This window comes from Haemaphysalis longicornis, unplaced genomic scaffold (genome assembly GCF_048455015.1).
Source record: "Haemaphysalis longicornis isolate Haplotype H1 unplaced genomic scaffold, Haemaphysalis longicornis Haplotype H1 scaffold_5, whole genome shotgun sequence".
Classification (NCBI taxonomy): domain Eukaryota; kingdom Metazoa; phylum Arthropoda; class Arachnida; order Ixodida; family Ixodidae; genus Haemaphysalis; species Haemaphysalis longicornis.
Genome location: NW_027526385.1, coordinates 99,658,501 through 99,802,679, shown reverse-complemented (window position 1 = coordinate 99,802,679; position 144,179 = coordinate 99,658,501). Strand labels below are relative to the sequence as shown.

Below are 144,179 nucleotides of genomic sequence, written 5' to 3'. Positions count from 1 at the left end.
CGATGGGGCACGCAGCTACGGCACTTTTTTATTGCAACCGTCAAGGTTTGTAGCAGCTGCTTATTTGGAGCTCCAACGCAAGATGCTTGCGTTATCTGGTCTTACACTCCAAAACGAAATAAAGAAAAAATGGCCGACCATAGCTTACCTTTTTACTGCGACAAAATGAAGAACTTAACCAGAGAAAAGGAGCAACCGAAACGCTTTTTTTATCTTTCCGAGCGTGGGTAGGCGCACACGTCTGGTAATTGTGTACATTCTTGGAAGCAAACTGCTACAATAAACAGAAGGCAATACAATTTTTTTTGCCCCTTGTAGTGGTTCTTCTGAGCCCACTCCTCCAGAACAGCTGCATACGCGTGCTCCAGTAGGCCGAGTAATTGCGTGTCTCTACAAGTTTCTTCCTTTCATTTGCGTTTGTTTTTTACCCCTGTGCGCGAACCTTGCCCTTACAGTGCGTTCAGTTTGTGACGCTATTGAACAGTACCGATTTCATCGAGGATTTCATTGACTCCGTCAATACGCTGTGTTTTCTTTGATGGCTTACCGAAATGCCAACGTGCTCCGCACCTGTCTGTGCGAGCAGATACAGAAGCAACACTCAGAAGCGTCACTTTTTAGCGCCGCCATCGCATTCATATTGCTCCGCGCGGTCAAAGAGCTAAGGAAAACGCGCAAGGTATGTGGGCTTCATTTTCTCGAAAAGGACGTTGCGAAGAATCAACTTTCCCAGCAACTTAATTTGTTGCAGAAGCAGACTCTGCGGCGATATCCGAAAAAGAGGAAGGCAGCGTCTGTGCACAAACTAGGTGATTACAAAAGGAGAGCACTCGCCCATGGAGCGACAAGAGGAGTTGTCCAACCATGAGGCACCTGTTCCCCCGCAGTGCACCGATTTTGCTTTAGAGAATTGTGCGGTAATATGGCTCCCAGCCAATTTTATAACGGCAGCACTCGAAAAAAAAAACCGAGGCAGCGTCGGCAAATTGTCGGCAAATTGGCGGGGAGATGCAGAACAGAAAAACCATCGGTGGCTCCATGGTCCTGCCTACCGTTCCCTACTGGACTATATCCGGGAGGCCAACCTTGTTTCCTGGATATAGATCGGGCCCGCTTGGTGTCTACTAAGCCTTGAGGCTATTAAATAAACGAACAAACAACAACAACAATCTATAAACGTTGGTACGTGGTATGAGTTTGTCTTTATTTAAGCATTATCATCATCATGTTCAACGCAGGTCATGGACGGTAGGTGACGTCGAGCTGTGTTTGGCGTTCCGCTTTGATTAATTTATGACCGCCTTATGGTGTGTAGCCCCGGATACATGGACCCGACGAGGGAGGGTCGAGTCGACTGGCGGGTTCAGCTGCCTCGACCCCTCACGCGTGTATATGAGCTCCATTCAAAGAGTCGAGGCGAGGGGGCCGGAGGATTGCCGGAGAAGGAGCTACCGTATTTTTACGATTCTAGCGCGCACCTTCTTTTGCTAAAAGCTGGCCGTAAAGTTTGTGTGCGCGTTACAATCGGGCTCAAAACCGAAACAGGTTTTAAATCGGCCAGCCCGAGGTCCTCCTAAACTCCAACTCAATCCAATAAAAAAATCCGTCAACTCCACGTGAGTGAATTTCGGCGCACTCATTCCTGAATGACATACCTTGGTCAGCTGTTACACATCTTTCTTCTATTGCAATTAGCCCGTCACACGTACAATTATGAAGGTCAAGACATTCGAAATCGCAAACAGCTTCAATGTTTCCCACTATAGTTTTATTCCCCACAGGAGCTGGATAAGCAAGTTTACGGAGCACAATTTATTTTTGGCTGCCAGAGTTGCACGCGCAAAATAAAACCTCCTTCTTCTAGGTGATGATGATGATGATAGTTGGGTTTTATTGGCGCAAGGCCGACTATGGGCAAAGAGCGCCAAAGAAGAAGTTACTGAACTGTGATGAGACCGTACATACTAAGACATGCGACTAAAAGTAAAGGTGATGCAAAACAAAAGACAATGGAGATGGCTGGTGTATAGGGCCAGGGTGATTACACATGATATGACAAGAGCTGCAGAAAGTTTACCTCAGCTAAAAACTTAAAAACACGTTGACTAGAAAACAATGGTTCGTCGGCTAAAAAGTATGATGGGTGCAAAGGAATGTGTCGTCTGTATAATTCAGGGAAATGTTTGTGTCGTGTTGTGTCAAGTGCCTTGCATGTGATTAGTATGTGGACTACGGATAGGCCCATTCCACACCTGCTACACGTGGGTCCCGAAGTTCCAGTGAGCAGGTGGGAGTGCGTAACATGTGTGTGGCCTATCCGCAGCCTAGCCAGGGCGACTTCAGTGTATCTGTTGTGTGAGTCAGTTATGTAGCGTCCCAGTTGTGGTTTTATTACGTGTAGTTTGTTGTCTGTCTGTTGACTCCAATGTAGTTGCCATGTGTTACGAAGCTGTCGTCTGATGTGTGTCTTTAGGTCAGTGTAAGGTGCTGTTGTTATGTCAACTGTGGTCATGAGAGCAGCAGCACTAGCCATTTGATCAGCGGTCTCATTGCCAGGGATCCCACAGTGACCTGGTACCCAGCATATAGTTATTTCTAAATCTGAAGCATATGCAGTCATTATGACCTTTAAAAGAACATTGATTACATAGTTTTTTGACGACCTTCCTGATGACAATGCCTGCACAACGCTTAGAGAATCTGTGTAGACGATGGACTTTGGAATCTTATGTTCGAGGATGTGATTTGACACGAGTAAGATGCCATACGCTTCTGCCGTGTAAATACTGCTGTGAAAATTCATTGTTTTGATAACTCTAAAATTTGGTCCGTGCGCTGCACAAGAGACAGTAGAATTAGTTTTGGACGCGTCGCTATAGAATTCTGCGCACCTGTACTTGTCCTGTAGGAACAGGAAGTGCTGCAGAATTGCATTCCTGGGTACCCTATTTTTTTCTACACGAATGAATGACAGGTCGCATGTTACAGGACGAAGATGCCATGGTGCGATGAAATTATGAATGGGTGTCTTGTGCGTGTCTGAAAGGGGGACATGGAGTGCAGAAGCCTCTTCCCTAACTCTGAGAGAGTGAGAGAGAACGGTAAGGGAATAGATGGCCTGTTTAAAAAGAGTTGTAAATTTGATGTATCGTTCATGATGGGATTAAAAGGATGGTTGGTCAGAGACACGATCTTGGATGCATACAACAGGTCAACATACTCCCGCTGATGCCCTAGGCACCATTTGTCACACTCGACATAAAGACTTTCAACAGGGCTAGTGCGGAATGCGCCACATGAGAGGCGAAGGCCAAGATGCAGCACTGGGTCGAGCATTTTCAGTGCTGTTTTTGTAGCCGACCCATACACGACACTGCCGTAGTCGAGCCGAGACCCCACCAACGCTGTGTACAGGCGCAGCAGGAGTTGTTTGTCGGCCCCATAAGATTGATGTGAGAGGACCTTAAGAATATTCATTGTTTTTAAGCATTTGCATTTGAGCTGTCTGATATGTGGGATGAATGTAAGTTTTTCGTCGAATAAAATACCTAAAAACTTGTGTTCCTTGTTCACAGGAATTGGCACATTCGCAAGAGTGATGTCTGGGTCCGGGTGGACGCCACGCCTCCTGGAGAATACAACACAAGAGCTCTTCAAGGGATTAAGATTAAAGCCATTCTTGTCAGCCCAGCCGGCAAGTTTCTTGACGCCGAGCTGGACTTGACGTTCGCAGATGGACAGGTTACACGATTTAAAGGATATCTGCACGTCATCTACATACATGGAATAAGAGATTGTAGGTGGCAGTGCCTTTCCAAGAGAGTTCATTTTTGCTATGAAGAGAGTGCAGCTCAACACTCCACCTTGCGGCACGCCATTTTCTTGCACATGTACCTTTGACAGTGCAGAACCAACTCTGACGCGAAAGGTTCTCTCCGACATATAACTACAAAGGATGTTCAACATGTTGCCCGCAACACCGATTGACTTTAGGTCACTGAGGATACCGTACCGCCAAGCGGTGTCATAGGCTTTCTCTATGTCGAAAAACACCGTCAGACAAAATTGTTTATGCACAAAGGCATCCTTTATATATGTTTCAAGAGCTACGAGTTGATCGTTCGTTGATCGCCCCGCCCTGAAGCCTGCCTGGCAGCTCTCGAGAAGACCGTTGTACTCAAGGAAGTACACGAGCCTGCGATTTATCATCTTCTCGAGAAGCTTGCACAGGCAGCTGGTCAGGGCAATGGGTCGATAGCTAGCAGGAGAGGAAGGGTCCTTCCCTTCTTTCAAGAATGCTACAACTATGGCCTCCCTCCAAGACTTTGGAATGTGCCCCGAAAGAAATATCTTGTTGTAAAGGTGGAGGAGTGTTACAAGAGTGTCTGCGTGTAAGTGCTGTATCATTGTATATGTAATGTTGTCTGGGCCTGGAGCTGAGGGTTTACACGTGCTTAAAGCAGCCCTCAGCTCATGTAGTGAAAACAGGGAGTTGTAAGAGGTCTGTGATTTGTTGTTGTCGCGTAGGGACTTCTTTTCACAACATGCTTTATGTTTCAGGAAAGTGCTTGTGTAGTGTGCTGAACTGGACACGAGTTGGAAGTGTTGTGCGAGTGTGTCAGCCTGGTCTTCGAGTGTGTCCCCTGCAGTGCTGACCAGAGGCAGGCTGTGTGTTTGTTGTCCCTTGAGTTTGCGTATTCGTGTCCATACTTTCCTTGTGTCTGTGTAGGAGTTTATTGATGTTATGAATGTACGCCAACTCTCTCGTTTTGCCTCACGGCGCACACGTTTTCCTAACGCCTTGGCCCGTTTGAACAAGAGGAGGTTTCCCGACGTGGGGTACCGACGAAGGATACCCCACGCCTTGTTCTGGGCCTCTCGCGCCCGCCTGCAGTCCTCATTCCACCACGGCCTCCGCTGGTTGCGCGGGGCACCAGAGGCGTGGGGAATGGACCTTTCGGCGGCGTCGAGGATGTGCGCCGTGAGGAGTTGGGTAGATTCTTCAACGTGTAGGTGTCCTATGGATGTGTGGTGTAGTTTGGATGTCTCTGTAAATGTATTCCAGTTAGCTCGTGTTTCATTGAACCGATTATGGGAAGATGGACTGCATGGGCCTTTACCTATGTATGTAAGTGAGGTGGGGAAGTGGTCACTGCCATATGGGTCAGTTCCCACACCCCACTCCAGAAGAGGAAAGAGAACTGCGGAGCCAATAGCCAAGTCAAGACATGAGTATGTGTTGTGTCCTATGTTATGATATGTAGGCTGTTTATTGTTGAAAAGGCATGCTCCAGAGGATGTAAGAAACCTCTCTATCAGGCGACCCCGGGCGCCCCAAAGAGAATTGTGAGCGTTAAGGTCGCCTGTTAGAATGTACGGTTCGGGCAGCTGGTCAACCAGCGCCTCGACGTCAGAGCTCGAAACTGTAACATCAGGAGGAATGTATATGGAGCATACCGTTATCAACCTATTAAATATTATTAAGCGTATTGCTACAGCCTCAAGGATAGTGTTTAAAGTGACAGGGTGGCATGCTAAGGATTTCCGGACGATTATAGCCACACCGCCAGAAGAGTGTGTGCAGCCATCCCTGTCCTTTCTGAAGACCATGTAACTATTCAAGAAATTTGTGTGCTTGGAATTCAAATATGTTTCCTGAACACACATTACACTTGGCTGATTAGCATGCAGTATTTCGTATACATCGTCAAGATTTTTAAGAAGGCCTCTACAGTTCCATTGAATTATGTTTTCTCTTCCCATTATTTAGTGTGAGAGCTACTGGAGTGTGTGTGTTTGTTTATGTGTCGTCTTTCGGGGCTGTGACTCTCGCCTTTTTTGGCTTGTCGGGAGGCTTTGGCGTCGGGACGCGTTCCTTGCGCTGCGTTGCAGGCAGGAACGGCCCGACATCCATGTCGTCGTCGGATGTCCGAGTGGTGCCCGACGGACCGGGCCCCCCGGACTTGGCCCCCCCTCGGGAGCCCTTCGTTTGAGCCGCCACCGCCGAGGGCGTCCGGGGCGCCAGAGGTGGCACGGGCGGTGCGGTGGCGGTGGGAGCCGGTGCGGGGCCCATGGTGTCCATGGCACTCTCCAATGGACTGGAGGACGGGGAGGCAGGGACGGGAGCGGCACCGCTCCCGACGGAAGAGGTTGCCACCACAACCGCTGCTGCCTCAGCAAGCGGCGTGGTGGCGGGTTGGGCTGCCAGAGGCAACCCAGGGGGGGGCGCAGGGACCAGGTCAGACTCGCTGAACTGGGTCCCTGTGGAAACCAAACGCCGCTCCGCCCCCCGGCGAGCTGCGTCGGCGTACCTCCCCAGAGGGAAAGAGGCGAACCTCTTCCGCGCCTCTGGGAAGGTGATGTTTTCTGTGACCTTGAGATTGATTATTTTCTTTTCTATTTGGAACTTTTCGCATTTCCTGGAGTAGGCCGCATGTGGGCCCCTGCAGTTTGCACAAGTGAGGATGTCAGAATTACAGTTGTCGGTGGGGTGGTCCTGCGCGGCGCATTTCGCACACGTTGTTTTGCCGCGGCAAGACGTTGTACTGTGCCCGAACCGCTGGCACTTGAAGCAACGGCGCGGGTTCGGAATGTAAGGACGAATGGAGCATCGAATGAAGCCTGCATTTAAATATTGTGGAAGTGCCGAGCGGTCAAAGGTCAGGATAATGTGTTTGGTGGGGATTATCTTGTCATCCCTGCGCATCGTGATGCGCCGCACAGCTGTGACGCCCTGATCCTTTAGACCTTCGAGAAGGTCGGCATCTGTTTCCGTCAGGAGATCTGTCTCAGAAATCACACCCTGGGAGCTGTTTAAGCTCCTGTGGGGCGTGACCCTGATGTCCAGATCATGGATGCGGGGTTGTGCAAGAAGAGTGTGGGCTTGTTGTTCAGCATTGACTTCTACCAGGATTTCTCCGGTCCTGAGCTTTTTAGCTTGATATTTGCCACCTATGGTGCTTTGCAGAAATTTAGAGATCAAGAATACAGACATGGAAGCGACAGGTCGTGCTGAGTCAGCTGACTCAATCACAAGAAAACGAGCATAATTATTCGAGGTTGTTGACAAGACAGTTGTTAAAAGAGGTGGGTACGAAACTTCGGTGCGGCCCCTTTTCGGGGGCCGATCACGTTTGGGGGGGGGTTTGGAAAATGCCATATGACACATTGGAAAGCAGGGAGACGGGGGTACTTTCTTCTTTGACCTTACCCTGGTAGCCAAAGAGGTCCCGGAGCTCCCTGCCTGGTGAACAGACAGGGAGCCCATCCGCCGGAGCTTGACCTGGGCTCCGACGGCCACCGTTCATGGTTTCTAACCCTTCACCTATAAACACATTGCCACGGTTGGATCCAGCGTATGTTTGGGGGCTCGGGGTCCGCGGTATCGCCAGTACCGTCACCAAGATTGCTCAAGGTGCCCCGTGCGGGGCCTTCTTCTAGGTAAGTAGTGTAATGTATTTTACATCTGCGCGGTAAAGCCAACGTCCAATTATTTTTTCGGATTTTCCTGCGCGCACCTACGCGCGCGGTACAATCGGCGAGGCGTTATAATCGTACAAATACGGTATTCAGCTCCCCACGGCCCGCCGACTCAGCCCGACGAGCGCGTCAACCCACCCCCTGCCTGCGAGTCGAACGGACTCGCCCCGACGGCTTTTCGTCCAAAAAACCTGTTTATTTCAACTCAACGCGCCCTCGTCGGGTCAATGTAAACGGGGCTTGTGAAATGTAAAGTCAAGGGCTGTTGTACTGGATGAACCCTAAAGTTGCTGAAGATAAGGTCGATGCATGTTCCCCGGATGGTTGTGGGCTGCTTGTAATCACGGCCAGCCGAGACTCCCCGACGCACGCCGCTGCCGACGACGATGATGATGATGGTTGGGTTTTTTTGGCGCATGGCCAGCTGGGGCAAAGAGCGCCAAACAAAATTATACAACAGAAAACGCTGGCTATTAAAATGTGTAGGCCAGAATAACAGTAAAATCAAATTAAACCAATGGAGATGGCTGGTGTATAGGGCCAGTGTTGATTACGCATGATAGGATATGAGGTTTAAAAAGTTAACATCAGGCAAATATTTAAAAACGCGTTCCACAGAGACGATGGCATTGTCACCCAAAAACAAGAAAGGGTGTAGCGGAATGTGTTGTCTTTATAGTTCCTTGAAGTGTCTTTGTCTTGTTGTGTCGAGTGCCTTGCATGTAATTCAGATGTGGACTACGGATAGGCCCTCCCAACACCTGCTACACATGAGTCTTGGAGAGCCAGTGAGCAGGTGTGAGTGTGTTACATGTGTATGGCCTATCCGCAACCTAGCTAAGGTAACTTCAATGTGTCTGTTGTGTGAGTCAGTAGTGTATGCTCCCAAGTGTGGTTTTATTACGTGTAACTTGTTATCCGTTCACTCCAGTGTGTTTGCCATGCATTGCGAAGTTGGTGTCTAATGTGTGGCTTCATGTCTGTGTACGGCACTGTTGCTATGTCCACTGTATTCAAGAGTGTACCAGCAGTGGCCGTTTGATCTGCGGTTTCATTCCCGGCTATTCCACAGTGGCCAGGAACCCAACATATTGTTATTCCAAGACTTGAGGCGTATGCCGACATAAGGGTCTTAAAGACAAAATTGATTACGTACTTTTTTTAGCGTTTTATTGACAAAAGTGCACGTACAACACTAAGAGAATCTGTAAACACTATGGACTTTGAAATTTGATGTTGAACGATGTGATGTAAAACAAGTAAAATGCCGTGTGCTTCACCCGTAAAAATGCTTTTGTGGGAGTTCATTCTTTTACACACGTTGAGGTTCGGCCCATGCGCAGCACAAGGCACAGCCGTAGCTGTCTTTGATGCGTCGCAGTAATACTCTGCGCATTGATACTTCTCCTTCAGGAAGAGGAAATGCTGAATAATGACTACCCTTGGTGCCCTGTTTTTGTCAAATTGCAGAAAGGACAAGTCACAACAAACTGCCCGGAGTTGCCACGGCGCAATAAAATCCGTAATGGGTGTGTTGTGGATGTGTGAAAATGACACAGCCAGCTCAGAAGCTTCTGCTCTCACTCCGAGAGGGAACGGCATGGAAATAGATGGACGATTTGCAAAGAGCTGCTCTGATGATGCATCATGAATGGTTGAATTAAAAAGATGATTTGTCATACACATGATTTTAGAGGCATACAACAAGTTAGTGTATGTCCTCTGATAATACAGGGACCATTTGTGACACTCTGCATAGATGCTTTCAACGGGGCTAATGCGAAAGGCGCCACAGGCAAGACGAAGCCCCAAATGAAGCACCAGGTCAAGCATTTTTAGCGCCGTCTTCGACGCGGACCCATAAATAACACTGCCATAATCCAAGCGAGATCCTACCACTGCAGTATAAAGACGCAGGAGGAGCTGCTTGTCAGCACCATAAGATTGGTATTACAGGACTTTAAGAATGTTCATTGTTTTGAGGCATTTGTGTTTGAGGTGTTTCAAGTGAGGGATAAATGTGAGTATACTGTCGAATATTAATCCCAAAAACTTTTTTCCCCTCTGACAGGGATTACTGCACCATTAATAGAGATATCAGGGTCCGCATGAATTCCGCGCTTCCGGGAGAACACAACACAAGTACTTTTTACAGGGTTCAGTTTAAAACCGTTTGTGTCCGCCCAGCCAGCAAGTTTGTTTACCCCAAGCTGGACTTGGCGTTCACAAATTGAGAAGTTACATGACTTAAAAGATATTTGGAGGTCATCTACATATACAGAACAGGAAATGGTTGGTGGCTGTGCCTTCTGGAGCGAGTTCATCTTAACAATGAATAATGTGCAGCTCAGGACGCCGCCTTGAGGAACACCATTTTCCTGCACATATACATTGGAAAGAGCACTGCCAACCCTCACTCGAAAGGTCCCTTCCTATCCGACATGTAGCTAGCGAGGGTGTTCAGCATGTTGCCGGAGACACCAAACGACTTGAGGTCACTCAAGATGCCATACCGCCAGGCAGTGTCATAGGCCTTTTCCATATCAAAGAAGACTGTTATGCAACACTGATTATGGATAAAGGCATCTTTTACATACGATTCCAACGCAACGATCGTTGGTGGATCTCCCGGCCCTGAAGCCAGCTTGGAAGCTGTCGAGAAGACCATTGTACTCTAAGAAGTACATGAGTCTCCTATTGATCATCTTCTCGAACAGCTTACACAGGCAGCTTGTGAGGGCGATGGGACGATAACTTGCGGGAGAGGAAGAGTCCTTCCCCTCTTTTAGAAAGGCCACTACGATGACCTCCCTTAATGACCCTGGGAGGTGCCCCGAAAGAAATGTTTTGTTGTAGAGGTGAAGGAGGGTTTCAAGTGTGTCTGTGTGCAAGTGTTGAATCATAGTGTATGCAATGTTGTCTGCGCCTGGAGCTGAAGGTTTACAAGTACTAAGTCCGATCTTCAGCTCATGCAGTGAGAAGGGGGTTTCTGGTTCTTTTCTGGACTTCAACTGTGAAGACAACCGTTCGATATTCATGTGATCATTTTTTATCATCCTCGTCTGATCACACATCGTTATGTATGCCCAGCATAAATAAATAAATAAATAAATAAATAAATAAATAAATAAATAAAAATAATAATATATATAGCGAATAAGAATAGGAATTGAGGGGCTCGTAGAAATAACACAGAAATAAGGGTTGGCAGTCAAGAAAACCTCGGAAAGCAAAGGGGAGGTTGTGGTAGGTCATTGTAACAGATAAAAAATTTGGAAAGAAAGAAAGCGGAGAAAAAATGCCCGCCAGGTGGGATCCGAACCCACGACATCCAGAATACCGGTCTGGTGCGATAACCACTACGCTGCCAACGGGGCGATCCCCCCCCCCCCCCGCTTTCTGGGGTATTTATGTCAATGGAATTTTTTCCTGTGCTTGGGGGTGGTAGCAAGCGCCAATCTGACTTCTCGGGGTGAAGGGGCCCTTCTTTTTAATTCCCGCGCCGTGACTCGAGTGTCTACGACATGTCGAGAGTGGTCAACCAGCGCTAAACCCTCTTAAGCTCCCTATAGCACCAAGACTGCCAGAACAGAGGCCCTCGCTATGCATGTAGCGTATCAGAATAGGAAATGAGGGGCTCGTAGAAATAACACAGAAATAAGGAAAAAAATACATTGACATAAATACCCCAGAAAGCGGGGGGGAAAATCGCCCCGCCGGTAACGTAGTGGTTATCACACCAGGCCGGTATTCTGGAGGTCGTGGGTTCGGATCCCATCTGGCGGGCATTTTTTCTCCGCTTTCTTTCTTTCTTTCCAAATTCTTTATCTGTTACAATGACCTACCACAAGCTCCCCTTTGCTTTCCGAGGTTTTCTTGACTGCCAACCCTTATTTCTGTGTTATTTCTACGAGCCCCTCATTTCCTATTCTGATTCGCTACATGCATAGCGAGGGCCTCTGTTCTGGCAGTCTCGGTGCCATAGGGAGCTTACGAGGGTTTAAAGCTGGTTGACCACTCTCGACATGTCGAAGAAACTGGAGTCACGGCGCGGGGATTAAAAAGAAGTCCCCTTCACCCCGATAAGTCAGAGTGGCGCTGGCTACCACCCCCAAGCACAGGAAAAAATTACATTGACATAAATACCCCAGAAAGCGGGGGGGGGGGGGAATCGCCCCGCCGGTAGCGTAGTGGTTATCGCAGCAGACCGGTATTCTGGAGGTCGTGGGTTCAGATCCCACCTGGCGGGCATTTTTCTCCGCTTTCTTTCTTTCTTTCCAAATTCTTTATCTGTTACAATGACCTACCACAACCTCCCCTTTGCTTTCCGAGGTTTCCTTTACTGCCAAGCCTTATTTCTGTGTTATATATATATATATATATGTGTGTGTGTGTGTGTGTATATATATATACATATCAAGGTTGCAGTCGTCATTGCCAGTGCTATTCGGCTGTTTCCGAGATATTTAATAGTGCCGAATGACGTGTGTTTCTCATGTTTTTTTTAATACAGTGTTAAATAGGCGAAAAGATAAGTCGAGAAAAAATCCGCCGTTTTTCCGGGAGCGGGAGTCGAACCCACATCTCCGCATAACGCGTGCGGTGCGTTAACCAATTACGCTACCCCGCAGCGGCTCCCCTCTCGACTTTTACCGGGGGGGTTTATATTTACAAGGGCTCTGAGGCCGGTCAACTAGCGCCACCCCTCGACTACCGCGAGAGACGTAGAACGTCTTTTTTCCCAGCGGCCGCCACGTAAGACGTGGTCGGAGGTCAGTGTTAGCAATTGGCATATCCGAACTGCTGGAGCCAGAGTCCTCGTAATGCATGTAGCAGAACAGAAAGATACGGGACGAGGGACTCAGTAAGGACACATATCAAGGTTGCAGTCGTCATTGCCAGTGCTATTCGGCTGTTTCCGAGATATTTAATAGTGCCGAATGTGTTTCTCATGTTTTTTTTTAATACATATTTATATATATATATATATATATATATATATATATGTGACGCAGGAGACATGGCGTCCCTCGAACCAATACCTTTATTAGCAACTTTTTCCTCGTCCACCACTATCGCACCGCACCGTCACTTGATGGCTCATCTCCCATTCCGGCCAACTAGACTGCACCATCCATCTGCGGGACGTCATATATATTGAGAGGACCTTGAGGGACAGGTGCAGGAGGACGTTTATTAGGAAGCGTTGCAACTGTCGCGGACCCAGAACCAGCCTCTGATGACGATGATCTTCCCCAGAGGGGAATTGGTCTAATGGTGATGAGAATGATTATGAGGGGAAGAAGATGAAGCACAGGAGGTTGCCCACAATGTACGACCCGGTCACTGTAAATACGACGCGATGCTCAGAACGTTCTCACAATATATATATATATATATATATATATATATATATATATATATATATATATATATATATATATATATATATATAGGAAGGGGGAAGTAGTAGAAGGTACAGCATATGCATGGAGAGGAAAGCCACAGAGGAGAGGACAATGTAGAAGGGTTGAGGATTTAAAGGGGCCATGACAAACGGCAAGTTTATTTCACTCGAAAGATTGCCGCGTTAGAACAATTCTGGCACCACTTCTAAAGTGAACTTCAGTCAAATAAGATGTATATTAATGAAAATAAAGAATAGGCACGCGACCCGCACGCAATGTTTTCACACCACCGCCAGTACTGGCGCAAAATTTAAAAGCTGAGGAAACGTGTTAAAAACTTCCTTTATGTATGAAGGTGCCTGCTAGGAAGTTTCACGCTCCTGGCATCGTTTTGGCAGCCGTTTGGCATCGACATCAGCGTGGTGCAACGAGCGCCACGCCCCCAAACTGCCGACGTAAGGGCTCCCGTGACGTAGTCTGTGCGCTGCCTGCTGTTGGCGCGCGCTGCTTCGCCTTGTGCATACGTCACAGTTTTGGGACTGGCTGTCATGCTGCCCAGGCGCGTGCGACCACAACCGGTCAGTGGGATGCACGCGCGCGTCTAGACCGGCCGTGGTGTGACGAAAACACTATCAGCGGGGCACGGCTATGGCAGCATGGCTACGCTCACGGTCAAGGCCCGGCACCACTGATGATGATGGTGGCGTGAACATATAATGATGGAAGTGGAGCTAAATTCACATGGTGATGTTCTCCTGTCATGATAACCGCCTCGGTGTTCTTTTGGTCGGAGCTGAAACTGACACGAAAAAACGAGGCTGAGAGTAGTTATGTACGCAGCGACTCTGCGACGTGCAGTACGCCCGGGAGGCGACGGAGAGGCAAGGCCGCGACGTCCCCACATGAGGGACCTAAGGACCGGTCGGCTGAAGCCCTGCGGAACCATAAAGTTTTCACCAACCAAGCTATATCGACTATCTGATGTGCCATTCTGTGATTACTGAGCTCGTAGGTACCCACAGCAGCGAGAAAAAAAAAGTAACACGAAAATTGCGTGTCAGTACTCGTGTCAGTACTCCTTTAAAATTCAATTGTCTTCTATAATGGCGCGAATCTGGTGATCTTCTTTTTTAGCTACACGCGGATCCTCGTGCGCCGCGCTCTGAAACGCAATTGTGCGTGTGCGTCTGTGTCGAGTAAGATCGCTTTCCAATTAAATAAGAACCAGCACGCTGAGGAAACATGTTATGGCCGCGCACCTGCAGAAATGATGGAAAATGAGTTGCACTAGCTCCTTTCCGTACCTACTTATTATGAGGGCAGAAAAGCAGTAGTGAAAAATGGCTGTGTCATTCCTAATTCTATGATTTGGTTTACACCTACAAATATCAGGCGAGGTTGAAACCACGATTCATTTGTGGATGAGGCCGTTATGGCACCGTACCCTGCAGTGTATGCGAGCTAGCCTCCGAGCTTGAACCTACCACATTATTGGTGTCATGCTCAATTGCCAACGTTTTGCTCAATAAGCCTTCATACTGGTTACCAGCCTGGTATTAATAAACCAGCAGGCGCCTACACAAACAGTAGGTTATGCGGAACTCAACCGACATTTGTTACGCCCCATAGTGCACGTCGGCATACTCTCGCGCTACGGCAACGTAAAGTAATGTGATAAAATACTTTCGAGTGCTCGGCAAGGTTACAAAAACTGTTTCACACCCTCACTTGCGTACGATTGCCGAGAACTGTATGCAATGCCGTCTGCCAAAGTCGACAACTTTGAAGGCCTGGAATTTGTTTTCGTCTTGCATTTTCGCGGTTTTCGGCTATTTTTGAATTGAATTTTTGAATTGAATTTTATTCATCAAGCATGAACATGAAACGTGAATGGGTGCAGATGCACTGGGAGGTCGCAAGGTAAGAACCGCAGGCGGGACCTCCCATGATGATTGTAAAAAAAAGAGCAATCATCAAGCAACACTAGAATACAATGTCAGCAAATAAACACTCAGCATAAAACAGAGAAAGATGATTACAAAAGCCAAAGAAAACCAAAGAAAAAATATTACACTAAGAAGCAGGAACACTAAAAAACAAAAAATAGAACTCCAATCTATTCAAAAATGGGGATATGAATACCACATCAACAACAAGACATGATACTTTAGTTACAATTCAATCAAACAGAAGGGCCTAACAAGAAAGTCTTTAATTTGGTTTTAAAAACGCAAAGTGAAGTAGAAGATTTAATATCAGAGGTTACTGAATTCCAGAGCGAAATGGCCGAGAATTATTACAAGTAGGCTGTCCCTTTTGCTCGAAAAATTGCTAGAGTTTACGCCTAGCTCCGACTCTTCGCTCTCCGCACAAGACCGCGGCTTCGCAAGGAATGTTGCGACGCAGCAATATTTCTTCCGCAGCTTTATCAAAAACCGTACTTTAATCACGCATCGAGCTAGTTTACGATATTGTAAGTCTTTTATTATGATGAAAAGTTACGCACACGCAAAACCTCGTGCGGACAAGCATCAAAAGTCAACCGAGAGCAAAGAAACAGCAGGGAGAGCGAACCCTACTGAAGCAGACGACAAATGCGAGAAGCAGACGACACGGAGACGCGCTTTGCAGCGCCGTCCGCGGTTGCGCTCACCGCTAGTCGGCGTTTCGCGAGTCGCGGAGAGCAATAAAAGACCGCAGACAACGCCGTCAGCTCCGCATAGAAGTCGTGCGTGAGGGTGGGTCCAGTCTCCCCGAAGCGTTCGGAGCGGAGCAGAAGTGAAGGCATTTTTAGCACTTTCGCCTTTCTGCACTAGGCATCCTTCAGAATGTAAGTGCTCGAGCCCACCGCCTCGCTTTCATTTATGAGCTGGCGTCATTATTGATACGCTTTTAAAAATAGTCTTTCTTGGGCTACCCAAGCGCCCGAATGTTCGTCTCTCTGCTTGTCTGCCGGTTGTCTGTCTGTCTGTCTGTCTGTCTGTCTGTCTGTCTGCTGTCCCTCGATTGTGTTTTAGAGCTGCCGACTAATGCCGCCGCCAACAAGTATGCCTGGGCGATATTGCAGTGGGTCCTCAGTTCTGTTTGAATGTATCGCTTGATTGGTAATGTGCAGATAACTATGCGTTCAGTGCGGGCCCATATATTACGTCAATGTCACGCGCCCTACCCGGCAGAGAAGAAGGAAACGGGAAACCCGGACATGCTTGGCTAAAGAGATTTATCACACAAAACACGCACGTCGAAACCAAACCCGAGTAAAGAAACTGACACGCTATAACAAACTACAAAACCCAATAAACAATGTCCTAATACGACTCTGCCTTACAGCTTCACAATGTCCCGGGAAGATGTTCTACAGAATGTAAGGCTTACTGAAGTCATGGGCTACGGCGGACGGGAATCGCCGTATGTCCGTGAAGAGCTGGTGCCATCGTTCTGTCATCACTATGTGGGGGGACTGGCGTAGTGCGACTCGTTTCGGGAGCGTTGCCGTTGTGGTGTCCGTCGTAGCGGAAGACGACGGTTCGATGCCGCTGACCGAGAACACACGCCCGTCGCCGCTGGAGCCGCCAAGACGTGGGTTGGGGGAACGTCGGGAGGCTGAAGCCGATGCGTCGTCGGCCCGCTCCCGTCCAGGCTTGTGTGGCCACGTCGGTGCCCTGGGTAGCGTCACCCCAGGCTTCGTTCTTCGGAAGCCCGATGTCTTCCTCCGCCCCTGCCTCGATCTCTCCTCTTCCTTCTCTTCTTCCTTCGTCGTCCTTGCGGGGATTTCCCTTGACTCATGACAGTCAATCATATCCGTATTACATCCCCGTAGCGCGAAATTCACAAGTTTCTCAATATTTATTTTTCGCTCACTTCGTGTTTTTTAGGTGGACTCCCCAAATTACCAAATTACTAAATTCGGGTGGAGTTACCAAAGGCCAGTTCTTAAAATTTTTACTAAGTTGCATTTTCCGTTCAGAGCCCCTTTAAATTGTTAGTAAGCTAAGGGCGGATCACTCGCGAATGTCATAGTACGCGGCACAAAGCAATATGCGCATCTCACTGACATACATGCACACGATAGTCTGCCCTTGCGGGGCGCAAACGGAAAGGCTGCGATCGAAACATCAAGACATTCCGCAAAGTAATACGCAAGACGTGCGCTCTCCAAGAAGGAAACGTTTCGGCGGCGAATACCAACCTGAATCCTAAACTATGCATAGGCTAAGATTCGACGTTCAGAATTGCGACGCGCAAAAAGGTCGCGACAAGGAGGACGTATAAAAACACGACTGCCTCTACTAAAAACACGACTGCCTCTGTGTGGACGTATAAAAACACGACTGCCTCTAAGTTTTGAATACAAACATACCCACTTACTGCAGTCAACGAAAAGTCACTTATGCAACCTTAGTCAACTACAGCGATAATTATCAGCTGACTCTGTGTACACCCCTGGCCAAACTTATTTACTCACGCGGTGTTCGCGTGTATTCCAGTGCCTGTTTTTAAGACAACCATAAAGCTTAACTGCGAACTCACGATATATATATATATATATATATATATATATATATATATATATATATATATATCATCCTCATCAAAAGCCTATCTGCGCCCCTACGCCCACGGCAGGGCAAAGGCCTGTCCCATTATGCTCCAATTACCCTGGTCCTGTGCCAACTGTGACCAAATTATCATCGCAAACTTCTTGATCTCATCTGCCCATCTAACTTTCTGCCACCCTCTGCCCCGCTTGCTTTCTCTAGGGATCCACTCTGCTACCCTTAAAGGGACACTGAAGTGAATTTGCCAAGCTCCCGTTTTTGCCTGCACTGCGTAGACTGGCTCAAATTAGCACACTTTTCATCGTTTATCCGGTTGACAAATCGGTAATTATTTTACAAAGCGCGAAAGAAGAAAAACTACCATGCGCGGTTTGCGGCGGCCGCACCAACTAAAGCTGTGACGTTAGGAGGAGCGGGCACCGTGATTGGACGATGCCCAAGGTGAGCAACCAAACAAGTTTCGGTTTCGGTTTCGGTTCTGTAAAACACAACTGGTGGCGTTGTTGGATGGGCATTCTCAATAACTCAGTAATCACCGTACCGCGCTTCTGCCATGTTGTCAGCTGTAAAAATGCATAAAGGTAAGCCTCCCAGGACGGCTTGGAATCGTAGCATTCACTAGCCGAGACCTACGCAGTGCATGAACGCCCTCCGCGTACCCGTAGACGCCCAAATATCATGCGCTTTTCCCCCATATTTGGAGTTTGCCTCCCTCAAGCCTGTATCGTAAAAAGCGTGTTCGTACCAGGCCAAGGGTCTGTTCATTCTGGCCTGTACCCACTTCCTGCAAGAGTCGGTACTTATGGCAACAGCACGCCAACGAGAACTCGCTAGCGCGCCAGTGCCAGCCTGCGCGCGTTTTGTGAACTAGTTCGTGGAGCCATGAACGTTGCGGCCTAAAAAAAGCTGAACGCAATATAGAAAACATCGGCGGAAAACGAAAAAGTTAACTTACAAAAAAAAAAAAATACGGGGAGCCGTGCAGTAGCGCAGCCAATTGCGAGCTCGGCTCCTCTCGACGTCACACGAAAACGCCACAGAAAATGTGCGAGAGTAAAGAGAGGAGGACAGCATTTTCGAATTAATTTTTCTACTAAATAAAATCGCGTAAACGCGCCCAGAGCGGTCGAAACATGGCCTGGGGACTCCGGACTACAATTTGCGGTAGTAATCCCGCAATGTTTACATATCACTTCAGTGTCCCTTTAATGACCAACGGTTATCTTGCCTTCGCATTATATGCCCTGCCCACGTCCATTTCTTCTTCTTAATCTCTACTAATATATCCTTAACACGCGATTGTTCCCTGACCAACTCCGCTCTCTTCTTATCCCTTAATGTTATATCTATCATTTTACGCTCCATTGCCCGATGAGTCGTTCTCAATTTAAGTTGAACCCTCTTAGTGAGCCTGCAAATTTCTGCCCCGTAGGTGAGCACCGGTAAGCTGCAGCTGTCATACACTTTCTCCTTCAGCGACAATGGTAGGCTGCTATTCATTATCTGATAATTTCTGCCGTATGCACTCCATCCCATTCTGATCCTTCTAATTATCTCTGCCTCATGGTTGGGATCCGGGGTCACAACTTGGCCTAAGTAGATATATTCGCTTACCACTTCCACTACCTCGCCCCCTATCCCAAACTGCTGTGCTGTCCCAAGGTTATTGATCATTACTTTGGTTTTCTGCATATTAATTTTCAGGCCCACGGTTCTAGTCTGTTCGTCCAGTGTGGAAAGCATGCTTTGCAATTCGTCACCCGAGTTACTTAGCAAGGCAACATCATCAGCAAATCTGAGGTTACTGAGGTATTCTCCATTAACCCTTACTCCCACCTGTTCCCAATCCAACGTTGTGAATACTTCTTGTGGACATATGGGAATAACATTGGAGAGATTGTGTCTCCTTGTTTGACGCCCTTCCTTATAGGTATTTTACTGCTCTCCTTATGGAGGATAATGGTAGCTGTGGACCCATTGTAGATATCCTCTAGTATTCTTACATAATGCTCATCTACCCCTTGGTTCCTGATGCCTGAATGACTGCTAGGGTTTCGACCGAGTCAAATGCTTTCTCATAATCTATCACGGCTATATATAGGGGTTCAGTATGCTCAGCGCACTTCGCTATCACCTGATTGATCGTTTGAATATGGTCCATTGTTTAATAACCTTTACGGAACCCTGCTTGTTCTTTAGGTTGACTGACATCTAAGGTTGCAAAAATTCTGTTAGCGATTACCATGGTAAGTACCTTGTAGACGACTGAAAGTAAGTTGATCGGCCTGTAATTTTTCAAGTCCTCATGTCACCTTTCTTATAATGGATTAGGATGATGTTCGCGTTCTTCCAAGATTCCGGTACACTCGCGGTCATTAGGCATTGCGTATACAGGTTTGCCAGTTTTTCAAGTACAATTTGCCCGCCATCCTTCGGGAGCTCTTCTCTTATCTGATCTTCACCAGGTTCTTTTCCCCCTTTTATTTCTTTCAAAGCCTTCCTTACTTCTTCTGTCGTTACTGGTGGGATCGATGTATTTATCTCCTCTGAACTACTTTCTCGTTCGGCATTATCCCGGATGTCCCGGCTACTGTACAGATCCCTATAGAACTCCTCGGCTACTATGACTATTTTATCCCTATTTGGGGTGACATTGCCTTTCTTCTGAGTTATCCCCACGCCAAGACGCCTCTTCACTGCTTTCATGCTACCTCCGTTCTTTACAGCGTATTCGAACCTCTCCATATTATACTTCGTATGTCAGCTCGGGTGGAGATTATATATATATATATATTTATATATATATATATATATATATATATATATATATATATATATAATTATATGAAAAGATAAAAACTCACACAGAGCGCGAAAAAAATAAGGTTTATAGAGACAGAGACAACCGAGAAAGACGTCGAAAATAGAAATAGGTTTACTGACGTTTCAGGGAGAGGACTCCCTTTCTTCAGAGTCCCAAGAAAGGGAGTCCTCTACCTGAAACTTCAGTAAACTTATTTCTATTTCCTACGTCTTTCTCGGTTGTCATATATATATATATATAGTTATATATATATATATATTTATATATATATATATATTTATATATATATATATATATATATATATATATATAAAAATATATATGTATATATATATATATATATATATATATATATATATATATATATATCAAGGTGTCGAACCAGAACCGAACCGAACCCAAACCGTTATTTTTTGAGCACGCTGAACCTAAACCGTTACTAAACCAAAAAGAGAAATATCGGTTACCGGTTCATGACGAAACTGTTCGACCCTCCGTAGTTAATATTGCACAGTCAATGCAATTTAGGCCTTTTTTTCTTTCACGTACCAGCAACTTCGTACCCGCTCGCGCGCTTTCCCCTTCAGACAATCGAGCACTATCACGCTCTATGTAACAACAAGGGAAATGAATGAGCACCAATCTAGCAATGGTCTGTTGCTGCTGGAAGCGCGAGCGTATCGTGCAAGCTGACGAAACGAAATGTCATTCTCGGCAACTTGCAGGGGATATAAAACGACTTTGGGCTTCCCTAGCTGCGACGCAATCAGGCTCCAGGAGTGTTCCACTGCGCAACAGCGAAAGCACAGACCTGGTGTGTGCAAACGTTTTGCATTTCATAATTTGTTTAGAAGGTCCGACACCTGCAAATTGTCAATATGACAAGTGTGACCGCAGGAGCTGCTCAGTGGCCAAGGCGTTTGCTGCTGGCCACAAGTGCCTCCATCTCCCTTCCCCACGACCATTTTTCTGAAGTAGATAGAAACCGAGAACGTCCGTGTATTGAGATTTTGATCCACGTTTAATATCACCAGCTGGTTAAAATAGGTCTGCCGGCCTGCAACATAAGCTGCGCCTCGGGGCAGAGATATAGCACGGGGAATCAAACGCGCCAGTTTTTTTTTATGTGTTTACACGGAAAACAACAAAAAAGAAAAGGCGAATCACGTTGTTTTAAAATACTACGCAAAAAGTAAGTAAAACCAAATAAGTACAAAAAACAGCAAAACGTCGATATTGCTTTATACTTTTCTTTGCCCTCCCTTCCACAACCAAACGTGTCTCCTCAATGCGAAGGAAGTGAGTTCCGTGGTCAGTTTTTGAGGACAGTACAGTGGACAAGTACCGTTTCCGTTTTTTACAGATAGAAAAAACAACAGATGTCATGGAAAACTGTTAAAGGAGTGCTGACACGAAATTTCTCGCTTTCAGTTTTTATGCTCTAAAGAATACCTATTGGCCCAGTAATTACGAATATCGAACCGAAAGCCGTCAGCTGCCAACACAGAATTAATTATAGCACGTTTATTGCAACCAATTTCAAATTTGGTCGCTGCGGGGGAGAATGGCCGTTCGAAGGCCAGCCTGCAAGCGGGCCAGCCTTACGTCACGGTCTCACTCGTGACGTCAGGGACGTTTTTCTTTCCTCCATGTGTTCGCCGCATCGTCTGCTACGATTGCACATTTGTCCGCACTCGCCCGCGCAGTCGACATGTCGTCTGAATCGTCAGACTCGGATGAGTCGCTGTCACCCGACAGACAGAACAACTTTATTTGGCCAGGCGACTAGGCCGGCGATGTCTTCGCCGTCGTCCGTTTTTTATTATCACTGCGGCACGAACCGGCGCAGACCGTGATAGCAACAGCTTGTCGCCACTCTTCTAATCAATCTGATCGCGAAAAAGAAGTTCCACATGCGAGAAAGTAGATGTTAGTGTGTTGAAAAATTGTGCTATGGGTTGTTATCAGAGCTGAATTTAAAATTGGCGTTCACATATTTGCCGCGATGGTAAGCCTACGCTGACCGGCAGCGGAGGTTCGGCGCCGACCCAGCACTGCCGGCACCGCGGTGCGGCGAGCGGCCGAAAGATGGCGCCACCTGCGCGCTAAAATCAAAACAGGCCGCGGCAGATGTCTTGGTCACCGATCGCTGAAACGGAAATTATTGCCAAAATAAAGCTCGATATGCGAAAAAGGGGATTATAGTGTGGTGAAAAGTTGTGTAAGGGATGGTCACTCGCAGTTGTACAGATACCAGCAATCAAATACCCGCCACGATACTAAGCCTAAAGTTCCCAACACCCAAGGTGACCCGTGCAACCCCGAGCCCGCTGGCTTGGGCGACAGTTCTTGCGGCCGCCTCCGCGCACGAACTCAGTCCACGTTTAGCGCTCCATGTCGTCGCGTGGAAAATAATGCATCTTGGCGTCGTCGTCGATTTGCTCGGACAGCTCTTCCACGAGCAGTACTTCGCATACCGCGAGCTCGCCATAGCACAACTTGGGCGAGCTCGGCGATGTGCACCACCGCGTCGCCGCGGTGCCGGCACCGCGCAGTTTTCGGCACCAGTGCAAGGGAATACCGTCCGCCGGCCACGAACTGAAGAGCGAATACGTCGAACACGCAACGTTTACAAGCATTGCTCACACAGCTACGCCCACGTCTCCTGCCCAAACGAATACCACCGACAACAACAGCGCAGGATATCGTTTCCGGCTCCGAAAACGACTATATGACGTCACCCTGAACCGGCCAGACAGGCAGGCCGATGTTTCGTCACACCGAAAGCGATTTCGCTAGTGCTGCCGATTTGTGGAAGCTCGCGGCCTGGACAATCAAAATCGATTTTAGATGTGATTCCGGCCTCGGATCGCTGCAAAAATTTCTGTGAGGCATCTGTACAAACTACTGAAGACAATTATATCATTTTTTAGCCGTCAAAATTTGGTGTCAGTACTCCTTTAAGGTGCGCACTTAATCCCTTGGCAAGAAACGGCAGCCCTCGACCTTGTCTTGTAAGCAGAAACAGTAATAAAGCAGATGACACGAGCAGAAAGGCAGGCCGGTAGCTCACACTGTCCCATTCGCCCAGCGATAATCTTTTCTGCGTGTTCTGCAGTTTTGTCGCTTTCAGATCTGCTTTTGTTTAGGCGCGAAGCTACTCTTGCTCGGGCCCTCTCCCGTCCCTCGTTGCTGCTGTATACGGCACGGCACATTAATGATGATTGTGGCAGGATCCCCCTAGGGATTGGCCAACCAAAGATTGGCCGAAGAGGACAAAACGTTCAACGCGTTCGTTAGTACTCAACAAGGAGAAGAGGAAGAAGAGGTTGTCGTTCGTTGCCTGCGAGCTCAAGACACGTACCAGGGGTACACGACACAAGACGCTCTGCAGAAGGCGACGGCCAAGGTGGCTAAAATGTCACACACCGAATTCGCCAACTTACCCATGGAGATTCTCATCGTCCAAAACAACCCCTGCATAACCACAACAAACATCGACGTCGTCGACGGGCTTGTCAACGGAGCGGTGGAAAGCTTGACGTGTCGAGTCTTTATATGATGTGCGGGCGAATGTTTCACGGCTTTGCCGATAAGCATTTTAGATGCAACGCTGAGAGGAGCATCTCTTGCCGGCGGCCCTGTCCTTCCTGCATCTTCGTTGTCCGCGTCCGCTCAGCTGCGTCTCTCCTCCGCTCGCCTCCTCTGCTCTCTCCGAAAGCGAACACTCTCGCCCAACATCTGTGGGCGCGTGGCGCAGCGTACTCTCACTACGCCGGTGGGCGGCGCTGCGCACGGCGCAAGCGCGCTTGTGCAGCGCCCTCTCTCTCCGCGGTCTCCTCTCCTTCGGGTGCGCTGCGCATATAAGTGGAGTGCCGCGCTCCGGACGGTCTCTCAGTCGACGGTCGTCCGCGCTACGCTTGCTCTCTCTCTCTCTCTCGCATTACCCGATGATTGCTCACGCAATTCGAGTAATCGACCCAACGGAAACGCACAATGGAACCCCCTTCAGCGTCGCATCACACCAGGGTTCCCGCGAGGGGAGGTGGGCGTAATTTTAGATGCGACGCTGAGAGGAGCATCTCTTGCCCGCGGCCCTGTCCTGCGTTCGTCGGCGTCCGCGTCCGCGGAGCTGCGTCTCTCCTCCGCTCACCCCTCTGCTCTCTCCGATAGCGAACACACTCTCTCTCAACATCTGCGGGCGCGTGGCGCAGCGCACTTTCACTCCGCCGGTGGGCGGCGCTGCGTGTTGTGCGCATGTGCAGTACTCTCTCTCCCGCGATCTCCTCTCCTTAGGGTGCGCTGCGCATATACGCGGAGTGCCGCGCTCCGACCGGTCTCTCAGTCGACGATCGTTCGCGCTACGCTTGCTTTCTCTCGCATTACCCGACGATTGCTCACACAATTTATTTATTTTTATTTACCCTCAAGGTCAATAGACATTACAGAGGGGAGTGGGTAGGGAGAAACAGTGAAAATAACAACACAACGAAACAACAAAAAAAGAGAACAATAGTTGTACAGTCAGCACGTTTCTGGTCATACAATGTTAGCTATTGCGTTCTTGAAAAGGTTGAAGTCTCGAGTGGTTGCTGTCGGGTTTGGAAGGCCATTCCATTCCTTCAATGTTCGTGCCATGAAAAACTGCGAAAAGAAGTTAGTTCTGCAGGAAGGAATGCCGACTTTGAAGGGATGATCCAAACGTTGTGAAATGTGATGTGGACGGATTATGAATTCATTATGTAAGAAGGCATGGTGGTAGAGCTTGTGAAAAAGACATAAGCGGGAAACTTTACGGCGTGATGCAAGGGATGGTAGACTAAGGTCTGCTTTCATGGATGATATGCTTGCGGTGCGATTGTAATTACATGTAATGAAACGAGCCGAGTTATTCTGAACCATTTCTAGTGACTGTATTAAATTGACGTGAAAGGGATCCCATATTGCTGCTGCGTATTCTAGTTTTGAGCGAATTAGTGTTTTGTATAGGAGTAATTTTAGAGTGGAAGAGGCTTTTGAAAAGTTACGGCGTAGGTACCCAAGCATGCGGTTGGCGTTGTAATTACATAGGTGATATGAACGTTCCAGGTTAGGTTAGTTGTGATGTGCACACCAAGGTATTTGTAAGAGCGTACATTTTGTAACGGGTAGTACACAGGCGGTGTGCTAGGAGACCTAGTTACACGCATGAGTTTACACTTATTTGGGTTTAATTCCATCAACCAGTTGTTACACCATTCTGAAATCGCATTAAGATCTGACTGAAGAATATGTAAGTCGTTAGTGCATGTTATTTCTCGGAAGATCACGCAGTCGTCAGCAAAGAGATGAATGTTGCTAGTAACATTAGAGGGTAGATCGTTAATGTAGATTAAAAAGAGGAGCGGACCAAGAACTGAGCCTTGTGGCACACCAGAGCGCACTGCACTTAGCTCAGATTCTTTGTCGTTAGCGCTGACGAATTGGGAACGGTTAGTTAAAAACATTCAATCCAGGTTAAGAGTTGTGAATCTAGATTAAGAAACCGGAGTTTAAGCAACAGAAGTTTGTGACATACTTTATCGAAAGCTTTGCTGAAATCTAAAAATATGCAATCTGCCTGTGATGAACGATCAAGAATAACGTTTAATTTGTGCGTAAATGATGCCAGTTGTGTTTCGCATGAATATGATTTACGAAAGCCATGTTGGGATGGTGTAAAAAAAGAATTCGTCTCGAGGAAGTTGGCTAGATGTGAATACAAAATGTGTTCAAGAATCTTACATGGAATACTAGTAAGCGAAATTGGACGATAGTTAAATGGGCATTGCTTGTTACCAGATTTGTGAAATGGAACAACCTTACCAACCTTCCAGTGTGATGGCAGGAGAACCTTCGGTGAGGGACTGCTGAAAAATCATTGATAGAAAGACTGAAGAATAATAAAGTGTGCCCACCAAGAACTTGGGAGTAATTAAATCACAGCCTGGGGCTGAAGATACATTTAACAATGTTAAAGCACTTTTTACACCATCGTAATCAATTGTTAGCGGCAACATTGCAGGGTAATCAAAGCATTCTAGTTGTGGTGATGGGCAGTGTGCAACGGAAGTGAAGTTTTGTGAAAAGACACCATTAAGCAAGGAAGCACAGTCTTCATCAGGAATAGATTCACCGTTGTTATGAACAAGCGAGATGACAGTATCACTGTTGGCGTTTATCACGCGCCAAAACTTTTTGATATTAGTTGTGAGCATGTTTGGCAGGTTATTGCGGAAAAAGTTATCTTTGGCACTTTTTAGTGCTCCTATATATTCTTCTGAGGCTGTCTTGTAATCTTGCCAACGGGCGGGATTTGTAGATCGTTTAGCAGACCGATACAGGCGCTTTTTTCTGTTTGACAAACGTTTTAAGTGAACGTTATACCACGGAGCTTCTGGGTTAACTGTGATAGTATGCACGGGTATGTACTTCGATGTAAGATCATTGACTTTTGATAAGAACATGTCCCAGTTGGTTTGACGCTACGGCTGTCAAAGCTGGCGGTGAATATGTCTAGAAAATTACTCAGTTCGACGTTGATTGCTTGGAAGTTGGCTTTGTTGTAATTTCGAATAATTTTAGTGTTTCGTTCTTTTTTAGGAGGTATCAGATTCACGTCAAATGTAAGCAATAAATGATCGCTCAGTCCTGGAAGATATGTTATGTTGGAAACAAGATCAGGGCGAGATGTTAGAACCAGGTCAAGTGTGCTAGAAACCGACTGCGTGATTCTTGTAGGTTTGGTTATGAGCTGCGTTAATGAAAATAATGTGCAAACATCCATGAAGTCACTTGCTAATGAAGAAAAGGGCTGCAGGATTGGGGGTTGATTTTGCCACCTAATATTTGGAAGATTGAAATCGCCGAGTAGGATTAAGGGCAGATTCGAGTAGCTGGATATCACGTGGTTAATTAAATCGTGTAGATTATCTGTGAAGCCTGGTGGAAAATTGGGTGGACGGTAGCACACTCCTAAAACAATTTTTTGGTGAGCTATCCGGACGACAGCTCAAACAGTTGCAATGTTGTTACTAACGTGGACAACACTTGATGGTATTTCTTTACGCACTGCTAGTAGGACACCGCCACCGTGTGTGTACCGCGATCAAACCGATACACAGTGAAATCGTTAGCCTGGTCAAATAACTCGTTATCTTGGATGTTTGGATGCAGCCATGTCTCGGTTAATGCTATTATATCAGGATTGCAGGTGTCGATGTACGATGTTAAGCAGTCACGCTTGTTCATAATGCTGCGAATGTTACAATGCATGAAAGATACTTTTGATGCACGATTCGCACCGCCCCTCTCAACTCCCTAGCTTTCGACACGTGCCTGAGGGGACGGTTGAGAAGTACCGATGGAGTCTGCGCACGCCTGCCCATCGGTGCTACTAGCAAGGTGGTTAGTTTTGTGCGACGACGAGCATTCGATAACTTTGTCGGCTACAGAGTCGTACATATACGTTTGCTTGTTTATGACTAGCTTGTTGTATCTAAGCTGATATTTGGGGGAATCGGGCAGGCCTTTTGCATAATCCAAAAGCTTTTTTCTAAGATTACGTGTACCGACGGAGTAATCCTCACTGATTACTACGTTTTTTTCTTTCAATGTTGCTCGAGCGGCAAGAATCGTATCCTTAATTTTGAAACTTGTAAATTTCACTATAATGGGACGGCATGTGTTTGGCGAGTATTTTCCGAGTCGATGTGCGCGTTCAATTGCGTTATGGGGCAGGTTGTCGATTGTGCCATTGAGGCAGTTTAGTATTTTTTCTCTGATTCATCCCACGATTCGCGCGAGTCTGGGATTCCTCGAAAGATAATATTGCTGCTTCTTGACTGGTCTTCTAACTCGTTCAAACGTAACTCTAAGGGGTCAACTCGAGCTTCCAAATTAGCTACGTTGTCTTCAACGCCGGCAACGGTATCTTCTAGCTCGTCTATACCCTTTGTTTTTTCTTCAAGCGTGTCCAGACGTTGGTTAATGGAGCCAATTTGGGCCTCTAAAATCTTTTGCCCTGCCTTTATAGCTTTGACGTCAGCAACTAACTCAGACTGTCCCTTGGCTGACTCTATGGAACGTGCCTGGAGGTCCTTTAGGATGTAGAAAATGGGAGACATCTGTTCTTTCGGATCGGCCGGTAGGAAATCGATTTCCGTTAGGGCTTTAGAGCGTGTACTAGGAGGACCTGGATTGACCTCAACATCCCCCGAACACAACAGCAAAAAAATCATTGACAAGCAGTCGCATACAGTTTCACATAGCACCCCTGGGCACGGGAGCAACAAAAGGCAGCGGTCATCGCTCTTTTTAGCGTACAGAGAGGGTTGTTTACTGACCTGCGTAACATAAAAGCGCAGAGCGTGAGCGGTGCTGGTCGTCATGACGCTCCCGTGCCCACTGAGGTTGTGACGGTAGTCGCAGCCTTTTAAGCCACAGCCTTGGCGTGACGTAGCGGTTGATGACGTAGGTGCGCCATACTCCGTACTGTTGATGCGTGGACGAAAGGTTGGCTCTGGTGGACGTACATGGTAGCTTCGCTGATCGTAATCGTTGCGCGCGAACTGTGGCCGCACGTGTGGTGTTGCTGGAAGGTCTTGGGCAGGCAGCGAAAACAGCAGGAACGACGAGGCCACGAATGCCTGCGTAACATAAAAGCGCAGAGCGTGAGCGGTGCTGGTCGTCATGACGCTCCCGTGCCCAACGAGTAATCGACCCAACGGAAACGCACAATGGAACCCCATTCAGCGTCGCATCACACCAGGGTTCCCGCGAGGGGAGGTGGGCGTAATTTTTTGCTTCGCCCCTCTCATCATCATTCACTTCGTGGAGATGGCGGAATTTTTTCGAAGGTGCACTTGTACTGACTGCCCAACTCGCTACATTCCTTCTACTGCTACTCGTAACGCGTCCCGGAGGGGAGTACTGCTGTGGACGAATTAAAGAGCGTGTACCCGAAAAAGTCCCATCTTATACACCGCGCGTCATATTTCCCTTTCGTATTGGTAACAGCATAATCTGTTATAAGATTCCGCAATGTAGCACACGGAACGATGGCTGGGGGTCAGGCGGTACGATGACATACTGATTGTACTGCACACTTGCGGTATTGGCCGCGACGCCCACCACTGGAGAGGCCAGCGCTGCGATCGTTTTGACGTCACTTGTAGGATCACCGTTCCTATCTTGCTGCGCAGTTGGCTGGCTGCGCGTGGCACTTCGCTTAGGAAGCGCGTTTTAAAGTATTTTTGTGTTAATTTCCTTCGTTTGAAGCTAATTCTCAGTGCGTGAAGCGCAGTTCGACCTCATGGGGACTTTATAACCGTATCAACTGTGGTAGATTATCCGCAAACACCACGAGCGTGGTGGTGTATTACGTATGCGACCGAGGCGTAAGCAGCGGCTTGTTTCCCCGATCAACAATATAGACTGCGACGATCGCCGAGTGAAGTTTCTAGATTTCCCTTGTTTTCAAGAAATGTATAAAGCAGGAAATCGTGAAGCGTTAACTGCTCGCAGAAGCACACGCACCCGCCGTGCCTGCCCGCACGGCCGACCGTGCGGCTCGAACCGACTCAGGTCGCGGCAGCAACAACTTGTCGCCGCTTTTTAAAATCACACAAGTCGTGGAAAAGAAGTTCCAGATTGTTGAAAGTAGATGTTAGTGTGATTAAAAATTGTGATAGGTAGTGTTATCAGCTGTGGTTTTCAAAGCGATGCTCAAATATTTGCCGCGATTTACGCCGACAGGCCGCGGAGGTCAGTCCCGGCAGCGCCGGCCCGTTCACGCACCGTGCGGCGAGCGGCCGAAGAATGGCTATGCTTGCGCGCAAAAATCGGCCGAGGCGGTGCAGGTATTTCGATCGTCGATCGCTTCAACGGAAATCACCGCGCTTACAGAGTTCCCAGCGTGGTGAAACGTTGTGTTAGGGACTGTCACTCGCAACTCTAACGGCGATGAAATATCTGCTGCGACGCCAAGCCTAAAGTTCCCAACATCCAATTACGTGCATCTGAAGCCGGCTGCGAGCTGTTTGAGATTAAGGCCCTCCCGTCGCGCACGCGCGTGTTGCGTTTGGGTTCCGCTAACTTCTTGGGGGCCACAAACGCTCGGTTCTTCTATTTCTGTCTATATCTATGTATGTATGTATGTATGTATGTATGTATGTATGTATGTATGTATGTATGTATGTATATATATATATATATATATATATATATATATATATATATATATATATATATATATATTGTAAGGCGAGGGAAGACCCCACACAAGTCGGCAGCAGTACCAGCAGTCTGGGTTTTAATCCGCCCGTCGGTGACTCGACAGAACAAGCCACTCGCGACGATGATTATCTACAGATGATGATTATAATGGGTATGCACAGATGAGAGATTGGCCCTACCAACTCACGGCGATTGGCCACAGCACATATAAGGGTCCTACAGCGAAGCAAGTGCTCATTAACGTTGAATGCACTCACCCACGCCCACAATATATATATAGATATATATATACAGTCGAACACGGATATATCGAACACGCATATATCGAATTATTGTCTATATCGAACAGTCTGAGCATCCCCTTGGAAAACCATGCAAAAGCATAGCGCTGTTCGAGTGTATCGAGCTCCCGATCACGGGCACGTTCGATATATCGAACGCTTAGCCGCAAGTTACCGCTTGTCGCGACATTGAAGAGGTCTGTGGTGTGTGCAGCTTTCAGGTAACCATTAGATGGGCATATTTTATATTTCGAATTATCGATATATCGAACTTTTTCGCGATCCCTTTGGAGTTCGATATATGCGTGTTCGACTGTATATATATATATATATATATATATATATATATATATATATATATATATATATATATATATATATATATATATATATATACCATGTATGGGTTTGTTTGGCTTAGTTTATTTATTGTTTGTTTTTACTGTGTTATCGGCTGTGTTATCTGCGTTTCAAACGAAGCGCGTCTTACGTTCTTTACTTTTATGCCGCACGGGCTATCACATTCAGATAGGCAGACTGTTTCGCCCTAACTTCACTAGCCCAGAATATTCTTCTGTGATCTACAATGTTCTGGATGTGATCGACGTTTCCAGAAACACTTGCGCCGATTGATAAATGCCTGCAGAGGAGACGCCGCGGCATTCATTCGACAACACTCGCCTGTGCTAGTCACTTTGTTGACCGCTGCTTCGCCGCCTCTGTATTCTTTTGAGTTGTTAGGGGAGCACAAGTTCGCTCCAATAAACTTGTTTCTCCTTCAAGACAACTGCGTCGTCCTTGGCTTCGTGACATCTGGTGGAGGTGCTGGGTACTAAGCCTTTATGCTCTCTACGACATCTAGAAGCCGCCAAGCCAGTCCAACCGGAGAAAGCCGCCGACTGCAAGGATTGCTACCCAAGTTCGGTCTTCTGCCAGAAGGGCCGAAGAGAAGGAACGCTGCAACCAACACCATGGTGCAAGAAACAACGTCGCCAATCATCCTGCAGCAGCCCCGAGAACCGCCATCATTCCGAGGAGCCCCCGCTGAAGACCCCAAAGAATGGTTGGAGAAGCTGGAGCGCGTCAGCATCTTGAACAGGTGGGACGACGAAGAAACTTTCCGGCATGTCTTCTTTTACGTAGAAGATGCTGCTCGAACTTGGTTCGAGAAGCATGAGAGCTGTTTGACCGACTGGACGCAATTCAAAAGGGAGTTCTTTAAGACCTTCACTACCGTGGTGAGAAAAGAGCGAGCTGCGCTTTTGCTTGAAACTCGAACGCAGCACCCCAACGAAGGGGTCGTGATTTTCGTTGAGGAGTTGAAGCGACATTTCGCCGTGCCGACCCTGAAATAACCGAAGAAAAGAAGCTCAGGTTTCTAATGCGAGGAGTGAAGCAAGAGCGTTTTGCTTGTCAAGTCCGTAACCCTCTGAAGACAGTGGCGGAATTAGCGTCTGAGGCGGCCGCGACGGAGAAGACGCTAGAATTTCGAACGAGGCAGTACGATCGCCCTGTCAACGCACTGTTCTCGGAGACCATCGGTGCCGCAACTGTAAGCTCCGATACATTGCGCGAGACCATCCGAGCAGTGGTCAAGGAGGAGCTTCAGAAGCTTTTTCCAACGACGCCGCAACCTCAAGTGGCTTCCCTGACTGACGTCATCCGAGAAGAGCTTCAACAGGCGCTGGGGACTTCTAGGCCTTCAGAAGCACCGCGTCAGCCCCAAGCGATGACCTACTCCGCAGTTCTTCGTCAACACCGCCCTGCTCCAACCCGTCGTCAAGAGGCCGAGCCATACCGCCTTTCAATGCCGCCCGCCCGACGCCCTGTAGACCAATACCAGACGCCAAGGAAGACCGACGTGTGGCGAACGCCCGATAATCGCCCGCTGTGCTACCACTGCGGAGAGGCCGACCACATCTACCGTCGCTGTCCGTATACAAGAGGCACGGTTTGCGAGGATTCTCCGTCGACGCCCCACGCCCCCGATACGGCCACTTCACTGCTGAAATCGAAGAATACCTCTCCAACACCAACCGAGCACCAGCCCGCTTCAACCCTTCACCGTCACCCTACCTGTATCAGTCACCGAACCGCCGCAGCACTGCTGCCTTCTGACGTGGAGCCCAGCCCACACGGGGGAAATTAAAAGCAGCAACTTCGGGAGGTAAAGTTGCACAACGGCGGAAAAATGAAAACCCTCCAACGACGCAGCGACTCGCTGAAGACCATGATCCAAGACATGCCCCGACCCCGACGACCCAATCTAACCCTGACGTGACTCCCGACCACGACGACTGCAAAATGGCGCGACGTGTATCCGACATGACCTAACCTGCCGAAAAGAATACAACGAAGACCACGACGCTCAGTGCCCGACCGTCAACACGCAGAAGCCGAGATACGACGCCACGACGCACCCGGAACTCAAAGAAGGCAGCGTCCGACGTTCAGCTGTCCATCGACGGCTTTGAAGTAGTCGCCCTCATAGACACGGGCGCCGATTACTCGGTCATGAGCGGACCTTTTGCGTCTAAGCTGAAGAAAGTTATGACCAGATGGGACGATCCGCACATTCACACAGCAGGAGGCCACCTCGCGACGCCAAGTGGAACGTGCACATCGCGCGTCACCATAGACGGCACAACGTACCCTGCGACGTTCGTCATTTTGCCTAACTGCTCCCACTACGTAATTCTTGGAATGGACTTTTTGACGGACAACGGTGCAATAATTGATCTACAGACCAAGTCCATAACTTTTTCCTCCGATCACTCCATGACGCCAGAGCCGAACCCCGAACACCGTGCTGCTTTAAGGATCGCCGATGATCATGTCACACTGCCACCCCGCGCAAGCTTGATGATCCCCGTCTACTGTGAAGATGCCGTTCCTGACATCGACGCTATCGTGGAGAGTGACCAAAGGTTGCTTCTCGACCGCGGTGTCTCCGTTGCAAGAGGCATTGCGCGCTTCACGGAACGCCAATCCCAAGTTTCGGTCACTAATTTCAGCGAGGAATACCAGCATTTAAACAGGGGCGCTTCAATTGCGTACCTCAAAGAAACGCAAGAAGCAAGTTACGTGGTCGCGGTTGCCGACGTTGAACGCGCACGCGAAGCGACCTTCAAGCTTCCAAATCCCTTTGACGTGAATCCGGCGTTACCGCAAGAAGAACGGAAGAAATTATTGGATTTGCTGCATCGCTACAAAGAGTATTTTTCGTCGAACTCAAAACTACGTCAGGCACCTCTGGCGAAGCACCGAATAATAACCGAAGATAGAGCCCGACCTACAAGACAGTCACCGTACCGCGTCTCTTCACACGACGGAAAGCCATCCGGTCTCAAGTCGGCGACATGCTCAGCGACGACATTATACAGCCGTCGAAAAGCCCCTGGGCTGCCCCGGTCGTACTCGTGAAGAAAAAATCCCGCACATTAAGGTTTTGCGTTGACTACCGGCGACGGAACAAAATCACCAAAAAGGACGTGTACCCCCTCCCCCGAATCGACGACGCCCTCGTCCACCTCTGCCACGCGAAGTACTTGTCATCGATGGATCTGAAGACCGGCTACTGGCAAATTGAAGTGGACGAGAGAGACCGAGAGAAGACTGCATTTATAACCCCGGACGGCCTATACGAGTTCAAGGTGATGCCGTTCGGGTTGTGCACGGCGCCAGAAACGTTTCAATGAGTCATGGACACGGTGCTAGCTGGCCTTAAGTGGCACACCTGCCTCGTATAACTCAACGATGTTGTGGTATTCTCCCGGACTTTCGACGAACACCTTGCAAGGTTGCAGCCTGTTCTCGAGGCCATCCGTACGTCGGGGTTAACGCTGAAGCCTGAAAAGTGCCGCTTCGCGCACGAGGAACTCAAGTTTTTGGGCCATGTCGTCAACGCCGCGGGAGTCCGGCCTGATCCGGCGAAAACTTCCGCCATAGCGAACTTTCCAAGACCGAAAGATGAGAAGGGCGTGCGGAGATTTCTCGGACTATGCGCATACTACAGGCGCTTCGTCGCAAACTTCGCCCGCATTGCAGAGCCACTCATCCGCTTGACAAAAGATAGCACCCCTTTCAGCTGGGAAAATGCCCAAGAAACACCCTTCTGCGAGCTGCAACAATGCCTGTCAAGCCCGCCTGTGCTCGCGCATTTCGACAAAAACGCCGAAACGGAAATGCACACGGACGCCAGCCAGTGATATATGCTTGGGGGTCGCCCTCGTACAAAAGCAAAGCGGGTGCGAGAAAGTAATCGCCTATGCCAGCCGTGGTCTGTCCAAGGAAGAAAGAAACCACTCAGCCTCAGAGAAAGAGTGCCTCGCGATTATATGGGCCATTTCAAAATTTCGCCCATACGTATATGGAAGACCATTCAAGGTTGTGACCGACCACCATGCGCTGTGTTGGCTCGCCAATTTGAAGGACCCCTCTGGCCGTCTTGGTAGGTGGAGCTTGCGCCTGCAAGAATTCGACGTTTCAGTAGTCTATAAATCCGGTAGGATACACTCCGACGCCGACTGCCTGTCCCGTGCCCCCGTCGACCCACCACCACAAGACTCCGATGAAGACAGCGCGTTCTTCGGAGTCGTGACTGAGAGCGACCTGGCCGCCCAGCAGAGTGCCGACCCCGATCTACGTGTCATGATCGACTACCTCCAAGGATGCAACGTCGCCGTGCCCAGGGCCTTCAAACGCAACTTACGTGCATTCAGCCTGAAAAACTCCACCCTCGTGAAGAAGAATTTCAGCCCCGGAACGAGAGCAAATTATCTTCTTGTGACCCCGGCAGATCTTCGTGACGAAGTTTTGGAAGTGTACTACGACGACGCGTCTTCCAGACTGTGATGATCAGGTTAGGGGGAACTTATGACGCGGATTGAGATGCCAGGAGCAAGAAGATGCGACGCGGTTTCGGTGAACGAGGAAAACGAACATTTATAAGGGATGGCGAGTTAGGGCAAGGGCAAACGCTAACCAGGAGACGTATGCTTAACAAAAATTTCCCCGCATTTCCCCGAGGGGTAGAATGTGAAAGTGCGAATGCAGGAGTTGAATTTGCGCGGTTCGGTAATGTTCGCGAAAGTGAGATCACACACACACACACAACAACAACAAAGAAAGAAAGATGCATTTATTCACAGACACCTATTTGTGTTGTCGTTGTACTTGGTTGCTAGAGCGGATCTCAGCTTTGAAATTTCGTGTCAGTACTCCTTTAAGCGGGTGCATTAGCCCTTCTCACGCCCGATTCCTGGCCAATCCCCCACGTGGGTATGTGCCATGCACAGACACCTATTTGTGTTGTCGTTGTACTTGATTGCTAGAGCTGATCTCAGCTTTGAAATTTCGTGTCAGTACTCCTTTAAGCGGGTGCATCCCATACAAAAATGCCTTATGGGCGTCTATAGAAAAATGTATGGTGAGCTATGACCGCCTATGGGTCCCTATGGTCACCCATAAAAGTGCATAAATTAGGCTATAGCCAGCTATTGAAGTTTTTATGCATCCTGCACTAAAGAATGTAAACCATACAATTCTCTTTAGACGACTATAGAACATCCTAATGTGTTTAGTCTATTGAGTCACAGCTATTCAGGCTACTATAGCCAGCTAAAGAAAAATTTATGGCTTTAGTTCTATAGGCCAGCCGCAACAAAGCTCTTTTGGCTGGCTATAGACCATTGTTTAGCTTTAAGTCTACAGACTTGAAACCATTCAGCTGTCTTTTTCCAGCTATTGAAAAGAGTTCGTGCTAAAGCTAAAGAGAGAGAGCCATAAAAGCTCACTTAGCTGGCTATAGGCCGTTGTTTAGCTCTAACTCTACAGACTCAAAACCATTGAGCTGTCTTTTGCCAGCTATTGAAAAGAATTCGTCGTAAAGCTAAAGAGAGAAAGCCATAAAAGCTCATTTGGCTGGCTATAGGCCATTTTTTAGCTCTAACTCTACAGACTCAAAACCATTGAGCTGTCTTTTGCCAGCTATTGAAAAGAATTCGTCCTAAAGCTAAAGAGAGAAAGCCATAAAAGCTCATTTGGCTGGATATAGGCCGTTGTCTAGCTCTAAGTCTACATAATTGGAACCATTCAGCTGTCTTCTGCCAGCTATTAGAGAGAATCAGCCCCAAAGCTAAAGGGAGGCACCCATAAAAGTTTCTGCGGCTGGCTACAGCGCAATATATAACTGTAAACCTTTAGACGTGTGACAATTAAGCAACAATTAGCCGGAATTAGGAAAGCGTTTGGCGCAGAATTTAGAGGCTTGCATCCATAAAAGCTTCCTTACCTAACTAAATAGTGACATAAGCCTCCAAGTCTCCAGCCGCTAATAAAAAAGTGTTAGCCTATAAAGGTATAATTCGAGCGCACCATTAAATTCTATTCCGCTGGTTCCAATATGACTTATGACGCGTAATTTATACACTCATGATTTACCTAGCTACGTCTACAACACAGACTGAATAACGATGATGAGGTTCATCGGCCAGTTATATGAAAGTTTTTGTTCAATAACGTTAAGTACCTAATATACCAACAATACGGGAAAAGTACGATTAAAGGCAGCTACAGACAGACTAACACTCAAATTCAGGTTGCAACTTTGGATACTGTGCCTCGGCAAAGCTTGCGAATGAACGTCGACCGAAAGACGTATAAGTTCGGAGAATTCTTCCTCTGCGGCCCTGCCGCGGTCAAGTGAAAATGCGGGCTTCTCTGAAAACGGCCTTCTCGCGGCCCCCGTTCCTGCGGGCGCAGTCAGAAATATGGTGGCATCTGCGAACAACCGCATTCCTTCTCCCGCGGAGCTCACTTTGAAATTAGTCATTGAGAAAGGGAGTGAGCGACCCAAGCTGGACCGAAGAGAGGCAGGGAAAGGAAGTTCTGGGAAGCGTTGAAAAGGTAGAGGGGGCCACCACCGGCCGGGGAGGTGCGGCGTGAGTGCCGCGCGCGTCGACGCTGTAGCCCGGTCGTGCGAAGGGACGTTTTCGTGGAAAAGAGCGTCAGGCGTTCCGTGCTGTGTTAGTATTCCTGCGCGCAGCAATAATAGTGGCAGAAAATTTTCCCTGAGTACTGATAACAGATATAGTTTTTTTTGGATGAAGAAAACAAAACGTTAAGCGATGTTGTATTTGCCAAATAAAATCATTACCAGAAAACAAGTTAGAAAAGGTCGAAAGATGGGCACGTATCTCCGCACTATTTGCTAGCGCGATGGACCTGCTTATACCAGGACGTACTCAGTCAGCCACATCTCGTCTCCTTGCTCATGTGCGCGGGCATGGCACGTGTTGCCTAATGTTGGAAATTTACGACTCTACTGCAATGCGTTCGTGTTGATGGTGTGACGCCAAGCAAATATGCCGCTTTTCGCTGTCGGAAATTTCGGTGTTTACGGTGACAGTGTTACGATTAATTCAACATCGACCCGAAGTCATGCGAAAATGGATACCTGCGATGCCGCGACAGGAATTTCATCGTACGCGAAACACCAGGGTGAGTAATCTTACGAACTGAAGAAATGCAGGACTTTTTTTGGTGTTCAAGAATACGTTTCCAAGCTACCCTGCACCACATGGGCATTGCAATGTACACAGAAGTGAAAATTTCGCCGCGGTCATGAGACAAATATAATTATTTTTTCGCTAACTGAGAAAACGTACAAGGAACTAATTGAACGGACTTGGAAAACGTTTTTTATTATTGCATTATGTGCGACCGTCTTCATTGTTTTATTAAGAGTGCATTTCCATTTTAGCCACCATAATTGCAACTTCGTGCATTGAGTACTGAGTGAAATGAACGACTTCTGAGTGTTCTATTTTCTATGGACTACCGAGCACCTCGGTGTCTCGGTGGGCGTTCGTGCAAAATGTGCCGCGTAGTGTGGCTGTCGAGCGAATGACGTAAGCGTGAGCCAGAGTGTTGGAATGCGTGTGCTGTGTGTTTCGATCGGCGTATGTGAACAACAGTTTACTGGCTGCGAAGTAGCGTAGATAGTAGCCCTTTATGTAATGAATGGGATGAATAAACCCGTTGGTTTTGCTTTTCTTGTTTGCCTTTGTTTAAGCCTTTTGTGAATGAAAACTGGCGACGTGTTTGCAGTCGCAACCTTGCACTCCCCGCATATCGCTGAAGTGTTCATGGAGCCTATATTACAGAATGCAGATAGCCACACAACCTAAGTGCCATAGGAGAAGTTCTAGACATCCGCACGGCTATATGCCGGCATGGCAGCGTGTTAATAATTTCCCAGAGGCTGCTGCTGTCGCTGTGTTTCAAGTAGTGGCGATTCTCTTCTGGCTGCAGCCCATGCAAAAATATCGTATGGTCGGCTATTGAAAATCCTTCTTATGGTTGTCTTTAGCTATTTGGCCCAATTATCTTTAGACATTTCTATGGCTGTCTTTAGCCATTTGTATGGATATTCCTATGGGTGTCTTTAGCTTCTTCTATAGCCATAGGGATATCGAAAGAAGACCTAAAGAAAGCCATAGAACCGGCTATAGAAGAAGCTAAAGACACCCATAGAAATGTCGATACGAATAGCTAAAGACAACCATAAAACCGGCTATGGAAGGAGCTAAAACACCCATAGGAATGTCGATACGAATATCTAAAGACAACCACAGAACCGCCTATAGAAGAACCTAAAGACACCCATAGGAATGGCGATACGAATCGCTAAAGACAACCATAGAACCGGCTATAGAAGAACCTAAAGACACCCATAGGAATGTCGATACGAATATCTAAAGACAACCACAGAACTGGCTATAGAAGAAGCTAAAGACACCCATTGGAATAGCGATACGATTCGCTAAAGACACCCATAGAAACGTCTAAAGAATATTGGGCCAAATAGCTAAAGCCGACCATAAAAAGAATTTTCTATAGCCGACCATACAATATTTTTGTATGGGATTAGCCCTTCGCACGCCCGATTCCTGGCCAATCCCCCACATGGGTATGTGCCATGTCAGCGGCCAGGCAGCGCGCGCCCATCTCCCCCCGTTGCCAAGGGAGACGAGGAGATTCCTGGCCAATCCCCCACGTGGGTATGTGTCATGTCAGCGGCCAGGCAGCGCGCGCCCATCTCCCCCCGTTGCCAAGGGAGACGAGGAGCGCGCGCACCCGCAGCTGTTGCTATGTGGACGGACGGCGGTCAACGGAATTCAGGGTCGCTTATAAAGTGCATTCGCACTTAAAAGTTACAACCTACAGTTTGACGGCATTAAACTAGCGTAAAGAGGGACATAGTCCCGACACAAAAGTAGGATGCAAGGTTCTCGTGACTAGAGAGAGTCTCACGTGGCCGATGCACGGAGACGTCGTTGCGGAGCGTGAAGGCGCGAGCGACGCAGACGTATTCATAAGTGGCAGCCGGGTGAAGGCGCAGCTGCTGAAGATGCGAGGGCCAAGCAGCTAAGATGCTGTGGTATCGTCAGAAGAACAGGCGCACTGGAGGCAGGGCCACGGCATGGCGTTGCCAGTGGCGACGTGGTGTCTGGACGTTCTTTACCCACGGTCGCAGAACACCGGGGTCCCCGCCGTCCTAACGACAGGCTTCCGGAACCCTCGGACTCGTCTGGAACATAAATTCCGCCAGGCAATCCATCCTCCAAGCCCACTACTTCTTCCTCCTTGTTCTCCTCTTGCCTTTTTCCCGGTCCCTTCAGCGCTATTCACAATGACGATGATTTCTGTGCTTGTTGATCAGAATGCGGCGACAGATTGTGCTGGTTCATTCCTTTTGTAGTTTCGTTTTGATTTTTGGCATATCACCACACGGACATCTCGGCACAGCTGGCACTATTGGGAAAATCAAGGCGAAGTACTACTGGCCCCACCTTGCATCCGACGTCACCCACTACGTCCGGAGCTGCCGTGACTGCCAGCGAAGAAAAAATTCCCGCGCCTTCCCGCGAGGGGAACACGAGTAAACGCAGAGCATTAGGGGTCGTTAACGCCGCGTAAAGTCGCGTTACGTGGGTAGTTGGGTCGTAGTTGCGTTGTTGTTGGTTTGGGGTAGAGAGAGGAGAGTAAAGTCGCGTTAGGGTGGAGCGAGCGTCAACCAAGGAAGGAAGGAGCAACGCAGTGACGGAAGCACGAGCGACTGCTCGCCGCTTTATATTTGCAGCGCGCGCACTAGAGGGAGAGCAGTACGGGGGCGAGAGCGCGCATGCGCAAGGAGCGCGCACGCTTCCATGCACCACCGCGCTGCTATCACATTCCTGTTACGCCGAGACTGCGACGGAGCGAATGGGCTGACTACGACACATGCGCGCGCCAGCTGCTGTTGAGAGAGAGGAGGGATGGAGGAGAGGCGCACCTGCTGCGGATGCGGAGCTGTTGACGCCGTCCGACGCAGGAAGAGGCGAGGCTAAGAAATGCTCTGCATTTAAAACGCCACTGACGAGACCCGACGGACTTCTGCAACCGATCGGCGTCCCATCTAGGCCCTTACAACAGATTGGAATGGACCTTCTGGGCCCGTTCCCTACATCCCGATTCGAGAACAAGTGGATTGTCGTAGCGACTGACTACATGACGCGCTACGCAGAGACTGCCGTACTTCCGAGGGGGACTGCACAAGAAGTCGCAAAGTTCTTCATAAGCCAAGTTGTGCTGCGACATGGAGCCCCAGAAGTCCTAATCACGGACCGCGGAACGGCCTTTACTGCGGAGCTGATGCAAGGGATATTACGCTACAGCAACACGGATCACCGAAGAACGGCGGCGTACCACCCCCAAACGAACGGACTAACGGAACGCCTGAACAAGACAATCGCACATATGCTGTCAGTGTACGTCGACGTTGAACATAACACTTGAGACGAAGTGTAACCATACGTCACCTTTGCGTACAACACGGCTATCCAGGAAACTACGCAGATGGCGCCGTCCGAGCTTGTCTACGGAAGACGGCCGACTACGATGCTCGACGCTATGCTTCCGCACGTATACAAGACGACGACATCAACGCCGACGTCAAAGGATACCTTCAGCGTGTGGAGGAGGCCCGCCAGCTGGCTCGAGTTCGTACAACGGACCAGCAGCTGGTAGATGCCGGGCGGTACAACCTCCGACTCCTAGACGCCGATTACCACCCTGGGGATCGTGTGAATGTTTGGACTCCGCTGTGTTATCTGCGTTCCAAACGAAGCGCGTCTTACATTCTTTACTTTTATGCCGCACGGGCTATCACATTCAGATAAGCAGACTGTTTCGCCCTAACGTCACTAGCCCAGAATAATCCTCTGTGATCTGCAATGTTCTGGATGTGAATCGACGTTTCCACAAACACTTGCGCCGAAAGATAAAAGCCTGCAGAGCATACGCCGCGGCATTCATTCGACGACACTCGCCTGTGCTAGTCACTTTGTTGACCGCTGCTTCGCCGCCTCTGTATTCTTTTGAGTTGTTAGGGGAGCACAGGTTCGCTCCAATAAACTTGTTTCTCCTTCAAGACAACTGCGCCGTCATGACACCTGCTACAAAAGGCACTTTTGCCTGCTCCCAGGACTGCTCCCAAACTCATGGACCCTGTTCCACCCCTGGTTCCCACCATCTTTGTATTAAGGAAAATGCTTTTGTATCTTCTTCTTTGATATCTTTCACATCTTTTTAGAGTCGTAGAAATTTTTTTTTGCAATGTACTTACTCATGGATAAAAATTCACTCATAGCCATCAATGTATCGCAGTTTGTCATTTAGAAAGTGCTCGTAGCTTTTCAAAAATCGGAAGCCACCTTTTTTTGTTTCTTTTGCAGAGCATCGTGTTTGGAGCGAAGCTGAGGCTCGCACCGCATCACAGATAAATGGCCTACCGGGACCCGCAAAGAAGCAGTCGATCCGGGCGCTCTTCGTTGCAATCGTTTGCATGCCCCATAAACCACAGGTACGGCCACAGATGCCAAACCACTGCCCTTCATTTTCCCGCGTTTGCTTTTATGCATTCCACTAGGGAGGGCTTTCAAAGGGACCATGATGACAAAATACAGCGTCGTTCCATTTGAAAAAACTAGCTCTTGTAGCTCGCACTTACGGGTAGAGATAGATAGATAGATAGAACTTTATTCTTGCCCTTGAGGTCACCGTTGAGGTGGCCTCCGACGGGGTGGTCCCTTATTCACTGGGCCCATAAACGGCCAACACCTCCAGGCCCCGGGCCACTAGGGCCGCGTGGGTCGTTGCGGTGGGGCTGGACCGTAGGATCTCCCATCGCTCTCTGGGGGAAGGGGGTAGGGGGGTGGTGGTTGGGAATGGGATTTGTGGGATAGGGGCTTTGAGTGAGTGACGTATACTCTGCGATGACGTGTCGCAAGGTGCCTTTTAGTGAACGCACTTTGGTAAGCTTACTTTTAATGCTGGTCCGTAATACGTCACGCCTTCCCTTATTACGGTACTAAAGCGCAGAATCTGAAATCTTGTAAAAATACTTTGTGCATTTTCTGTTTTAAAACGTATTTCATGGATGGAATGGCGCCAAATGAGTTACCAAAGGCTAGTTTTTTGAAGCTGAACAGTTGTATTTTACACTTTGATCTTAGCGAAAAGGTCGAGAAGCGATATTAGTCGATCATTGGACACTTCAAGCCATTTACGTATTCTTGAAGGCATTGTCAAAACGGGAATTTGTAGTAAGATTCTTCGATGGATCGATAACTTCTTGAAGAACAAAAGAGTGTATATGTGCACCAGTCAAGGAGATAGCCAACAGCATGCAGTGGAACAAGGTGTTCCTCAGGGAAGCGTGCTAAGTCCACTGTTGTTTATTGTTGTAATGGCTAAGTTGCCAGGCTTGCTTTCCCCGCAGCTGCATCTACACTAATGACATTTGCATTTGGCGCAGCGGCGCTTGTTTGCTGTCGATTCAAGCTGACCTCCAAGTCGGCATTGACAGCATCGAAAAGTTTCTACGTGCGTGATCGAATGGATGTCTCTGCAGCAAAATCAGCCATTCTTGCTTTCACACAAAGGAACCTGCGTGGATTACGGCTCACCATGGACGACCAGCAGATCCGTGGATAAAAAGTTCACAAGTTCTTTGGCGTATACATTTACACACCACTCACACGGTGCCGAAATGGTGATTATTTGCAGGAAAGGACATCACGTGTACGTAGTTTACGTACGTGTACATCACGTGTACGTAGTTTAGTCACCTCGCAGGCACCCGGTGGGGTTAATAATCCGATTCTATGCTTCGACTGCACGCTGCACTTGTCCGTCTGGCCGTAACATATTTTGTACCTGTTTTTCGTGGTTTGTCAAATCGCCAAGAGCAGCGACTGCAAGCATTCGTAACCAGAGATCTCCGTGTCTGCCTCCGGAGTGCCCAGGCCGACGTCGGGAAATATGGCTTTCGCGCAAGCAAGAGAGCCACCAGTGAATGCTTTGCGAGTGCGGGAGGTCAGCCGCCATTACCTGCGCCTGATTACGCAGCATGGAATCACCCTTTGTTTCCCCGCCTTCAAAAGCGTTCAGCGTCACAGGTTAATTCATTACGGCCATATTTGGTGATATCATGGCTCTGCCCCTTAAGCGGCAACCACATGGAGCGTTGCTCGCGTCTGGCGGCCGTCGGCGTCTCCTAGTGGCAACGTGAAACGGACGATGGAGGGGACCAAATTCAAGAAAATAATAAGCCAATTTGACCAATCAGGAAGTTTTTAGCTAACAAACCTACCTTTCAGACGGTGGTGGAGTTAATTTTGCTCTGCAACGTTTTTCGCGCCCCCGCCAGGATACGCCGACGGCCGCCAGACGCGAGCAAAACGCTGCAGTGGTTGCCGCTTTGGTTTAAAGGCCGCACTTCACTGCGACATCCGACTGGCGAGTCACATGCAAACGTACGTTCGTTGCGACCGTCGTGTGGCCGGAGACAATGAGAACCCGTCACAATGATGTCACTGTGAAAGCCTCTTACAAATCACCGAGGAGGCGCTAGTATCAGTTCCCAGTATTTTGAAGGGAGCAGTTCACCGCCGCCGCTGCCGACCCGCGCGCACTCCGCCGACAATACAGAAACCTGGTTGACACATGTTTCCAGCGGTACCAACAGTATAGACGAGCTTAATCGTCGCTGCTAAGCCCCCACACCGCTTTACTGAACATATGAAATGCTGTGTATAACGTAATAGCACTATTCATTTTTACTTCAAGTTGATTAGCGTTTTTTTTTTCCTGCTCGGAGTCCACATATCTAAATCGGCCGGAATGCGCCTAAATACGGAGGCAACCATGAACAGAAAACAGTGGGCGGAGCGACGCCGACGACGCATCGCACGCACACGTCGGACCATGTGTCTCAAATTCACGCGTATGACTATAGTCGTACGCGTGAATATGGCTGCCACGATATTTCCGACCAGTCGTGCATTGCATCCGACGGCGCCGTCGTGCATCTGTCTCGCGCTCTAGTGGGACCGATGGCGTTCTGTAAAAATCTAATGCATTTTTCCAGAGACCGGTTGGTCGACCTAAAAGCTGTGATGAGATCCCTGGGCAGGCGTCGTGTGTGTGAAGCCTGGTTTCCATTGTGTCAAAACGGTTGCTTGAAAATCGCGAACAGGGAACGCTTCTAGAGAAGACAATACACGCATCGGTCGTGAAGAAGGAGTACAATAGTATACCTGTGTCTTATAAACCACGCATCGGAATACATTTACATCGTTCATATCAGTAGTTTCAGTACCTGTAGTATCAGTTCCCCGTATTTTGAGGGAGCAGCTCTCCGACCCGCGCGCACTCCGCCGACAATACAGAAACCTGGTTGACACATGTTTCCAGTGGTACCAACAGTATAGACGAGCTGAATTGTCGTTGCTAACGCGCTGCCTTAGTGTGCGAGAATTTGTCGCATGGGTTCTTTCTTAGTTTGCGGTTTCGTTCTTTGAAGGTTTGGCGATCCATTGGAGGCACTTTCAGTGAAGGTTGTACGCACTTTTAGCTTTGGCGTTTCTCTCAGCTTTCTTTAGAAAGTTACGGCATTTTTTATTTGCTGTAGCAAAAATCAAGCAGACATAAATGTTTAATTAAGAGGACAATGCAAATATCACTGATGTATTGATGGCTTGCCTCAGATGTGCTTAATGTTTTTTTGCTCAACAATATTGACAACTATAAACCCTACCATCAATACCGCTGTTGAAGCGAACAAACGTGGCCTCTCAGGCGATTAGAACGCAAAGCACGCTCACCACTGTGTGGGGAAGTCGTGCGAGAAACGCCTATTCGGGGTGCACTCCTCGAAATGGTGAACGGCTTTCTTCAGTGCGGAGTGCGACCTGACTCTTTCCGTGAAGGCCGTGTCATCTTGATCGCAAAACCAGGCGGGGATCCTACGCAGCCCCAGGCGTATCGACCGACTACACTACTCAACACTGACTACACGATTGTATCATCCATTTTGGCCAGACGCACCAGTACCGTTTTGCCCGATATCATAAGCCACGCGCAAACGTGCAGCGTGCCAGGTCGCTCAATTTTCTCCTCCATGGCATTGACGCGCGATTTGCTCAGTTACGCGACAAAGATTGGCGCTTCTGGGTGCTTCATATCTCTCGATCAACCAAAGCTTTCGACAGAGTGGAACACCGACACTTGCTGGGCGTTTTGCGCCACTATAGCTTTCCGCCAGACTTTGTAGCTAAGCTCGAGCTGTTGTACTCGGACGTGAGCGTTCGAATCTTTGTCAACGGGCTTTTAAGCAGTCCGTTCTCTGTCACCCGTGGGATAAGGCAGGGCTGCCCCTTGTCACCTTTGCTTTTCGTCATTAGTCGCGACCCACTGCTCCGTCATGTGATGCAAGCACTGCCATCCGCGGCTTTCCGTTGCCAGGCATGGGTTAAGTTACAGTGTCCGCGTATGCGGACGACGTGTCCCTGTTCATTCGGGACGAGGACAGCTACCAAGCATTTATGCGGCTATTTCAGGAGTACGGTGAGCTGTCTGGAGCTCAACTGAACAGGGGAAATAGTATGGCGGTGTGTTTCGGCACATTTGCGTCTGGCTTGGCGGGCGACGTTGAATGGGTGACGGGTGTTCGAGTACTTGGTGTGGTTTTCCATTCCTCGGGTGAAGGGGCGCGTAGTACGTGGAAGCGCCGCCTTGAGACTGCGGAGCAGCGTCTTGCGGTTGCAGGAAAGTTCAGGCTTTCCCTTGCAGAGCGAAGCTACATAATTAAGTCGTCCGTCTCGGCAGCGCTTTTTTATGTAGCAGGCGTAGCCAAACCGCCACGCCATTTCACCCGACAGTTCGCCACGAAGTTTGGATAGTTCTTCTGGGCGGGCAAAACAGAAACAGTGTCATGAGCACTGCTGAGGCTGCCCACGTCAATGGGTGGTTTTAGTGTGCCTTGCTTGAAAACCATGTGCAGCGTGCTGGCGGTACGTGCAGTGATCGACCTTGTCGACTCAGACGAGTACCCAGAGAAAGCGCTGGTACAGTACTTTCTGGGAACTTCGCGGTCATTATTTTATGACGTACGCATCGCCGGTCCTTCTGCTGAGCAGCCGCCGCCAATTTATGCGCATGTTATAAAGACATTGTGAAATCTCCAGTCTTCCTTGCCAAGCCTAAGTTTAAGGGAAAGTACGGCAAGTGAAGTGTGCGAAAAATTGGCAATAACCCAATTAGACAACCAACAGATAGGAAGGTCACATGGTGTCCGTTGGCATCAGCTGACTTCGGTGGCACTTCCGGGTGATGGTCGGGATTTCGGGTGGTTACGTGGCTGGGAAGTTCTCCCAACGTGTGACCGTCAGGCGAGATACGGCGTTGTGCGTTCCGCACGGTGTCCGCACTGCGGCCACACTGAAACATTAAAACATGCCCTGTTTCACTGTCGTTTAGCGGCAACGTTTTGCACTGTATTAAGCAGGATGTTCATACTCACACTTCGAATGAACACTCGTTCAAATGATGTGTTGGGGAATTTTCTGATGTGCGCTGGTGCTTTCGTTTTGTGGAGAAATCGTGGTGCTGCATGTCTTCGAGCCCGGCCGCAACGGGCAATGTACCCACTGCTGTGGCGTGTCCGGTCGATTCTCATGAGTAATTTGGAGCATGAATTGGTAAATCTAGGGGGAGAAGCCTTCCTTCCTTTTGCGTTGGATCTATAGTGGTCAGGAGCAACATCCTGAGCGTTTCTCTAGTGCCGTACTGAGTTCAGTATAGATTATGAATTGTTTTTTGAACGCTGGTGAACTTTGTGTGACTTGATTTGTAGTAGTTTGTTGTCCGCCCGAAACATTTCTGTGGAGAGTGTCGCATGACCATGTTGATCGGATCGGATGATTTGCTGTTCTTAGGGCAGCGCTGTTATCACTACTCGCTGCGCCCTGATATGTGGTTATAATGAATTCTCTACACCCTTACGCGCTTCCGAAGCCGGAGCACGGCATCTGGCGCATCAAGTTGGCGAAATAGAGGGATGAGATCGGTGCTCATGCATTCTTAAAGGGACCATGACGTAAAAGCACAACTTTGTTAAATTTGAAAGAACTAGGACTCAGCACCTATGTCTGCTTCATTTCGTCAAAAAAGACTTTATTTAACCGAAAAAAACGTCATACGAGCCAGCACTAAAAACATCGTCCTCAGTGTCTCAACTGCACGTTAGCATTAAAATGATGCGATCACATGGAACTTTAGGACCCACTACAATCTTCCACCCTTGTTTCTTGTCGGTGGCTTGGTCGGCTGCCGATAAATTGCGCAAACAGAGTTCTGTGACGTCATACAAAAGTTGCCGGAAATCGGCTAGGTAGTCGCCAATACCTCCTTTATATAATTCCTTTATATATTCCTTTATATTCCTTTATATATTCCTTTATATATATAGTCGCCATAATTTCTTTATATATTCCAATTTCGCGAATAAATTGGCGTCAATGTTGGAGGGAACGAAGCGGTCTTTCCAATGAACCAAACTGGTGTTCTGTATTCATGGCCCCGTTAACTATCACCTACGTATCTTCTGTTGGTTTTTTAACACGAAAGTGTTTTATTCCCAAATACACCAAGACTTCATTGACGTCATTTCCGTCACGGAAATGACTCCAGTACAACGAAACAAGCGGTATGTAAGGGGTTCACTCCTGCACACAGGCTCTTCTTGCGGGGAAGCAGCATTTAGTACTAAAGAGTGTGTTGTACTAAAGGTTGTTCGTTTTCGGGTTTTATATTTGAAAACGAAAGTGTTTTATGCTGGGATACATCAAGATTACACTGACTTCATACCTTTTCCGTGGCGACCCGCCTGCAGGACGTCGCTCGCCAACCACACCCACAAGACAGCCGCCGACCCGAAAATAATTCTCAGCTGCAGATTTCACTTTCGTGTTTTACCGATTCCTACGACCGAGGAGTCAACCCCAGTTTTTCTTTTCTGCTCACTCTGTTTACCGCAGGTCACCGGTCGTAAAAAAGTGCTTCGAAAAAGTCGTCTACGAGTACCCTATGACCTGCGGAGACATGTACGTGGGCGAAACGGGCCGTTGCGCCACCGAGAGGCTACGGGAGCATGCCAGGAGCATGGACAAGGATTCGACCCTGGCCCGGCACCGCGAAACGTGCGAGGTCAGGAACTGCAGGCCTATGCTGGAGAAGGCAAGGATAGTGAGCGTCCACGAGAACTTCTATGAAAGACGGGAGGCCGAGACGAGACGCATCCATCACCACGTGCGGCGCGGCACTCCATGCGTCAACGTCCTCAAGAACCCCGAGGTCGCCAGGAGGCGAGATGAGGAATACGACGACTTGTCCGACCGACTTTCTAGGCTGTGCTTCTAACGCAGTGCGCATGCAAATAAAGTGCGGGGCGGGAAAATCAAACTAGCGCCTGCGCGTGCTGACTTGTTGTGAAAGGTTATCGTAGACCATATTACCAGCTGCTAGCCAAACCGTAGTCTGTGCGTGTGTTATGCTATGAATGAAAAGGGCTTAAAGGCACAAAAAACGCGGACCCATGAAGAAACGAGCAGGATATACCAGTGGTCTGTCCTGCCTCGTCTGTCCTGCTTCTTCCTTCCCGTGTCAGCGTCTTGTTCGCCTTTAGATCCTTTTCACGCATGTCGAACATCAAGCTTTTGCCAGTGCGCTTACCTACGCCATGGCGCACAGTCGTCGTGATTACAACTGCCTTTCCTGACTTCGCGAGGACAGTGGTAGATTTGTGAGATCCGGAAGAGGTTCGGGGGAATGACACAAGTCTTAATTGTACCTATGTTTCTTTTTTCATTTTGAAACCTTCAGACAGCGCAACACAGGAAAAACGCGAGACGAAGAAAGCGAACATAGGACGAGCGCTTACTCACAACTAAAGTTTAATCAGAATAGACGAAGAACATATACCCTCACAGTCATCAGACCACGCATGCGTCTCCTATAATCAGATGGCAACAACCCGGAAACCACAAGCAACCATAAAAACCCACAAGTGCAAAACCAAACACCTACACCACAACTGCCACAGGCTGTACAACTCAATGATTACCAAGATACGCAATCTCTTTGTCGTGTAAAGCAACAGATGCCTGACTAACACAATCATCCCCTCTCTGGGATGAGAAGAGAAGAGACTGCGTATCTTGGTAGTCATTGAGAATACATACGCAATGCACATCATGTGTTTTAGAGATCGCCGGAAGAACTACTGCAATAAAGGAGTGTTAGTAGAAATCACAGCTCCTTAAGAACGCCCAAATACTGAAAACATATAGGAGAAAATGTTTTGAAACAGCATGTGCGACGTGTTGCGTAACATACATTGTATGAACAGCTTCCACATAAAACAAATTTGAGGACGAATAGCTCTTGGATGTGGTTCTGGTAAAGGAAATTTGCACTAGAGATATTACTGAGCTCCACAAGGAGCTCACATTCAGCCCAGTGCGGGGGAGGCGGAGTAGAGGCTGAATGAAAAGATAAGGCAAAGTGTAAAGGAGATAAAGAAAAAGAGAAGATAAATAGGCGCACATGTCACTTGGAGACAGACACATGTCACCACATCCGGGCAACCTAATTTGAATGTATGAGTTTGAACAGAAAGGGGCAAGTTGTGCCCGGTGCAAGCAAGTTCGACCTTTAATAGCGGACAGCTCGATTGAAGGGAATCGGGAGTGTCACGGTAGACGTACGGGTCGTTTACCCTGTGGCGCTGAAACAAAAGACGCAGGATTATCGCTTCTGAGCGCTGTCCAGTCGAAGATGTGATGCATTACTAATATCATTTACTATTGTTCAAGCGAATTCGAGCTTCGAGAAAATAAGTGCTCACTGTAGCAGAGTTCCACAAAACAAGAACCATGCCTTAGTTCTTTCACTGCGTGCGAGACAGCCACACGTACACGGAAACTAGGATAGGCGAGGAAGATAACCGGTGTTGTGCCCCTGCGCCCAGCCCAAACCGCCCGCGGCAGACGTGCCCCAACTTGAAGTCGCCGCAGAGTCACCTCTCCTTTCCCCTTCGCAACGGCTGGGCCGAATCATGCCTCGGACGAACGGCCCGCGGCAGACACGCTGCACCACGCCTGGAAACGGCGCCGCTGAGTCGCCTTCCCTTTCCGTCCTGGCAGTTTTGGCTGACGCAACCGCTTCGCATCATTTTGTCGGATCCAAACTTCGCCAAGTGAGAGCCCTGATTGGAGCGATTCAAACTTCTCGCGGCTGCGACGGACCCCTGGGTATAAAAGAGCCCAGAAGGATCAGCGAGGACGGCACTTTTCGGAGGCGCCGAGTTGTGACGTGCTCTCACATTTGTGCGAGCCATGTAACGCTGTTGTTACCCTTGTACATGTTGTATATAAATGGTGCTGCAACTCTTCCTCGTCTCGGGAACTTCATCGCTCTGCTCTGCGCCACGTCGATAGCGGACAGAGCTAGGCAACGTCGCATCCCAGGTGACTGCGCTCGAATGGCCTGTCGCAACAGTGGTAGCAGTGCTGAGATGGTCCAGTCCCAACAGTGGATGGCAGCTGCGGGATCGACCGGCAACGGCTACTGCCTAGTGTGGAAAGTCCTCAATGTTCGCTATCACTCCACTAGACTTCTCTAGCACAGGTTTTTGTAGTTTAGGGAAGGGCTGTTTTGAATCTTTATGTGTAGCTTTGATTGTTTCAAGCCTATAGAAAAAGTGTTTTGGAACCAGAGCTAGTGCCGAGGGAGTAAATAAAGCAGCGTATGGAATTACTTGAGCGTACCTTGCTAGTAGCTCGATAGTATAGTAATGGCAAGGAAATTCTAACATGGCCAAGCAGCAAGCGGCTAGTGCGAACGATGGAGGACGTTAAAATGAAGGAACTCGTCGACATTTGCGAGCAGTTAGGCCTTGACATAGGTCATGCGAAACGGAAGCATGCCATTCTTGAGATCACTCGGAGGGAGAACGTAACAGCTGTGGAGGTCAATGAGGCGAGAGCTGAAATGAAAGAACGCCGTGAGCGCGAAGAGGCAAAAGAGCGCCGTGAGCGCGAGGAGGCTAAAGAGCGCCGTGAGTGCGAGGAGGCCGAGAAAAGAGAACTCCGTAACCACTAAAGGCGGAAAGGCTGAAGCGTAGACAGGAAGCCGAAAGGCAGGAACGGAGAGAGCAAGCCGAAAGGCAAGAACGGCTCGAATCGATGAGGCTAGAATAGAGGCTCCGGCGGTGCTCTGCGGCGTCCAGGGTGACCTTTCCAACGGTTCAGGAAAACAGTCCGAGAATTAGGACCACCTGCCGCCGCTCGTTGTTGAGAGGTCAGGGCCGGAAGACGGAGCGTCCCAGGACAAACGCGAAGTCAACGCGATCGTATTCTTGGACAGTGAAACGAGCCAGAAAAGCGAGAAGGGCGCATAACAAATGGGCCGCGCCGAAAGAAAAGTTTCAAAACGCACCAACAGTGCGCGAGTTGTGGCGAGAGCATTGGCATTCACGGGATCGCTAGCGGGGAACCTCTCGCAGAAACTTGACTATTCCCCAGCGAGCGAGATGCGGAAGGACGCCGAGCAGCGTAGCCCGAACTACGAGATCGACGCAAAACTCTCGTGGTAGCCTAATTGCGTCGCCAATGGCTGAAGAGGGTTGCATCAAACCCTTCGGTGGAGAAATCAGGCCGACACAGCCGGGCGAGACCACGGAGCAACGAACCGTACTTCGTCCCGAGCCTCCGATCAGCTGTTGCGCTAAAACAGCAGGTTCGCTTTCGAAGCGCTGCCGAGAAGAAAATCCAGTGAGCTCGTCGCAAAGGACGCTAACAGGGAGAGTACGGGCATATCGAAGAAGAAAGGGGTACCTAAACGAGATAGTAATAACCTGATGTAGTATTTGACACAACCTCCCATAAATACGCCGATTTACCCACGGACCTCAGTCTCCAGTGGCTGCGAAGCAACTGAACACGGTGGCGGACAGACCTGTGACGCAGCAGAGGGTGCTGAGAATCCCTGCAGCCGGACAGGCCGAAATTGGAATCTGAACGTGGATACGTTTAATAGGAGAACTTTATCGAGCGAGGCGAGTCCAGAGGTGTTCGATGAATTAGAGGGCATTAAATGGGATGTAATAGGGCTTAGTGAGGTTAGTAGGACGGATGAAGCCCTTACGGTGCTGAAAAATGGACACGTCGTATGTTACCTTGGTCTAGCGGACAGAAGAGAACTGAGAGGGGAATTTTTAGTTAATAAAAGTATAGCGGGCAATATAGAGGAATACTATAGCATTAACGAAAGGGTAGCCGGTCTTGTAATTAGGTTTATTAAGAGGTAAAAACTCAAGGTTGTACAGGGCTACGCACCTACATCCATCCACGACGACTAGCTAGTTGAACATTTCTATGAGGATGTGAAATCGGGAACAGATAAGTAAAACACATTATACCGTAGTTATGGGAGACTTCAATGCTAAAGTAGGTAAGAATCAGGCTGGAGACAGAGCAGTTGGTAACTATAGTCTGGGCTGTAGAAATAGAAGGGGAGATCTACTAGCCGAGTTCGCAGAATGGAATATTCTACGCTTCTTGAATACCTTTTTCTGCAAACGGTAGAGCCGGAAATGGACTTAGAGGAGCCCGAATGGGGAGCATAAAAATGAAATAGTCTTCATGTTATGAGATTTATGAGATAACCCAGGCGTCGTGAAGGATGTGGAAGTGCTCGGAAGGGTAACGTGTAGTGACCACTGTATGGTAAGATCTCGAATTAGGCTAGATTTTAGGAGGGACCGTAACAAGTTAGTACTAATGAAGCATACCAATGAGCTAACATTAAGACGGAAAGTTGAAGAATTCAAGGTTCCGCTGCAGAACCGATACTCAGCTCTTACTGAGGAAGAAGTGTTTACGACACAGGAAGCCAGTGACAATCTTACACGCATTATCACGGACTGTGCAGTAGAAGTCGGGGGCACGATGGCTACAGAAGATACTGTTAAACATTCCCAGGAGACGAAAAATCTAATTAGGAAACGCCAAAGCATGGCCATCTCAATCGCAGCTGGCAGAATAGAACTAGCGGAGCTTTTGAAGTTAATCAATAAGCCTAAGACAGCTGACATATACGGAAGTATAATATGGAGAGGATCGAATATGCTGTAAAGAACGGAAGCAGCCTGAAAGTAGTGAAGAGGCGTTTAAACGTGGGGAGAAATCAGATGTATGCACTTAAAGAAAAGCAAGGCAATGTCATAAGTAATAGGGATAAAATAGTCACAGTAGCCGAAGGGTTCTATAGGGATCTCTACAGTAGCCAGGACATCCAGGATAATGCCGAACGAGAAAGTAGTTCAGAGGAGGTAGACATCTAACCAGTAAAGACAGAAGCAGTAAGGAAGGCTTTGAAAGAAATGAAAGGGGGAAAACCACTAGCAGAAGATCAGATAACAGCAGAGCTCTTGAAGAATGACGTGCAAATTGTACTAGTAAAAGTGGCAAACCTGTGCACGCAATGCCTAGTGACCGCGAGTGTTCCAGAATCTTGGAAGAACATGAACATCATCCTAACCCAAAAGAAAGGTGACATGAAGGACTTGAAACATTACAGGGCGATCAGCTTACTGTCAGTCGTCTACAAGGTACTTACCAAGGCAATCGCTAACAGAATTTCTACCACCTTAGATTTCAGTTAACCTAAAGAACAAGCAGGGTTTCGTAAAGGCTATTCAACAATGAACCATATTCACACGATCATTCAGGTGATGGAGAAGTGCGCTGAGTATACTGAACCCCTATATATAGCCTTCATAGATTATGAGAAAGCATTTGACTCGGTCAAAGCCTCAGCAGTCATTCAGGCATTGCGGAACCAGGGAGTAGATGAGCATTATGTAAGAATACTAGAGGATATCTACAATGGATCCACAGCTACCATCATCCTCCATAAGGAGAGCAGTAAAATACCTATAAGGAAGGACGTCAGAGAAGGACACACAATCCATCCAATGTTATTCACATATAACTACAAGAAGTATTCAGAGCATTAGAGTGGGAACAGGTGGGAGTAAGGGTTAATGGAGAATACCTCAGTAACCTCCGATTTGCTGATGACGTTGCCTTGCTAAGAAACGCGGGAGGCGAATTGCAAAGTCCGCTTTTCGCACTGGTCAAACTGAGTAGAACCATGGGCCTGAAAATGAATATGCAGAAAACCAAAGTACTGATCAATAACCTCGGGACAGCACAGCGATTTGAGATAGGTGGTGAGGCAGTAGAAATGGTAAGCTAATATATCTACTTAGGCCAAGTCGTGACCCCGGATCCCACCCATGAGGCAGAGATAATAAGAATGATAAGAATGGGGTGGAGTGCATTCGGTAGGCATTCTCAGATAATGATAGACAGCCCACCATTGTCCCTGAACAAGGAAGTGTATGACAGCTGCATCTTACCGGTACTCACCTACGGGGCAGCAACTTGGAGGCTCACTAAGTGGGTTCAACTTAAATTGAAGACGACTCAGCGAGCAATGGAACGGAAGATGATAGGTGTAACATTAAGGGGCAAGAAGAGAGTGGAGTGGATCAGGGAACAAACGCGTGTTAAGGACATACGAGTAGAAATTAAGAAGAAGAAATGGACGTGGGCAGGGCATGTAATGCGAAGGCAAGATAACCGTTGGTCATTAAGGATAACACAGTGGGTCCCTCGAGAAGGCAAGCGTGGCAGAGGGCGGCAGAATGTTAGATGGGCACATGAAATTAGGAAGTTTGCGGGAATAAATTGGTCGCAGTTAGCACAGGACCGGTGTAATTGGAGAGTAATGGTAGAAGCCTTTGCCCTGCAGTGGGCGTGGATAGGCTGGTGGTGATGATGATAATTATGAAACGAGATATCGTGCTAGCTGAGACGTCCGAGAAAGGGCCGTAGGAGTGCACTAATCGCGATCATGTTATCATGTGTCGGCCACGGTTTCAGCGATCTCGTCGGAATGCACAAAACCACGGAAGGCCTCGGAGGCTGCTTCCAACCAGAGCGCGCACGGTGCGCGAGATAACGAGGTTTCGCGGGAGAATGTGAACAGTGAGGCTTACCAGACGAAGCCGCACGAGCTCCCGGAAACAGAAGGTGTTCCTTCGGGTGCGAGCTTTAACTCGGGTGATGTGGTGCGAAAGCCTGCGAGCGGGACGCGAAAGACGAGCGAGCAACGAATACCGAGCGGCGAGTGGACCGAAAGCTCTGGCAGTCGCTTAGACGAGCCTCCAGCGGCCGAAGTGGGGTACGTAATCTTCATCGCCGGGGAAACCCAGCTGGCAGCGCCCTGCGAGGCGAAGTCGACTATGCCCCCAGTCCTCGACAGGTGGCATGCGATTAATGTAGTACAAGCTCTAACTTTAACCCGCATTCCAACCCAGTGAGTGGAGCGAAGGCACTCAGTGCGGAAGCGAAGGTTGAGTCCTCTGCGTTCGGAAAAACGCGATTGGGAGGCATGCGTGCCTGCCGCTATGTTCACTTTGAAGTCAGCTCCACACGAGATTACGGGCGTCAACCCTGCGAAGCCTGCATACAACCGTGGGAAAAGAAGGTGGTTTAAATCACGAAACGTGCCTGGCGTGAAGAGCTAGTTGTAACGCTGCGTTCGTTTTCCCGTTCGGAACAGTCCGTCCCGTCACGTTGAACTTCGGTCTCAAAAACGCACCGTATTGCTTCAGGAAACTAATGGATCATGTGTTTCGTGGCCTGTCTGAGTACGCGCTCCCTTACCTCGCCGATGCCGCCATCTTTTCTAGCTCATGATAGGAGCACATAGAGCCCTTACGAGTCATGCTGAGCAGGCTCAAAGAAGCAGACGTTAGAGTCAAACCGTCGAAGTGTCACATAGGATGCGCCGAAGTGACGTATCTAGCGCATGTGGTGGTAGCGCGGCCGACGAAGACCGTCAGAAATCAAAGTAGACGCAGTCGTGAACTGTCGTCGACCAACGACTAAGTCAGAGATAAGGGCTGTTTGGGGGCTGTCGGGATATTACCAGCATTGTGTGAGATTACTCCACATTTGCCTGTCCTTTAACTGACGCTGTTAGAAAGACGGAGGCAGTAAAGATGACATGGGACACAAAGAAGGAGGACGCGTTTCAAACGCTGATACGAGCTTTGAGCGAGGAGCCAGTTCTAGCGGGGCCTGACTTTTTAAAGGGTTTCGTGATTCAGGGCGAAGCGAGCGATCGTGGCATGGGAGCTGTGTTACGCCAAGAGGATGAGAACGGCCGGGAACGACCAGTTTTGTACTCGCGCACAATACGGCTTCGACGACAATCGCTTTCGACCTGCAGCCGAGGAGATACCGGTACAGTCAGCGCACACTTCGCTGCCCCACATCGCTGCCGCACCATCGGCGTCGTCTCCTGCCACGAGAGTCGTCCCCCTGGACTCCACCGCCAGCGCGGATACAGAGACAGTATCCACAGCCGACGTCGTCACGGACTCCAACCAGGCACAGCACTCCTCCTCCGTTTATATGACCCCATGCAAGGAGTGCGGGGAGTTCTCCGTGACCGTTCCATCTTGCGCAACCCGGTCGATTGCTACCCCACCATCGAGCATCATGTTCGTCACGACGCTGACACACTGCCCTGCCCCAGTGCAGTCGCAGCATAACTCGCACGAGACGCACGTCGCGCTTCCCAACGCCAACCCCGGCGAACTCACGCCGCCTGTTCGGCTGCAGTCAACACTGCACACGTATTCTCGAGGGCGTGAAAATGACACCCAAGGCGACTACATCCCGTCCCTCCTGCTTCCAGCGCAAAATCTAGAAGTCCCCGCGCAAGCAAACGCCGACAACACCGCCCCGACGTCTGCTCTTCAGAAAACGCCCCGAGAGCACCCGTCACCCCAATGCCCTGCAGGATGACGAGACAAAGCCCGGCAAACGGGCTTTGTCTACTCGAGCATTATAACTCAGCGATGGCGCCGCCAGTGCAGCCCGCTTCTGAAACTCGGCGCCGACGTCGCCCTCAACGTCGTAAGCACACGTCAAGAAAGCGACTTTCCTCGCTGGCATTCCTGCGACGCACACGACTAGCCTTCGGTGGTGTCTTGACGTACAACAATGTCCGGCACACGGGCCACGACTAGTGCTAGCTGTTCGCGCTCACAGGCTTGAGCCTTCAGCATCTACATTTTGGCTTCAGCATCTCGGCGGAGCTCCCGTGATCCTAGGTGTCGTACCGAAGTTTCACTTCAATCCTGCGCAACGAAGCAGCACCCGAACCAGTGGTGAAAACGTCATCGTCAAATGTGTTGTCCCTGCTCGGACCGGGGTCCAAATGCCAGTGTTCCCGCCTCACACATCTCCTCGATACCATGGCGGCGGCTCGCGCCTCCTTTCCTTCAGGACTTCTAACCCGTACAGAAACTCGTCCCCTGCTCGAACCCCAGCCAAGGCCCCCCGAGGCCCGTCTACTCCCCGTACGCTCTCAGCGGACTCACCAGGGCTGCTCACTGTTTTAACTCGAATGCGGACAATGCTGTAAATGGGCTGCACTGTACCTACCTGTACATAGTTTTAGTTTATCGCAACACATGTTCTGCATCTCAAATTTTAACGCGCCACGTGCTAGGGGGAGCCCTGTCGCGGCACCATCGCCATCGTCATCATCAGCACCACAATTATCATAAGCGGAACTGCCACTGCAGCGTCAGCTTTGCCACGCGCCTCAGAGGGAGATGAAATGCGAGCGAGGAGAGAGAGAGAGAGAGAGAGAGAGAAAACTTTAATGAGCAAAAATAAATTGTGGGGTGGCTTCCTAGTCCGGGAGTCCATGGGCAGTCCTGGCTCTGTCCGCTCGGTCAACCAAGCTCATCTGGTCGTCGAGGCTCGAGCTGGACAACATGCTCTCCCACTGCTCACGGGGAGGGTTGGGAAGGGGGGGAAGGTCGGGGTTTCGGTCACACTCACAGACGACGTGGTAGAGGGTGCCTGAATGGCCGCGAAAAGCACACTCCGGGGGAGTATTGTGTGGGGAATAGATGATTTAGTCGTACTGGATTTGGGAACGTGTTTGTTTGAATTCGTCTTAATGTGTTTTCCTGTATTTTAGAAACACTGCGTTGGGTGGGGGAAAGGTTCTTCTACCTAATCTATAATATTGGGTTATTTCCTGGAAGGTCTCAATCGGCGTTGGACTGTGCTTCTCCCCTGGGGCCCGGTTGGAAAGAGCGCGGGCCAATGCATGGGCTGTGTCGTTGCCCGGGAGATTGGAGTGGGCAGGGGTCCAGACGATTCTGACGGTGCGAGAGGGAGAGGTTTTGCTCAGGAGGAGCAGTGCTGTTGAAGGAACTACTCCAACCACGTAGCGTCTTCATTCCGCTTGACAATCGGTGATTATCGTAATCGCGGTGGTTTCTGTTATGGCCAAGGCAATCGCCATTTCTTCGGCTTCCTGGATGAAACCAGTCTTGATTGTGAGACTGGTGAGTGCTTCATCCCTTGAAGTGACCACTGCAACCGCTGCTCCTCGGTAACGCTGGTATGGGGCGGCATCAGTGTACACTGCTGTGGAGTCTTTAGAATGCCGCTCGTCGAGGGCCGCTGCTCTGGCTTTTCTCCTCCCCTCATGATGGTCTGGGTGCATATTCTTTGGGAGGTCGGCGACGTAGACATTCTTTCTGATTTATGGTGGAAGCGTCGGCGGTAGCTGTTTCTCCTGAGCCTGCCAGTTATACCGAGCCAACAGCAGTCGCCCCGCAGTGGACCAGCCTAATGGCAGTTTGTGGCTTACGAGGTGGGCCTCGATAAGTTCTTCGGCCGTGTTGTGAAGGCCGAGACTGAGCAGGCGGCCCGTGGAGGTACTCATGGGTAATCCCAAAGCTTGGTTGTAGGCTGTTCGGATGACTATGTTTACTTTTTCGAGTTCTGCCTTGGATAGGACTGTGTGAGGGGTTGCGTACGTTATCCGGGAGATGACAAATGCTTGCACGAGTCGTATTGTGTCCTGCTCCTTCATGACGCGCTGTCTGTTGTAGATTCAGCGAATCATGTGCGTTACTTGTTCTGCTAAGTGCTTAAGGTGGTTCACCAGGGTAGTTCATCTTGGTATCCGCTTGGATTATTAGCCCAAGAAGTTTGAGGTGTTTGCAGAGGTTTATAGCATGGCCGTCCCGTTTGATCTAAATGTCATTGGAGTCCTTGGCGGTGCTTTTTTCCTGACTAGTAGTAGCTCTAATTTTTGCGGGGCGCAGGGAAGGCCGCATTCCTGGGCATATTGCTTAACAATGTCGGCTGCCTGTTTAAGGCTGTGTTGAACGCCACCCAGTGAATTAGAGCCAGTCCAAATTGTTATATCATCTGCGTAAAAAGCGTGTTTTATACCGGGAACCTCGTTGAGTCGCCTTGGAAGATCGAGTAGTTCTAGGTTGAAAAGTAGGGCGGATAACACTGAACCCTGAGGGGTCCTCCTGTCTCTGAGGTGGATAGGGGCTGAGGCCAACTCTGTGCACTACCACGCGGTTCGAGAGGAAGTCCGCGATGTAGTCGTAAGTTTGTTGTCCACATCCAGTTCCGGCTAGGCGCTGTAGGACTGCAGTATGTGCCACGTTATCGAATGCCCCCTTGAGGTCCAGGGCGAGGATGGCTCTTGGGGAGTGGCGGGAGGCTGGAACTTGGATGCCTCCCTTAAGCTGGATCAGCACGTCTTGTGTTCCAAGGTGCTTGCGGAATCCGTACATAGTGTTTGGCATCTGACCTGTGTGGGCCAAGTGTTTTTGAAGCCTCAAGAGTATGATGCGTTCTACAATTTTGCCCACACACGAAGTTAGAGATATCGGCCTCAGGTTGTCGATGTGAGATTTGCCCGGTTTAGGGATCATCCAGACTGCCGGTGTTTTGCAGGCGATAGGGAGTTTGCCAGAGCGTCAACAGGAGTTAAAATGGTCTGTGAGGCTTTGCATGGCTATGTCGTCGAAGTTTGCCAGGAGTTCATATGTCATTTTATCTTGTCCAGGTGTGCTGGCTCGCGTGCTTTCGGAGATGGCTGCTAGAACCTCGTGTTGTTGGATGTCCCGGTCGAGCAAGGGATTGGGGGTCCCAGTGTATGGTAAAGATGGAGATCGTTTCCCGGCCTTGAGGTACTTGATTGTAAGATCTCGAATGAGGTCTTCCGTCGTGCTTTGGTAAGAATGGAGAGTTTTAGTCAAGGTGCGGGTGCTTTCACCCTTGCTTTTCAGCGGGTCAATAAGGTATCGAATGCAACCGCCATGTCTTCCGGGTGGACAGTGTTCCCCGAAGACCGGCACACACTGTCAACCAGTTTTCTTTGCATAGCGAATTTGCGTATTCCGCCGCTTCCTTGTTAAGTTGTGCTATACGCAGCTTGAGTTTTCTGTTATGTCGCTGCCTGTGACAAGTGTGTGGCGCCCCCCATCCCTGATATTCGTTGGCCGCTAAGTTCAGTGGCCCCACCAGGCTCGGTGGGCAACCTTGTGTGTGGCCGGGCAATAAACACCTCCGAGCACGGCTGCTCGGGGGTCAGTCACCGTCACCACCAGCACGCTGCATGTCGTCTCTCGGCTGGAGGGTACCCCTACCCTCCCAGGTTCACGAACGCGGGACTAAATCGTGACACTGGCGACGAGGATGGGATCCGTCGCCACTCGTCGCCAGTGACACTGGCGACGAGGGAAGAAGCCCGCGGAGCGGCCGAAGCCACCATGAACGCCGCCACCGAGAACGCCGAGACACCGCCCCCTCAAGCCAGCCGCCATTACGCCATGCCGCTGTACGGGAGGCTCGAGCCGTTCGAGGGTGAAGGGTCCGCCTGGCCGGTCTACGAGGAGCAAGTCGGCGTGTTTTTCCGGGCGAACGACACACCCGAGGCGAAACAGCGCGACATCTTCCTGGCCAGCTGCGGGACCCGCGTCTTCGCTCTCCTGCTCGACCTGCTCAAGCCGGCCACGCCGCACGACAAGTCGCTGGGTGAGCTGCTCGCGACGCTACGCTCGCACTACAGCCCGGTTCCGTCGACGCTAATGGAGCGTTTTCGCTTCAATAACCGGAGCCGCCGAGACGGAGAGACGCTCGGGCAGTTCGTCGCAGCGCTGCGAGGGTTGGCGAGCGGCTGCGCCTTCGGGGAGCAGCTCGACTCGCTGCTCCGGGACCGTTTCGTCTGCGGCATCAACAACCCCGCCATGCAGACGCGACTCCTGGAGCTTCCCGACCCCTCGCTGGACGACGCCGTGAAGGCAGCGCTGGCGATGGAGGCTGCGGCCAAAGACGCGGGCGAGCTAGCACGTGCGGCCGGCTCACCGTCGGCGGAGGCGGTGGTGAACAAGATGGCGGCACGGCATGGCAGGTGCGTTCGCTGCGGTGGTGACCACCCCCCCTCCCAGTGCCAGTTCGCGCAAGCGGAGTGCTTTGCGTGCGGAAGAACTGGGCACATTGCTCGGGCGTGGCCGTCGAGGCGTCGGGCGTCATGCTGCGCAGCTACTCCGGATAGCTCGCCCAAGTCGAGGGTCAAGCCCAGGTCAGCGTCCGCCTTGGCGACAGGGAGGCCACCCTTCCCCTGTACCTGACCAAGGGGCCGTCACCGACGCTGCTGGGCCGGAACTGGATCCAGGCGTTGGGCGTGAGGCTGCCGGAGTACCAGGAAGCAGTGCATGCAGTGGCAGACGTCCCCGGCCTCCTGACCAAGTTCGAGGCCCTGTTCCAGCCCGAGGTGGGGACATTCACCGGCACGGCGGCAAGCATTCAGGTGCCAGAGGGAGCACTGCCCCGTCCAGCCCGACTGCATGGACGGTGTCATCGAGCAGCTGCTGCACCGGCGAGAGGCCGGCACCAACGGCGGCGGGGTGCTGGGCACCAACGGCCGCCTGCTGCACCTGGTGGTGCTGAGTGCCAGGGCCAGCGCCCAGCAGGTGGCGCATGCTATGCGGCAGGTGCTCCCGCAGGGCTTCCGGCTCGACGACAAGGCCCAGTACGCGCTGGTCGTCAGGATCACCGACGGCGACGTGGGCCTGCCGCACAACTTGTTCCGCACGGAGCCCCACGGCTGCCTGCGCGTGTACACCAGCCAGCCGGAGCTGAAGTACATCCGCGAGAGCCTCGAGAAGACCCTGCTGGCCAACCTGGAGCAGGAGGACCGGCTGCCCTTCCACGGCCTGCCCCTGGTCATGGTGTTTGCGGGCCAGGGGGACTGCCTGCGCGAGGAGGGCATCAACCGGGCCAAGAGCCTGCAGTGCCCCTTCGTGGACGAGGGCGGCGGCCTGGACCCCGTGCGGCTGGAGCAGGCGCTGTGTGCGCTGGTGGAGAGCATCGAGCGGCTGCACATCTACCAGACGCCGCCCGCGGTCGCGGGGCCCCGGCCGGACCTGCGGCTGATGCTGTGCATGGTGTGCGGGGACCCGTACGCGCCCGAGCAGGTGCTGGCGCAGCCGGGCTGCCAGGCCGCGGGCCCGCTGCACTACCTCAGCCTGGACTCCTTCATCATCATCATCATCACCAGCCTATCTACGCCCACTGCAGGGCAAAGGCCTCTCCCATTATTCTCCAATTGCCTCGGTCCTGTGCCAACTGTGACCAATTTATCCCCGCAAACTTCTTTATCTCATCTGCCCATCTAACTTTCTGCCGCCCCCTGCAACGCTTGCCTTCTCTAGGGATCCACTCTGTTACCCTTAATGACCAGCGGTTATCTTGCCTTCGCATTACATGTCCTGCCCACGTCCATTTCTTCTTCTTAATTTCTACTAATATGTCTTTAACACCAGTTTGCTCTCTGACCCACTCCGCTCTCTTCCTGTCCCTTAATGTTACACCTATCATTTTCCGCTCCATTGCCCGCTGAGTTGTTCTCAATTTAAGTTGAACCCTCTTAGTGAGCCTCCAAGTTTCTGCCCCGTAGGTGAGTACCGGTAAGATGCAGCTGTCATACACTTTCTTCTTCAGCGACAATGGTAGGCTGCTATTCATTATCTGAGAATGTCTGCCATATGCACCCCACCCCATTCTGATCCTTCTAATTATCTCTGCCTCATGGTTTGGATCTGGGGTCACAACTTGGCCTAAGTAGATATATTCGCTTACCACTTCCACTGCCTCGCCACCTATGTCAAACCGCTGTGCTGTCCCGAGGTTATTGATCATTACTTTAGTTTTTGCATATTAATTTTCAGTCCCACGGTTCTACTCTGTTCGCCCAGTGCGGAAAGCATGCTTTGCAATTCGTCCCCCGAGTTACTTAGCAAGGCAACGTCATCAGCAAATCTGAGGTTACTGAGGTATTCTCCATTAACCCTTACACCCACCTGTTCCCAATCCAACGTTCTGAATACTTCTTGTAAACATGCTGTGAATAGCATTGGAGAGATTGTGTCTCCTTGTCTGACACCCTTTCTTATAGGGATTTTACTGCTCTCCCTATGGAGCATGATCGTAGCTGTAGACCCATTGTAGATATCCTCTAGTATTGTTACATAATGCTCATCTACCCCCTGGTTCCGTAATGCCTGAATGACTGCTAGGGTTTCGACCGAGTCAAATGCTTTCTCATAATCTATGAAGGCTATATATAGGGGTTCAGTATACTCAGCGCACTTCTCTATCACCTGATTGATCGTGTGAATATGGTCCATTGTTGAATAACCTTTACGGAACCCTGCTTGTTCTTTAGGTTGACTGAAATCTAAGGTTGCAGAAATTCGGTTAGCGATTACCTTGGTAAATACCTTGTAGACGACTGACAGTAAGCTGATCGGCCGGTAATTTTTCAAGTCCTTCATGTCGCCTTTCTTATGAATTAGGATGATATTCGCGTTCTTCCAAGATTCCGGTACCATTGCGGTCATTAGGCATTGCGTATACAGGTTTGCCAGTTTTTCAAGGACAATTTCTCCGCCATCCTTCAAGAGGTCTGCTGTTATCTGATCCTCACCAGGTGCTTTGCCCCCTTTCATTTCTTTCAAAGCCTTCCTTACTTCTTCGTTCGTTACTGGTGGGATGTCTATCTCCTGTGAACTACTGTCTCGTTCGGAATTATCCTGTATGTCCTGGCTACTGTACAGATCCCTATAGAACTCCTCGGCCACTGTGACTATTTTATCCCTATTTGTGATGACATTGCCTTGCTTATCCTTAAGTGCATACATCTGATTTTTCCCCACGCCAAGACGTCTCTTCACTGCTTTCAGGCTACCTCCGTTCTTTACAGCGTATTCGATCCTCTCCATATTATACTTCCGTATGTCAGCTGTCTTACGCTTATTGATTAGCTTGGAGAGCTCCGCTAGTTCTATTCTGTCAGCTGCGGTGGAGATTCTCATGGTTTGCCGTTTCCCGATTAGATCTTTCGTCTCCTGTGAAAGTTTACCAGTATCCTCTCTAGCTATAGTGCCCCCGACTTCTACTGCACACTCCATAATAATGCGTGTAAGGTTGTCGCTGGCTTCCTGCGTCGTAAACTCGGCTTCCTGGTTAAGAGCGGAATATCGGTTCTGCAGCGCGATCCTGAATTCTTCTACTTTACGTCTTACTGTTTGCTCATTTATCGGCTTCTATCGGACTCCTTCAAGGGGAGCCAGCTTCACCGACCGCTGCCAGCACAGCACCAGGGGCTGGTGCTACTCGCGCCACTGTGGCACCACGCGTAAGTCCTTCGACACCAGGAAGGCTGACAGCTGGTGCGAGTGTGACACAGGTGGCACCCAATGCTGCCACACCTGCATCGACACCTGTGCCCAGGCGGAGTGCGAGACTGCGGAGACCTCCGGACCGGTACTCGCCGGGGGGACAGGTGTTGTTTTGTGTTTGTGTAGGACAAACAAACTTGGGGGTGAGGGGTGTGACAAGTGTGTGGCGCCCCCATCCCTGATATTCGTTGGCCGCTAAGTTCAGTGGCCCCACCAGGCTCGGTGGGCAACCTTGTGTGTGGCTGGGCAATAAACACCTCCGAGCACGGCTGCTCGGGGGTCAGTCACCGTCTCCACCAGCACGCTGCATGTCGTCTCTCGGCTGGAGGGTACCCCTACCCTCCCAGGTTCACGAACGCGGGACTAAATCGTGACACTGCCTTTTCCACCTACGCGTAAGGCTGTGTCGTGCTTCCCAAATATGTAACAGCTTGGAGTCGATGTACGGGATTTGGTAAGAAGTGGTTATAGTCTATGTGGAGGTCTTCATGTCTTGAATGAGTTCATCGGCCCACTGGTAATAAGAGAGGTCCGGCGATGGAATCTCGCGCTCCCTCCGGATTTTGCGGAAACTGTCCCAATCAGTGATATGCGCCGAGCCAATACGGACATTGTAGTCCATACCCTTAACCTGTATTTTGATAATGTCATGATTCGACCCTAAATATTCTGTTGTGTTGATCCAAGTGGCTTCCTGGATGTTGTGAGTGATTGACAGGTGAGGGCATGTGTCACTTGTCACAGTGTTCCCAGTCCTTGAGGGAGTATTGAGGTCGTTGATAATTGTAAGGTCTTGATCTTCTATATTTTTAAAAGCTCAAAACCTCTTTTATTGCTGTAACAACAATCCCACAGCTGATGAGCAGCGTTAAAGTCTCCTAGTGTGAGGACTGGGGAAGCGCCAGCAATTTGAAGCGCGGCTTTGATTGTGTGTTCAATTCCAGACTGCTTTTAGATGCGACGCTGAGAGCATCTCTTGTCGGCGGCCCTGTCCTTCCTGCTTGCGTCCGTCGTTGTTGTCCGCACCGCTGCTGCGCCCCTCCTGCTCTCGCCGTGATAGCGTGCCCTCTCCCCCAACATCTGTGGCGCGCGCAGTGCGGCGTGCTCTCTCACTCCGCCAGCGGGCGGCGCTGCGCGCGGCGCCAGCGCGCTGTGCGCAGCGTTTACAGATACTTTTAAATGCAGAGCATTTCTTAGCCTCGCCTCTTCCTGCGTCGGACGGCGTCCACAGCTCCGCGTCTGCAGCAGCTGCGCCTCTCCTCCTTCCCTCTTTTCTCTAAACAGCAGCTGGCGCGCGCATGCATCGTAGTCAGACCGTTCGCTCCGTCGCGGTCTCGGCGTAACAGGTGCGTGATAGCAGCGCGGTGGGGCGTGGAAGGGCGCGCACTGCTTGCGGATGCGCGCTCTCCCCCCGTACTGCTCTCCCTCTACTGCGCGCGCTGCAAATATAAAGCGGTGAGCGGTCGCTCGTGCTTCAGTCACTGCGTTGCTCCTTCCTTCCTTGGTTGACGCTCGCTCCACCCTAACGCGACTTTACTCTCCTCTCTCTACCCCAAACCAACACCAACTCAACTACGACCCAACTACCCACCCTAACGCGACTTTACGCGGCGTTAACGACCCCCAATGCTCTGCATTTACTCGTGTTCCCCTCGCGGGAAGGCGCGGGAATTTTTTTTTCAGTTTCGGAACTGCGCCTTCCAAAGCGGGCGCGACTTTACCCTAGGCGCTGAGAGGGCGCTCCGGTCGCGAGTTGCGCTGTGTCGGCAGCTGCGGCGGCGGCTCCGGCGGCAGCGTTGACAGCGTGTGCGGCCGGTCTGCTGGGCCCAAAGTTGCGGCAGCGGTGTAGTTGCGTGTCTGCTCTACGAGTTTCTTCTTTTCGCTTGCGTTTGTCTTCACCCTTGCGGGAGAAACTTCTTTCATGTGCTGGGCTTGGTGCAATGCCGGCTTGCTTGATTCGCAGTCCACTCGGCTGTACGAGATTTTACAGCCCACTTTAGCAGTGATGCTTATGAGGAGGCTGGGCACATGCATCGTGCATGGGGCACGTGCCCTTTACAAAATGTACAACTGTGAGGAGGAGGACGGAATGTATATAGCTCCTCATGCTAAAGAACTCTTATTAAAACAAAACAGACTAATGAACAAAAAAAATAATGCTAATTAACAATATAAGCGGAAAAAATGCAATTCAAATCTCAATACAAAACTTCTTAATTTATCCAGGATTTTAGGTAAGCTTTAAACGGCGGAACAATCTGATTTATTAGGAACAACAAAGCATACGCGGATGTCTTTCATAAAGAAAGCATGCAGTTGCTGCGCATGGCTATCAAAAAATATCATTCGTGCTGCAACGAATTTGCGCGATTGGCATGGCAAGCGAAATCGTGTGTACGTGAAAATTCATTTAAAATGCTGTCGTTCGTATTGGTATTTTATCCCCCTCTAAAAACCACTGGCCGTACGTACACCTCCTTGCATAATAGGCCCATTTCACATAAATCACGAGCTGCAATAGCGCGGCAACAACGTTGAGCAACTTCCGAGAACAGTTATATCTTTTCCAGTACGCAGCCAGAGCTAGCTGGTCACAACCCGAGATGCCGGGGCGGAACGTGCGCTACTGGAGGGCCGGTTTTTGAGTCCAGCAGCGAAAAAAATCACCTGACCACCAACCCTACGTAACGTGTTACGCCACGTAGTTTCTTTTTTTGTTTTTGCTTTTTACCTGAGGATTGTCGTATTTCTCTGCCGTTCTTTTCTCTCTCTCGCGCGCGCGCATTGCGTTTGCCCGGCGTTGCACGCGCACTCCGGCAAGTCGACATTCTGATGTGGTGCTGATTATTCTTCTCCGTGCCTGCCCTAGGTTCAAGCGCTCCGAGCTTTTCTTGCGCGCTGACATCCCGGCACTCACATGCGGTTTCAGTTGTGCTTTCTTTCCGAGCGTGGGTGGGCGCACACATCTGGTAATTGTGTACATTCTTGGAAGCAAACTGCTACAATAAACAGAAGGCAATACAATTTTTTTTTTGCCCCTTGTAGTGGTTCTTCTGAGCCCACTCCTCCAGAAGAGCTGCATACGCGTGCTCCAGTAGGCTGAGTAATTGCGTGTCTCTACAAGTTTCTTCCTTTCATTTGCGTTTGTTTTTTACCCCTGTGCGCGAACCTTGCCCTTACAGTGCGTTCAGTTTGTGACGCTATTGAACAGTACCGATTTCATCGAGGATTTCATTGACTCCGTCAATACGCTGTGCTTTCTTTGATGGCTTACCGAAATGCCAACGTGCTCCGCACCTGTCTGTGCGAGCAGATACAGAAGCAACACTCAGAAGCGTCACTTTTTAGCGCCGCCATTGGATCCATATTTCCCCGCGCGGTCAAAGAGCTAAGGAAAACGCGCAAGGTATGTGGGCTTCATTTTCTCGAAACGGACGTTGCGAAGAAGTATAGGTATCATTAACGTAAAGTCGCCGAGATCGACCGGGCTTACACTGAGGAAGGTGCAGTTTCAGTTAACTTTCCCAACTTTCCCAGCAACTTAATTTGTTGCGGAAGCAGACTCGGCGGCGATATCCGAAAAAGAGAAAGGCAGCGTCTGCGCACAAACTAGGTGATTACGAAAGGAGAACACTTGCCCATGGAGCGACAAGAGGAGTTGTCCAACCATGAGGCGCCTGTTCCCCCGAAGTGCACCGATTTTGCTAATGGCGAATTCCATTGGGAGAACAGGAGCAAGTGGAGCGAGCAGCCAGAGCAGCACACGGGAGTAACGGGGACGTGTGCTTTCGTTCCGCGAATGAAACATTCGCGCTGCTCCAGGAGCGGTGGAAAGAGGGGGAGGGCGTGATGTCAAGAGTCATGTGACCAAACTCCCGGAGCATTTCGCGCGCTCGTGTTGTCCGCACGCTGTTCCTCGCCAGTTTTGCCAGATACGTGCCGGTGGTTTTGTGTATGCCTTCCGCATGGCGACGAATGAAGAAGCCGAGCTGATGTTCATGTCTATGATAGGGTCACCATCGTATATCCCAAAAATTAGCTGCGAACGATAACAGCATCCGCCGTCTTTTCCAGATACGACTCTACCTTCGGTCGCTGCTCCGGTGGGGTGAACAGGTGCTCGAACATAAACTCATGCTATGTTAAATCGTCGTCGTCGTCGCTGCTGCTGCGGCTGTCCGATGATGAGTTTGCGCTTGATTCTGTGGTGCTTTCATCATCTAAAAAAAGCAGCATCGTCCAGACGGCCGCGCTTAGCTGCTGCCGTACGCACTGAGCGACTATCGCGGCTACTGGATTCCGCCATTTTTCCTCTGCCACCCGGGGATAAAACCAGAAATGACGTAAAAGAGGTCATGTGACTTCCTCGGCGTTCCCTGTTACTCCGCCGCTGGCGACGGAGCACCGAGAACTGCTCTCGGCTGCTCTCGGCGCAAAAAAAGTGCTCCTCCTCGACCAATGAAACACAACGCCTCTGCTCCTGCCCGACCACTGGAAGACGCCAGAACTGGCGAGAGCACTTTGGGTGCAGTTAGAAGTGCCCCTGTTCGCCCAATGGAAAGAAGATAGTCGAGAATAGTGCGGTAATATGGCTCCCAGCCAACTTTATAACGGCAGCACTCGAAAAAAAAAAAAAACCGAGGCAGCGTCGGCAAATTGGCGGCAAATTGGCGGGGAGATGCGGAACTGAAAAACGATCGGTGGCTCCATGGTCCTGCCTACCGTTCCCTACTGGACTATATCCGGGAGGCCAACCTAGTTTCCTGGATATAGATCGGACCCGCTTGGTGTCTACTAAGCCTTGAGGCTATTAAATAAACGAACAAACAACAACAACAATGTATAAACGTTGGTACGTGGTATGAGTTTGTCTTTATTTAAGCATTATCATCATCATGTTCAACGCAGGTCATTGACGGTAGGTGACTACGAGCTGTGTTTGGCGTTCCGCTTTGATTAATTTATGACCGCCTTATGTTGTGTAGCCCCGGATACATGGACCTGACGAGGGAGGGTCGAGTCGACTGGCGGGTTCAGCTGCCTCGACCCCTCACGCGTGTATATGAGCTCCATTCAAAGAGTCGAGGCGAGGGGGCCAGGGGATTGCCGGAGAAGGAGCTACCGTATTTTTAAGATTCTAGCGCGCACCTTCTTTTGCTAAAAGCTGGCCGTAAAGTTTGTGTGCGCGTTACAATCGGGCTCAAAACTGAAACAGGTTTTAAATCGGCCAGCCCGAAGTCCTCTTAAACTCCAACTCAATCCAATAAAAAAATCCGTCAACAACACGTGAGTGAATTTCGGCGCACTCATTCCTGAATGACATACCTTGGTCAGCTGTTACAAATCTTTCTTCTATTGCAATTAGCCCGTCACACGTACAATTATGAAGGTCAAGACATTTGAAATCGCAAACAGCTTCAATGTTTCCCACTATAGTTTTATTCCCCACAGTAGCTGGATAAGCAAGTTTACGGAGCACAAATTATTTTTGGCTGCCACAGTTGCACGCAAAAAATAAAACCTCCTACTTCTAGGTAAGTAGTGTCATGTATTTTACATCTGCGCGGTAAAGCCAACGTCCAATTATTTTTTCGGATTTTCCTGCGCGAACCTACGCGCGCGGTACAATCGGCGAGGCGTTATAATCGTGCAAATACGGTATTCAGCTCCCCACGGCCCGCCGACTCAGCCCGACGAGCGCGTCAACCCACCCCCTGCCTGCGAGTCGAATGGACTCGCCCCGACGGCTTTTCGTCCAAAAAACCTGTTTATTTCAACTCAACACGCCCTCGTCGGGTCAATGTAAACGGGGCTTGTGAAATGTAAAGTCAAGGGCTGTTGTAGTGAATGAACCCTAAAGTTGCTGAAGATAAGGTCGATGCACGTTCCCCGGATGGTTGTGGGCTGCTTGTAATCACGGCCAGCCGAGACTCCCCGACGCACGCCGCTTCCGACGACGATGATGATGATGGTTGGTTTTTTTTGCCGCAAGGCCAGCTGGGGCAAAGAGCGCCAAACAAAATTATACAACAGAAAACAGTGGCTATTAAAATGTGTAGGCCAGAATAACAGTAAAATCAAATTAAACCAATGGAGATGGCTGGTGTATAGGGCCAGTGTTGATTACGCATGATAGGATATGAGGTTTAAAAAGTTAACATCAGGCAAATATTTAAAAACGCGTTCCACAGAGACGATGGCATTGTCACCCAAAAACAAGAAAGGGTGTAGCGGAATGTGTTGTCTTTATAGTTCCTTGAAGTGTCTTTGTCTTGTTGTGTCGAGTGCCTTGTATGTAATTAAGATGTGGACTACGGATAGGCCCTCCCAACACCTGCTACACATGGGTATTGGACAGCCAGTGAGCAGGTGTGAGTGTGTTACATATGTATGGCCTATCCGCAACCTAGCTAAGGTAACTTCAATGTGTCTGTTGTGTGAGTCAGTGGTGTATGCTCCCAAGTGTGGTTTTATTACGTGTCACTTGTTATCCGTCTGTTCACTCCAGTGTGTTTGCCATGCATTGCGAAGTTGGTGTCTAATGTGTGGCCTCATGTCTGTGTACGGCACTGTTGCTATGTCCACTGTATTCAAGAGTGTACCAGCAGTGGCCGTTTGATCTGCGGTTTTATTCCCGGCTATTCCACAGTGGCCAGGAACCCAACATATTGTTATTCCAAGACTTGAGGCGTATGCCGACATAAGGGCCTTAAAAACAAGATTGATTACGTAATTTTTTGAGCGTTTTATTGACAAAAGTGCACGTACAACACTAAGAGAATCTGTAAACACTATGGACTTTGAAATTTGATGTTGAACGATGTGATGTAAAACAAGTAAAATGCCGGGTGCTTCAGCCGTAAAAATGCTTTTGTGGGAGTTCATTCTTTTACACACGTTGAGGTTCGGCCCATGCGCAGCACAAGACACAGCCGTAGCTGTCTTTGATGCGTCGCAGTAATACTCTGCGCATTGATACTTCTCCTTCAGGAAGAGGAAATGCTGAATAATGGCTACCCGTGGTGCCCTGTATTTGTCAAATTGCAGAAAGGACAAGTCACAACAAACTGCCCGGAGTTGCCACGGCGCAATAAAATCCGTAATGGGTGTGTTGTGGATGTGTGAAAATGACACAGCCAGCTCAGAAGCTTCTGCTCTCACTCCGAGAGGGAACGGCATGGAAATAGATGGACGATTTGCAAAGAGCTCTTCTGATGATGCATCATGAATGATTGAATTAAAAAGATGATTTGTCATAGACATGATTTTAGAGGCATACAACAAGTTAGTGTATGTCCTCTGGTAATACAGGGACCATTTGTGACACTCTGCATAGAGGCTTTCAACGAGGCTAGTGCGAAAGGCTCCACAGGCAAGACGAAGCCCCAAATGAAGCACCGGGTCAAGCATTTTTAGCGCCGTCTTCGTCGCGGACCCATAAATACAACTGCCATAATCCAAGCGAGATCCTACCACTGCAGTATAAAGACGCAGGAGGAGCTGCTTGTCAGCACCATAAGATTGGTGTTACAGGACTTTAAGAATGTTCATTGTTTTGAGGCATTTGTGTTTGAGGTGTTTCAAGTGAGGGATAAATGTGAGTTTACTGTCGAATATTAATCCCAAAAACTTTTTTCCCCTCTGACAGGGATTACTACACCATTAATAGAGATATCAGGGTCCGCATGAATTCCGCGCCTCCGGGAGAACACAACACAAGTACTTTTTACAGGGTTCAGTTTAAAACCGTTTGTGTCCGCCCAGCCAGCAAGTTTGTTCAGCCCAAGCTGGACTTGGCGTTCACAAATTGAGAAGTTACACGACTTAAAAGATATTTGGACGTAATCTACATATAGAGAACAGGAAATGGTTGGTGGCTGTGCCTTCCGGAGCGAGTTCATCTTAACAATGAATAATGTGCAGCTCAGGACACCGCCTTGAGGAACACCATTTTCCTGCACATATACATTGGAAAGAGCACTGCCAACCCTCACTCGAAAGGTCCCTTCCAATTCGACATGTAGCTAGCGAGGGTGTTCAGCATGTTGCCGGAGACACCAAACGACTTGAGGTCACTGAAGATGCCATACCGCCAGGCAGTGTCATCGGCCTTTTCCATATCAAAGAAGACTGTTATGCAAAACTGATTATGGATAAAGGCATCTTTTACATACGATTCCAACGCAACGATCGTTGGTGGATCTCCCGGCCCTGAAGCCAGCCTGGAAGCTGTCGAGAAGACCATTGTACTCTAAGAAGTACATGAGTCTCCTATTGATCATCTTCTCGAACAGCTTACACAGGCAGCTTGTGAGGGCGATGGGACGATAACTTGCGGGAGAGGAAGGGTCCTTCCCCACTTTCAGAAAGGCCACTACGATGGCCTCCCTCTATAACCCTGGGAGGTGCCCCGAAAGAAATGTTTTGTTGTAGAGGTGAAAGAGGGTTTCAAGTGTGTCTGTGTGCAAGTGTTGAATCATAGTGTATGCAATGTTGTCTGTGCCTGGAGCTGAAGGTTTACAAGTACTAAGTCCGATCTTCAGCTCATGCAGTGAGAAGGGGGTTTGTGGTTCTTTTCTGGACTTCAACTGTGAAGACAACCGTTCGATATTCAAGTGATCATTTTTGATCATCCTCGTCTGATCACACATCGTTATTTATGCCCAGCATAAATAAATAAATAAATAAAAATAATATATATATGTATATATATATATATATATATATATATATTATAGCGAATCAGAATAGGAAATGAGGGGCTCGTAGAAATAACACAGAAATAAGGGTTGGCAGTCAAGAAAACCTCGGAAAGCAAAGGGGAGGTTGTGGTAGGTCATTGTAACAGATAAAGAATTTGGAAAGAAAGAAAGCGGAGAAAAAATGCCCGCCAGGTGGGATCCGAACCCACGACATCCAGGATACCGGTCTGGTGCGATAACCACTACGCTGCCAACGGGGCGATCCCCCCCCGCTTTCTGGGGTATTTATGTCAATGGAATTTTTTCCTGTGCTTGGGGGTGGTAGCAAGCGCCACTGTGACTTCTCGGGGTGAAGGGGACCTTCTTTTTAATTCCCGCGCCGTGACTCGAGTGTCTACGACATGTCGAGAGGGCTCAACCAGCGTTAAACCCTCTTAAGCTCCCTATGGCACCAGGACTGCCAGAACAGAAGCCCACGCTATGCATGTAGCGTATCATAATAAGAAATGAGGGGCTCGTAGAAATAACACAGAAATAAGGAACAAATTACATTGACATAAATACCCCAGAAAGCGGGGGGGGGGGAATCGCTCCGCCGGTAACGTAGTGGTTATCGCACCAGGCCGGTATTCTGGAGGTCGTGGGTTCGGATCCCATCTGGCGGGCATTTTTTCTCCGCTTTCTTTCTTTCTTTCCAAATTCTTTATCTGTTACAATGACCTACCACAACCTCCCCTTGCGACGCAGCAATATTTCTTCCGCAGCTTTATCAAAAACCGTACTTTAAATCACGCATCGAGCTAGTTTACGATATTTTAAGTCTTTTATTATGATGAAAAGTAACGCACACGCAAAGCCTCGTGCGGACAAGCATCAAAAGTCAACCGAGAGCAAAGAAACAGCAGGGAGAGCGAACCCTACTGAAGCAGACGACAAATGCGAGAAGCAGACGACACGGAGACGCGCTTTGCAGCGCCGTCCGCGGTTGCGCTCACCGCCAGTCGGCGTTTCGTGTGTCGCGGAGAGCACTAAAAGACCCCAGACAACGCCATCAGCTGCGCATAGAAGTCGTGCGCGAGGTTGGGACCAGTCTCCCCGAAGCGTTCGGAGCGGAGCAGAAGTGAAGGCGTTTTTAGCACTCTCGTCTTTTTGCACTAGGCATCCTTCAGAATGTAAGTGCTCGAGCCCGCCGCCTCGCTTTCATTTATGAGCTGGCTTCATTATTGATACGCTTTTAAAGATTGTAACGTAGTATTTTGGTCACATACTGCCGCTACGGTAGCATGAAGATCGGAAGGAAAAAGTCGAGGCGTCGAAGAAGTTTTAAGGTTAACTTGTTTACTTTACTGATGACATTGGTAACATTTAGCACATATGAATTAGAATGAATACACTTGTTACATAAATTAGAAAGACAGTCAATAGATTAAGAGTACTCAACGAAACATGGTTGGCGGGCGAAGGGCTTCCGGCGTCTGGCCCCGACGATCGGCAGCAAGCGGCTCTCCTGGTGTTGCTCTCCCTCTCGCGCTCAGTGGCCAGAGGGGCCGCGTTATATTTGCTTTGGGGGGACGCATTGGGGGAAAAAGCGCATCCTAGCGTGTGCGGACTATCGGGAGCAAGTCTTAGGCACACCCGCCGCCAATCAGGAAGACGCTTCTAAGCTCCAATCAGACATGTCCCCGCCAAAGTGAAAATGAAAACATCACACACAGAAGACACAAGTTCAAACTCGAAGGCGCCCGTTTCTGGCAAAAGAATTACTGGGGAGAATAAAGTAAAGGTATACAAACTCGAAAAGGAGAAAAGACAGGCGGCCGTTTGAACGAGACCGCGGGTCGGAGAACATAGCGGCCCGCGTAGGCGCGCAAGGGGGGGTCGGAGACGCCAGTGCGCGCGTGTAACACAAGATTCGCCGATGGTCCCCTTCGAGAGCCGCGTCTCTCGGGTCGGCCGACGGGCCGACACACACACTCCGCCTGCGTTTCTTAGAAAAGCTGGGCCTCGGTGGCCGAAGAGGGATGCTAAAAAATATAAAAAGCAAACGGGACGGGGGGCTTCGCGACACCTTCCCCGACGGAAAAAAGAGTGCCCTCACTCTTGCACAAAGTTTAAAACATAAGAACACATTTTCGCCAACTGACAGCGATACTGAAATGACATGGCATACGAACTCAAGAAGAAGAAACACAGACTCAAACACAGGAGTTGACAAACTATCTCCGCTGAATCAGTCAATGCACACGCGGTCACTTAGTGGAGTTCCGTTCTTCACTTCACGCGCGCACAGTCTTTTGTGCAGCACAGACGAAAACATTTCATTTGCGTGCAACACTAAGAAAATAACAACACATCCACCGTGAATAACATAGAAATAGCACGCACACTCTAAAACTCATACACTAAAAGATCGAAAAACCAGCTCCGTTAGCCGGTCCGCATACTCAGTTCTGGGGAGCTCGACGCGAAACAAAATGTGTCCTTGGACAACAGGTCGCATAAACATGACGCAAAGTAACTGGCTGGACAACTAAAGGTAATCACCAAATAAAGAAAACAGAAGCGCAGTCTCAGCGGTCGCCACTCAACGAAATACTCAGTGCCTTACGGAATAGAATAACAAACGTTTCATAAGAAGGCACTATAAAACAGAAAAAATTATATACAAGGGCTCGCTGTATTGAACTCACGCACAAGTGGAAATCTGCGCACTTCAGCCACTGTTGGGCACTTTACTGGACACAACATTTCTGGATTCAAACCAACTCGTTCAAAACAGCCCTACTCGTCTCACGTACTTAAAGAAGAACCGCACCTTCGTTAAAACACTCGAAACTTACACAAAGAAACAGCTAAAAAACATGTTACAACTAAACTGCAACCTACGAGGCACAAAAACTTGACGGTCGCGCGTATGAAGTATGATACAAAATAAACATTGGCGCCTGACGAAACCTTCCAGACGCTCCTAACCGCTCAATGCTCCGATACAAACAATAAAATAAACAAAAAAAAAGAACATTGATACACACTTTTTCATGAACAGGAGCGGTAGAAATGATAAAGATAACACATGATGAAATATTTGCACACAAGACTTTAAAAGTATACGTATCGGCTACCCTACATGCTAACAAAATAAGAACAGAGACTGCCGAATATCAGCAGTGGTGAGAAACCTTCACCCACCCGACGCATTCGCAGAACTGCACGCCCGCGGGCTCTCCCCGTCCGCGGCATCCCGGGCACCCCTGCTGGTGTCTTTGTTTATACTTCGAGTAGCGTCGTGCAGCGGAAACATCTTCTCAACTCCTCGTTTCCCTCAGACCCCCAAACCCGAAGTGGCTGCCGTATTTGCTTCAAGACAAAACCTAACTTCGGTGGAAAGGAGCCGAGGAAACGGATATCAGCAGTCTCTAATATAGCGAGATCTGCGAAAAAATCGGCCTTTTCATAGGCGCGCGGGGGTCTTCTTCGGGGCTCCTTCGCCGGGAGAGCCGAACGCTTGTGCCGTTAAGATCCTGACTACGAAGCTGTCCAACTCCCGCGCGAAGAGCCCACATACCCCACGATAAAACTGCTGCACGCTCATAAATGTTTGCCTCAGCATCAACAGCGGCTAGTTACATAAGCAGGCTGGTGCTGGCAAAGAAAATGAACCGAAGACAACCAATCAGTGGGCGCCCCGGACGCAGGGAGAAGGAAAGCCTACAGGCCTACAGTCATGCGGTGCGCCGAGAGGCAAAAATCTCTCACCTTACTGCGTGCGCGGGAAGCTCGCCGCCGCGATGGAGAGTGGCCGGCGCGGCGGCGTTCGGTCCGCGTCTGGCCCGGGGGCTCTTCGAAGGAGCGGGTGCCGAGCACGACGGGCCCGGCTTGCCTCGGGCTGGTGGCGCGGTGGCGGCCGTGAAGCGACAAAGTCTTTTACGCTGTCGAACGTGTCGCTTGCACTTGCAGGCCACGGTGTCAGGACGAATGACGCGAATTTAGATGATTCTTCCTCGGTAGACTGGATGGAGAGGTTGACGCTGAGCAGCAGGAAGATGAACGAGGAGAAGGGGGAGCCCATGTTGGTAGAGGGGGTGTTCGCTACCCCGCGCCTATCACCACTTTTGTAACGTAGTATTTTGGTCACATACTGCCGCTACGGTAGCATGAAGATCGGAAGGAAAAAGTCGAGGCGTCGAAGAAGTTTTAAGGTTAACTTGTTTACTTTACTGATGACATTGGTAACATTTAGCACATATGAATTAGAATGAATACACTTGTTACATAAATTAGAAAGACAGTCAATAGATTAAGAGTACTCAACGAAACATGGTTGGCGGGCGAAGGGCTTCCGGCGTCTGGCCCCGACGATCGGCAGCAAGCGGCTCTCCTGGTGTTGCTCTCCTTCTCGCGCTCAGTGGCCAGAGGGGCCGCGTTATATTTGCTTTGGGGGGACGCATTGGGGGAAAAAGCGCATCCTAGCGTGTGCGGACTATCGGGAGCAAGTCTTAGGCACACCCGCAGCCAATCAGGAAGACGCTTCTAAGCTCCAATCAGACATGTCCCCGCCAAAGTGAAAGTGAAAACATCACACACAGAAGACACAAGTTCAAACTCGAAGGCGCCCGTTTCTGGCAAAAGAATTACTGGGGAGAATAAAGTAAAGGTATACAAACTCGAAAAGGAGAAAAGACAGGCGGCCGTTTGAACGAGACCGAGGGTCGGAGAACATAGCGGCCCGCGTAGGCGCGCAAGGGGGGGTCGGAGACGCCAGTGCGCGCGTGTAACACAAGATTCGCCGATGGTCCCCTTCAAGAGCCGCGTCTCTCGGGTCGGCCGACGGGCCGACACACACACTCCGCCTGCGTTTCTTAGAAAAGCTGGGCCTCGGTGGCCGAAGAGGGATGCTAAAAAATATAAAAAGAAAACGGGACGGGGGGGGCTTCGCGACAAGATAGTCTTTCTTGGGCTAAACAAGCGCCCGAATGTTCGTCTGTCGGCTTGTCTGCCGGTTGTATGTCTGTCTGTCTGTCTGCTGTCCCTCGATTGTGTTTTAGAGCCGACTAATGCCGCCGCCAACAAGTATGCCTGGGCGATATTGCAGTGGGTCCTCAGTTCCGTTTGAATGTGTCACTTGATTGGTAATGTGCAGATAACTATGCGTTCAGTGCGGGCCTATATATTACGTCAATCATATCCGTATTACATCCCCGTAGCGCGAAATTCACAAGTTCCTCAATATTTATTTTTCGCTCTCTTCGTGTTTTTAGGTGGAATCACCAAATTACCAAATTACTAAATTCGGGTGGAGTTACCAAAGGCTAGTTCTTAAAATTTTTACTAAGTTGCATTTTCCCTTCAGAGCCCCTTTAAATTGTTAGTAAGCTAAGGGCGGATCACTCGCGGATGTCAGAGTACGCGGCACTAAACAATATGCGCATCTCACTGACATACATACACACGATAGTCTGCCCTTGCGGGGCGCAATCGGAAAGGCTGCGATCGAAACATCAATACATTCCGCAAAGTAATACGCAAGGCGTTCGCTCTCCAAGAAAGAAACGGCGGCGAATACCAACCTGAATCCTAAACTATGCATAGTTTAAGATTCGACATTCAGAATTGCGACGCGCAAAAAGGTCGCGACAAGGAGACAATGAGCCATACTATCAAAGAAAAAAAAAAGATCGGTCGGGACCACGGTGTAGGAAGGAGAGGTGACTGATCGCCTCGGAGGCGCAGCAGAGCAGCTCTATGGAGAACTTGTTCGGGTTCGCCTTGTTTCTACCAGGGGGCGCTAGGAGTATCGGGGCCATGCGAGCCGCGGTCGGTACGTAAATCCAGTAAAGCTGCTAGGGCGGCTCCGGTCTTTTCGGTACAGGACGTTTCGGTATATTCTAGGCACTATAGTTTCGGTACGGGGCGTTTCGGTACGGTCTTTTCGGTGCACGGACTTTTCGGGACACGGTCGTTTCTGGACACGGACCTTTCGGGATACGGGTGTTTCGGTACAAAGACGAATTTCGGCAAGCGCTTTTGGTGGAGCGCGTTGTTTACGGAGTGGTTGCAAGCACGCAATAGACCCTATGCGAAATTGCTTGGTGATCTAGCAACACTGATGTAAACGAGACCGTCGGCCATATTGGTACGGGCGCCGATCGGCAAGTCTCGTATTGTTTACTGTGGAAGAGTAGGTGACGGTAACGCGGTATGGCTCAAACTGGACGGTCTTTTCCGGCTCTCGACCGCGGATTGTGGACGAAGGACTTGCCTGCGCTGCCAACTGTGTCTGAAGACTCATACCACTCGGGGTGTCGCGCCAAAGACCCATCCGAGCGGCAGCGGAGCAGGGCATGCCGCGGCGCATTGCTCGCCTTCATCGGTGCGGACAAACACGTGCGACTCGCAGTAAGTAAATCCTTCTTTGTTTTTACTTGACGCGAGTTAACCGGTATGAGCATTTGCAGAGCACTTTGTTCATCGTTGTTTACCACGCAAATGCGTAGCGGCGACCCTGTTCAAGTAACCCTGAAAGAGGAGAGCGACAATCGCCAGACCGTACCGCTAGTGGGTGGATTAGGATTTTTCAAATGCTGTACATGGAATTTACGGGATGATTTTTGGCGAAGATGTTTACGGAAAGGTTGCGGCCGTTTTCCGTAACGGTCGTCCGCCCGCGCGTTTGCCGCAAAGCAATCGTGCTTTGCGGCGAAGTCAACTACAGAAGCGCACATACGCCTTGAATTTTCTGTTTTTGTGTGTGTTCATTATTTATTGCGCATGTTCTGCGCAAAAATCTGTTTGTGTGTCTTTCTTCTCCTTTTTTGGCGGTCGGGTGGTTGTGTTTGTTTCTAAAGCGCATGTTTTTGGTGTACACGAATAGATAATACAGTAAAACCTCGTTAGCTCGAACTCACTGAACTTGAAGATTTTTTTAATTCGATGGGCCATCGGTATAGCCCGAATGTTTACCTGCTCATCTCGAAAGATTCTGGAAGTTAGTTCCAGATAATCATATTATTGCTTGCTTAAGTTATGACGAACACGATTATGCGGGTACTGGTATCATTACCCATGCTGAGGTTTATAAATGTTAAACTTCCTTCTCTTGAAAAATGCATTAACAAAGCATGCAGAGATACTTGCACGCTCGAACTTGACAAACAATTTTGACATCATTGCCGTTTGAGGTGTAGATTATCGCCCTTGCAACAGTGTTAAGCAAGACACAAAATCTGGTCATTTTGAGTCTGTTCCTTGCGGCCACTTCTTTCTGCTCTGTCCCTTTACTATAAACTGTAGCGGACTAGTCCTGTTCTTCCCTGAGTGTTATTTACTGATACTCTCTCTGTTCTTGCAGGTGGCCTCATCCATGTGTTCAGCAGCTGCTTTCGCTCCCAGAAGAAAAGTGGCCGGCCCTATGTTGTGTGCCTCACCTTTGAGACGGACAGTGGGGCGATTGGGGAAGCATCGTGTGAGTGCCCGGCGCGGGTTGCAGTGGAGAATGGAGTCACATCCTGGCTGCTGTGCACCTACTCGCCCTCTTGCAAGCCGAAGGTTTTAAGAGACGCCACCGGAGCTTGCGTGCACTGAGCTGCCACAACAGTGGGGACGTCCGAGACAGCAGGGCATCAAGCCAGCGAGTATCCAAAACATTGACTGGAGAAGCCCGCGATAAAATGGCCCCTCCCTTCCCTTGCCAATGCGTCTGTTCGATGCACGTCGAGTACAGGAGCAATGCGAGCAGCAACAAAGTGCCGTGCTGGGAGAAAACTTGGTAGCCTTGGGAATGAGTTTTTTGCCCCAGTTGTGCTGGCCTCCCGCTCCTCCTCCCCCTCCCCTCCTCCCCCCCCCCCCCCCCGCATTGACAGAAACAAGCTGGCATGGCACCTGAAGGGTCACCTATGAGCTACCAGCAAGCATTCATGCCACATTTCGCCGTGGTCATCTCGCAAGCCCGCAGAGGCTGGGCAGCGTCGTGTTTACTAGACCGCGACATGCAGGGGTGCGCGAATGCTCCTTTTTGTTCCATTTACATCCACAGTTATATCCACAAAAACGCAAAAGCACTCAAGCTGATGCGCGGCGGCCTGATGCAACTGTGGCCGTTTTCTTTTTTCTTTTTGAATAAAACTTGAAAATTGTCTCAGCTACCTACATCAATGGCCACTATCATTACGTCGGAGGCATGCATGCAGCATGTGACAAACTACAGGAGTGAGTGTGTATTTTAGCAGCAAAATATTCCACAGTAAATACATCGTTGCTGGAATGACAATGGGCACCAAGTTAACTTGACGTAACAACAAACCTTTCAGCCCGGCAAATCGGGAACCAAGTGCAAAAGCTCGAATTTTCCACCGTTAGAGCATAAAACAATGCTCGCCACTTCTGCAACGACACGCGGCTATATGCAACGTAAAGAAACCAACAACACACTCCCATACCGTGCGCGCCCGCCACAGAGGAAATTTTCAACCGCACCGTGACGGCGTAGTGCGGCAAGAAAAGTTTGTTTACAGCCCTAGGTAAGATAAACGCTCGTGTAGGGGCTAAGCGGTACCATTTAACAATGAAATGAAGCGGGCGCAGAGCCACAGGGACGAGTAAAGAAACAGCCTCATTTTGGCAACGTGTGGTACTGTTTTCCCGGTCGAGCGCCGCTGTCAGTCGCGTGAATAGGCGGCGCACGCTCAGGCTTCATTTAGAATACAAAGGCTGGACAACAGAACTCCAACACAGCTGTATTTTTCATACGGACAGCGACTACGGAACACCGCGCTTAGCGAACCAACGACAAATATTCGCTCCAAGCGCACCGCGCCCAGCGTGTCACAAAGGTTGCTCGCGCCGGCACAGTTCGCGTCACAATGTTCGTTCAAAAGCGTGGAACTTCACGTACCTTTTCTTCATTTGAACCGGTATTTCCGCATTGCGTGCTCTGCGGCACGAAGCAACGCTCCGGCATTGTAGTCCATCACCAAGAGCGGTCAATGCCCGCCTTCTATGTTTTGCTAATTGGTTTCGGTTTCAAACGACCGTACCAAAATGGCGGACCTAGTTACCGGAGTCGACGTGAGATGGCGGGGCGCATTTTGCATAGGGTCTATTCGTACCTATTTATTACAGATGTTCTTGTTCGCGATTCTGCGTTATTTTAGGCAAGGCGATGGTTTTATAGCCCTGCTAGAAAAAAAAAAACATCTGTTTATGTATTCAATATTGGCTGAGACATTTGTAGCACACCTGCCCTTCAGGAGAGGAATTAACCAACCTTCTGGGCGGGTGAGGAGCATCGCTAGGCGGATGTGACGTCACGTTTTCTCGCAGCGTTCCCGCGCGGTATGTTTACATTTTTCCGAGTGCTGCCTACACGGCGTACGTGCCGTAGCGATTCAAGTAGTCGCGTTCGACTTATGCGGTCGACGCAAGAATTCATAAACTGGCGATGGTTGTCGCCCTGTCAGTCGTCGTTCAACAGCTCCAGCGTCTTCTGGCACTACAGCTTTGCAGTTATCTGTGGGCGTTCAACTGTCCACCATCGGCCGACCAGGTGAGTGTTTTTTGGCGGGTTTGCAATCAGTTCGCATATCTCCTACTGCAAAGCTTGCTTTCTGCTCGCGGCAGTTATATTAGCGACGTTTACGAAATTCTTAACGGCGCGTTCTCCCCGTCTTGCATTATTGTCGCTGTTTATGCTGCTCGTTCGCGTCTGTCGGCGGTCGCGAGCTGTTGACGGTTTGTTGCACGGCGCGGAAACTCGCTCGCATTGCAAACCCGTCTCGCCCATGACGTTTCATTGTCTCTTTAATGTGGCGTCATTAACATCACTTGTTTTCCTCGACGCTTTTTCTAGACAACGTGCCTTGTGCTAACCGATCTTAATATTGTAACGAAAATGAACTTGCAGTACGATCTGTTGGTGAAGTTAGGAGCGTGACAGGTCCCTGTTGGCAAGGTTTTCGTGTGTGCGTGTGGTTCGTGAGGGCGTTGTAACACGCTACTTTAGCCTGTTGCACTCGTTGCTGCATCCAGCACTTTTGCTGTCAGGAGTGCCTGCCAAGGAATGCTTACGTCGTTATGTGTTTTCATCTCATCAATCGGCGTTCAATAACCGATGGAAATTCAGCGGGAACGACCCGGATAACGCAGGGCGGGCAAGAGCACTGCTTGTGTGGTCTTCGCTTTCGTTTGCCCTTTTTTTAGTCATCCTAGATTGTTTATTTACTGCTGCCTCAACGGTGCTTCATTCCTCATGTTCCATTTATTTCTCTTGCAGCATCTCCTGACTGCAATCACGGTGCCCCTAGCCTGCCTGCAGCACTCATCCTGCCATTCTAGTGGGAACTGCCATTCTAGTGCAGGCCACTTGTCACAACCAAACGGGTTCCCGACTTTTCCTGGCTTCTATTTGATGGTATACTTTAGATCCACCAGTGCGTTCTCACTCCGTGTACATTTCAAGCGAGGGTTTACAGTAACATGGTAGTTGATAGCCATGAAGACAGCAGCGTGTGTACTAAAAATCAAGTTTAGTTATTTATGCCAATGTCAAAAAACCAACCTGGTCTATGCATCCATTCCAGCCTGACATTTTCAAATACAAGTCTTTCAGTAGCTAGTGAAACAATGAAGAGGCAGGGATAGCTCATGCACTGCTTAATTACTACCTTCATTTTTTTACTGTTGAAAATTTATGGATGATGCTATATGTACCACCTAGTGAAGTCCCACCAGAAATTGTTATATGCACTACCGATATAGCACAATCTATGAGGTGGGCTGGCGTGACCTTCGTGCAAACAGCACCGTACGTGGTTTCCGTCACGACAAAGTTTGCACTGTAGTCTTGGGCGTGTAATGGGTTATGGCTGACCGCAGGGCTGTTTACAGTGCTTTCCAGCTTCCAGTGGAGGCAGGAACATAAATTACGTCGTCGGCCAGGGCACAGTACATGGTGTTAGTCAACACCATAGATATACCGTGCCTCGGATGGCCGCGTCATATATATATATATTTTTTAATTTTACTTTTGAGTTTTGTGTAAGCAAGGATGTATCTAGTGCCCCTATGCTGTCTATCCTTGGTTTTTGTAAACACTAAGTAATATCGCACGGTAGCTTTATTCATCGTAATGAGATTTCTCAAGTGCCAGATTGCTCAGATCTCACATGGTTTCCTATGGCTGCAGGGATGTACAATGTCTTGGGTTCGATTCTTGGCTGCCGGGGCTGCATTGAATTTATAAAGCCAAAAAAAACAACCTTCTGTACACAATGTCTTGGTTTACGCTAAAGATCCTTGATTGAGAGGTCTACCACACTGCCCTGTGCCTCATAGTGCGAAGTGACCTCAGTTTACTCGATTATGATGCAATTACTTAATGCCTTCTCATGTAAACTCTTGAGTGCAAACGGGAGAAGGTGCACCTACCTCGCCTTGAGCTGTTAGACTAAGTTGCCTTTTTCGCACGACATCTAAGCTGTGTGAGAAAGCCATAAAGGGCTAAGAATGTTGTAAGAAATGCCTCTTACGTGAGGCAGCTCATACATAATGTTTAAAAAAAGCGTGTCACATTATTTTGCCGTAAGCTCTTTAAACGTTTACACCCCTCCTACCGCCCTGCTTTTATTGTTAATAAAGGCACTTTGCATATGTAGACACAGGAAAATGAAGCAGAAAGACATAGATATTTTTTTCAGCTGCACAGTGTCGCAGGCTATGCACCTGACGCAATGCTGTTTGTTCAACACGGTTTGCACTGTGCTTTGAAACAGTTTGTTACCAAGGTCCAAAGATTCACTTGGCTATTTCATGTCAGGAATGATACAAAGGGATCATCTGTGGAAGCAATGCCCATCTTATTCTTGTCCTTTTGTAATTTATGAGAGCTGCTGCAGCCAAGCATTCTATGGTATATTTATGAACTAGAAAATACATGGAAAAGGCAGTCTCTAAGCTGGAGGGAAACTATCGAGTAGCATATGCATTTAGTTTAAATAGTGGCGTGTTGCCCAACTGCTGGGCAACCGCATTAAGTTTATGCGGTGCTTGTGATTTGCTCAAGTATGTGAACTAGTCTTAGGCATTTACGTGTTGATAAAAGAATTCCGTGCTATCTTCATTCATTCACTGCAACTCGTTTGTGCTCATGGGGAGCATTCGGAATATGACCCTTAGCATGATAAAAATCAGAATACGCTTTACTCAGTTGGACTCAAGATATACCTGATCAGGACACGTCTACTCCTGAATGCTTAGATACCTGATCACATAAAAATTGGCCAACTTAACAAGCTGTGGAAAAGAAGCAGCCCCATTCCTTCACCATAAAATAAAAAGAAGACAAGAAGAAACTATTTTACATTTGCAAAAGGTCCAGGCGAGGCTGTTGTTTCTTACGCTTTCAAGAATACATTAATACTGTTGTTGTTTTACAATATAAAGTGAATTTTCCTTACACTACTTAATCGACTTCAGTTGTTTTCCTTTCTGGGTGACCTATGAGACCAAAGGTGCAATGTAATTAACAGTATGGTCATGTTGGTTGTAAACATGATAGAAAAGGAGCACAAAAATATGCATGGCAAAACTCAGGACTTTTGTTGTGTTGTTTTTCATTTATAGTTAATTTTGTTTTGTCCTATGGCACAATGCAATTCTCGAAACCAGCTTTCCTCAGAAACCTATTGAGCACAATTTTTCATACTAGGCAACATTACATGCAATGGCTGCACAGCACTTTCTGCCTGAATATAAATGTGGCTAAAAAATGTCTTAGTTATTTTGAAGCAGGCAGTTTTCATTGCCAGTCAGACAAAATGGGGCCAGATGCCATCTGTGCAAAACCGCATGTGACCGCACCATGGGAGGAGGAGGACAAACATTTTATTGAGCCTTTAAAGGCCCCTTAGGGGACGTGGTGACCGGCGTACCGGTGTCCGCAGCAGCCCTCGCCGTCACCACCCGCTGGGTAGACAGGTCGAAGCTGCCCAGTGCCTCAGCCCAGTGCCCACCGTCTGCTAAAAGGGGATAGGGGTTGTGGGGACAGTTCCAAAGAAGATGGTCCAGTGTTTCCACTGCTCCACAGGCCGTGCAGTTGGTGGAGGGGTAGACGGAAGGATAAATACGGTGCAGGTGGTAGCGACACGGGAGGATATGGGTTTGCACCAGTTCTTGCAGCCGTTCTTCCCTGTTGGATAAATCCGGGTGTGCGGGGGGGAGCTGGCGGCGTGAGAGGCGGTAATGTGCCGTAATGTCTTGGAAGGTCAAGAGACTGTCCCAAGCTGATAGGGCTCCGTGAAAGGGTTCGAGGCTAGGGCCTGCTTGGACGGTATGCTCTCGAGCGGCCCTATGTGCTGCCTCATTTCCCCCCACGCCCATGTGGGCCGGAGTCTCCAGATCAGCTTTATTTGTATGGTAGGAGGATTTTTGAGGAGAATTTTGAGCGCCAGGGGCGAGATCATGCCTCTGGCGTAATTTCGAATGGCCGTTTTCGAATCCGAGATGATAGTGATAGGGGGCGGCCTATGTGTAAGGGCTAGCACGATAGGTGACCGGTAAAAAGTGCAAAGGCTCATGGGTACGTTGTCTGCTCCAGCCACTTTCGGTTCGAGATCTCGCCTGGCCTCCCGTACGCCGGCGGCTTTCACGCGCGTGTGTGCGTGTTGTTTATTTGTCACAGAGTGCTAACCTTTCAGAGAAGCCCCTAGTAGAATTCATTGTTGTTACACATTGAATGTGCGATGCATGAGCGTTTTTTTTTTTTTTTTTCAATGGAAACAGATAAACAACAAGCACAAGCGCGCGTGAAAGCCGTCGGCATATGGGAGGCCAGGAGAGCTCTCGAACCGGAAGTAACAGAACTCCGCGGGAGCTGACAATGCACCCATGAGCATTTGCACTTTTTACCGATCATCTATTGCCGCCTCTTCCGCCTCAGCGGTCAGTTGGTGCGGTCTGTTAGGGATTTAAGAGGAGGAGTGTTGGGATGGTTGATTACTACTGCGACAGCGTATGCATCCTGCCATCGATAGCAAGCTGCGTCCACGTAAACCGTAGTGGGGTGGATGGGGTATTTCTCTGTAAGTGCTTGTGCTCGTAGTTCCCTAGGCTGCTTGTTGAAAACAGGGTGATATTGCGCGGTAAAGGGTGGATAGTGAGGGAGCCATGAATGTCGGCTGGTACCGGGGGCCTGTCATCACAGAGGATAGGGGCTTTAAGGTTAAGAGTAACAAGGAGAGTGTGACCGGTGGGGGTGGATGAGAGCCTATTTAGCTGACCGATAAGGTGGGCTTCAATGAGTTCCTCCGCAGTATTGTAAATGCCGAGTTTCTCGAGCCTGGCAGTGGTAGTGCTCTGAGGGATTTGTAGCGCCGTTTTTTAGGTCTTTCGAATGCGGCAGTTGACTTTAGAGAGTTCGGTACGCGAGGGCAAGAGATACGGGAGGGAGTAAGTGAGAAGGCAGAGCCCAAATGCCTGTATCAGCCGGATACGCTCCGTTTCTTTGAGCCCCTTGTTGCGGGCAGCAATCCCGCGGATGAGGGCGATCGTCTGTTTCACCTGAGAATTCAGCTGTGCTAGGTACTTAATGTTTGTGAAATTGCGCTGTATGCAGAGCCCAAGTATTTTCAGGACTTCCACTTGGCGAACATCCCTACCATCAATGCGGACCTCAATGGTGGGTGTCTGGGCCGGGTTGCCGGTTGATTTGGCGGGGTGGATTAAAAGCTCAGATTTTTCAGGTGAGCATCCAAGCCCAACTTGTGCGGCGGCGGTAACTAAGTCAGCTCCCTGTTAGAGAACCTCCTCGATTTGAAAGTCGCTGCCTCTGGTGGTCCACAGCGTAATATTATCGGCGTATATGCTGTGGAGTAAGCGAGGGATCGCGGCGAGCTTACTGGGAAGGTGGATTAGGGCAATGTTAAATAAGAGTGGGGATAATACTGCACCTTGAGGCGTCCCAATGGTTGGGAAATGGATAGTGTCGGATTGTAGGTCACCGAGCTGAATAACAGCCGTGTGGTTCGAAAGGAAGTTATAGATATAGTTGTATGTGCGGCGACACGGAGTGAAAGTGGCAACGTTACACAAAATAGCCTGGTGTGATACACGATCAAACCTTTCTAAAGATCAAGTGCCAAAATGGCTCAATTATCTACCTTTGAAGGGGCAGCGATAATTCCGTGTTTTAATTGCAGGAGTACATCTTCGGTTTCCGCACCATGGGAAGTGTTGTCCAGTTTTTTGCAAATCGCTTGTTAGCCCTACGGGAACCGCAGCACGTGTAGTGACTGCCATAATCTTTGTCTCAGCCTTATAAATTGACGTGAACCTTTTTCCTCCTTACTTAAAACAGATTTCCTTTTTTGTTGTTTGATCCTGTTTACAGCAAGCCCTTTTTTGTAGAGAAAAGGAACTGCCACCTGAAGAAAACCACCTCTGCTTCAAAAATGCACTGATCAAGATTAGTATCATACTACAATGAGAACATATAAATGTTAAAATGTAAAAAATTAGCCATATACACAAATAACTAATGAAGTGTGCCGCTGCACAAATTGGTTTTCAATACATAAACAAAGGAGTGCTTCAAAGAGAAAGGACAAGAAAAAGGGCAGGGGTGTTTTCTGGTCTGCTTCACTACAGCCTAAAATGATGCTTTGGCTCTCGGTAAGATTAAGTACACTATTTATATGGTACTAGGAAGTGTCCAAGCAGCATTTCTGACTCGCCCCGTCTTTCTACGAGCATTACTGACAGTTTCTCTCATGTTGATCGAAGAAAGGAGTGAAGTGCGCTGAAAGCATCAAATCTGCATTCGCACCGTTCAGTTGCATGGTCTGGCTCATTAACAAGGAACCACACGACAAACAGACGTGCTCACACGTCAGCTCAGAGTTGCGTATCGAGAAATTCTGGGCGAGCTAGAGAAGCTTGCCAGGTCTTGCACTTAAACATCAGTAAAGCATGCATTATGCGACAAACCAACGACGACAGAAATAGCTACCTTCATACTGGGCAAGTGTTCGAACCACTGTGGCGTGTTAACGCCGCGATCAGAAAGTTGCCACGCCAGTTTGACAGCCCTGGCGCGAATCGTGTGTGTCAGTCCGGCCCACAATTGAAGACTTCCGCGTTATTACTGTGATTTGTGGCAGCCAGATTGGTGGGATCGACCCATGGATGATCGGTCAGAAGCAGTGACAAGCAGCCATTTTGACCCTCCGAACGCTTGAAAGTACGTGTAAACATATAAAAAAGTGTTGCTGACTGCAGCTAGATAATGCTATATCGGTGGTGGGTATAGCACTTCATAGGTTGTATTCACTGGTGTGGCCCACAAGTGGGCGACCCTGTGTGTGCGCCGCCATGTATGTGCCGCAGCGTCTGTGATACGTCGGACTCCATGAGATTGCGGTAATGGACCTTTTTCTATTAGCAATCTGCACATGCGCGGGCTGGTAATCCGCCATTCTGGACAGTCGTCTCGGGCAAAACAAACAAAAGGGTGCCCCCTCCACTTGTTGTTGGGGTAGCAGCTATGCTTTCTAGTGATGCACGTTTTTATTTCTTCTTTTTCGACAGCATGTGGTGAGTTGTGCGTGCACACAAAGGATTTCAAAGGAAAGGGGTGAAGACTTGAGGTTGACCACGGTACGAGCACATGGCTACCAGCAAGGGGGTGAGCGGTGCAAGCATGGCACAACTCGGGAGATGGCATCACGTGCACTGGCTTCATTTAATATAAATATAGAATATAACTATAAATTGGCGTGTCACTGTTGGCGTGTCATTGGCGTATCAGCTGAATCACTGTTTCAGAGGAGGCTGGAACAACTGCGCTATTGGCTCTGCTTGTTCCCAGGCTTGGGTTGCGACATCAGTGTCCTGACAGCACCACACCTAGCTTGCTCATCCCAGAGCTTGCAGTCTCCTCCTGATGCATTTTTCTTGCTCTTTGCTCCGCCTCCTTTCCATCTTGAGGTTCGTGCTTAAATACTCTCATCATGTCTTTGCAGCACCTGCTGACTGGGCTCTAGCCTGTGCCTGCTGGTGAAGAGAAATTTGCTGTGAGACGAGGGTCTTGACGAGCACGTAACTCCTGTTGTTAAAGTGAAGCTTTCAGGACCTCACTGATTGCATTCAATGTGGCTACATAATGCACTGCAGGAAAGCTAACTTTACACAGTGAGTTTCACAAAGTGATGAGGATGATAAGCAAAAGCACATGCACCTCAAGAAAAAACGCTTTCCATGGTCATAACAGAACCAGTGTCCCTTGCATTATGAAACCATTGTCTGTCAGACTGCGCCCTTCTGATACGGTCGAAGCAGTTTAGATTTTGGACTTTGACTCAAGTCGCAAGAGAGAGAGCGAGAATAAACTTTAATTAAATACGCAAAATGCTTCATAGAGGTGTCCTCATTCCAGGATGCCTTGAGCTCAAGCCGCGTTGACAGTCCTTTTGATCAGGCGCAGCTGACCTTCGAGGCCGGAGCTGGCGAGAAAGCTTCAAGTTAGAAAGGAACACCAGTTTTTGATCAAAAACTTTATTTTTACAGTTATGATGATAAGAATCGGGGGATGCATGTGGTTTTTCATTGAAACTGTAGATATGAAATTTGTTTCTGTGTAATACGACTCTATTCACATTTATTTAGATTTTTATGTTTGATTTTACGACAGCCTTTATAAAAAAACTGCTGGAGGGGCGCAGCTGAATAAAGTACCAGTTAACTGTGCACAAGTCAAGGAGTGCAATAATACTAGCATTATCATTCTATCTGGTCTGTAGCAGAAGTTACAGCCATGTGAAGTTCGGGCCTAGAAAATGGGAACCAGGAAAACTGGTGTTGCCGTCCAGGCCCAAACTTCAAACAGCTGTCACTTCTGCTACAGACCAGATAGAATGATAATGTTAGTCTTATGGCAGTCAGTCCTTGATTTGTGCACAGTTCACCGGTACCTTGTTCAGCTGCATCCCTCAAGCAGTTTTTTTACAAAGGCTGTCAAAAAATCAAACATAAAAGCCAAATAAAGTTTAATGTAGTTGTTTTACACAGAAACAAACTTCATATCTACAATTTCAATGAAAAACCACATGCATCACCCAATTTTTATCGTCCTAACTGTAAAAACCATGTTTTTTTTTTTTTAAGACCAGGTGCCCACTTAGAAAAAAAGAATTTGAGTTTTTTGGTAGACAGCCCGGTAAAAGACCTCCCAAAAGCAAAGATTGTGGTGTGTTTCCACCATACTACTCTAGGGTGCTGGTGGCAACTGCCCTGGATGAACTGCTTTTAAACTTTATTTCAGGAAATGAGTGAAGATCAATCCCCTTTTACGGTGGGGTGCTACATGAATGGTTCATTTTTAGCCACTAGATTCAAATGTCATGTCTTCATCCTCTCTCTAAGGGGTTTTGGCACTTCCCCTTAAGGGTGATTGACCTTGACTTGTGACAGCCACGCAGCACTTTTTTCATTTGTAACATCATGGCAATTCGCAGTCCCACTTCCAGTTTGTTTCCTCCTACTGTGTACTGTGGAGTACAGACTACTGGGTGGTAGTAGTGTCGTCAGCAAGCAGTCCTCTAGCTCCCACGTTGCTGTTCATCTATACCATCCAGCCACACGCCTGGTTGATAAGAAAGTACAGTGGCTACTAAGACTCCCAACCCTTAATTTTGTCCATTTGCCGTATTCTTCGTCTCTGTTCAGCTGCGTGGGAAGGTTCAGCCGCAGCTACTGTGCTCTTCTATTGCTCAGTCTCCTATCCAGAGAGTTCCTCTCCACAGTTATGTGCAAATCTGTGGTTGTCAGTTTCATCATTGCTCTCTGTTACTTGTTCTGTCATGTGTTCATTAGTTGCTGTAATTAATTGCAAGGAAAAAAAACGTGCACGCTTTTGTCTGACGACAATAATGTCTTTTTTTTTAACGTTTCTTGAACTGTTAAAAAAAAACACCCGGGGGCCTCTTGCTAGTGCATCAGACCCCCTTAGAAGTAGCGATTAGTTAAAGTTCACGACGGGTATGGGTGGGAAATAGCAAGGGAAAAATAGTGGGTCGGTATATGAAATGCAGGAGTGTGTCCCACACTGCCTCCGCTAAATTAGGTGGTAGGAGGGACGCAAGAGATCATTTAAGGAATTTGGTTTTAAGTTAGTGGGAAGGGTGTCTAGGAGAAATTGTCTTTCAGTTTAACTCAGTTTTCTCGCGAGGGATTTCTTGCTAGATTGTCATCTGAGCTTGGACGTTGCCTGTTTCAGCTATCACTTACTTGCATGCTGTTTGGACTTTTGATTGCAGTGGCTTTGAAACTTCGCCGCTTGATTTTGCTCGACGAAAGCTTCGCGTTCAAACTGTCGTCGTCATTAGAATGTGAGGTGCACCATTTTTGTCTAATTTTGCATCTCGATGCACCGCTATCCAGATTCAAACTACTTCGACCATGTTGCAATGGTGTCACGGAATAGATGTTGGTTTCACACCGCGAGGGTCCTGATTTGTTTCTGACTGCAGGAAGCGTTTTTTTTCTGCACTTCTTTACCCACGATCATTATCATTGTCAGAGAAAGTTGGCTTTTCTGTAATGCCTTTTTGGCATGGCATATTCCACTGGTGAGACATAGAAAGTTTTGCTTTAAAATCAGGGTCTTCAAGCACTTTTGGTCCAGTGAGTAGCAATCTGCACGTATTTGTAACCATACAATACTGAGTTAGCACCCTTCGATCCTTCCTGTCTTGTGCCAGCAGTCTCGTCATCCAACACATGAAAGTGCCCTCGACTATTGCCCGCACTTTTCACTTATGCCTGACCCAATAACTTTTGTTGATTTCCAGTAGTGTTGCGCATGTCACATTTTCATTCAGGGTCACCTTGGGGCAGATAAGCGCCTGCTTGTATTTTTATCAAGTGGTTTTAGCCACGGCGCATACTTCGCACTCTTGTGTGAGCAGCATTATGGTGCCTTGTTGCTTGTCCAGCAATTGATGTGATGCCATGTCAATAAACATTCTTCAGTGTTTGTGATGACTTTGGTGTTTTCTTGGCTTCACTTTCATATAGTGAGAGTTGCTATCCATCAAGAAGCATACACTTACAAATGCTAGGTATTCTTATTTTTTTCTTAGGAAGACATTTACAAAGTTTCGTTGGCAACACAGCATAACATCAAAACAAATAAAACCAACTAAAATGGCAAATGTGGCATATTTTTAAAATTAATAAACTGGAAAAACAACACAGCACGAGAGAGAGAGCACGAAAAGTGACAGCACTGCCTGTTGGTACCATTCTGTTGTTTTTGTGCTAAATATTTTCAAATAAATAAATATGCAAGGAATGCAGTTGAAGTAGGGTAACTTTTTATTTGAGCTTGTCTCTTGGACATACAAGTACATTTCTTGAATCGATTGCTGGATGCAATTTTCGATATTAGGCAAGCACTGGATTCTCGAATAGACACAACAGACGTTTGTTCAATTCTTATTTGCAATTGCATTGTGCAGTTTAACCCGTACAAAACATTTCGCCAAAGTCCAAATTGGTTTAGGTAGAACAAAAAAAATGCCTGTGTGCCAAGATTTCGAAGCATGTCAAAGATTTATAGGTGGCCTGACTTAACCTATAGCCCTACACTGCAGTTACCCTTCATAGCTGGCCCAAGTTATGCTGAGCTTTTCCTCGTGAAACCTAAAAAGTTGAATTTTGATGTTTACAGCTACGCTGTGCAATGTATAAGCCTAGCATAATTTACTCTTCAGGTTTTTTACTCTATCCAGGTTTTATGTTTATTACACCACAATAAAAGTTTGCAGCCAGTGTTGAATTGACGAGCGTCAACCAATTCAGGTTGAAAGCACAAAATGCTCTAACAGAAATCGCAGTCTTCACATGTGATCAAATACGTAGTTCTTTAACACTAAACAAGGCTACTGCAGAATGCTAGGAGCGTAAAATATACTCGATGAGGTGCAGTTGGCCAGTGTGTAATTTAAGCAGCATTGTTTTAAGACAAACGGGAATTGGTGAAACAGCCATGAGCTTCTGACAGCAGCTATCATCGTGACTGGCCAATTCACCTGAGTGGGGATGTTACGGCTATGTGCTGGCCTAATGAATTGCCAAGAAATTTAAAACTCATTGTATGTCGGGTTGCTTGTACCTGTGGACTTTTTTTCAGTTTAAGGTCATAATGCGCTCCCTGGGTCCACCTTTAGTCAGCTAGACCCACTGAGCTATAGTGGTGTCAAGGATGTGGTGCTGGACTTGCACTAGGGATGTCCTGGGTTTGATTCCCATGTGGTTTGAACTCTTCCCAAAGTTTTGAACTCAATCCACTCTTTGCTCTCTTTGCACTGCCGGCCGGTTTAGGAGCTGTTGTGCTAGTACAGACAGCGGATAGTGGCTTCTTAGTCAATGGGCCACTTATTGCCTTCGCGATGATAAGGTAGAGTTTTCAAGATTGTGTGTTACGGTCGGTTACACTTGCCACATTTAGGGTGCTTAAATCCGACCATGTGCAAATTGCAGGCCTGTGATAAATGGGTACAGGTGATTATCTAGATGCATAAAACTGCGCCTACTGTCAAGGCATGCCGTGAATTTGTTGGTGGAATGGACATTTACAAACATGTATTCGCATGATTTCCACTGCAGCATAAAAAATTGAGGTAAAAAAGGTGCATTGTAATTTTGCAGCTCCAAAGTAGTACACTACATAAGACCAGCACTGCTTCCCCTTGTGGTGCTTTGGACGGCTCACAGCAAAGTCCACTAAGCATCAGAATCAGCTAGTGCTTGATGTAGTTGCTACATCTATTCCCTTTGAAACGCAAGCTGCTGGACACCAGATTTCCCTACACTAATAACATTAGAATTGGGTTAGAAAAGTGAAATGAACTGGAAAGCTGTGGGTGAAAAGTATGATCAACATGATAATTCCAACAGGGACAAGACCACCCTGTTTTGGGAGCTTTACCCCAAAAGACCAAGGCACTTGGCAACGAAAGGAGCCCCAGCTGAAAACAGAGCAAGGCCTCATGGCTTGTGGAGGGTGCTTCTCGTGGTAGAATATAACTGCCTGTCATCATGCGATTTCGACTGCCCAGGAGTCTTCACCACCACTGTGGTTACATTGAAGGAAGGTGACAGGAAAGTGTCCGCAAAGTCGCACATCAAGGCTACTATTCCTGTTGACACTGGACAGATAAGAGCCAAAATTACAACTAAACTAGTTTTCTGCACAAGAAAGAGGTCACTTTCTTGTTTTGCCAAAGCTAATAACATGCCCTTAAATAATCCATGCATGACATATGTTCATCACAGATGGGTTTGGGTGCACCAAATTATTTGTTATACGGAACCTTTTTTCCCCGCACTGAGCAGTGCGAACTCGCAGGAAGCAGTTTTATTTCGTGTAAGGCATTTCTAAGAGCAACGCAATCACTTTGTTCTGTCTACTTTACTCATACTATCAATTCGTAAATTTATACCAGCAAATAGAAAACATTCTGTCTACTTTACTCATACTATCAATTCGTAAATTTATACCAGCAAATAGAAAACAAACAGAAAGAAGAACACAATTTAGCGCACGAGATATCCCCAGCTGTCCATTGCTTTGACACTCGCTGAAAGATTTGTAATGGTCAAGCTGGCATAGATCTGTAGATCGTTTGGTTTTGTTTTCACTGGCATTTCCAGTACACACGCTGCTGTCTTCATGGTTATCCACTGCTGTGTTAGTGTAAACACTCGCTTTAAATGTATGCAGAGAGAGAACGCAGCAGTGTATCTGAAGTATACCATCAATTATAAGCCAGGCAAGGGCGGGAACCCGTTAGGTCGTGACAAGTGGCCTGCGAACATCAGTTCCCACTAGAATGGCAGGATGAGTGCTGCACGCAGGCTAGGGGCACCGCGACTGCAGTCAGGAGATGCTGCAAGAGAAAAATGAAACGTGAAGAATCAAACAACGTTCACGCAACAGTAAATAATCTACGACGACTGAAAAGAAGGGCAAACGACAGAGAAGACCACACAAGCACTGCCCCTGCCCTGCGTTGTTATCGGGGTCGTTCCGCCTGCATTTGCATCAGTTATAGAACGCTGAGTGGTTCACTATTAAATATGAAAACACATAACGAAGTAACCATCCCTTGGCAGGCACTCCTGGCAAGCAAGAGTACTAGATGCAGGAAAGAGGTGCAAGAGGCCAAAGCAGCGTGTTACAACGCCCTCACGAACCACACGCGCACACGAAAACCTTGCCAACAGCGTTCTGTCACGCTCAGTTCGCACAGCAAGTTCATTTTCGTTACAACATTAAGATAGGTTAGCCCAAGGATAACAAGCGATGTTAATGACGCCACATTGAAGAAGAGACAAAGAAGCGCCACGGGCGAGACGGGTTCCCGCGCCGTGCAACAACCCGCCAACAGCTTGCGATCGCCGACAGACGCGAACAGAGCAGCATAAACAGCAACAATAATGCAAGACGGTGAGAACGCGCCGTTAACAATTTCGTAAACGTCGCTAATATAACTGCCGCAAGCAGAAAGCACGCTTTGCAGTAGGAGATATGCGAACTGATTGCAAACCCGCCAAAAAACACTCACCTGGTCGGCCGATGGTAACTGGTAACCGGCCGATGGTAACAGATAACTGCAAAGCTGTTGTGCCAGAAGACGCTGGAGCTGTTGAACGACGACTGACAGGGCGACAACCATCGCCAGTTTATGAATTCTTGCGTTGACCGCATAAGTCGAACGCGACTACTTGAATCGCTACGGCACGTACGCCGTGTAGGCAGCACTCGGAAAAATGTAAACATACCGCGCGGGAACGCTGCGAGCAAACGTGACGTCACATCCGCCTAGCGATGCTCCTCACCCGCCCAAGAGGTTGGTTAATTCCTCTCCTGAAGGGCAGGTTTTGTAGCACTTAAACAACATAATTGTTCATTATTTTGTTTTTTAGCTACTTATTTTCACCAGTATCTTATGCAACAAATCAGTGACAGTATCATTGTGTTTTTCACTCGTTTTTGACGACTTCTTATCCCCTGTTTTTTCTTCCAAAATCAGTGAGATCAGAAATTTTTTTTATCACTTTGCGGAGTCCCTGCGAGAACGGCTGCGTAAATGAGTGCCACCGCACGGGGAAAGGAACCTGTGATTTTATAAAGTAATGACGAAGACGTTGCAATTTCTAGGCATTCTGCGTTTGTGCGCGTCGCTTTCTTCTGATAACGCAAGTACTTAAGGCAGTATTAGAAATGCATTATGGAAGGCACGTATTGTATCTTGCTGCACGCTTCCGTCCCGAGTTATTCGTATAGTTAGCAAAGACTGCGGCGGGTTTATTGTGTTTATGAATCAAAAGTTGGAAAAGTTGGAAGCGCCCTAAACAGAGTTGGGTTTCTGATGGGCACAAGCGTCCTAAACAGAGTTTGCTGTTTGATGGTGTGTGTTGAAGATTCTTCGAGAGAGCAGTTTGGCTCCCCGCCCAATGCAGACACCAGACGACCGACGCAAACCGCACCCCAAGAGGACGCGCTGGCAGCATGCCAGACGAAGAGGAAAAGGAGGATGCCCGGGCCCGGAGCGCGACTGCGGTGTGTAACTGCGAGGGGCGTCTGGTATGCAGACGTAGATGAGGAGGGGGGCAGTGGCGTGTCTGGACGGGAGCGGGGTGCGGACGCGGCAGTGAAGCACAGACCCTCGCTGAGTGCAGACCGTATGTAACCGAATTAAATAAATCTCGTTTTGTTTTAAGTCCCCAAGGTAATCGAAAGATCCCTTTATTCTTTATTGGTGCCGAAACCCGGGACTTCATCGGTGAACGAGCTAAGCGATTCTTCGGACTGCTGACTGTGTGCACAACGGAAGATGGAACGACTCCTGACTAAAAGAAAGGTGACGCGAGACGAGCTCCAACGGCTCAGCGAGGAGCTGCTTGCGTTCCCGATCAGCGAGCATGGTGAGCCCCCAGACGAAGATCGGCTTGTCGAGATGGCGGAAGAGGTGGAGGCGCTTGCCAGAGATTTAAAGCAGCAAGACGCCCTCATCGAGCCACATGTCATCGATGCTGGTCTGGCTGAGGAATACGAAACGGTTCGTCGAAGTCAGAGTCTCGTCACACGGATGCGCACGCGGCTTCGTCGCATGATCGAGAGGGCTTCACCCAAGGAAAGTAGCGTCGTGGACTCGGATGCGCTCTCAAGTTCCGAACGACCTCGCAACTCCGGACACCTGAGGTTGCCGAAGCTTGAGCTTCAAAAATTCAACGGCAACAAGTTGGAGTGGCAACCATTTTGGGGGCAATACAAACAGGCGATCCACGAGAACAACTCCCTCTCCAGCGTGGAGAAGTTCCTCTACCTGCGAATGTCCCTAACGGGAAAGGCGGCGGCGGTGGTGAGCGGCCTCCAGGCGACAGAAGACAACTACAGCAGCGCCGTGGACATGCTCAAAGAGCGCTTCGGCAGGCACGACATTCTTGTGCAGGAGCACCTCACGCAGTTGCTCAATTTGCCGCAAGTGAAAGCGTTGAACGACGTCGCAGCCCTCCGTCGCCTTCACGATCACGTACAAAAGAACACAGCTGCGCTGAAGACACTGGGTGTCGGCTCTGAAGGCTACGGGACAATGTTGTGTGCCGCCTTGTTTCGTGTCATGCCAGAGGAGTGGGCCGTCGAGTACCACAAGCAGAAAAGTGCAAGCAAGGGTGTGCTCGACGGCTCGACGCTCAGTGATATCTTGCGCTCGATACGGCTCGAGCTAGAAAGCCGAGAAAAGGCCTGCCAGCGCAACAGTCAATCCCAGACGCCACCTGCAAACCAGCGCGATGACAAACATCCGTCCAGTGACTACGGCAGAAGAGGAAAGGGCTCAGCAGCCGCTCTCCAGGTTGGTGCCCAGTACCCATCGGAAAAGTGCGCCTTCTGTGCTTCCAAATCACATGAAACTCCCAAGTGCGACGCAGCTTTGTCTATTGAAGAAAAGAAAAAAAGGCTGCGTAGAGACGGGAGGTGTTATCGGTGCGCAAAGCGTGGACACACTAGCCAACAGTGTAGGAACTGGTCGCTGCGCTGTGCAAAGTGCGGTCGCCGCCACATCACCCCACTGTGTGACCCGCCTGCGCCATCTGCGATCGACAAAAGGGACACTGAACAGCAATCTGCGGTTTCTCTCCACAGTGGTGTCAGGAATGCTGTGCTGCTGCAGACTGCGCGGGTGTGGGTGGATGGCCGAGATCGGAAGCGTTTGGCGAGGTGCTTGCTGGATGGGGGTAGCCAGCGCTCCTTCGTCACCGAGGGCCTCTCACGAGAGCTGAAACTAGAGGTGGTCGGTGAGGAGGAGGTAACCATCTACCCCTTCGGCGGGACGCAAAACGTTACGAAGAAGAAGCGACGTGTTGTGCGAGTGTGGCTTCGGAGCCAGTACAGCCGTAAGGAGCATAGCGTAGACGCCTTAGAGATTAAGGACATTTGCTCTGATCACCTGGCCTTGCCTGACAACGTGGTGCAGACCATCGGTGAGGTTGGACTGGATTTGGCTGATATTGCTGTTTCCCCAGCTCTCCGAAATTCGGAAAAGATCGACGTCCCCATCGGTGCCGACTACTATTGGGAGATAGTGAGTGGCGAAGTTCGCAAGTTACATGGATCCCTGGTGGCGGTGAAAACTGATTTCGGATGGACGCTTCAAGGCCCCATCCCGCAACCATCCTCCGTGGTCACGAGCTCTGCTGTTGCTGTTCTTCGTACAGTCGTCACCCAGCAGAACCCCAACCTCTCTACGGAGCTTCGGGCTTTCTGGGAGCTAGAGAGCCTTGGCATCACAGAAACAAACTGCGGCCGAGGAGGCGAAAATGAAAAGGTACGAGAGGATTTCATTTCGTCGCTTGCATTTATCGACGGTCGCTACGAGGCCGGCCTCCCTTGGAAGCCCCTGAACCGGCAGCTGGAAACTAACGAGACTGTAGCAAGACAGCGCCTGCTCAAGCTGACTCGTCGGCTAGGCAGTAACACCGACAGGCTGGTGCAATACGACGAAGCGCTCAGGGAATACATAGACAAAGGCTACGCAGAAAGGGTTCCTGAGAGTGAAGTCGAAGACTCATCCAGACCTGTCTACTACATGCCTCATCGTGCTGTTTACCGGCCTGACAGCTCAACGACAAAGATACGAATCGTGTTCGACGCCTCAGCTAAAGCACAAAGATCTTTGTCACTCAATGATGCGCTGTCAACCGGCCCGAACCTAAACCCTGATCTCCTGCAGCTGATTCTCAATTTTCGCTGCCATGTCATTGCACTGACTGCTGACATAGAGAAGGCGTTTGTACAGATAGGTATCAAACCGGACGACCGTGATGCCCTCCGTTTCTTGTGGTATGCTAATCCACCTACAGATGACGCGAAGGACCCGGATATCGTTGGGTGGCGCATGACGCGCGTGCCTTTCGGCGCAACTTGTAGCCCTTTTATGCTGGCTGCTACTATTAAGCATAACCTGAGTACAGTTGCAGGGGACCTTTGTGACACTGTAAGGGTTCTGGAAGGCTGCCTTTATGTCGACGACCTAATTACCGGCGCTGACACTCTCGAGAGGGCAACTAAGTTCTACCAGGAGGCGCAGCACATGCTCAGCTCGGCAGGGATGAAGCTACGGAAGTGGAGTTCCAACAGTGAAATCATGCAGCAAAAGTTCCACAGAGATGGAGTAGGAAACCCATCGTCTGAAACCGAAGCCTCCGCATCGCCGGTGACAAGAGTGTTGGGTCTCGAGTGGAACAGAAGCAACGATGCACTGAAATTCTGCCTCGGAACCACGCTAGAGCTCCTCACCATCAACCGCAACACTAAGCGCTTCATCCTGCAGGTATCGGCAAGAATCTTTGACCCTCTTGGTCTTCTGGGTCCTGTGACAATAATCGTGAAAATGGTGTTCCAAAAACTGTGGACCCTTGGACTTGACTGGGACGCACCGCTTCCAAGGGACCTGAGTGACAGTTGGAGCCAATGGGTTGAAGCTCTTCACCATCTAGAGGAGATCTCTATTCCGCGCCGGTACGTCTGCCATGCCGAAGGGAACGAGCTCCATATTTTTACTGATGCGAGCCCGCAGGCTTATGGAGCTGTTGCCTACCTGCGAAGCCAAAGGGATGGTGAAACGACTGTGACGCTTGTCATGGCTAAGTCACGTGTTGCCCCTTTGAAGGCGCTGTCGCTGCCACGACTGGAGCTTCTAGGTGTGCTGCTGGGCGCCCGAATTTGCGACTACGTGAAGCGGGTGCTGGCTTTATCCTTGAGCCGATTGAATTTGTGGACAGACTCCATGATCGCATTCCATTGGATAAGAGGGTCGGCTAGTCGCTGGAAGCCCTTTGTGGCAAACCGCGTCATGGAGATTCAAGAGAAAACAGCACCCAGTGACTGGAGACATTGCCCGGGCAATGAAAACCCAGCTGACATGCTAACTCGAGGAGTTGCTCCGGACAAGCTAAAAGATTGCGAAAGTTGGTGGACGGGACCGACGTGGCTGGCACAGCCTGCCTCCTCTTGGCCAAAGACACCCACTGGTTCGCCCACTGAGGTTCCCGAAGAGGAGAGGAGATCAGCGGCGTTGACAGTGGGCCATGCCAAGACGGTTGCGACTCACCAGCTGGTACCAATGGACAGGTATGCAGTTTGAGTCGCCTGCTGCGGGTCACAGCTTGGCTGCGGCGTTTCGTCAACAACTGCAACCCAAAGGCTGAAAAGAGGATGGGCCCGCTTAGCGCAAAAGAACTGAGAGAGTCCCGGCTCCTACTACTCCGCCAAGTACAAGAAGAGGCGTTTGGCAGCATGATTGGCCGGCTCGAGCACGAGGAGACTTCCGATCAAGCCACCGCCCTGCGAAATGTGGAGGTGTTCAGGGATGATGACGGGGTGCTGCGTCTCAAGGGACGTCTGCAGCACTTCGAACTTCCATACGAGACGGCGCATCCGATCGTGCTGCCTGCGGCACACCACTTCGTGGAATTGCTGATAGCCAGCACACATCAGCGGTTGCTCCACGCGGGATGCCAGGACGTCTTGACACAGTTGCGAGAGGCATACTGGATCATTCGGGCCCGCCAAGCCGTAAAGAAGGTCCTGGGCCGCTGCATTACCTGCCGAAGAATGCACAGCAGACGGGCGACCGAGCCGACTGCCCCACTGCCACGAGACCGTGTGTCGGAGGCGGCTCCATCCGAGGTCACGGGGCTCGACTTCGCCGGGCCTGTCCTGACTAAAGGCGACGGCAAGAGGCAGAAGTCCTACATCTTACTGCTGACCTGTGCTGTAACAAGGGCTGTGCATGTGGAGGTGGTGAGTGACATGACGACGGGAAGCTTCCTTCTGGCCTTTCGTCGCTTCGTGGCACGGCGTGGGCTTTGCCGCATCGTCTATTCTGACAACTCAGTCAGCGCTTCCGGGGAGCTGACCAGACTGTGGAAAGCCGCGCAAAAGGAGGAAACAGTAAACTACATGACACACCAAGGCATTGAGTGGAAATACATCGCAGAGAGGGCGGCCTGGTGGGGTGGCTTTTGGGAGCGGATGGTCCGTTCTGTAAAAACGGCATTGAAGAAAGTGCTGGGGTGCAGCTACATCACTTTTGAAGAATTAAGCACCATCCTGGCGGATATAGAAGCGGTAATAAATTCAAGACCGCTCATTAGTGTTTCCTCGGAGGCGAGCGAGCCGGAACCACTCACGCCGGCACATTTCCTTGTCGGACGACGCCTCACTTCTCTCCCAACACGCGGCGAGGAGCCATCGACAGCCTCAGGCGGCGAGCTCACCCGCAGGTGGAGACACCGCGAGCGGCTGTCGACGCTGTTGTGGAAAAGGTGGCGCCGGGAATACGTCTGCGCGCTAAAATCGTATCACCATTCCTCTCCGACCGCTTCGAGCAGCCTACGTATGGACGAACTGGTGTTGCTACACGACGATTTTCAGCCCCGGCAGACCTGGAAAACGGGTCGGATTGTGCAAGTTTTCCCCGGTCGGGACGGTCACACGCGTTCCTGCCTTGTTCGACTCCCTGGAGGAACCACCGTCAGGCGTCCGATCCAGCTATTGCACGGCCGCTGGATGAAAGGCGCACTGACGTGCGGCCTGCCGCGTGCCTCCAAAGCGGCGTGAGTGCGCCTAGAGCCAAATACTGCCACCGCGGCGCCACCGTTCCGGGACTGGTTGCGGCGAGCGTGGCCCGCGGGACGCCTGCTTTCGGGCCGCTTATTTCGAAGTGTGGGCTTATCATCGGCGTTCCACGCTCCACATAAGGCATTTACCAGCACTGAAGTTACGCCTGTTAAAAGACAAACACGATTAGCGGCGGCTGAGCTTCATCTGGTCGAGATGCAAGTTAAATTCCGTTCGCGCAGCAGCATTACGCGTTGGTAGTGTGCCTTCCCGCATTGCGGGGTAGTTGTGTCTTACATCGTCCGGCATGCTTTTGGTGACCTATCGCCCGGCAGAGATTTACGTTTTGTCTGCAAGCTGCGACTGCAGAGAATATATTAAAATTCCGGACAAACAGAAGCAATGTTTTTGTGACGGCGCTTGTTATTTATGAGTGCCCACTTCTCAATGTTTAAGACATAACCAACTTTTTTGTAGGTTTTTCTTCATGCACTAAATTCGTTTAATCTCATGGCACATATTAATAGATTACAAGTTGTTTGGTTATGAAGTAATACTACTATCACAGCTATGTCGGCCTTTTTTTATTTTGACAATATATATATATATATATATATATATATATATATTTATATATATATATATATATATATATATATATATATATATATATATATATATATATATATATATATATATATATATATATATATATATATATATATATATATATATATACAGTTGAATGAAAAGCGATTCCAGTTTCTACATGATATTTTTACTTGTTCCCTGTAGCCTCGAAAACAAATAAGGAGAGCATATGGAATGTGCGGGTCGACAAAAAATTTTAAAAAAATTTGGCGAGCTCGGCAAGCTAAATTTTTGCCCGGACACAAAAGAAAAAACGAAATTGTACAGAAATTCCGAAAATTGCCTAATAATGCGTAAGCATTCAAACACCGCTTTTCCATTTCACATTTTCTTCCTTTCTTTGCTATTTTAAACCAACAATCTACATCTTGAATATCATAATTATTAATAGTTCTAACTGCGTGAATTACGCATTTTTTGCGCAGATACAAGGCATTACACATCTTGCATTACGTAGAGATTATGCTGGGGACTCAAAAAAGAAAGCTGACGTGATAACGTATGTAAAAAGTTTCCTTCACTACGAAAATTATTCGAATTGAAGCGCAGTATGTTCACAGAGCAAAACTACCGCAACGTCTTTAGAGCGCGCTAATTTGAGAACATACTGGTGCTGCTCGAGGAGCCCGGCCGTTTGCTTCAGGGATAAATGCATATGGGTTTGAATCGGTGATGAAATAACGGAGGAACTGTACCTAGCGCTATAGTTCTCATCGCAAAGTTTGAAAAATGCTTAGCAGCTAGGAGAGTGGACCGTACGCACTCTCTCTTGAACACAGCACGGCGCATTTATTTTTCTTTCTATACAACCTCTGTAATAAAGTTTTCAGTAGCGCGTTTAAAGTCATTGTCGTGCCTGCGAAAATGAAACAACCCATATCTCTATGCGCGGCAAGACATGATCGAGGCACTATAAAAGTATCAAAAGACACGCATAGCAAAATGTCTAGTCTTTTCAAATCCTTTTTGAACCATCCTATCGCGTGTCCTCGTTTTATGAGGTGCGCATTCCGCCCGGCAAACATGTTTTTGCAAAGTGTCTTCAAGGCAAGCTTTAATCCGTCACCGGCAAATATTCATAGCTCTCCCGTATGTCGACACCGCGTTTCCCGAGAAAAGGTGACATTTTTGAAATTTCGGACGAATAAAGTCCCACCAAATACCAGCCGCTTGAACTGTAACTTATCAACTTGCGGCTTTAAACTGTGCAACGCGGTTTACGTGCTGTGTGTGAGACTTTTTCAGACAATGCTAACCGGTGGTTATCATATTTTTGTTGAATATTATCTTTTAAATGCAGAGCATTTTAGTAACTCACGATGTCACCCGCGTTGGCGTCCGTAGTCCGCATCACTACGTAGTCCGAACCCTACACTATATAAAGAAATAATACCTTCCGGCGCCAGGTTTCGATCCCACGAATCTGCGGGCGGAACGCAAGGTACACGGCACTTTACCGACTGCTCCACGGAGCCGACACAGAATGGAAGGTTACGCACGCGCCTTATATCCTTGACTCATTCAACCGTCGGCCAAAGGTGCGCCCTCTCCCCCGCGTCCTCCTCGCCTTCTCTCCGCTCGCAACACCCTCTCTCGCCGCGTTCGGTTCGCGTTCATGTGGTGGCGCGATTTCGGCGCTATAACACTCTCTCGCGAAGGGCATTGGATTGGATTGGATTGGATTGGATTGGATTGGATTGGCTTGGCTTGGCTTGGCTTGGATTGGATTGGATTTGGATTGGGTTGGATTAAAGTGGATTGTGTTGGATTGTGTTGCGTCATAGCCGCGCCACGTTGCGTCGTAGCCTCTCCACGTTGCGTAATAGCCGCGGCAGGGGGTTCACGGCACGTTTCACGTTTCACTATCGACTTCATCGACAATGTCTACGCTGGAAGACAACAATTACAACAACAACAACCAATACGTAATTCATAAGACTTGCAGGCACGCCCCCCGCGGAAATGTTCTGCATTTGATCGTGCCCCTCGCGAGGGGGATGTTTTGATTTTTTTTAAACAATGTTGTCAGATATGGGGCATCTTTTTAGATTTGTTAGATTGAAAAAGATTGAAAATGTATTGCCTATATCTCATTGAAGAATTATTTTAACTTCTGGCTGCTTCAGTCACGGCCGGGCGGTTGGATCGAGCGACAGAGTGGCAAACATACATACACACGGACAGACATTTTTTGCGGTTGAGTAGCCCAGGACTGACACCATCTTTAAAACCCGTGCGCTGGCTGTCTCTCAGCCGGAGCAAGCGCTCGCCTACGGGGACCGCCCCGCTCCGTCACGAAACCAGTCCCCGAACGCTAGCGCCACGAGGGAGCCAAGCGGCGGCAAACGTAAACACCGCCACTCACGCCCTCGCCCGTTGAAATCCGGGCGACGCGGCAGGCCGCACCTTGCGAGCGCTCTCATCCAGCGGCCGTGGCTATTGTATCGGCTGGAGTCATAAAGAAATGAGCTGCGCCCATTTGGGCGGGGAGGATGTTGAAGATTCTTCGAGAGAGCAGTTTGGCTCCCCGCCCAATGCAGACACCAGACGACCCACGCAAACCGCACCCCAAGAGGACGCGCTGGCAGCATGCCAGACGAAGAGGAAAAGGAGGATGCCCGGGCCCGGAGCGCGACTGCGGTGTGTAACTGCGAGGGGCGTCTGGTATGCAGACGTAGAGGAGGAGGGGGGCAGTGGCGTGTCTGGACGAGAGCGGGGTGCGGAAGCGGCAGTGAAGCAGCACAGACCCTCGCTGAGTGCAGACCGTATGTAACCGAAGGAAATAAATCTCGTTTTGTTTTAAGTCCCCAACGTAATCGAAAGATCCCTTTATTCTTTAGTGTGTGATTTCCTCAATATTTCTTGTTGGGGACATTTTTGAGTAAAACAGTGCAATAAACATGTATATGTTCGAACAAGCTTATTAGGCATGAGTTATTGTAAAAACATGTTGCAAAAAGTAACAACGCAAAACTAAAATAGATATGTGATTCATGTGGGCCAGAGTTCAGCGAAATTCAAATTGCCTTCGTATGCCGTAGTCACCGTGACTGTAGTGGATAGCACTGGTGCACCGCAACATTTTTTTGCCCATACTGCTGTTTAAATTACTCGCAGAGGTGGCTGCGTCTTTGCAAAGAAGTGTTGAAGCTACGGTCGCTGTCGCGTCCCAAATAGCGTGCATGCGCTTCGGCCTTAAAATTCACATACTAGCCCAAGACGTCCCTAAGAACCTCGGTTCTTTCGAAACGGTATTTTCGTTTGAAGCGACCATAAATTCATGCCACTGAAATCCAAGCGCGCGTTCTATACGGCGCAGTACGAGGCGCGTTTCCATCAAGGAGGTTGTACAACCTCCTTGGTTTCCATGCCCGCGGCTACCGAAAACCCGCAGTACATGGCCCTCATTCGAGCAGCGCCACCTACGAGCGCATACGTCCGCGCCGAACCAAGTTTCGCCGCGCTCGCCCGCCGCGTTGAGTCACCTCTCCTTCCTACACCGTGGTCGGGACCTTTATCTGACGCAGCTGCAGAGGCGATTGTTGCGGTGCATTGTGAAATCCCAAACTCCTTGAAGCGTCGCGCGCGAGGCAGATGCTTCGCAGCGGCGACGGAGAGCGGGCGTTCCACTGACAACATTATCGCTTTTTCCGCTTGCCATTCGTCGTCTTCTCACTGTAAGTACAGTTGGGATTTTGGACTTTGACTCAGGTTCCTCGCGAGAAAGCTTCGCGTTTTAACCATTTTTCTTTTAAGAAAGATGCTTTGATTTTTGGTCGGTAGGGCGACATAAGAGCTAAAAAAAAATGGATCGTGCGTTATCTATACTATGTGACCTCATCGACTTTAATATTGCACCACTTTCGTGGTGAAGAAACCAGAATTTGGATGACCGAAAATTGTATTTGGTTTTTGTGATGGTTTTAAATTTAAACCACGACACGTTTTTTTTGCACTCCGCTAATAATAATTCTTCATGAACCGGTTCGCAAAGAGCTTCAAAGCTGCCGAACTGGTTCGCGAACCGGTTCGCCACCTGATTTAATCGAACCGGAACTGAACCGGAACGAAATCAACTTACCCGAACCGTAACCGAACCGGCATTTTTTTCGATTCTACACCGTGATATATTAGGTGCTTAAAATTAGGCTTTACGGTTTTGTTCTGTGCAAATAAATTATAACTAAGACCATCTGTGCAAAAAAGTTATGTGGCTCAGGGGCGGGGGGGGCGTGGCAACAAAGTGGGACGATAATTATCATAATTAACAGCTCAAGTGACTAAAATGTAATAATTAACTTTCTGTTGACTTCCTAAGTGGGTATGTTTGTATAGAAAAGTTAGAGGTGGTCGTGGTTTTACGCAATATTAGTTGGAAGAATTCTTCTACAGCGTGTCTGTGCTCCGAGATATCTGACTCCAATTTTAATTGTCGTACGCATGATTACACACGCAAGAGAGTTAGCATCGGCGCAGAGCTCCTCCCTGATGTTACGCGGCTGTTGCGCTGTCATATCTTGATTTAGCCAGCCGAGAGGGGAAGGGAGACAGTTATCATCTTTGCCGATGCCCCCGCTCCGATGTCAGACTAAACGCTGCACGCAACAGCCGCGTCACATTAGGGAGGAGGTTTTCTCCGATCCTAACCCTCTTTCATGAGTAGTCATGCGGACGACAATTATAATTTAGAATCGGATATCTCGGAGCACAGACACACTAGGAGAATTCTTCTAGACGAATTCTCCGAGCCCAGACAAACGTCGTTTTGGGCTGGGGAGAAGCTGAGTGACGTCCCAAAAGCGGGTTCTTTAAAATTTTACAAAGTTGCATGGGCTCTTCAGGGCCCATTTAAATGGTTGGGAACACCAATATGTTCACTAAGCTCAGACAAGGGCGACTCACTGGCGGGTGACAGAATACGGCTCTAAACAGCGTGCACATCTCACTCACATGCATACAAACGATAGTCTGCCCTTGCGGAGCGCAAGCGGAAAGGCTGCGATCGAAACGTCAAGACATGCCGCAAAGTTATGCGCAAGAGGATCGCTTTCCAAGAGAAATAGGACGGCGAATATGCATAGTTTAGAATTCGACGTTCAGAACCGTGACGCGCAGAGAGAGAGAGAGAGAGAGAGATAGAGAGAGAGAGAGAGAGAGAGAGAGAGAGAGAGAAACTTTATTGAGAAAAAATCAAAACATCCCCCTCGCGAGGGGCACGATCAAATGCAGAGCATTTCCGCGGGGGGCGTGCCTGCAAGTCTTATGAATTACGTATTGGTTGTTGTTGTTGTAATTGTTGTCTTCCAGCGTAGACATTGTCGATGAAGTCGATGGTGAAACGTGAAACGTGCCGTGAACCCCCTGCCGCGGCTATTACGCAACGTGGAGAGGCTACGACGCAACGTGGCGTTGCTATGACGCAACACAATCCAACACAATCCACTTTAATCCAACCCAATCCAAATCCAATCCAAGCCAAGCCAAGCCAAGCCAATCCAATCCAATCCAATCCAATGCCCTTCGCGAGAGAGTGTTATAGCGCCGAAATCGCGCCACCACATGAACGCGAACCGAACGCGGCGAGAGAGGGTGTTGCGAGCGGAGAGAAGGCGAGGAGGACGCGGGGGAGAGGGCGCACCTGTGGCTGACGGTTGAATGAGTCAAGGATATAAGGCGCGTGCGTAACCTTCCATTCTGTGTCGGCTCCGTGGAGCAGTCGGTAAAGTGCCGTGTACCTTGCGTTCCGCCCGCAGATTCGTGGGATCGAAACCTGGCGCCGGAAGGTATTATTTCTTTATATAGTGTAGGGTGCGGACTACGTAGTGATGCGGACTACGGACGCCAACGCGGGTGACATCGTGAGTTACTAAAATGCTCTGCATTTAAAAATAAATAAAATGGAGCCTTCGGGGTGGTGGCTTCCCCAGTAGAGGACGCCTTGAGATCCTGGCAAGTGGTGCCAACGAGCCATTATGTAAAAGGGGAAAAAAATTCGGTCGCGACCTTCGTACGACGCAGCTGCAGCGGCGATTCTTGCGGGGAGTTATGCAATCCCAAACTACTTGAAACTTGGCGCGCGAGGCAGACGCTCCGCAGTGGCGACGCGTAGAGCGGGCGTTCCACTGATAACATTATCGCCTTTTCCGCGTGCCATTCGTCTTCTTCTCAATGTAAGTACTCATCTAACGACGCCACTCAACGCCACTCAATGCAATGGTCACCATGGATGTGCGAGATAATGCTCTGAGTATGTATACCTATAGCTGGAAACAGCTGGCATACAGGTTTTCTTGCCTACTTCGCGAGTGCCCGATCTCCACGAAGAAGGTGTGCTCGTTAAGGAGGAGCTTATATACGCTTTTTCCTCACAAATACGGTTTTGCATCAGCCCCAGTACCATGTTCCAAGTTTTCGGTTATCTAAACCCTCAAGCACAATAAACATTTTAAAGCACCTCATTTTTACCACTGCCGGGAGTTCTTCAGACTAGTTAGCTCAAAAGCCGCCTGAATACTAACAATATTCATTTCGTTAGACTGGCAGCCTATGGACCAAACTCTTAAGGTGCGCGAGCTGCAGCAGAGTCGTGCGGAATTTAAAGTTTTTGCAATAAAACGGTCAACGCATTGCTGGGGCGAGCGATATCGCACTTGCGAGCAAAACATAGAAATGGTCGTATTACGAACAGGGCTTCTACACAACGATCAGCCACAGGCGAATAATAAAAAGCGTTCTGCGCACTATAGCTATCCCCAGCACCAGCCACCGCAAGCTTACCGACAGGGCATTCAGACGCGATGACAATCACTTCGCGACACTGGCGGCATTTGCGTTACGTTTGTACACAACTGTACAGGTCGTACTCATGGCGTGCATAGCATATGTGCATGACCTCAAGTTATCTTAGAGAAACTTCTGGTAGCATACACGTTCTACGTTAGAAAAAAAAAATTCCCCGCATTTCCCCGAGGGAAGAATGTGAAAGTGCGAATGCAGGAGTTGAATTTGCGCGGTTCGGTAATGTTCGCGAAAGAGAGATCACACACACACACAACTACAAAGAAAGAAAGATGCATTTATTCACAGACACCTATTTGTGTTGTCGTTGTACTTGATTGCTAGAGCGGATCTCAGCTTTGAAATTTCGTGTCAGTACTCCTTTAAGCGGGTGCATTAGCCCTTCTCACGCCCGATTCCTGGCCAATCCCCCACGTGGGTATGTGCCATGTCAGCGGCCAGGCAGCGCGCGCCCATCTCCCCCCGTTGCCAAGGAAGACGAGGAGATTCCTGGCCAATCCCCCACGTGGGTATGTGCCATGTCAGCGGCCAGGCAGCGCGCGCCCATCTCCCCCCGTTGCCAAGGAAGACGAGGAGCGCGCGCACCCGCTGCTGTTGCTATGCGGACGGCGGCGGAATGCGGACGGCGGCGGACGCTTCAGGCTCGCTTAAGAAGTGCATTCGCACTTAAAAAGGCATAAAACTACATATTTTTCAAACAACATGAATACATACACTCCAATGATACGCGAATGAAAGTTTGGCATCCACCTAACTGCAGCCATACGGCTACAAAGGAAAGCTATACAGCTCTCTCAGAAACTTCGCAGTTGAAGAAAAATTTGTCCTGGTCCAGGATTCCAACCCGGGACCACTGCTCAACCGGAGCAGTCGCTCTACCAATTGAGCTAACCAGGAGGTCAGTCGTTTGTAGCGCACGAGCGAATTGATCAACAACTCGAAGTGAAGGACAGGTGTTAATCGACGAGACTTAGGGGAAATCCCCAAGGTGGAGTAAGTTTCTGCGAATAAAAGTTTGACATCCACCTAACTGCAGCCGTTTATACAATACAATTTGCATGGCTGTTTTCTTAGCTAGGCATACAATTTGCATGGATTTTATACGATTTGCATGGCTTTTTTCTTAACTAAGAGATCACGCTTATGTTAATGTAATTCTGTACTTTCTACATATCTGTAAACTGGAGTTCGTGAAAATTCAAGAAATTCAAATTCTGGGGCTTAATACGCTGAAGCTGTATCTGCGCCGTGAGATGCACAGTAGGGGAGGGCTGCGGATTCGTTTTAACTTCTAAATTTGTGACATTAACAAAATTCAAAATTTTAGCATTTTTTTCGGTGCCTACAAAATTTTAAACTGTTCGGTGTTTTGAGCACTCAAGGGATGAGTTGTACCATAATAGAGGAGTACAGGTTAATTTAAATTGCCTGTATATTTTCAGGGGTTAAAATCTCGAGACATAGTCGGTTTTGTTCGCCTCCATCAGAAAAACTGCCAGGGCTAGGATAAAATCTGCATTACGCTGCACGCAGCACCCCTTTGGAAGACCATCGGAGCCAGGGCTTTTGCTTGAATCGAGCTTTCGTAACACTGCCAGAAGTCCAAGATCAGATATAAAAGGTATAATTGAAGCATGTACTAGGCGTTTTTGAGGCAAGCTACCTGGTGAAAGGCTGAAAGTAATTATTGAATGCTTGATCTACTTCTTTGCAATCAGTTACAATTTTACCATTTACAGATATTCCTTTCAGTACGTTTTTTCTTTCACCCAAAAAGCACAATAATAATAATAATAATAATAATAATAATAATCAATCAATCAATCAATCAATCATGTTTATTTACGTGCCCAGGAACAGCCAGAGGCCTGAGTGCTGGCGCACGGATAGTTATATGAAAACAAAATACAAGAAACATATTGCAAGAAACAAACAAGCGACAAGACACACACATATTGAAGTAGCGAAAATTACAAAAATAACGCACAGGCGGAGCCTGGGTACAGGTAAAAAAGAAAAAAAAAAGAAGATGCCTTTGTGGCTCAGCTTATTGTAATGAATACACAACAAGCAGAGAACAAAGTTTGACAGTAAGACGACAAAAACAATGACAACAGTATAGAGACAAATGATAAGACAAGCATGATAAGTAAACAGTTTCAAAAACAGGCAACTATATTGGTTAAACAGAACCGCAGAGAAACCAAATTTCAGAAAAAAAAAGAAAAACGAACGACAGAGATATCATAGATGTTTAACATACTGTGTTCAATAATAATAATAATAATAATAATAATAATAATAATCAATCAATCAATCAATCAATCAATCATGTTTACGTGCCCAGGAACAGCCAGAGGCCTGAGTAATAATAATAATAATAATCAATCAATCAATCAATCAATCAATCAATCAATCAACCTTTATTTTCGGTGCCCAGGAACAACCCTAGGGTCTTGGTACTGGTACACCATATACAAATCGTACATAAAAACAAACTAAAATCAAGACAACACAACACACAAAACTGTATGCATGAAAGAAACAATAAAGTAAAGATAGTTACAGTAATCTCAAAAAGCAAAACAGCAAAAAAAAAAAAAAGAAACAGGAGACCTAGCGTTGCAAGCCATGACACTCGGACAGCGAAATGTTCAAGGCACGTGACAAACAGGAAATACTCACTGAACATGACAGAGATAAGAAGTTATACGCATAACACGAAGGTTTTATAACAAAATGTTCGGAAGTTTTAACTTTGAAAGAAGTTCAGCATTACAAGCACTGGCACTCAAACCTACAGCAATTCAAGCAACGAAAAACCAGGAAATGTGAAAAAAATGTCTGTCCGTATGTATGTATGTTTGCCACTCTGTCGCTCGATCCAACCGCCCGGCCGTGACTGAAGCAGCCAGAAGTTAAAATAATTCTTCAATGAGATATAGGCAATACATTTTCAATCTTTTTCAATCTAACAAATCTAAAAAGATGCCCCATATCTGACAACATTGTTTAAAAAAAATCAAAACATCCCCCTCGCGAGGGGCACGATCAAATGCAGAGCATTTCCGCGGGGGGCGTGCCTGCAAGTCTTATGAATTACGTATTGGTTGTTGTTGTTGTAATTGTTGTCTTCCAGCGTAGACATTGTCGATGAAGTCGATGGTGAAACGTGAAACGTGCCGTGAACCCCCTGCCGCGGCTATTACGCAACGTGGAGAGGCTACGACGCAACGTGGCGCGGCTATGACGCAACACAATCCAACACAATCCCCTTTAATCCAACCCAATCCAAATCCAATCCAATCCAAGCCAAGCCAAGCCAAGCCAATCCAATCCAATCCAATCCAATCCAATGCCCTTCGCGAGAGAGTGTTATAGCGCCGAAATCGCGCCACCACATGAACGCGAACCGAACGCGGCGAGAGAGGGTGTTGCGAGCGGAGAGAAGGCGAGGAGGACGCGGGGGAGAGGGCGCACCTGTGGCCGACGGTTGAATGAGTCAAAGATATAAGGCGCGTGCGTAACCTTCCATTCTGTGTCAGCTCCGTGGAGCAGTCGGTAAAGTGCCGTGTACCTTGCGTTCCGCCCGCAGATTCGTGGGATCGAAACCTGGCGCCGGAAGGTATTATTTCTTTATATAGTGTAGGGTGCGGACTACGTAGTGATGCGGACTACGGACGCCAACGCGGGTGACATCGTGAGTTACTAAAATGCTCTGCATTTAAAACAAACAAACAAGAACATGATTTGCCTAAAATAAATACAGCACATAAATTTGCAATGACTAAAGGCACTTAAGCTACAACAGTTTTCAAGTCGTTTGAGAACAAAGAAAAAGAGCTCTGAAATATATCAAGACGATCAGAATATTCGTTATATGCACATTGTATTCTGCAGATGGACGAGCGTCTTCTACTTAAAGCATCTGTTCTAAAAGTTCGAAATGTTCGGAAAAGTTTGTTCGGCAAGTTGACATTGATAAGTGTAACCAAGTCGTCACACAAAATATCCCCATGAAGAAGTTTATAAAGAAAGATAATATCAGCTCGCATTCGTCGACACCGAAGGGAAGGAAGACTTTTCAGAAAAGGCACAGTGCCGTTAGCGTCTTCTAGCACATGACGGAAGCGGTGCTTAAAGATAAAGAGGAACTTATTTTGCACTCTTTCGATACGGTCACTATTGGACTTGCAAGTTCCATTCCAAACAACAGAGCCGTATTCGAGAAGAGGTAGGCAGAGAGCCGAATACAACTTTAAAAAAGGAAGAGGACCTTTAAAGTCTCTAGATTATTATTATTATTATTATTATTATTATAATAACTTTTAATAAGCATAAAAGCAATGTGAGGCTACGTAAGCACGGAGTGAGGATTTTCGCTTGGTTGGTCTTCTTTAGCGAATAAAGGCTGGAATTTTGTAGCACTGTCTGTGTAACTCTTGCAAACAATGATGAGAAACCAATAAAGAAGGAAATGTCCCCGGAGCCATCGTTATGACAAGGTATACCTTGTCTGAATGCGAGTCCTCTTGCTGAAATTTTGGCTCCATCACTGTTCACATTTTTCGCCGACTTCTCGCGATTTCACTTCTCCATTTTACCCTGAACATTGGTCTTAGTTTTTGCGGACAACGAGGTCCTTAAAGGGACACTGGAGTGAATTTGTCAAGCTCCCGGTTTTGCTTGCACTGCTTAGACTGGCTCAAATTGCCACACTTTTCATCGTTTATCCGGTTGATAAGTCGTTAATTATTTTATAAAGCGGGAAAGAAGAAAACTACCATTCGCGGTCTGTGGCGGCCGCACCAACTAAAGCTGTGACGTGGGGAGGAGATGGAACCGTGATTGGACGATATCTGAGGTTAGCATTCAAAGAAGTTTCGGTTTCGGTTCTGTAAAACAACAAGTTTGACATCCGACGGCATCTTTGGATGGGCCTTCTCGATATCTCAGTAATCGCCGTATCGGCCTTCTGCCATATTGTCGGCTGTAAAATGCCTGAGATAAGCCTCCCAGGACGGCTTGGAATCCTAGAAATCACTAGCCGAGGCCTTCGCAGTGGATGACGCCCTCCGCGTCACCGCTGACGCTCAAATGCCATGCACTATTCCCTCTAATTCGGAGCTTGCCTCACTCATGCCTGCATCGTAAAAAACGTGTTCGCACCATTAGCGCACCCAGGATTTTTGTCTAGGGGGAGTTTGAAATGTTCGCAACAAACAAAATATGATAATATATAAATGTAGAAATGTAAAAGAACAAATATAAAGACAAGTGTAAGTAATACAAAAAAATAAAAATAAATAACTACAAAGAATAAAATATGTAAAACTATAAAGACCAGCCGAGATTGTATTATTTTTTACGCGAAAAAATTACGCATTAAATCAGTCGCCATAACCTATACAATTCGCCTGCAGAAGGAATATAATAATGGATGCACCTTTACATAAAAAAAGAAGATACGCGAAGCCTTTTTTCATTGCCCGAGGCCCCGGACCCAAGTTTGGAAGTAGAATTGGACGGAAGGGATGACGGTTGATGAGGTCGGGGAAAAAATACAATTAATGCATTCTTCACTGGTGAAGTCAAGCCAAGAGTAAACCACGAAATCTGTTTGTATAGGCTGGCACAATTTGCACTGAACAGTCAATTTAACACATATTTCTGAAAGCCTATTGAACAAAACATCATTGTTATCTGTGATCACAGGTTTTCGTAACTGCGCACGAAGCGTTGCTGTCTTCCTCACTATAATGTTACACTCAGGCGATATATGTAAAGGAAAACCAAACCTTTTTTTATTCAACGGGAGAGGGAGGGCTCGTACAGTGCTTAGCATTGAAGGAAAAACAGTTGTTTAAGCTTTCAAACGAAGTAAAACAACTTTGATCTGATCTTGTTAGATTTGATTTGAGGCCGGAAGGCAAGCTCGACAATACTGGGTCCCAACCTATGGGATATTTAAGCGTCTTTTTTAAGTGCGAATGCACTTTATAAGCGACCCCGAACCTTCCGCCGTCCGCATAGCAACAGCTGCGGGTGCGCGCGCTTTTCGTCTTCCTTAGCAACGGGGGGAGATGGGCGCGCGCTGCCTGGCCGCTGACATGGCACATACCCACGTGGGAGATTGGCCAGGAATAAGTGCGAATGCACTTCTTAAGCGAGCCTGAATCGTCGCGCTCGCATAGCGCCTCCTCTCCCCCCTCGCCTACTCTCCTAAAGCCCCTTTACTGTGATGATGATGATGATTAGTGGCTTTCCCTTTGAATCGGGGCGTCGGTTGTCAGCAACCGACTTGCCTGTTTTATTACGTTTACATGCCCTACTCCCAGGTTAACCTATAGATTTGCTTCCTCCCTCCCATCTCTCCCTCTTTTCTGTTTTAAACTCATCGCCCCCACCCCCCTTTTTTCTCCCCTCGCTGTTCTAAATTCTCGTCCGCATGATTACTCCACCTGCGTACCCATCCCTTCCCTGCTTTTCCTCCACCACCACTCCAGTCGCCTCTTCGTCACCTCTATGGCCTTGAAGTTGAGGTTCCCCCTCGCCCCAAATCCCAAGGCCTCCGCCAGCGTCGTTTCCCCCTCACCCCGCGGTGGCCGTATCTCTGTGCAGCTCCTGACAATATGGTCTATAGTTTCCCGATCACTGCCGCAACATGCACACGTTTCATCCTGCGGCCTGTAGCTACCCGTGTATGCCCGGGTTCTCAGGCACCCTGCCCGTGCCTCGAAGAGCACCGCACTGCCTCTCGTATTGCCATAGAATCCCTCCTTCTTAATTTGCCGTTTCTCTGTCCTATAAGTCTCCAGGGTTTTTTTTTTGCTTCCATTCTCTCTGCCCACTTCGTCGTCTCTGCTGCCTTTACCTGCTTTTTAACTGTTGTGTAAACCCCGCTTTCCCCTACCGATGTTCCGTACCGCTTGGTCAGCTGTCTGGTCCTCCGTCTCCACCGCGTGTCCACGCTCCTCAAATACAGGTACTTAAGCACCCTCGCGGCCCATTTTTCGTCCTCCATGTCACGAAGTCGTTCCTCAAACTTTATCTTGCTCTGCGCCTCCCTCGCCTCGAAAGACGACCAGCCCATATCCCCTTGTACCGCTTCATTTGTAGTTTTACTGTGGGCCCCTAGGGCCAATCTGCCTACCGCCCTCTGATTTCTCTGACTTCATGCACAGAACCGAATTAGCGAAAGTTAATCCTGGTACCATGACCCCTTTCCAGACTCCCCTTACCACCTCGTATTTGCTGTATCCCCAGAGGGCTCTATGCTTCATTATAGCCGCGTTCCGTCTTCCTTTCGTCTTAAGGTGAGCCTCATGCGCCTGCGTGTAATCTTCGCTATTGTTCAGCCATACTCCTAAATATTTATACTCTTTCACCAATGGTATTTCTACTTGCTGCACTGATACTGTTTTGTGCTCCTCGCCGTCATTAAAGACCATGATCCATGATTTTTCTCTGCTAAAGGATAGCCCTAGGTGCGTCGCTTCTTCACCGCATATATCCATCAAGCCCTGCATACTTATCCGGTTGTCCGCCATCAACAATATGTCGTCTGCATACATTAGTCCCGGAACCCGTTGTTCCACCACCTGCCCGTTTTTCATGTAGGATAAGTCGAACCCCATCGTGCTGACTTCTAGCTTCCTTTCTAACCCCGTCATGTAGATCATGAACAGCAGCGGAGAGAGAGGACATCCTTGTTTCAGACCCTTGTAGGTGTATACAGGTCTATTGTATGTTTCCCCCTCCCACACTATTTGCACTTGGTTCTCCCGGTATAGCTCGCTGAGTAAGCTAATGAATTCTGCCCCAACTCCCTCGTCCTCCAGGATACTCCAAAGCCGCTCCCTGTCTACATTATCATAAGCCGCTTTAATGTCCAGAAAGGCTAACCACAAAGGTCGGTTTTGCATCTTCGCCACCTCTATGCATTGGCTTACCACGAATAAGTTGTCGTCTAGTCTTCTGTCCTTTCGAAACCCATTTTGAAGCTCCCCTAATATCCTATTTTCTTCCACCCACTGCTCTAGTTCGAACTTCCCTGCCTGCATTGCTAACCTGTACAGCACTGACGTCACGGTTACTGGCCTATACGAGCTTGGGTTTGTCCTGACTCCTTTGCCCTTGTACACTAAGTTCATCCTGCTCATTTGCCACGCGGCCGGTATTGCCTTTTCTTCTATCCTTGTTCTGATGGCTTGCAGTAGCTTTCCCTTGCTCTTTGGTCCTAACTGGTTAATCAACTCCATCGGTATCCCATCCGTGCCTGCCGCAGTATTCTTGGGGACCTTTTCCTCTGCTCTTTTCCATTTCAGCTTGTCCCCATCTATCTCCAGACATTTCGGCCTACCCGCCGCAACATCTCTGTATCGCTGCGGGGCCTCTTCATCCACCTTACCGAACTTCTCCGTGATGATTTTGTGCAGGTATGCTAATGCTTCCTCTCCCTTGAGCATCTGCCCCTGCTCGTTTTCTATAGCACCGCCTTCTGTGGGACTCGTACGTTTCCCTAATGCCTGCACGTGGTTCCAAAACCTTTTCGGCGCGTCTCTACCCCTTCCTCGTATTTGCGCTACCCATCGCTCGCTGTCCCCCTTTATTTTCGCCTGCACTAATGGCTGCACTTCCTGTTTCATTTTCTTATACTGCTCCCATTTTAGGTCCACCTCCTCCTTATGTCTCCCCATCCTCTTGGCCTGCCTGTGCTCTCTAGACGCCTGTTTACGCCTCTCTATCGCCGCCTTTATTTCTTTGTTCCACGAGCTTTTTGGTGTTTTTTTTTCCTCTCCATCGATTGGCCCCCTCTGCCTTGACTATTTTTTTCTGCATAGTCTTGATGAGCCTGTCATATTCCCACTCTTCTCCAGGATTTCTTTCTATGTCCGCCTCTATGCTTTTGGCTATATCCGCAATTTGTTTGCTGTTTAACTTTGTGCGCTGCCCCGGTCGACCCGTTTTTTTCGCCCCCCAGTTTCCCAAAACTCAGGTTTATGCGCTTGTGGTCACTGCCCAGACTGTGGCCCCCTTCCTCATCTATGGTCATGCCATCCAACCATTCATAAAGTCCCTCTGAAATAAGGCAGTAGTCAATACTCGACTGTCTCCTACCACACTCCCACGTTATTTGACCCTCGCATTTTTGTTCCCTATTTACTATGATCAGCTTCTGGTACTCACACATATCTAGCATTAGATTTCCGTTGAAGTCGGTGTACCCATCTAGATCTTCAATGTGGGCGTTCATGTCCCCTACCAATAGTACCTCCCCGGAACGTTTCAAATCTTCGATGTCCTTTTTTAGACACGCCACCAGTTTTTCGTTTTGTTCTTTGCTATCCTTACCCGTCCACAGGTAAGACACCCCTAAAGCCATTTCTCTACCCTCCACTATCCCTTTCATCCACACATGTTCTTTACAGTCTTCTTTCACTCTCTTCCAATTAGTCCCCTGCCGTACCAGCATACCTACTCCTCCGCCTTTTCTCAATCCAGCCGTCCTGTTACAACCTTCCCATGCATACTCTCCGATTGCCGGAGGTTCCTCCAAGTCCCGTAGGTGCGTCTCGGTCACAGCGTATACCTGGATATCTTCCTCTTCTAGCTGCTTAGTAATCTCCATCCACTTCTCTCTTTTCCTGCCACCCTGCATGTTTATGTACGCGATATTAAGTTTCGCCCCTCTCTTCTTTACACGCCGTCGTCGTCCCTTTCGTTTGCCTGCACCGATCTGCACCGACCCCGCTATCTCCCTTTGCTCCTTGCATTTGTCTACGCCATCTTCGCAAAGGCCTGTGGGCCCCCTAAAAAAGCCACAGTTCGCGCCGCGTGTCGTCTTCCGATGGCTGCTCCCACCTGCCCGTTGAAATGCACTCCGTCACGCTGGAACGCCCTTTTCCGGCCCATCCATCGGACATCCCTGTTGATGTCTGTGACAGCGAAACTCGCTCCTTGCCCAGCTCCCGTATGTCTCGGTTTACCGCTACAACTTCCCTTTCCACATGTACCCCTCTCCCAATTATCTCTGGTACTGTGCTCACGACGACCTGCACATGTGGGCACAGCTCACGAAGTTCCTTCACCCCCTTTTCTAGCTGCTTGCGCACTCCCGCGCCCCTTCCCTGCAGAACGTCATTGGTTCCTCCTGCGATAATCACTAGGTTCTGCCCCTGCATATTTTCCCACATTTTTTCCTTTGCCTTTTCTAACACTACCCTGACCGTCTGCCCCGGGAACACGCCAACCTGCACTCTCTCGTCCTCTCTCACCCGACCTCTAATCTCCATTTCTGAGTACCGCATGTTGGAGTCCCCCGCCACGATCACCATGCGCCTTTCTTCCTTTTCCTGGCTGCCCCCCGGCGCGGCCACCTGCTCCCGCACCGGCTGAGTCAGCGCCAGCTCAGGATCGTCTTCCGGCGTGGCGTCTTTGTTCTCCTTTCCCTTCTCGGGGTCAAGCACTGCCGACCCATCTGCCTCGTGACCTGCTTCATCGTTTGTTGGGATGTCACCCTTCGTCGCCATTTTGACCTCCATTTGCGCCAGCCTCTCTTCGAGTGCCTTCCTCTGCTCTTTTTCATCCTTCAACTCCTCCTGTAGCTCGCCTACCTGAACTCTGAGCTGCTCCTTTTCTTCCTCGAGCCGGTCGAGGCGCGACGCTAGCACACACACTCTGCACATGAATTCCTGTCCTTCCGCGTCCTCGACCGACTCAAATCTCGTCTCCTCGAGCGGGTATTCGTGCTCGCACCCCGTGCACATCACACCCGGCTTCTTCCTCTGAGGCATGGTACTGCCCCTCCAAGGCGTGCCCAACTCTGGCTTATTTCACTGCCGCGTTCTCGCGCGCTCCCTTCCAATCTAAAAGTAAGCCGCAACGTGCGATTCTTTCCTACAGCATCAATTCTTCTTTCACGAATTACCAACGCTTACAAACCGCCACGTGCAACAACCGAGCGACACCTCTGATTCGGTCACTTCCCTACGCTAACAACTACCGCCCCTTTCAACTAACCTACATCTCTCTCTAAAACATGGTCACTCTAAAAAAGGAATAATAAATATAAAACACTTATCCGTTTTCGTCGTCGATGCCTCCGCCGCACACTACTCCCCAGCTCGCAACACCCTCTCTCGGCGCGCCAGCCAGGCCACTACACTATATAAAAAAAAAACAGCATCCGGCGCCAGGTTTCGATCTGCGGACTTTGCGGCCGCAGCGCGACGCTCTACCGACTAAGCCACGGACGCGATTTTTTTTTTTGTAACAGTAACTTTATTTACAAATATACATACAGGGCCAGATGAAGTGATTACAGAGGTTTCAGAGAACAGTGCAACATCCTTTGCTCACACAGACAAATAATCGCGTTCGGGAACTGAACAAGCCAAGACAAGATTCAGCGTGTTTCGCCAGGGAAGTGGAAACTATTCGTAGACAGTGCCAGCAAAGCCACGCAGTGCTGGCGTGGTTCCTATTAGAAACACTTACAAATGGGCGATGGTGTCATTTGTTTACAGTATACGGTAATGTAATAGGGACGAGGGGTTGGGCGTAGAAGTCGTTAGTGGGCCGTTGATATCAGTGTTAGTAACGCGCCTTATATCTTTAACGCATTCAAAATACGTCGTCAGCGGCGTGCGTTGGCGACTCAGCGGCGTTATAGCGGCTTGATAACTGCGTGGTGTACACGTGATACTACAAACCCGCTAGTTCTGCATTCTCTCACGTGACTGCGCCTCCTCTCCCTTCACTCCGGTCGGCGCTTCGCAGCTGCGGTGCGCTGCGGTGCGGTGCGCTCCTCCTCTCGAACATACACGTTAATTCACCAAGATTTCCGCAGAGGGACAAACGAGGCGTGTTAAGCCGAACGTGATCACGAGGGGGTGTTAATGTAACTAACGGGCAAAATGCCACCACACTTCAACAAACTCCCCCTCATAGCATCACCCCGTGCTTCGCACTTCCTCATACTCCCCTTCGGGGAAATGCGGGGGAATTTTTTTTTCTAGAAGACGACGAATGATTCAAATCTCGTAATGGAAGTTCCGCACAGAAGTTCAGAAGGTGGTATAATCTGGCCCTACAAAAATTGTGCGACTATTTGCGGTTTAGCGTGGGCTATGAGGCATGCCATAGGGGGGAGGGGGGCTACGGAATCATTTAAAACTCTCAGGAATTCCAAAGAATTCAGGAATTTCCTGTCCAGGGACACTTTTTGTGTCAATAAAATTTTTTCTAATTCTTTTTCTTAAACAACTTCAAGTTATACGCAAGTTGGTCCGCACTGTCTTAAAAGCACAATCCTAAAAGCTCATGCTCTAGTTTTATTTTTTAATGCCGGTCATACAATATTCTTCTTCGAGATTTAACTTCGAATGTCCAATAAAAAAATCTTCCGAGACTAGACTACACACTGCGCTCGGTGAACTTCGGTTTCGGTTCAGCGGGAGAGGCGTGCGGAGGGGGTTGGGTCGACGGACAACTGGGGGGGGGGGGGGGAAGGGGGGTTACAACCCCCAGAACCCCCCCCCGTGGGTGCGCCACTGGTTCGCACAAGGCCAAGGGTGTGCTGATTCAGGCCTGTGCCCACCGCCTGCAAGCAGCAGCACGCTAACGAGAACTCGCTACAGCGTCAGTGGCAGTCTGCGCGCGTTCTGCAAACACGCTCGTGGAACAGTGAACGTTACGGCCCAAAAATGGTGAACTCAGTTTAGAAAACATCGGCCGAAAACGAAAAAATCAACTGACAAAAAAAACCGATGCATCCGCGGGGATTCGAACTTGCGACTTGCAAAACAGTAACCTAGCGCCTTGGACCACTCGGCCACAGGTCAGTTTTTTTTTCTTTCATACATGGAAATTTTAGAGAGAACTCAGCCAAGACAATTGACACGCAATATGAACACTAACAGGCAGCAAAGGGTAAGCACGTCAGTCTAACAAAGGTCGGCACCAATTCAAAACTCAGGCAAGCAAACGCACGCATCCAAAAGATGCAGCCACTCTGGTGGGTCACTCTGCGCAACATAAACGCTCCGTACCAACGCCGCCTGTTCCCGAAAAATGACCTTGGTCGGCCTAGGGGGTTCAGCATGCCGATCAGTCATGCGGCACTTCCACAAGCTAAACAAACCTAGGAGCACAAAAACGTCATATGGCACCCGATTAACGTCCTCAAATGGCAAGAAGCGAATGGTGTATGGGGTGATGTCAATGTCCTTTTTTAGTGTCCGTTGCAAAACGTCCCAGAAAAACACCGCGTCACGGCACAGCACAAAACAGTGGTCAATAGTTTCTGGTTGGTTGCACAAGCGGCAATTGTCTGACGAAGGGATCGACATTCCTTTGTCTCGCAGCCATGTTTTATCTGGAAGCGTTTGCGAATGAAGCTTAAAGAAAAACGTTTTGGCATTTGGCGGCACGCACATACGCTTGGCACCGTCTAAAACATTATTCGTATGGTCCCGCAAGTATGGCTTGCGATAAAGAGGCACAGGGAATAGATTATGAATTAAAGTGTTCGTCATAGCCGTCCTTGAAAGGCTAAACAGGTACTCCAGAGAAAACCGCGCAGTAAGGAAATGAAAAGTATCCAAAACTTTTTTTAGAAAACCCCATGGCGTCTTTTGGTTCACTTCACCCGTAGAAACAAGGAGGAACGGTAAATAGTAACTTATGCGCTCTTGAATTGCAGTACGTAAAAATGGATGCTCCGCCGACTTGTAGAAGAAAAACCGAGACACAAGTTGGTGCACAAACAAATGCATTAACCCAACACCACCAGACCGTATAAGAAACCAATTATCTCTGCGCATTGGCTCCCATTCAGATCCCCACACGAAGGTAGCAAACACTCTGTGTAGAGCCTGGACTTTCGCCCGCGCACAGTGCAGTACCTGAAGCACATAAACAAGCTTTGCCACCGAGAAGACATTGCAGACTTGCGCACGGGCAAATACAGAAAATTCTCGCCCCATCCATGCCTGCGAGGCACGCTTGACATGCGTGAGTGCTGAAGACCAGTGTGGTCCTGAGTTCCTTATTTGGTGCAAAGGCACGCCAAGGTACTCAAGCGGTGTGTTGTCCCAATTAATACCTGCAAATTTGGAAGGTTTGGTTCCCCACAGGCCAAACCAAAACCCCTTAGTTTTCTCCATATTCATGACCGCTCCAGACACGTCACAAAACTCCTTAGTCAATACAAGGGCTTCGTGAATACTACGCTTGTCAACACAAAAATAGGCAATGTCATCAGCATACCAAAGAACTTTAACTTCACATGACGCTAACGAAAAACCACGTACTCTTTGGCTCTTTTGTATGCTAACGCAAAGAGGCTCCATGTACAGTGCAAACAGTAGAGGCGATACAGGACAGCCCTGTCTAACAGACGGCCTGATCTGAACTGGCTTTGAGAGAACGCGATTGACGACAAGTTTTGTAGTACAATTCTTGTAGCAAAGCTGAATGCCTCTATATAGCACATCACCTACATTAGCCGCTTCCAAAAGTGCAAATAAAAAGTCGCGAGACACCCGATCAAATGCTTTCGCAGGGTCAATTTGGATAAGGGCCACCTGTTCAACCGAATCAGACACGCATTCCAATAAAGAACGAGCAATATGTATATTCGTTTGAATACTTCTCTTCCCAATACCGCACGTTTGGTGAGAACCAACTAAACTAGAAATTACCCGTTGAAGACGGCTAGATAAAACTTTGGCGAATATTTTATAGTCAACATTGCAGAGAGAGATTGCCCGATAGCCTTCTACAGATCTCAGCTTGTGCTCATCCGTAGTTTTTGATATTAACACTGTGTGCCCTAAGTAAAAGGTTGGTGGCAAAACACCGTGTTCGTATGCGGCTATGAATACGTCCAAGAGGACTGGAGCAAGGATATAAGAAAACTTCTGATAAAATTCCCCGCTCAGTACATCCGGTCCAGGGCTCTTGTTTGTCTTAAGCGAAGAGATGGCAATCTTAAGCTCTTCCAGTGTAATAGGACCGGAAACCCCGGAACACTCATCATCCGCAAGCCTTGGAAGTGCCCCAATGAGAGAATGAAAGCCACGCTCTTGACCCACGACATTGGACCCACCAAATAACCTGCTGTAATGAGCATGGAATGCACCGGCAATATCAGCTGAGTCGGTATACCTAGTGCCATTATAATTAATCTCAATTATCTCCTTTGCAAGAGCCGATTAGCGCTCATCACACAGCGAACGGCGAGTGGGATAACTGTCAAAAAACCTTCGTGTTCTGGACCGAATTAATGCACCGTGGTATTTTTCAGTAACATATTGCTGCAATTGTCCTTTAGTTACGCCAATTTCATCTATACTTGATCCAGGCATTGCCGCCTCCATGTCATGAAGGTCCACCAGTGTACGGGAAAGTTCACGAACATGAAAGCGTTTTAGAAACGCAAGACGAGCTGACTCTTCTACAGCCGAGTTTCGCACCTCTTGCTTAGAAAGATCCCATTGTTGATATAATGAAAGCTCAGCTATTGCAAAAGTGCTGTGTAAACACTCCGAAATACTTCTGCAAAAGATTTCATCGGCCAATAAGGAGACATTGAGCTTCCATAGATCCCACTGAGGCAGCACGCCACGCGGCTTTGAGCTAGCGAAGTAAACAGATACCATACAGTGGTCGGTGAAAAAAATAGGGCGCCAGTATAGTCGGAAATCCCAGAAACTTCTTCTGAAGAAATGTAAATTCGATCCAGGCGTGCATGCGAGGTACACTGAAAGTGAGTGAAGTGCACGGAACTCCCTTTCCTCTCGCCAACATCAACAAGACCATGCTCGTGCACTAGATCAGCCAGGGTGGCTGCGCTGCGGTCATATTGCACGCTAGGCCACAGGTCAGCTCTTCCGAGGCTGGATATATAAGGTATATAATGTATAACCACTTGACACTTTTACTAAGCTTTATTATTTAAAGTACTTTAGGTGACTATTTGTCGTATAGCGCCCGTGCAGTAAGCGTCCCCCAAACTTCCACAATGTCTCACGTCTAGCAATTGCATTTCTTGGACGGAAAAGCGTCCCCGCACGGGGCACCTTGAGTAATCTTGGTGACGGTGAGTGGCGACACCGCGTACCCCGAGCCCCCCATACTTAAGCTGTTAGCTACCGTGGCGAGAAGTTGAAAGGTGAATGGTTAGAAGCCGTGAACGGTGGCCGTCGGAGCCCTGGTCAAGCTCCGGCCGATGGGCTCCCTGTCTGTCTATCAGGCTGGGAGCTCCGGGACCTCTTTGACCATCCGGGTAACGTCAAAGAAGAAAGTACCCCAGTTACCTGCTTTATACTATGTCGCATGGTATTATCGAAACCCTCTCTTCCAAAAGATCGGGCCCCGAAAAGGGTCCGCACCGAAGCAACTAAGCTACTGTCCAACAGCCAAATATTTTGTGCACCACAGAATTTTCCCAAATTCTTCGTGATTCACTCTCTTGAAGCTGAAATTGCACTCGCAAGCAAGTCCGTGTTCACAGTGGCACGATCCCTTGAATCTATTGTTGGTACAAATTATAAGGCAAAGAAACTGTCATCAGGTGATGTACTTGTCGAAGTATTCACCAAGCACCAGTCAGACAAGCTTCTAAACCAAACTGATATGTGTGACCTCAGAGTAGCTGTCTCAGCGCACCGCACCGTGAAGTCTTCGCAGGGGGTAATCTCTGAAATAGAACTTTTGAATGAAACAGAGCAAGATCTTCTTGAAGGCCTGCGTGATCAAGGTGTAACAGCTGTAAAACGAATTACTATGAGACGCGACGGCAAAGAAATCAAGACTAAACATGTTGTACTAACCTTTGACAGAAGCTCTCTTCCCTCAGACCATCAATGCTGCTTTCATTCGCTGTCAGGTTCGCCCTTACATTCCAAATCCTCGTAGATGCTTCAAGTGTCAGCGTTATGGGCATGGTACCACCACATGCAGAGGTAGGCTGACATGCGGAAAATGTGCTCAGCATGACCACCCAACCGAAAATTGTCCCAGCAACACATACAAATGCTCGAACTGCGGAAACCCCCACGCAGCCTATTCCCGGTCTTGTGACGTCTTCAAAAACGAAAAGCAAATCATACAATTGAAAGTCACTGAAAACATCACTTTTGCCGAAGCCCGCAAAAAGCACGCTATGTCCTCGTCTAGAGCATATGCCGACGCAGCTCGCCGGGGGGCGTCTTGTCTCGGCAGCGACCCAGTACTGCAGTGCAGACATGGTCCTGCCCCCGCCCCCCTCTGGGTTTGCCCCAAGCAGCCCAGGACACTGCTCCGCCGGTTGGGGAACCACCGGTGGTAGTGACGTCCACCACCACTGCCGTGAGAGAGTCTGCACTCCCCAGTCCTGTTCCACTGGCCCCTGAAAGCCTGACGGGCAAGGACGTGGGAGTCGCTGGCTCTTCTTCTGCGAACGCTGCGCTGCTGCAGCCTTCTGTGGCACGCACATCCAGCACTCCTAAGGGTGCGCGGGTGAAGGAGCCTGACCCGTCAGCTACTCCTTTGCCATCAGATGAAGAGATGGAGGTGACGCAGGCCTCGTCGGCTTCACAAACGTACAAAGAAAGGCGCCATTCCCTGGAGCGCCAGAAAAAGCCACCTCCAGGAGTTCAACCACCCAAAAACAAATGATACTCCAGAAACGCAACACACTAAACTTCATCTTCTAGTAAATAAAATATGAAAGAAAGCCTAATTCACTGGAATTGTAGGGGCCTAATAAAAAATCTTGACGATATATATGAAATTCTTACAGGTTACCAGCCAAGCATATTATGTCTTCAAGAAACACATTTGAATAGTCAACAATCTAACTTTCTTAGGCAATACACTATCTTTCGAAAAGACAGCCGGCTGCACTCATTCATCAGGTGGTGTAGCTTTAGTTGTTAAAAAGTCGGTGGCCTGCCAAAAACTAAACCTGTAGCAATGTGGGCCATTATTTTTGGTAGGCTAACAACTATATGTTCAACATACATTGCGCCCGACTATCATCTAACAACAACAGAGTTTGAAAGTTTAATAGATCAACTTCCAGCACCATTCTTATTAGTAGGGGACTTGAATGCTCACCACCCGCTGACCCTCGAGGGCGACTCCTAGAAAAAGTCTTGTTGTCCTCTGGCACCTGTCTGTTCAATAAGAAACAAGCAACTTTTTTCAGCGCGACACACAATACATTTTCTTCTATTGACCTAGCACTGGGGTCTGCCTCTCTACTTCCTCTAGTTGAATGGAGCATCGCTCCAAATCCATATGGCAGTGATCACTTTCCTGTCATACTTAAATTAGCTCACAACCCTGCAATTTCAACCATCCCAACAAGGTGTAAAGAAGAGGGAGCAAACTAAAAGAAGGTCAAAGAATTATCTGAGCTTTCTTACACATCCATACAGCATCTAGACATTGACCAAGCCACATACATTATTACTGCGCATATTATTGATGCCGCACATTCCTCCATCCCTCGAGCTTCAACAAACACAAAAAACAGGCCCAGACCATGGTGGAACGAGGAGTGTAGGACTGCACGCGAAGAACAAAATAAAGCTTGGGGAACCTTCAGAAGATATCCAACAGTTGAAAACCTCATTGCATTTAAACGAGCAAAAGCCACAGGGAGACGAATTCGACGTGCTGCGAAAACAGAGAGCTGGAGAACATTCCTGACCTCTATAAACTCATTCACTGATACACACAAGGTATGGAAACGAATAAGAGCACTTGAGGGTTTAGAACACGAACACCCTCCCACTTATTAGCACAACAGGTGACACACTAGAGGATCAGGCCAACGCGCTCGGCAAGCATTTTGAACATATCTCCAGCTATACCCACTATTGAACAGAATTTCTTCGTCATAAAAAGATTGCAGAACGTAAGCCTCTTCACAACAAGAAAACATCAAGCGACGGTTATAATTCTCCACTCACAAAACAGGAATTTTCCATTGCACTTTCATCATGTAGGAAAACAGCTCCAGGGGCAGACAACATAACATACGAGATGATAAAACATTTACACCAAGACACGCTTGAAGCAATTCTTTACCTTTTTAACTTGATATGGCAAACAGGACGACTGCCAAAGTCATGGAAAGAGGCAATTGTCATTCCTGTGCTGAAGCAAGGGAGAGACCCAGGTCTGCCTAGCAGCTACAGGCCAATAGCCCTTACAAGCTGCTTGTGTAAATTGTTAGAAAAGATGATAAACCAGCGTTTACGGTATTTCTTGGAGTTTCATGGTGTGCTGGATAATCACCAATCAGGTTTTCGAGTACATCGTTCCACAAACGACAATCTTGTTACCTTTGAATCTTATGTACGAGACGCTTTTGTTCACAAACAAACTTGCATGTCGATATTCTTTGACTTAGACAAGGCGTATGATACCACGTGGCGCCACGGAATTTTACTGGATTTAGACTCACTTGGAATCTGCGGAAATATGTTAAATTTCATTACAAGTTACTTAACCCACCGTATTTTCAGAGTTCGTGTAGGCTCCTCGCTGTCGCAAATCTTTACCCAAGAAAATGGCGTTCCTCAGGGGGGTGTCTTGAGTTGTACGCTTTTTATTGTCAAAATGAATTCCCTGAAAAATGTCTTGCCACGCTCTTTATTCTATTCTGTTTATGTGGATGACATCCAGATAAGTTTCAAATCATGTAATGTAGCAGTTTGCGAAAGACAGGTACAATTAGGAGTTAACAGGCTGTCAAAATGGGCAACCGAAAATGGCTTTCGGTTCAACGCCGACAAAAGCTCCTGTGTGTTGTTTTCTAGGCAGCGAGGCATCATAGTGGAGCCGTGCATTACGCTCAATGGAAACCAAATCCCCGTGAAGGATAGACAGAAGTTCTTGGGCATTTGGATTGACAAAAAGCTGACTTTCATTCCACATATTCAGCAACTCAAAATGAAGTGCATGCAATCTTTAAACATACTTAAAGTTTTATCACACCAGTCCTATGGCACAGACAAGACATGCTTACTGAGAATATTCCGTAGCCTAATTATCTCCAAAATTGACTATGGAAGCATTGTGTATCAGTCGGCATCAAAAACAGCCCTCAAGATGCTCAATGCTGTTCACCACCTAGGAATCCGGCTAGCTACAGGTGCTTTCCATACGAGTCCCGTTTTAAGTCTTTATGTGGAGTCTGACATGTGGTCCCTAGAACACCAGCGTAAATTCAGTGCACTCTTGTATGCCGTTAAAGTGGCCTCGCTACCTCAGCATCCCTGTAACGCACTACTAAGCGATCACACCACCGCAAACTTGTTTTTAAAACGCCCCTCACTGGCCCAACCTTTTTCTTTTACAGCCAGGTCTGAGGCCTCTGAGTTGGGAATATTTTTCACGGACATTTTTACGGATTTCATTGCACCTTGGAAACTTCTACCCGTGTCATGCGACTTGTCATTTGTTAAAATTGATAATAACCGAGCCCCTCAGGCCCTCATACAACAACACTTCCTAAGTCTGCAACACAAATATCAATGCACAGAATTCTACACTGATGCATCCAAAACGCGCTCTGCAATAGCATGTGCGGCACTTGGACCAAATCTCTCCTGCTCAAAAACAATGAACCTAAACGCAAGCATATTCACTGCAGAAGCATACAGTATTACTATGTCTGTTGAACACATCATACAAAGCGTAATACCTATGTCAATTATATACACAGACTCACTTAGTGTTGTAACGGCTTTATCGTCTGGCAAAAGCCACAAAAATACATATTTTAACCAGCTTCTAAAGACTATTATGTGTGCATACTCCATGGAGCTCCAAATTACAATCTGCTGGGTCCCCGGCCATTGCGGAATAGTTGGCAATGAGTCTGCTGACAGACAAGCAGCTGCCGCCACCCACCGTGATGAGGTTGACGTGACATTAATACCTTACACTGATCTAAAGCCCCTCATCAGACGCAAACTCCGCAAGCAATGGCAAGAAGAATGGGACACACAGACAGAGAACAAACTTCATGTCATTAAGCCAAAAATAGGCAAATGCATAACAGACAAACAGAACAGAATCATTGAAGTTACATTTTGCAGATTACGTATAGGACACACACACGGCACACATTCTTACCTTTTAAATGGCACACAAAGACCACAATGTTCGAGATGCGGACAAGCACTTACCGTTATTCACATCCTTGTTGAATGCAAAGAACACGATGCTGACAGACGCAAATACTTTCCAGAGCTCTACACGCACCACATCCCGATTCACCCAGCACATTTCCTTGCAGACAATCCCATGTTTGCGTGCAGTCGTGTCCTAGAGTATTTATTTAGCGTCGGATTTTCACAAACAATTTCATATCGACCATAATTGTTTCACCGATTTCCCTCTGACGAGGACTGCATAATCACTGAAAGCTGAACGGCATTTCCACTCACCGCTTAGAGTTCTTAGCAGTATGGCTCTCTACACCAATAGGTTGCTTTTAATGAAATAGCCCCCTACACCATTTTTTAACCCTTTTACTTAAAGAAGTATACCCCCAAAGAAATATAAAAGACCCTGGTATTTGGCGCTCTTTGGCCAAGCTGCCCTTGCGCCAGTAAACAACACATACAACAACAACGGAAAAGCGTTCGCAGATGTGCGGTCCTGCTGCTGAGCGCTGTTCTTGTTCACCCAGCGCAAAAAAGTGCTTCCTGCTCCATAGTTTTGCGCTGTACAGTAAAAGTTTCAGTTAATTTTATTTTCTTAGTACCAATATTGACTTCGTTGACTCTTCTCCCGCCTTCAAGTGGCCTTAGATTTTCCTACTAGAGTGAAGTCAGCGAAGCGTCGCATGTGCACCCTTGTGCAGCGCTTGTGTGAGGCGACCTTGACTCGACTTGGAGCTAGATACAGTGTACAAACTAACAAATTAAAGAAAGGCACGTTCTTTCATTCACAAACGTGTGGTGGCTTAGTTTCAATTGAGCGAGCCAATTGCGACGACCCGTCGGCGGCCGGCGGTCTAAACGCTGGGCCGACTGGCTCGATCGGGAGGTCGGCAAACCGTGCAGTAGCGCAGCCAATTGCCAGTTCGTCTTCTCGTGACGTCACACGAAAACGCCACAAAAAATAGGCGAGGGTGCAGAGAGGAGGACAGCATTTTCGAATTGCTTTTTCTACTAAATAAATTCGCCTAAACGCGCTCAGAGTGGTCTAAACATGGCCTATGGACTCCGGACTACAATTTCCGCTAGTAATCCCACGATGTTTACAAATCACTTCAGTGCCCCTTTAAAACTCCACTCAGACAGCCTTGAAAATCGTTGAATACTGAAATACCTTGAATTTTCGTTATGTAAACCAGTATGAACCGTGCCCTCAAAAATAACCAGTATATTCACCACTCCCCACCCCTCGCCATCCCTCCAGAATATCGAGAGGCTCTCTATTCCCTCCTTATCCCCCGCAACATGCGCTCCACTTGCACACAAACCGTCGCCTGGCGCGAGCACAATACCATGCCTATAACACTTCCGCCTCCATGGAGACTATATACGTTGATACTGCAGAACCCCAACCACGCCATACCTATGTCATATCAGCAGTGAACCACACCCCAACTTCCTCTACCTCAGCACCATCCGAGCTGGCCATCTCTACAAGGCGTAGGAAGCAGCAATCGCCCTGGCCCCCACCGTCCACCCCACCCCTATCCTCATATTAACGGATTCACTATACACAGAATCCGTTAAATTACAACAAACGGCAGTTGGAAATTTCTGCAGGGGCATCATTTCGCCCCTCGCCCACAAAATTCTCTGCCCCAACCCCCCCTCCTGAGCGCACCATCTCCCTTTTGTGGACTCCTGGCCATACGCGCTTTAGCGGCGCAGAGAAGGCCCAAGGCGGCCCCAGGTTCAATACACCGGACATCTCAACAGAGCCCCCTCCGTGATTCCCAACCCCTTCCTCACATAGAGCCACTGCTCACCTTCCGTGACATCACCCTCCATCACAGGCTTTCACGAACTACCCTTCCACCCCCTCACCCATCATTATCCCCCGTAGATTCAGCACTCTGGAAACGAATTCAAACGCACTACCTCCCCACTCGATCCATCCTTACCCACATATCACCATCCCTCTTTCGCACCCTCGCTTGTCCACACGCTGGGGACTGCGAAGACTCCCCCACGCCATCTGGCACTGCCACGCAATGCTTCCTCCACCCACCCCCCGCCCGACTTCTCGCTCTCTGACCCGCGCGCTCGGACGCCAAGTCCTAGTGCGCCCTCGTCGACAGGGCTCGGGCCCACGGAGCTGCTCTTCCACGGCTCAACCATCCCTAATAAGCCTGGCCAGGATGAAATGTTTCAAAACGAAAGTGTTTTATTCCGGGATACACAAATATTCGAGTGACGTCATATCCTTTACAGAAGTGACTCCAGTACAACGAAGCAAGTGGCCTCTAAAGGGTGCACCCCTTCACACAGGGTCTTCTTGCGGGGAAGCAACCTTTATAACCCAAGAGTACGTTATACTTAGGGTTGTTTGTTTTCGGGTTTTATATTTTAACGCGAAAGTGTTTTATGTAATGATACATCAAGATTTCACTGACGTCATATCCGGCACAAAAATGACGCCAGTACGCCTTTGCCGAAGCGGCCCGCCAGCAGGACGTCACTCTCCAAGCACACCCGCAAGACAGCCGCCGACGCGCAAATCATGCACAGCTGCAGATATCGCTGCCCATTTCACTTTAGTGTTTTACCGATTCCTATGACAGAGGAATCAACCCCAATTTTTTTTCTCTCTGTCTCCCAAGGTGGACCGCGTTAGCGCGCACGAGAACCCACGGCCAAGTCCGAAGCCAACGGCGCCGCGCTACGAACCCGAAGGAAAGGGTGTGCGCCGGAATGCGATGGGAGGGGCCCAGGTTTGGTTACGACCACGGGAAGCATTTTTTTTCTTTCTAACTGGCTGCTAACCTGTACCCCTCGGGCCTTTGGGGTTGTCCAAAGGTTAGGTTGCGGGTATCGCGGCGCAGGGTCCCGGGTTTGATTCCCGGGACCTACATAACCATATTTTTTTATTGAGGCTTCGGGGTTTTCTGTCTACGCCGGGGTCGGCCTACACAGCTCTGCTGTTAAAAAAAGCGCTTCCCGTGGTCGCAACCGAACCTGCGTCCCTCACCTTATGAAGACGACGTCTGTCCAATTGCGTCATCCGGACATGGTCAAAGCAGTTTAAACTTTGAATCTGACTCGGGTATCATGCGAGGGAGCCTCGCGTTCCCACCATCTTTCTACTCAGGAAAAGGCTTTTGTATCTTTTCCTTTGATATCTTTGACATCTTTTTAGAGCCTTGGAGAATTTTTTTGCAGTGTACTTACTCACGGATAAAAATTCACTCAGAGCAATCCTTGTATGGCAGTTTGTCATTTAAAAAGTGGTCGTAGCTTATCAAAAATCTGCAGCCACCTTTTTTTTGTTTCTTTTGCAGAGCATCGTGTTTGGAGTGAAGCTGAGGCTCACACCGCATCACGGATAAATGGCCTACCGGAACCCGCAAAGAAGGAGTCGATCCGGGCGCTCTTCGAGGCAATCGTTTAAATGCCCCACAAACCACAAGTACGGCTACAGATGCCAAACCACGGCCCTTCCTTTTCCCGCGTTTGCTTTTAAGCACTCTATTAGGGAGGGCTTTCAAAGGGACCATGATGACAAAATACAGCGTGGTTCCATTCAAAAAAAAAACTAGCCCTTGCAGCTCGCGCTTACGGGCAGTGAACGCACTTTGGTAAGCCTACTTTTAATGCTGCCCTGTAATACGTTACGCCTTCCCTTATTACGGTACTGAAGCGCAAAATCTGAAATCTTGTAAAAATACTTTGTGCATTTTCTGTTTAAAAACGTGTTTCGTGGCTGGAATGGCGCCGAGTGAGTTACCAAAGGCTAGTTCTTTGAAGCTGAACAAAGTTGTATTTTATCTACACGTTGATCGTAGCCAAAAGATCGAGAAGCGATATTAGTTGATCATTGGACACTACAAGCCATTTACGTATTCTTGAAGGCCTTGTCAAAATGGGAATTTGTGGCAAGATTCTTCGATGGATCGATAATTTATTGAAGAACAGAAGAGTGTATATGTGCACCAGCCAAGGAGATAGAGCGTGCAATTGAACAAGGTATTCCTCAGGGAAGCGTGCTAACTCCACTGTTGTTTAATGTTGTAATGGCTAAGTTGCCAGGCTTGCTTTCCCCGCAGCTGCACGTAACCATCTACACTAATGACATTTGCATTTGGCGCAGCGGCGCTTGTTACCTGTTGATTCAAGCTGACCTCTAAGTCAGCATTGACAGCATCGATTACGTGGGCGATCGAATGGATGTCTCTGCAGCAAAATCAGCCATTCTTGCTTTCACACAAAGGAACCTGCGTGGATTACGGCTCACCATGTACGACCAGCAGATCCCTGGATAAAAATGTCACAAGTTCCTTGGCGTGTACATTTACACATCGCTCACATGGTGCCGACATGCTGATCATTTGCAGGAAAGGGCATAACGTGTAGTTCACGTTTTGCGTTACTTCGTAGGCACCCGCTGGGGTTATTAATTTGATTGTATGCTTCGACTGCACGCTGCACTTATCCGCCGGGCCGTAGCATATTTTGTACCTGTTCTTCGTGGTCTGTCAAATTATCAAGAGCAGCGACTGCAAGCATTGGTAACGAGAGGCCTCCGTCTCTGCCTCAGAATGCCCAGGACGACGTTGGGAAATGCGGTTCTCGCGGAAGCAAGAGAGCCACCTGTAAATGCTTTGCGAGTGCGGGAGGTCCGCCGCCATTACCTGCGCCTGATTACGCAGCATGGGTCCACCCTTTGGTTCCCGGCCTTGAACAGCGTTCAGCGTCACAGGCTCATTAAGGCCGTATTCGGTGATATAATGGCTCTGCCCCATCGTGCGTCTGGCGAGTCACATGCAAGCGTACGTTCGTTGCGACCGTCGTGCAGCCGGAGCCAATGAGAACCCGAAGGTGTAGTCACAATGATGTCACTGTGAAAGCTTCTTACAAATCACCGAGGAGGCGCTAGTATCAGTTCCCAGTATTTTGAAGGGAGCAGTTCTCCGCTGACGCTGCCGACCCGCGCGCACTCCGCCGACAATACAGAAACCTGGTTGACACATGTTTACAGCGGTACCAACAGTATAGACGAGCTGAATCGTCCCTGCTACCCCCCTCCCTGCTTTACTGAACATATGAAATACTGTGTATAGCGTAATAGCAATATTCATTTGTACTTCAAGTTGATTAGTGTTTTCTTTTCCTGCTCGGAGTTCTCTTGCACATATCTAAATCGGCCGGAATGCGCCTAAAGAGAGAGGCAACCATTGAGCGAAAGCATTGGGTGCAGCGAGCTGACGACGCATCGTCCGCACGCATCGGACTATGTGTCTGAAATTCACGCGCACGACTAGTCGTGGCAGCCATATTTCCGACCAGTCGTGCATTGCATCCGACGGCGCCGTCGTTCATCTGTCTCGCGCTTTAGTGGGACCGATGGCGTTCTGTAAAAGTCTAATTCATTTTCCAATAGACCGGTTGGTTGACCTAAAAGCTCTGATGAGATCTCCGGACAGGCGGCGTGTGCGTCAAGCCTGGTTTCCATTGTGTCAAAATGGTTACTTGAAAATCGCGAACAGGGAACGCTTCTAGAGAAGACAATACACGCATCGGTCATGAAGAAGGACTACAATAGCATACCTTTGTCATATAAACCACGTACCGGTATACATTTAGATCGTTTGTAGATGCGCTGCCTTAGTGCGTGAGAAATTGTCGCATGGGTTCGTTCTTAGTTTGCGGTTTAGTTGTTTAAAGGTTTGGCGATCCATTGTAAGCGCTTTCAGTGAAGGTTGCACGGACGCACTTTCAGCTTTTGCGCTTCTCTCAGCTTTCTTTAGGAAGTGACAGCATTTTTTTGTTTGCTGTAGCAAAAATCAAGCAGCCGTAAAGTTTTAATGAAGAGGACAATGCAAATATCACTGGTGTATTGATGACTTGCCTCAGATGTGCTTAATATTTTTTTGCTCAACAATATTGACAACTAGAAACACTGCCACCAATGCCGCTGTTGAAGCGAACAAACGTGGCCTCTCAGGCGGTTAGAACGCAAAGCACGCTTACCAAAGTGTGCGGAAGACGTGCGAGAAGCGCCCATGTTACACAGTCAACAAACCAATGCTCGGTTTCTTTTGTATTTGTTTTTGCATTTGAATGTTTTGTAGTTGCGAATGTAGCAAGGAAGACCCCGAGTAAATGAAACGTCTTGTGTAAAGGGAGCTGGTGCCTGGGGTGGGGGAGTAGTCCCCCCACCCAGGGCACAGGCTGTCCTCTTGGTGCACAATTTATGTACCAAGAAGTGTACGTCATTTGTATTCGTGTTCATGCTGTGTTAGTTCTTAACTCATTTCGTATCTGCTTTGTTAACAGCAAGGAGAGATGTCGTCCTGGAATGTAACGGACGGACCGAGTATGTGAACGTGGAAAAGCGTAACCACGAGTGTTCTGTACCTGCTTTTGTTACAGGAGAAAAATAAAAATTCCTTTGCTTACATTCTTCTGAAGCCGGAGCATGGCATCTGGCGCATCAAGTTGGTGAAATAGAGGGATGAGATCGATGCTCATGCATTCTTAAAGGGACCATGAAGTCAAAGCACAACTTTGTTTAATTTGAAAGAACTTGGCCTCAGCACCTCACTCAGCTTCATTCCATCAAAAAAGACCTTAACGGAAAAAACGTCATATAAGCCAGCACGAAAGACATCGTCATCAGTGTTTTAACTGCACGTTAGCATTCAAATGATGCGGTCACATGGAACCTACGGCCCCACTACAATCTTCCAGTCATGTTTCTTGTCGATGGCTTGGTCGACCGCCGCCAAACTGCACAGAGTTCTGTGACGTCAAACAAAAGTTGCCGGAAAGCGGCTAGGGAGTCGCCGATGCCTCGCATGATTTCTTTATGTATTCCACTTTCGCGAATAAATTGGCGTCAATGTTGGAGTGAACGAAGCAGTCTTTCTAATGAACCAAACTCGTGTTCTGTATTCATGGCCCCGTTAACTATCACCTAGGGATCTTCCGTTGATTTTTTAACACGAAAGTGTTTTATTCCCAGATAAACCAAGATTTCACTGACGTGATATTCATCACGGAAATGACGCCAGTACAACGCAACAAGCGGTATGTAAAGGGTTCACTCCTGCACACAGGCTCTTCTTGCGGGGAAGCAGCCTTTAGTACTGAAGAGTGTGTTATACTAAAAGTTGTTCGTTGTCGGGTTTTATATTTGAAAACGAAAGTGTTTTATGCCGGGATACACCAAGATTTCACTGACGTCATTCCTTTTCCGAGGCGACCCGTGAGCAGGACGTCGCTCGCCAACCACACCCACCAGACAGCATCCGACCCGCAAACAATGCTCAGCTGCAGATCTCACTTTCGTGTTCTACCGATTCCTATGCCAGAGGAATCAACCCCAGTTTTTCTTTTCTGCTCACTCTGTTTACCGCAGGTATACGGACGTGAAAGAGTGCTTTACGCACGCCGTCTACGAGTTCCCTATGACCTGCGGAGCTATGTACGTGGGCGAAACGCGCCGTTGCGCCACCGAGAGGCTACGTGAGCATGCCAGGAGCATGCGCAATGATTCGACCCTGGCCCGGCACAGCGAAACGTGCGAGGCGACGAATTGCAAACCTGAGCTGGAGGAGGCAAGTATAGTGAGCGTCCACAAGAAGGCCTATGAAAGACGGAAGGCCGAGGCGCGCCGCATCTGTTACCACCTGCGGCGCAGAACTCCATGCGTCAACGTCCTCAAGAACCCCGTGGCCATCAGGAGGCGATACAACAATGATGCCGACCTACTACTAAGTGCTTTGGATCGCTTTAAGCGCATGTGCGGATGCGAATAAAGTGCGGAGCGGGAAAATCAAACCAGCGCCTGCGCGTGCTGTCTTGTTGTGAAAGGTTATCGTAGACCATATTGCCGGCTGCTAGCCAAACCGTAGTCTGTGTGTGTGTGTGTGTGTGTGTGTGTGTTATGCTATGAATGAAAAGGGCTTGACGGCACAAGAAACGCGGAATTCATGAAGAAACGAGCAGGATATGCCAGTGGTCGCTTTGTCTGTCCTGCTTCTTCCTTGCTGTGTCAGCGTCTGGTTCGCCTTCAGACCGCTGACCCTCTGAACACTATCGGGCCACTAAATAAAGTTTTCTCTCTCTCTCTCTCTCTCTATCTCTCTCTCTCTCTCTCTCTTTCTCTCTCTCTCTCTCTCTCTCTCTCTCTCCTTTTCACGCATGTCGAACAAGTTCACATCAAGCTTTTGCCAGTGCGCTTACCTACGCCATGGCGCACAGTCGTCGTGATTACAACTGCCTTTCCTGACTTCGCGAGGACAGTGGTAGATTTGTGAGATCCGCAAGAGGTGCGGGGGAATGCACACGTCTTAATTTTACCTATGTTTCTTTTTTCATTTTGAAACCTCCAGAAAGCGCAACACAGGAAAAACGCGAGACGAAGAAAGCGAACACAGGACGAGCGCTTACTCAACACTAAAGTTTAATCAGAAAAGACGAAGGACATATACCCTCCCAGTCATCACGCCACGCATGTGTCTCCTATAATCAGATGGCAACAACCCGGAAACCACAAGCAACCATAAAAACCCACCAGTGCGAAACCAAACACCTACATCATCAACTGCCACAGGGTGTAGAACTCATTGAATACCAACATACGCAATCTCGTTGTCGTGCAAAGCAAGAGAGAGAATAAACTTTATTTAATGAGAGGAGTCAAGCGGGCGTTTTCCTCAGTTCAGGACCCCGTTGGAGCGTCCAGCCGCCTCAGCCCGGTGGATCAGCCGTAGCTGCTCTTCGAGGCTAGAGCTGGCCAGCACTTCCTCCCACTGCTCAATCGAGGGATTAGATATCGGGGAAAGTGAGGGGTTAAGCTGGCACTCCCACACCATGTGATACATGGTGCAGGGCGCGTTGCAGAATTGGCACTGTGAGTAGTATATTTTTGGCCAGAATAAGTGGAGTTTGGTCGGGTGGGGGAACGTGTTGGTTTGGAGGAGACGCCAGGAGCGCTCCTCTGCCTTGCTGAGGGAGGGGTGGCCAGCGGGTAGCATAAGCCTGGTGAGCCTGTAGAATTGGGTCACCTCCTGGTATGAAGTTACAGGGATCGCTGTCTCAAGCCAACTTTCTCGCGGCGCTCGGCTGGTTAGACTTCGAGCAGTCTCGTGAGCAAAGACATTACCGCAGAGGGAAGCGTGAGCTGGTGTCCAGACAATCGACACCCTTTTCTTCGGAGGGTTCTGGCCGAGGATCTTCATGGCGATGCACGAGATGCGGCCTTGGAGGTAGCTCCTACACGCTCACTGCGAATCTGTGATTATCACTTCCGCTGGGGTCTGCGTTATTGCCAGCGCAATAGCTACCTCTTCGGCCTGTAGCGTCGAGACTTTGTTGAGAGTGAGGCTCGTGGCGTGGCTATCTTTCTTCGTCACAGTCGCTACCATGGCTCCTCGTCTTGCATAATCTGCGGCGTCCGTATAATAAACCATATCGTTTGAGCCGTAGTTTTTCTCCAGGGCTCTAACTCGCGCCTCTCTCCGACCCTCGTGGAACTGCGGGTGCATGTTTCTGGGCAGCGGGGCCACTCTGATGTTTCCGCGTAGTTCGAGAGGGATGTCTACTGTGGTTTAAGAGGGCGATCAGGGATGTTTATGCCCAGTCTTTGCAGAAGGGCCCTGCCTGCATCCGTCCCTGCTAGCCGGTAACGCTGACTGAGTTTGTGGCCCTCAATCAGCTCGTCCACAGTGTTGTGCACCCCAAGCTTGAGGAGACAATCAGTGGAGGTGTAGGGGGGCAGACCCAGGGCTTGTTTATACGCCTTTCGCAAGAGCGTATCTAACTTGTTCTTCTCTGCCTTGTTTAGTAGTGCATAGGGCGTCACATAGCAGATTCTCGATACGACGAACGCCTGAACGAGGCGAAGCGTATCCGCCTCCTTCATGCCTCTTTCCTTCGTCGTGATCCGACGGAGCATGTGGGCAATCTGACAAGTCGTGTGTTCCAATTTCCTTATCATCGTGGTGTTTGCGCAATCTGCTTGAATTACCATACCTAGAATCTTCACTTGCGGAGACGGGGTGATATTAGCACCGTCCAGCATGATCTCCATCGACGGGACATCTGTTTGCCTACCGCCCTTTCTGCGCACTAGAAGCAGCTCAGATTTTTCTGGGGCGCACGAGAGTGCACAGTTCTTAGCATACTCATTCACGGTATCAGCCGCCATTTGAAGACGATCCTGCATCTCCCCGACCGAGCCCATACCAGTCCACACCGTGATATCATCGGCGTAAAGACCGTGGTGTAAGCCCGGAATCGTCGCCAGTTGTTTAGGCAGGCCGATTAGGGCAATGTTGAATAGGAGGGGGGACAGTACCGCTTCTTGTGGCGTGCCGCGTCCACCGGTGCGAGTCGGTTGTGTCTGAATGTCTTCAATCTTGAGGCTAGCTCGGCGCCCGGAGGGAAAGTCTCTGACGTAGGTGTATGTGCGACTACCACACCCGAGCTCGTTCAGATTAGTGAGTATGGCTTCATGGCTGACGTTGTCAAAGGCTCCTTTTAAGTTTAGAGCCAGGATGGCCTTAGGTGTGTGGGTGTTGGCCCATTCTATGATGTCGTCCTTCAGTTGCAGCAACACATCTTGCGTCGACAGGTGTTGTCGGAACCCGTACATGGTCGGTGGGAACTGCTTTGTGTCTTCGAGGAAGTTCTGCAGGCGGTTGTGCACGGCGTGTTCGAGCAGCTTCCCGATACACGACGTGAGGGATATTGGCCGTAGGTTTTCGATGCCGAGATGTTT

The 144,179-nt window shown here is 48.8% G+C and overlaps 3 protein-coding genes and 1 pseudogene across 6 annotated transcripts in view; 3 read left to right on the top strand and 1 right to left on the bottom strand.

Annotated features, from left to right (window-relative positions):
- Positions 1-51,588, top strand: part of LOC144138620 (uncharacterized) — a 108,551-nt gene extending 56,963 nt beyond the window's left edge. Inside the window, exons 1-3 of one of the 3 annotated variants that reach the window (XM_077671001.1) lie at positions 15,571-15,717; positions 42,583-42,710; positions 49,228-51,583. In XM_077671001.1, the coding sequence (XP_077527127.1) occupies positions 42,631-42,710; positions 49,228-49,609 (462 nt within the window). In that variant the 5' untranslated portion in view covers positions 15,571-15,717; positions 42,583-42,630 and the 3' untranslated portion in view covers positions 49,610-51,583. Of the gene's footprint in view, positions 1-15,570; positions 15,718-42,582; positions 42,711-49,227 lie in introns of those variants that run through there. The other 2 variants (XM_077671002.1, XM_077671004.1) reach the window with 2 other exon arrangements.
- Positions 25,445-28,981, bottom strand: LOC144139338 (uncharacterized; annotated as a pseudogene).
- Positions 51,589-75,645: 24,057 nt separating the features above from the next.
- Positions 75,646-141,324, top strand: LOC144138619 (uncharacterized). Of its 2 annotated transcripts, none has more exons than XM_077671000.1 (3): positions 75,646-75,777; positions 136,735-136,862; positions 140,814-141,324. In XM_077671000.1, exons 2-3 carry the CDS (start codon positions 136,783-136,785, stop codon positions 141,211-141,213), a joined length of 480 nt encoding a protein of 159 aa, XP_077527126.1. In that variant the 5' UTR covers positions 75,646-75,777; positions 136,735-136,782; the 3' UTR covers positions 141,214-141,324. The 2 variants fall into 2 exon arrangements, with proteins under 2 accessions (XP_077527126.1, XP_077527125.1); XM_077670999.1 differs by lacking the exon at positions 75,646-75,777 and adding an exon at positions 108,840-109,108.
- Positions 99,493-103,302, top strand: LOC144139836 (uncharacterized). Its single transcript, XM_077672084.1, has 2 exons — positions 99,493-100,538; positions 100,803-103,302. The coding sequence occupies exons 1-2, from the start codon at positions 99,493-99,495 to the stop codon at positions 103,300-103,302; spliced, it is 3,546 nt and encodes a 1,181-aa protein (XP_077528210.1).
- Positions 141,325-144,179: the final 2,855 nt, after the last annotated feature.

Bases quoted from the DNA above. Each gene is read 5' to 3' on its own strand.
- LOC144139836 (XM_077672084.1), top strand. From the start codon at position 99,493: ATGGAACGACTCCTGACTAAAAGAAAGGTGACGCGAGACGAGCTCCAA. The intron at 100,539-100,802 runs GTGCGCCTTCTG...TTCTCTCCACAG, and splicing joins GCCCAGTACCCATCGGAAAA to TGGTGTCAGGAATGCTGTGC.
- LOC144138619 (XM_077671000.1), top strand. From the start codon at position 136,783: ATGGCCTACCGGAACCCGCAAAGAAGGAGTCGATCCGGGCGCTCTTCG. The intron at 136,863-140,813 runs GTACGGCTACAG...TGTTTACCGCAG, and splicing joins AAATGCCCCACAAACCACAA to GTATACGGACGTGAAAGAGT.